Here is a 144,179-nt window from a genome sequence, read left to right as displayed (position 1 = left end):
CCTCCTCCTCCTCCTCAGGCTTCACAACTCCCCCCCCTCCTCCTCCTCAGGCTTCACAACTCCCTCCCCCTCCTCCTCAGGCTTCACAACTCCCCCCCCTCCTCCTCCTCCTCAGGCTTCACAACTCCCCCCCCTCCTCCTCAGGCTTCACAACTCCCCCCCCTCCTCCTCCTCCTCCTCAGGCTTCACAACTCCCCCCCCTCCTCCTCCTCAGGCTTCACAACTCCCCCCCCTCCTCCTCCTCCTCAGGCTTCACAACTCCCCCCCCTCCTCCTCCTCAGGCTTCACAACTCCCCCCCCTCCTCCTCCTCAGGCTTCACAACTCCCCCCCCTCCTCCTCCTCAGGCTTCACAACTCCCCCACCCTCCTCCTCAGGCTTCACAACTCCCCACCCTCCTCCTCCTCAGGCTTCACAACTCCCCACCCTCCTCCTCAGGCTTCACAACTCCCCCCCCTCCTCCTCCTCAGGCTTCACAACCCCCCCTCCTCCTCCTCCTCAGGCTTCACAACCCCCCCTCCTCCTCCTCAGGCTTCACAACCCCCCCTCCTCCTCCTCCGGCTTCACAACCCCCCCCTCCTCCTCCTCCTCAGGCTTCACAACCCCCCCTCCTCCTCCTCCTCAGGCTTCACAACCCCCCCTCCTCCTCCTCCTCAGGCTTCACAACTCCCCCCCCCCTCCTCCTCAGGCTTCACAACTCCCCCCCCCTCCTCCTCAGGCTTCACAACTCCCCCCCCCTCCTCCTCAGGCTTCACAACTCCCTCCCCCTCCTCCTCAGGTTTCACAACTCCCCCCCCTCCTCCTCCTCAGGCTTCACAACCCCCCCTCCTCCTCCTCCTCAGGCTTCACAACCCCCCCTCCTCCTCCTCCTCCTCCTCAGGCTTCACAACCCCCCCTCCTCCTCCTCCGGCTTCACAACCCCCCCTCCTCCTCCTCAGGCTTCACAACCCCCCCTCCTCCTCCTCCGGCTTCACAACCTCCCCTCCTCCTCCTCCTCCGGCTTCACAACCTCCCCTCCTCCTCCTCCTCCGGCTTCACAACCCCCCCTCCTCCTCAGGCTTCACAACCCCCCCTCCTCCTCCTCCTCCGGCTTCACAACCCCCCCTCCTCCTCCTCCTCAGGCTTCACAACCCCCCCTCCTCCTCCTCCTCCGGCTTCACAACCCCCCTCCTCCTCTTCAGGCTTCACAACCCCCCTCCTCCTCTTCAGGCTTCACAACCCCCCCTCCTCCTCTTCAGGCTTCACAACCCCCCCTCCTCCTCCTCAGGCTTCACAACCCCCCCTCCTCCTCCTCCTCCTCAGGCTTCACAACCCCCCCTCCTCCTCCTCAGGCTTCACAAATCCCCCCCTCCTCCTCAGGCTTCACAACTCACCACCCTCCTCCTCAGGCTTCACAACTCCCTCCCTCCTCCTCCTCAGGCTTCACAACTCCCCCCCCTCCTCCTCCTCCTCAGGCTTCACAACTCCCCCCCCTCCTCCTCAGGCTTCACAACTCCCCCCCCTCCTCCTCAGGCTTCACAACTCCCCCCCCTCCTCCTCCTCCTCAGGCTTCACAACTCCCCCCCCTCCTCCTCCTCAGGCTTCACAACTCCCCCCCCTCCTCCTCCTCAGGCTTCACAACTCCCCCCCCTCCTCCTCCTCAGGCTTCACAACTCCCCCCCCCTCCTCAGGCTTCACAACTCCCCCACCCTCCTCCTCAGGCTTCACAACTCCCCACCCTCCTCCTCCTCAGGCTTCACAACTCCCCACCCTCCTCCTCCTCAGGCTTCACAACTCCCCACCCTCCTCCTCCTCAGGCTTCACAACTCCCCACCCTCCTCCTCCTCAGGCTTCACAACTCCCCACCCTCCTCCTCCTCAGGCTTCACAACTCCCCACCCTCCTCCTCCTCAGGCTTCACAACTCCCCACCCTCCTCCTCCTCAGGCTTCACAACTCCCCACCCTCCTCCTCCTCAGGCTTCACAACTCCCCACCCTCCTCCTCCTCAGGCTTCACAACTCCCCCCTCCTCCTCCTCAGGCTTCACAACTCCCCCCTCCTCCTCAGGCTTCACAACTCCCCCCTCCTCCTCAGGCTTCACAACTCCCCCCCCTCCTCCTCCTCAGGCTTCACAACTCCCCCCCTTCCTCCTCCTCAGGCTTCACAACTCCCTCCCCCTCCTCCTCAGGTTTCACAACTCCCCCCCCTCCTCCTCCTCAGGCTTCACAACCCCCCCTCCTCCTCCTCCTCAGGCTTCACAACCCCCCCTCCTCCTCCTCCGCCTTCACAACCCCCCCTCCTCCTCCTCCGGCTTCACAACCCCCCCTCCTCCTCCTCCGGCTTCACAACCCCCCCCTCCTCCTCCTCCTCAGGCTTCACAACCCCCCCTCCTCCTCCTCCTCAGGCTTCACAACCCCCCCTCCTCCTCCTCCTCCTCCGGCTTCACAACCTCCCCTCCTCCTCCTCCTCAGGCTTCACAACCCCCCCTCCTCCTCCTCCTCAGGCTTCACAACCCCCCCTCCTCCTCCTCAGGCTTCACAACCCCCCCCTCAGGCTTCACAACTCCCCCCCTCCTCCTCAGGCTTCACAACTTCCCCCCCCTCCTCCTCAGGCTTCACAACCCCCCCCCTCCTCCTCAGGCTTCACAACTCCCCCCCCCTCCTCCTCAGGCTTCACAACTCCCCCCCTCCTCCTCAGGCTTCACAACTCCCCCCTCCTCCTCCTCAGGCTTCACAACTCCCCCCTCCTCCTCCTCAGGCTTCACAACTCCCCCCTCCCCCTCCCCCTCCTCCTCCCCCCCTCAGGCTTCACAGCCTCCTCACATCATTAGTCTTCCTTGCCCCCCAAAACTCACAGAGCTCTCCTCAGAGTCTCACTTCTCTCTAGTCCATGTGAGATTTCTCTCTTCCGGCTCCAGTGGATGACATCATCGCCCCGCCCCCATCCCCTCACCTTCATTGGATGTACAGTACTTGTGACTGTGAATGGAGTCACACAGATCCAGTGACAGCCCCATAGACCCACACTAGTGACTAGCAACTCCCACTGAAAGTGACATGGCAAAAATCAGATGTGACCCTTTTTGTAACAGAACACTGTGCATTGTTTCATTCTATCACCCAGATGTGTTCCAATAGAGCCCTTTCACAATGAAGCGGTGCGCTGACAGGAGAAGAAAAAAAATCCTGGAAGCCGCATCTTTAGAGTGGTGAAGGAGCGGTGTATTCACCACTCCTAAACCGCTCCTGCCCATTGAAATCAATGGGGCAGCGCGGCTATAGCCGTGCTATGCGAGCGGTTTTAACCCTTTTTCGGCCGCCAGCGGGGGTTAAAACCGCACCGCTAGTGGCCGAATACCGCCGCAAAATTGACGGTAAAGCAGCGCTAAAAATAGCGCTGTTTTACCGCCAACGTCCCCACCGCCCCAGTGTGAAAGGGGTTAGTGTCTTGGGATTTCATTCAAAATAATGGTGACTGCCACTCAGTAATGCATGTTACATGCGATAACATCACCACCACTCACAAGTCTAAGTGGCGTGTTGTGGTCATGTTACATGTTACATTCATATGCCAACATTTGTTCTTAATTAAGGACCGGGCCTATTTCTAAAACTTGGTGTTTACAAGTTGAAATCATGTTTTTTTGCTAGAAAATTACTTAGAACCCCCAAACATTATATATATTTTTTTAAGCAGACACCCTAGAGAATAAAATGGCGATCATTGCAATACTTTATGTCACACCGTATTTGCACTGTGGTCTTACAAACGCACTTTTTTTGGCAAAAATACACTTTTTTTAAAACTACAAAAATAGTAAAGTACGCCCAATTTTTTTCTATGATGTGAAAGATGATGTTACGCCGAGTAAATTGATACCCAGCATGTGACGCTTCAAAACTGCACACGCTCGTGGAATGGCAACAAACTTTAGCACTTAAAAATCTCCATAGGCGACGCTTAAAAATTTCTACAGGTTACATGTTTAGAGTTACAGAGAAGTTCTGGAGCTAGAATTATTGCTCTCGCTTTAACGATCGTGTTGATATCTCACATGTGTGGTTTAAACACGGTTTACATATGTGGGCGCGACTTGCGTATGCGTTCGCTTCTGCGCCCGAGCTTGGAGGGATGGGACGCTTAAAAAAAAATTTTTTTCTTATTTATTTAACTTTTTATTTTTTTACTTTTACACTGCCCCTTTAAAAAAAAAATGTGGATCACTTTTATTCCTATTACAAGTAAACATTGCTTGTAATAGAAAAAAAAAGCATGACAGGACCTCTTTAATGTGAGATCTGGGGTTAAAAAGACCTCGGCTCTAACATTTACACTTAGACCCCTTTCACACTGGTGGCGGCGGTTAGCGGTAAAGCGCCACTAGTTTTAGCGGCGCTTTACTGCTGTTTAAGTGGCATTTTTCAGCCACTAGTGGAGCGATTTTAATCCCCAAGAAGGGGTTAACAAGGGGTTAAAAGCGACTGTGTTGCGGCGCTTCCGAATCGATTTTCAGGCGCCTCCAAAGCGCTGCCCATTCATTTAAATGGGCAGGGGTGGTGGAGGAGTACTGTATATACCGCTCCCAAACCGCCCCAAAGGTCCTCCTTGAAGGACTTTTTTTCCGTCCCACAAGCGCACCACTCCAGTGTGAACGCACTCGGGCTCTCACTCTGGGGAGGCATGAGAGGCAGTTTTCAGGCGCTTTACAGGTGCTTTTTTTTTTTTTAGCGCCTTAAAACGCCTTAAAAAAGTCTTTTTTTTTTTTTTAGCGCCTTTTTTTTTAAAGCGCCTTAAAACGCCTTAAAAAAGCCTCAGTGTGAAAGGGGTCTAAAGAGCAATAAGAAAGAAAATTGTCCCTTTAAGGCCGGAGGCCGGAAGTGAGGTTTGACGTCACTCCGGTCCTCCAAGGGCATAGAGTCGAGTGGTGGCCATCATGCGACTTCCTGCCCATCCATCCTGGGGATTTGATCGTTTCTGCCGCTTCTAACAGCTCCGGTAGGCGGCGGAGACGTGATCTCGTGGCAAATCCGCCGCTGAAAGAGGACCGCCGGCCGTGAATAAAAATACTATTGTTATGGCAGCTACCTGCTGCCATAACAACGGCGTTTAAAGAGGAGGTCCAGCCTGGGTGAAAAAAATTAAAAGCAGCTACAAAAACTGTCGCTGCTGATTTTTAATATTAGGGCTTTTACCTATCCAAGGAGCCCGCGATTTCGGCACCCCAGCCCATCTTCGGGTCGACTCTCGGGTGCTGCCGCCGCTATTCCTGGTAAGGGAACCAGCCAGTGAAGCCTTTCGGCTTCACTCTGCTGGTTCCCTACTACGTATGCACGAAGCGTGCTGCGCTTTCTAATTGGCCCGGCGGCGGGGGGAAGGAGGAGGGGGTCCGAACCTCCGGGAGATCTGGGCGCGCCCGGAAGTGGGGAAGGGGACTTGTCAAAAACGGGTCCCCGTTCCCCCCTCCCCCCTGAAAGGTGGCAAATGTGACACCAGAGGGTAAGGTTGCCACTTGTCCAGTATCCTTTTGGCCAGTCCGGGTTTTGATTGAATCATGTGTCCGGGTTCCAGCCCACCTGAAACCCGGACACATTATTTAGACCGGGCTGTGGCTCCCCAAGTAACTGAGATAGTCACAAGCAATCTGTTGCCATCCGGGAGGTGTGGGCAGCTGTCTGGGGCCAGGTTTGGCATCACTGAAGGAAGGGGCAATGATGTCAGCAAGAGCAATATGCCCACACCCACCGTTCGGCGTGGCGCGCTCTGCGCGCTACATTACTGCACCCAAATGTGTCCCAGGTCCTATAGTGTAAAAAAAAATAACTGCCCTGTGCTGCAAATGTGTTTGGGTTTGGCTTGAAGAAAAGGTGGCAACCCTACTGGAGGGGGGGGAGGAAGCACATAAGGTCAAGTTCCACTTTCGGGTGGAACTCCGCTTTAACGTCAAAGTAGCGGCGTATATCCACGGTGGGCGGTCCGGAAGTGGTGGAGCCCCAGCCCCCCTTATGCCCGGTATACACGATTAGAAAATCGTACGGAAAATGCTGATTTCGGAGCGATCGTACGATAATCTGATCATTAGTACAGAGCTTTCGAGAGTCGATCAGGACAGTTCATCAGATAGTATTTGATCAGACAAGCACGAAAAAAATTTTTTGTACGATGCCAGATCATACGATTTTCATTTAATCAGTACAGCTGCAAATGCATTACAACACAAGACATCACTTCTGAATTTTTATTCTGTCGTACGAGAATTTTCGGGACTTTAGTAAACTCATCAGATTCAACCTGAGATTAGCGTGCAAAAAAAAAACAAAAAACGGACGATCATTCGGCCGATAATCTCACTGTGTGTATCGGGCATTAGGCAGCGCCCTTGCATTTCATCACATCGCAATCACCCGTGGTGGCAAGCTTTGCATCGCATCTAAATTTTCAAAGCGTTTTGGTGCAGGTTAATGTGTGGCACAAGTGCGATAAACATTTTCAGGTCTCCATTTTTCTCCCAACCTTGGTCACCAGACCATCCTCACCAACCCTCGATGGGTGATAGATACGGTATACAAGGGATGTTATATTTACCCAGATTAGAGCAACCCACACACCTTTCCACCAGATGGTACAATTCTGTACACAGGCTACAATCACATTTTATTAGCTGTTATGTTGGCACTGAATTGCTGGGCGAGGTCACGTTCCATCCATTCCAGCCACAGGTGTGAGGTCGTATGAAAACGTGATTGGATAAACTGGAAACGTTCCATCCACCTGGCCACGAATGTTACAATCTTGATATACAACCCAATTGGCTTTAGGTTGGATTATACCCTATTTTATTAACCCCTTTCCACCCAGAAATAAACTTCCCACCTTCCCTTTTATCCCCTTCCCACCAGGCACCCAGGTTGGGAGCCTGGTCCCCAGCCAGGTTTCACCAAAGAGAAAAGGGGGCAAATCTCCTATCTCGGTACAGTGCAATGAGGGTAAACTCAAATGTATAGACAATTATGTAAAATAGTACAAAAGTTTATTAACACATAACACAAGACAGAGAAGTCAGTTACAAAATAAAAACATGGGTAATAGTCCATGTATATCACCAAGATAATACTCCCCAAATGGGGAAGATCACAGTGGGATAGTTGTTAACGGATAGCATCTCAACTAGTTTCGCGGACTGAGCCACTTCATCAGGAAGATATCTGTAATTTGATTGGCACATGATCAATAACAATGTAATTAACCATATACAAGGAAAACAGTATTTAAGGCAACATGTCAATCAAGCAATATGCTGATGTTACATAGGGGAAGATGCAAGACTGCTTACCCAGATCCCAGCAAACACAAGACATAGGGCGTCTACCAGTAAAGGGGTCTCCCGTGGCGCCCTTCCCACCCAGCCCCAGCTTTAAGTAGAGTTGTAAAAACTGACAATTACTGTATAAGTAAAGCTGCCCATTCACATTACAAGCTGGATTGGGTACAAATTGAATGTTTTGTCACATTACACAATTTTGGTGATCATACATGGAACGATTTTATATGCGATTGTATTGTCAATAGTTTTACCGTCTGGTCAGAAATAGGATTAGATGATTGAAAAGATTTTTCGGCGTTCCATAATCTTTATGATCATATTGAATTATCTACTTTCCTATACTCAGATCTTCTCTCTCTGTCTTTTCAACAACCCATAGATCTGATCACGTTATCCAATTCTGTGAAGATAAGATTGTTACATGCATGGTCACCATATAGCTCCCAACTGTCCCTGATTTGGAGAGACTGTCCCTGATTTGGAGCAATGTCCCTCTGTCCCTCATTCCTCCTCATTTGTCCCTCATTTTGGTCTGATCCATATAGTTGTATACAAAATGCACTTTTTATCTTTCAAAATATAGTTGTATATAAAATGCAATTTTTTTCTTTCTAAAAGTGTTTCCCAGTGCTAAACCTTTCATCCAATTTCTAAATTTCTGCATTTGTACATTTTAAAAGCCAATATAAAGGGATAGTAGTGATAAAAAAAAGTCCTTGTGGATTTAATCAACCTTTTTTTTGGTTAATTCTCCTTTAAGGAGGTGTGGCAGGGGGTTTGTCCTATGCCTACATACATTTTTTAGTAGATGTCCCTTATTCCCATCTCAAAATGTTGGCAGGTATGCTATATAATCTGATTGTACCACCTCATTTAAGCCCTATTCATATGTGTTTTTGCAGTATATGCATAGGGCAGCCCATTCATTTCAAAGGTCCAGTTCACACCGATGTGACAATCGGGGTTGGACCCCAGTTGGACCCCATTCTGTGTAATGGAACTGTTCTAAGCGGTGCAACTTGCATCGCTCCAACTTAGAAAAAGGTTCCTGCACTAATTTTGGTATGAGTTGCATTGACTTCTGTTAAAGAAGTCACATGCAAGTCCTGCCGAAGTCGCGCCTGGGGGTCCCTTCAAAGTCGCGGGACTTTGAAGTCACGGGCAGTGTGAACCCGGGCAAAGGGCTGCCATACATGCAACAAAGGCACCAAAGTAGCTCATGCAGCTTTATGAGTGTCGAGCTTCACACAGTTTTTAACTGCGCATTTTGACGCATTTGTTGAATGATTTTTACATGTCTGCTTGAAGCGAATTGGGTGCCTTTAACAATGAATGGCAGTGCATGCGTGACAGGGTTTTTTTTGTTTTTGTTTTTATTTGTTTTGTTTTTTGTTTTTTTTTTAATTTGTTTGTTTTTTTTGGTTTTTGTTTTTTGTGTGGGTTCTATATTTGTTTTTTGCACTCATTCATAGAACACTAAAGTGTGAATGCGGCCTTAGGATGACCATACATGTTAAAATCTAGTTGTACAATCTCTTTGAAATTTACCAAACCCCTGTGATGGGGGGGCAAACCTAAAGAATTTATTCACTTTGTCAACTTATCTAATCACACGGGCCCTTATACTACATACTGTAGTTCTTAGTAGATCTAAGGCTGCGTTCCGTGAACGCACATACAGTGGGGACGGAAAGTATTCAGACCACCTTAAATTTTTCACTCTTTATTATATTGCAGCCATTTGCTAAAATCATTTAAGTTCATTTTTTTCCTCATTAATGTACACACAGCACCCCATATTGACAGAAAACCACAGAATTGTTGACATTTTTGCAGATTTATTAAAAAAGAAAAACTGAAATATCACATGGTCCTAAGTATTCAGACCCTTTGCTGTGACACTCATATATTTAACTCAGGTGCTGTCCATTTTTTCTGATCATCCTTGAGATGGTTCTACACCTTCATTTGAGTCCAGCTGTGTTTGATTATACTGATTGGACTTGATTAGGAAAGTCACACACCTGTCTATATAAGACCTTACAGCTCACAGTGCATGTCAGAGCAAATGAGAATCATGAGGTCAAAGGAACTGCCTGAAGAGCTCAGAGACAGAATTGTGGCAAGGCACATATCTGGCCAAGGTTAGAAAAAAATGTCTGCTGCACTTAAGGTTCCTAAGAGCACAGTGGCCTCCATAATCCTTAAATGGAAGACGTTTAGGACGACCAGAACCCTTCCTAGAATGATTTTAGCAAATGGCTGCAATATAACAAAGAGTGAAAAATTTAAGGGGGTCTGAATACTTTCCGTCCCCACTGTAAATGCGTGCAATTTTGCACACGTTTACAAAATGCACAGAAAAACGTATGCTGTGCTTCCGTTGCCTATTCATTGTTCATGGAACCACAAATGCGGCAAACAGACATGCGTTTTTTTTTCAAGTGAAAAAGCACTCAACAAAAGGGGGTCAAAGCTCACGGCTAAAAAATGCGCAAACCTCAATGCGCGAAAAGTTACATGAGCTGATTTGGCGCATTTGGCGCGTGCACCACAGTCCAAGTGATTACAACCTTTTGTCTATACAGTAAAACCTTGGTTTGCGAGCATAATTCGTTCCAGAAACATGCTTGTAATCCAAAGCACTTGTATATCAAAGCGAATTTCCCCATAAGAAATAATTAAAATTCAAGTGATTTGTTCCACAACCATATATTCATAGGTCCTTCAGGTAGTCCATATAAAAAGATTATAGCAATGTGACCAGGTTGTGTAACCATAAAATGTCCATCCATAAATGGAAGCCTCCACAAGGGGGTTAGAAGCAAAATCCAGCAGGAGCTCCAGAGTATGAAAGAGAAGAGAAGCACCTCTAAGTGTAGCAATATGTTGCTAAATGTTGTACCTTCATTAACTGTAACCATATTGCTACACTAAAGCCCCGTGCACACAATCCGAAAATCGTACGAAAAATGCCGCATTCGAATCGATCGTATGATAATCGAATCGTTAGTACAGAGCTTTCGAGAGCCGATCAGGACAGTTCATCCAATATTATTCTATCGGACATGCACGGAAATTTTTTTCGTCCAATGCCAGATCGTACAATTTTCATTTAAGCAGAACAGCTGTCTTTCGAAAATGCAATACAAATGCATTACAACACATGATATCACTTACGAAATTTTATTCTGTCGTCAACGTGAGATGAGCATGCAAAAAAAAAAAACGGACGATCAATCCTCTGATAATCGGATCGTGTGTACGGGGCATTAGAGGCGCCTCTCTCCTCTTTTATACTCAGTTGTGACGTGACGCTACTTGTATATCAAGACATCGCTTGTATATCAAGTCAAAGTTTATTTAAAAATTTTGCTTGTCTTGCAAAACGCTCTCAAACCAAGTTACTCTCAAACCAATGTTTTACTGTACAAGAATCTCGTCTATTCTTTTGCAACTACAGGGGGTCCCCGGGTTACAAACAAGATAGGGACTTTAGGTTTGTTCTTAAGTTGAATCTGTTTGTAAGTCGGAACAGGTACATTTTTTAAGTGTAGCTCCAGCCAAAAAATCTATTTTTAAGTTTTGTAGATAGCATAGGGAAGGGTTATCACCCCTGTAACATTTGTTTTGCTGTCTGTGCCCCTGTTCAGAAGATTTCACCTCACTTTCTGTCCCAATGACAATTGGATTTTAAAAATTTGGGGTTATTAGGGAAATAAGGATAGGTGATAAAGCATCAGTGGAGACACCTTTTTCCCATATTAACTCTTACAGGAGAGAATTTCCCTTCCTAGGGGTAGATTTCCTTCCACTTCCTGTTGTCTCCCTCTGTTTGTAAGTAGGAGTCGTTTGTAAGTCGGATGTTTGTAAGTAGGGGACCCCCTGTATTACCATTAAAATCAATAACCAATGACAGCTGTGCAAAAAAATAAAGATCGCATTTAATTCATACAGAAAAGAAGCGTTCGATTAACGAATAACCAATTATAACTAAATAAAACGTAGATGGTAAAACCTCAAAAGCAGTGATGTTACAAATACAGTGTTGTCAATGGACAACGACAATTACAGAAAGAGGAAGTTATACACAAAGAAAGTACAAAAAAACGGGCAATTTTGCGCACGTTCACGAAAACGCTCGGATGTGAAGGGAGATTGTACCAGAGGAGTTTCAGATGTATGGCAAGTATTGCAAGATAGGCTGCGCAAACCAAACTGCTGATTGCATACATTTGCATTGAAAGGAAGATGAGTAAAGAGAGAACTCTGCATGCAAAGGGAGCGAATGAACGTCTGATCGCACAGGAACCCGGCGGCCATTCTGAGGGTTCAACAAATAATCCAAATATAGAAAGCTGTGGGAGCGTCATTGTGTCTTCTGCTGGGCGTAGATCAGGTTTAACCACATTTTACTGACCAAAAAAGCTAACTGAGATGTTTGAGTTAGGGAGCGGTGCCGCACAATGGACAGGCGAGGCGGACTACCGCATTCACTACAATTACAGTGACATCAAAGACGGACATTCTCACCGTCCGTGCGTGAGAAACCCAAGAACACCTAAGGGTGACAGTCTGCAGCCTCTGCCTTGCTATTGCTTCACTTCAAATGCCAATTTTCCCAGAGCTGCTGATCAGAAGATCTATACCCGTATTCAACACAACTAAGAGATGGACCAATAAAGTTGCATCAGAAAATTCACGAAATAAAAATCAACTTTATTATTTCTATTAATAGTCAATATAAAGAAAAGATGTTCAAAACACAGAAAAAAAAATGAAGAAAAATATTAAAGCCGAACTCCAGGCACAAAAGCTTTCATTTAAATATATTCATAGGAGATACAAAGGAAATAAACTCGCTTTGTGAGCACCAAATGCCTTTGCCAACCAAAGTAGCAGAACATAGCCTGTGCAGAGAGCTGTGGGAGGGGCCCAGCAGACTGCCTGCAGAAAGCTACAGGAGGGGGGCGGAGAAAAGACCAGTCACCCTGTACAAGGGGAGAGAGCAGCAGTGAGCGGTCTTTATTACAGGAAGCTCCTGTACAGAGACAACATTGTTTTAAAATAGATTAGTACACAGATCTGGAACAAAAATGTACAAAACACCCCAAAAGGATGTATTTTCTTTTACAGAGCAGACTTACTTGTCTTGTGATGTGGGTGTTGGATTGTTGGAGCAGAGGTAAGTATTGTGGACTCTCAAATAAACAATGGTCTGGTATAGCTATATGCCCAAAAAACTGTTGACCTCGTCCACAAGGCGCTCTATACAGTATGTGCAAACAACTAGAACTGAGATATCCAAACCTATGATCCTTCTATGATCTATTAATGATTCATCTATGATCCATCTATCTATGATCCTTCTATGATCAATCTATCTTCCAAGCAGGGGCGTTGCTAGGGGGTGGCTTTTGGGGCTATAGCCCCGAATCTGGGGCCAATAGCCCCGAGTCTCTGCAGGGGTCCCCAAAGGGGAGGGGAGGCTCTCTGGGGACCCTTATGTAAGTGGGGGGCTCTCTGGGGACCCTGAAGCAAGGGAGAGGCTCTCTAAGGACCCAAATTTAAGGGGGAGGCTCTCTGGGGACCCTAATGTAAGGGTGGGCCCTCTGGGTACCCTGATGAAAGGGGGAGGCTCTCTGAGGACTCTGATGTAAGGAGGAGGCTCTCTGAGGACCATGATGTAAGGGGGGCTCTCTGGGGACCCTGATGTAAAGGGGGACTCTCTGGGGACCCTGATGTAAGGGGGCTCTCTGGGGACCCTGATGTAAGTGGGGGGCTCTCTGGGGATATATATACACATACACGTATATTACTGTATACATGTGTATGCCGCCCAAGCGCATTACTTTCTTTACTACGCTGCTATGGGCCCTAGCCCCAGATCTTTTGTAGACCTAGCAACGCCCCTGCTTCCAAGTATGATCTACCTATGATCCATCTATGATCTATCTATGATCTATCTATGATCCATCTATGATTTTTCTATTATCCATCTATGATCTACATATGATCCTTCTATGATCCATCTATCCTCCATCTATGATCATTCTATGATCTAGCTTTGATCCTTTCTATGTTCCTTCTATGATCTATCTATGATCCTTCTATGATCTCCCTATAAACCATCTATTATCCTTCTATTATTCAACTATGATCCTTCCATGATCTACATACAATCTATCTATGATCTATCTATGATCCATTTATGATTGTTCTGTCATCCATCTATGATCCATTTATGATCTAAAAATGACTCATCTATGATCCTTGTACAGTATTCTCCATCTATGATCCGTCTATGATCAATCAATCATCTATCTATGATCCTTTTATAATCAATCTATGATCTATTTTAAATACATCTATGATCCATGTATGATAGATTTCTCATCCATCTACGTTTTATGATCATTTTATAGTAATATTATTATCTATTTTTCATCCATCTATGATCCATCTATGCTCCATCTATGATATATCAATGCTCCATCTATGATACAGCTATGCTCCATCTATGATAAATCGATGCTCCATCTATGCTCCATCTATGATCTATTGATGCTCTATCTATGATCCATCTATGCTCCATCTATGATCCATCTATGATATATAGATGCCCATCTATGATCCATCTATGATATATAGATGCTGCATCTATGCTCCATCTATGATCTATTATGCTCTATCTATGATCCATCTATGCTCCATCTATGATCCATCTATGATATATAGATGCCCATCTATGATCCATCTATGATATATTGATGCTCCATCTATGATCCATCTATGCTCCATCTATGATCTATTGATGCTCTATCTATGATCCATCTATGCTCCATCTATGATCCATCTATGATATATAGATGCCCATCTATGATCCATCTATGATATATAGATGCTCCATCTATGATCCATCTATGCTTCATCTATGAAATATTGATGCTCCATCTATAATCCATCTATGCTCCATCTATGATCTATCGATGCTCCATCTATGATCCATCTATGCTCCATCTATGATATATTGATGCTCCATCTATGATATATTGATGCTCCATCTATGATATATCAATGCTCCATCTACGATCCATCTATGATATATAGATGCTCCATCTATGATCCATCTATGATATATAGATGCTCCATCTATGATCCATCTATGCTCCATCTATGATCTATCAATGCTCCATGATCCATCTATGCTCCATCTATGATATATTGATGCTCCATCTATGATATATCTATGATCCATCTATGATCCATCTATGATATATAGATGCTCCATCTATGATATATCTATGCTTCATCTATGATATATATCGATGATCCATCTATGCTCCATCTATCATCCATCTATGATATATAGATGCTCCATCTATGATATATCTATGCTTCATCTATGATATATATCGATGATCCATCTATGCTCCATCTATAATATATCTATGCTCCATCTATGATCTATCTGATGAATGCTTTAGCATTGAATTTCTGATGCACCTTCATTGGGTTAGACCTCAGTAGTGTTGGATACTGGCACAGATTGTTTGTAAAGTGGGTGATAAGGTGTAACCTATATTATGCTATATTTTTATATTGAAGACAGCGACAACTATTATATGTATTTGTATAGTATGTCAGATCAGAAGAGTGGTGAGACTTCCTTCCTGTCCTCCTACCCACAGTACACAACATGCTTGTCTCACGTACACAGAGTATTAACCTCATTTCTGTTTCCGACCTGTTAAAGAGTTATCTATATGATCATATAGATATAGTTATCATATATGAGCGCCTCAGGTGATTGGAGAAACTCACTCTCATACAGGAAGATTTTTCAGTTTTGGATAGGGAAGAGATGGTTCGGACCCACCAGAGAATTCCCAACACTTCATGTCCTGGAGTGGAGACACAACAGGAAGTAAGAGAAAATCCAGATCAGCTGTCCCCTGAGATTTTTCTTCTCTATTTCTCTTACATAGTTGGGAAGGATGTGCAAAAGAACAGGTTCATCCAGTCCAACCTATGTGTTTGTATATGTCAGTTTGTGCATGGGTCAGTTTGAATTCTAAGGCTTGGTTCAGATCTATGCATGTTGGGAATGCCTACAAAATAACACGCTTTCCCGACATGCACAGAAATACGCTGCTCTTTAGCAGACGCACAGGGTGGCACTCATTTTTAATGGCATTCCCATGCATCTGCAAATGCACGTTTTTTAGTGTGCGCCAAACCGCATGGTGCTGCAGCGCCATTTGTTTCTGTGTGGCATCATTTCGGGAACTTCTTTACCCACATTTCTCGTGGGTAGGGCAGCCCATTGAAATGAATAGGATGCCCTGCAGGCAACATGTGGAAACGCGCGAAAAACGTGAGGAAATACTAGATCACACTGTGCCGGTGTGAACCTCATTCACACTAGTTTTGGTCTTTGAAGAGCAATGCATGTTTAGATCGCTCTTCAGAAAGCATTTGACACATTGTGAGAAGGCATTGTATCGCTTCCTGAATGGCTGCTTTAACCCTTTGAACTCAGTACTAGCATGACCCACCTGTGTACAATGTAGAGCATCCCCATTCCGTTGGCAAGGGGTATCATTCCTGCCACAGCCGAAAAGCATCACGGCTGGGGCATGTGTACACCACTGGCCACTGCCTCCGCAATGGGAGTGATTGGGTGGCGATAAAAAAGCAGCTATGCCACGGGCCTGTACCACTCCTCAACTGCTAATGTGAGCAAGCCCCTAAAGAATGGATATCCCTCTATCTTTTTCTCATCAAGGAAGACAACTAGAAGTTTCTTCAATACCAGTACTTGGCGGGGGAAGGCGTCACCTTGCACCCTGTGTGACATTCAGGTGAACACATGTAGACAGACCGTGGGACAGTTTACAGGGCTGTGCTGCAATGGATGTAGCACTTATGTCTGCACTAAGTCTGTGCTGCCACAAACATAGAACTAATGTTTGCTCCAGGGCTGTGCTACCATGGACATGGTACTTATGTCTGCACCAGGGCTGTGCTGCCACGGATGTAATACTTATGTCTGCACCAGGGCTGTGCTACCACGGACATAGTACTTACCATATGTCTGCGCCAGGGCTGTGCTACCACGGACGTAGTACTTATGTCTGCACCAGATTTGTGCTGCCAGGAACATAGTACTAATGTTTGCTCCAGGGCTGTGCTACCACAGACATAGTACTTATGTCTGCACCAGGGCTGTGCTGCCACGGATGTAATACTTATGTCTGCATCAGGGCTATTCTACCACGGGCGTAGTACTTATGTCTGCACCAGGGCTGTGCTACCACAGGCGTAGTACTTATGTCTACACCGGGGCTGTGCTGCCACGGATGTAATACTTATGTCTGCACTGGGGCTGTGCTGCCACGGATGTAATACTTATGTCTGCACCAGGGCTGTGCTACCACGGACGTAGTACTTATGTCTGCACCAGGGCTGTGCTACCACGGATGTAATACTTATGTCTGCACCAGGGCTGTGCTACCACGGACGTAGTACTTATGTCTGCACCAGGGCTGTGCTACCACGGGCATAGTACTTATGTCTACACCAGGGCTGTGCTGCCACGAACATAGTACTAATGTTTGCTCCAGGGCTGAGCTGCCATGGTCGTAGTACTTATGTCTGCTCCAGGGCTGTGCTGCCATAGATGTAAAACGTATGACTGCTCCAGGGCTATGCTGCCACGGATGTAATTCTTATGTCTGCACCAGCGCTGTGCTGCCATAGATGTAATACTTACATCTGCTCCAGGGATGTGCTGCCATGGACGTAATACTTATGACTGGGCTGTGCTGCTGAGGATGTAGTTCTTACATCTTTGACAGTGAAAGGGTTAAACCTCCTTTCCACCAACTCTAAATTGTGTCCACGTGTCACCGCCAGGGACCTAGGATTACACACGTTGTTACCGGCTTTAGTCACCATTGATTAATTTAAAGATATTGATCATGTCTCCTCTTAAGTGCCCCCTCCCAAAGTGTAATTTACGTAATGGTTCCTAATAGCTGAGGCTCTCCAGTCGCATTATTAATTGCATTCCTTTTTCTAATCAGAATGTCCTTCTTGTTGATTGGTGACCAAAACTGAACCGCAAACTACTGTGAACTGCAAACTACTACCTCCCCCCCAAGAAAATTGAGCACCAGGCTTCAGGAGGTACATAAATGGCCTACACACTTCAGTCAGAGCTGCACAGCTTGTTTTTATCTACAGACACCCCTTACCTGCATAGGCAGTTTTTTGGCAAAGGTGAATTTACCCTTTAAAGTCTTTAACCACTTCAGCCCCAGAAGATTTGGCTGCTGAATGACCGGGCCATTTTTTTGCGGCGGTCGTGCGACGTTGTACCCAAACAAAATGGATGTCCTTTTTTTTCCCCACAAATAGAGCTTTCTTTTGGTGGTATTTGATCACCTCTGCAGTTTTTATTTTTTGCGCTATAAACAAAAAAAGACCGGCAATTTTGAAACAAAAGCAATATTTTTTAAATTTTTGCTATAATAAATATCTCCCAAAAATATATAAAAAAACGAATTTTTTCCTCAGTTTAGGCCGATATGTATTCTTCTACATATTTTTGTTAAAAAAAAACAAAAATCGCAATAAGCGTATATTGATTGGTTTGCGCAAACGTTATAGCATCTACAAAATAGGAGATAGTTTTTTGGCATTTTGATTATTAATTTTTTTTTCATTAGAAATGGCGGTGATCTGCGATTTTTATCGTGACTGCGCCATTATGGCGGACACATCGGACACTTTTGACACTATTTTGGGACCATTGTCATTTATACAGCTATAAAAATGCACTGATTACTGTGTAAATGACGCTGGCAGGGAAGGGGTTAAACACTAGGGGCGATCAAGGGGTTAAGTGTGTCCTAGGGAGTGATTCTAACTGTGGGGGGGGCTGTCTTGGACATGACAGCGATCTCTGCTCCCGATCACAGGGAGCAGTAGATCTCTGTCATTACACAAGGCAGAACGGGGAAATGCCTTGTTTACATAGGCACTTCCCCCATTCTACCTCTCCACACCGCAATTGCGGGCCGCCGGAGAACATCCAGTTCCCGGGACCCGCTCCCGCGGCGGCGCGTGCCTGAAAGGCGGCAAATTTAAAGAGACGTATCAGTACGCCCATATGCCTGCCTGTGCCATTCTGCCGACGTACATCTGTGTGCGGCGGTCGGCAAGCGGTTAATATAACCTTTAACCACTTCCCGCCCGCCCTATAGCGGATTGACGTCCGGGAAGTGGTTCTGTTATCCTGACTGGACGTCATATGACGTCCAGCAGGATAACATGCCGCAGCGCGCCCCCGGGGGCGCGCATCACGGCGATCGGTGGAGCGGTGTGTCAGTCTGACACACCGCTACACTGATCTTGGTAAAAAGCCTCCGGCGGAGGCTCTTTACCATGTGATCAGCCGTGTCCAATCACGGCTGATCACGCTGTCAATAGGAAGAGCCGTTGATCGGCTCTTCCTCACTCGCGTCTGACAGACGCAAGTAGAGGAGAGCCGATCGGCGGCTCTCCTGGCAGGGGGGGTCTGTGCTGATTGTTTATCAGCGCAGCCCCCCTGCAGAACACCACACTGGACCACCAGGGATCGCCACTAGGACCACCAGGGAAGGGGCAACATGTGGATGGCCAGGTATGTACCCCATGGCCATCCACATGTGCCCAGTGTGCCAAATCTGTGCCAATCAGTGCCCACAAATGGGCACTGATTGGCACAATTATGTTGCAGTGATGCCCAGCAATGCCACCCTTAGGGGCATCACTGCAAACAAGTAATGCCATCAGTGCCACCCATCAGTGTCCATTCATGCCACCTGTCAGTGCCCATCCGTGCCCATCAGTGCCCATCAGTGCCCATCCGTGCCCATCTGTGCCAACTATCAGTGCCACCCATAAGTAACCATCAATGCCACCTACGAGTGCCCATCAGTGCCACCTATGAGTGCCCATCAGTGCCGCCTATAAGTGCCCATCCGTGCCACCTATGAGTGCCCATCAGTGCCGCATACCAGTGCCACCTATCAGTGCCCATCAGTGCCGCCTATCAGTGCCCATCATCAGTGCCCGTCAGTGCCACCTCATCAGTGCCACCTCATCGGTGCCCATCAGTGCCGCCGTATCAGTGCCCGTCAGTGCAGCCATATCAGTGCCCGTCATTGAAGAAGAAAACATACTTATTTACAAAAAGTTTTAACAGAAACAAAGAAAAACGTGTTTTTTTTCAAAATGTTCAGTCTTTTTTTATTTGTTGCGCAAAAAATAAAAACCGCAAAGGTGATCAAAGCTGAAAATTGGGCTGGGCGGGAAGGTGTCTAAGTGCCTGGTATTGAAGTGGTTAACATTCTTTCACTTATTAACCACTTTCATATCGCAGGCCACCATATGACGGCCTCGGCTTTCAGTGGTGATATCTGAATGATGGGTGCAGCTGCGATTCTTCCCTACACCATAAGAACAATCATTGCGGCTGTTCAGCCACTTGATCATTCTTACTGGAGGCGGGAGGGGACGTCCCTCCCCCTCCTCCGCCGCACCTCTGGTGCTTCTCCGGGCAATCAGCGAGCCACAGAAGGAATCCACCAACACCGGAAGGAAGCCATAGAGAAAACTGAAGGACAGATGGTCCCCGGCTATCTCTATGACTCTCAGAGGCCCGGGCGCGCCGTTATGATGTCACATCCAGGCCCGGCGAAGTAAACATAGCCGTAGAATACTGGATCCAGTTGCAGGTAAAACATCTTTTTATGGGTGGTTGATGAGCATCGGGCAGGGTGGTCAGCAGCATAATTATTCCTTTTTTCTGTCTTTGTATTGAATTATAATTTGGTATCGTCTCTAACCGTACCTTGTTTTATGCAGTATCACATCTATTTCTCAAAAAACTACCCCTGAGGAAGCCCTAAGAGGCGAAACATGTCGGGATAAGTCACTCCATGCCATTACTGAGTGACCACTCTTTCCATCGTTTGATCAGATGTGTACCCATACCTGCCTATCATATGTACAGCCAATATTTTTAAATCTGTCTTTTGTGTAATAAATTTTGCTATACTTTTTTATATCTTGTATTGTTAAGTCATTTCATGCTTGGCACCCCTAAAATCCCACCAAAAACCAATCCCTTGTTCACTTATATATTCAGGGATGTTGGTGCCATTTGTTTGACACTGCCGCCTATCCATACAAACTAATAGCTGTAGAATGTTATGAGTGCATTGCCACAAAGCACAAATGTGAATTGGCCCTTATAAGATGGAGACAGGCAGTTAGCGGACAGGTCAGTTACTGTGAAATTTTCAGGTGACCTCCGTCCTTCTTCTGATTCCACGCCTTCCTAAAACAAGGAGCCTAAAGCTGACAACAGGACGACTATGTATACAGATGAAGGTGTGTGCGGGAAGAGTTAATCCCTGTGTACACTGACTCGCCCGGCAACGGTTGCTATGGGTGTGTTTGTGACCTGGGGACCTTTTGTTTACTGCGGTTGGAAGCATCAATTACATGTATGTCCTATTCAGGTGGTTTTCGTGTCCTGCTGTTATGCAAAGCTCCGGCTTACATGTGCCGTCAACCAGGAATCATGACGAGGCATTATAATCTCTAAAGACCGGTAAAATCTGGAGCTGGATTTAGTTCTCTCTTCCACCCCTGCAGCCCATTAACATGCAGTATGTTATCTCTTTCCTGGTCCTGCAAGTTAATCGATGGATCGACTTCAGTACAACAAACCTGCCCATAGCTGGATAGAAATGTATCCGGTTCCTGCCAAACGATTGCATTGGGCTCTGGCGTTTAGCCGTGAATGAAGACCCATCCCCCCCCCCCCCCCGGTGCGCCACCCAGCTCAGGTGTTGGCAGCCTGTCAAACTCTACAAGAGTCCGAGAGCTGGACGCGTTCACAGGGGCGATCGGAAGGTCCATGCATGTCTATGGACAGGCGGGTGTAAAACAGACTTGTGTATGTTTACATCCCCGCCTACCTCTGGGTCCGATCTGGTATACTAATTAAAAAAAAAAAAATGGAAGGGGGGGATCCGTCTTCTTCTATCTAGGTCAGGGATATGCAATTAGCAGACCTCCAGCTGTTGCAGAACTACAAGTCCCATGAGGCATAGCAAGACTCTGACAGCCACAAGCATGACACCCAGAGGCATGATGGGACTTGTAGTTTTGCAACAGCTGGAGGTCCGCTAATTGCACATCCCTGATCTAGGTGAATTGGATCAGAACGGTAGTCAGGTGTAAACGCACAGCAGATTCTGTTTACTCCCAGTCATTCATAGAGCAGAGTGGGCTCTGTCCGTGTCTGAGTGGACATGAATGTGTCATCCGCCCCGCTCTGATCAGCAGGGGATCTGTGAGCTGATCAGAACAGAATCTGCCCCATGTGAAAAGGGCTTTGCTGTGACAGTGCAGCAATTGTACTTACTGTAGTGTAGTATGTGCTCAGGGACACATGCCTGGCCCGCAAGAAGTCTGAGTTCCAAGCATACATATCCCTGGCCCTGCCCAAAATGTTCATACTGCAACACCCAGCAGCAGCAACTCTCATCCTCTCAGAGTCTGACAGGCTTTTGGCAGGGGTGCCAAATGGGACACCAGTGCCCTCTTCCCGTGGCTAAACACCGGATCCGGGCCTTACTGATAGCTGACCCCCCCCCCCCCCGCCCGCCCCCGACCTGAGAGAGTCATCACTAGGCAGCAGCAATACAGAATTCAAAATGGCTGACGGCCAAGGTCATTCTGGCTGGTGCGGCTAGCTAGTGAATGGCCCATTCAGGACAGGTACAGTGCATCCGGAAAGTATTCACAGCGCTTCACTTTTTTCACATTTTGTTATGTTACAGCCTTATTCCAAAATAGATTAAATTCATTATTTTCTTCAAAATGCTACAAGCAATACCCCATAATGACAACGTGAAAGAAGTTTGTTTTAAATCTTTGGAAATTTATTCAAAATAAGAAAAACGAAAAAATTAAGTACATAAGTATTCCCAGCCTTTGCGCAATACTTTGTTGAAGCACCAATTACAGCCTCAAGTCTTTTTGAGTATGATGCTACAAGCTTGGCACATCTATTTTTGGGCAGTTTCTCCCATTCTTCTTTGCAGGACCTCTCAAGCTCCATCAGGTTGGATGGGGTACATCGGTGCACAGCCAATTTTCAGATCTCTCCAGAGATGTTCAGGGCTGGGCCACTCAAGGACATTCACAGAGTTGTCCCGTAGCCACTCCTTTGTTATCTTGGCTGTGTGCTTAGGGTCTTTATCCTCTTGGAAGATGAACCTTCACCTCAGTCTGAGGTCCAGAGCGCTCTGGAGCAGGTTTTCTTCAAGGATGTCTCTATACATTGCTGCATTTATCTTTCCCTCCATCCTGACTAGATTCTCAGTTGCTGCCGCTGAAAAACATCCCTACAGCGTGATGCTGCCACCACCATGCTTCACTGTAGGGATGGTTTTGGCCAGGTGATGAGCGGTGCCTGGTTTCCTCAAGACGTGACGCTTGCCATTCAGGCCAAAGAGTTCAAACTTTATTTCATCAGACCAGAGAATTTTGTTTCTCATGGTCTGAGAGTCCTTCAGGTGCCTTTTGGCAAACTCCAGGTGGGCCGTCATGTGCCTTTTACTGAGGAGTGGCTTCCGTCTGGCCACTCTACCATAGAGGCCTGATTGGTGGAGTGATGCAGAGATGGTTGTTCTTCTGTAAGGTTCTCCTCTCTCCTTAGAGAAACGCTGGAGCTCTGTCAGAGTGACCATCGGGTTCTTGGTCACCTCCCTGACTAAGTCCCTTCTCCCCCGATCGCTTAGTTTGGCTCGGTGGCCCGCTCTAGGAAGAGTCCTGGTGGTTCCAAACTTCTTTCATTTACAGATGATGGAGGCCACTGTGCTCATTGGGACCTTCAAAGCTACAGATTTTTTTCTGTACCCTTCCCCAGATGTGGGCCTCCATACAATCCTGTCTTCAGTGGTCTACAGACAATTCCTTGGACTTCATGGCTTGGTTTGTGCTCTGACATGTGGGACCTTTATATAGACAGGGGTGTGCCTTTCCAAATCATGTCCAATCAACTGAATTTACTACAGGTGGACTCCAATCAAGTTGTAGAAACATCTCAAGGATGATCAGTGGAAACAGGATGTACCTGAGCTCAATTATGAGTGTCATGGCAAAGGATGTGAATAATTATGTACATGGGATTTAGTTATTTATTATAAATTTGCAAAGATTTCAAACAAATGTTCGCGTTGTCATTATGGAGTATTGTTTGTAGGATTTTGAGGAATATAATGAATGTAATCCATTTTGGAATAAGGTTGTAACATAACAAAATGTGGAAAAAGTGAAGCGCTGTGAATACTGTACTCTAATAATTTCCACAAACATTTATACACAAAACTGAGTAAATACTCACAAAAATCAAAGATGTTTTGGTTTATACATCTCAATGTGACAGGGGAACTCTGACCACAACGCAGCCATGTGCACGGGCCCTATAGGCCTACAATAGTGCAGAGTTCAGAGCCATATAACACTGTATGCACTATGGACCTGAACACAACATTTTATACACCCGTGTTCATCAGGAGGCCTGAAAGATCCATTGGTATCATGCTACAGACCCTGCCAAGTGGCATTGGTCCCAGAATAATAAGCTCCGTGAACCCCTAGCAACCTCTGGAGGAACCCCAGTCGAAAATGTCTGCTCTGGATACTACGCAACAGCATGAAACCTGCTCTGTTATAGCACCACCATGTGGCCAAAACTAGGTACTGCAGATAAATAAACCACAAAATTTAAAAAAACACATTTATTTACATGGCATCGGCAACATACACATAATTACAATACTGGTTCCATACAGAGGAAGCTGTTGGGAGAACCTTCCATTGATGACTTGCTTTACTCCAAGGGTTATCTTCCATCTCCGTCCTCATTTAAAGCCAAACTCCACATTTAGTGTCTATTTAGATTTGTTTGGGCCAAGGTGGCCCAAAGGAACCATTTCTTCACTAACAGGTGCACTCGCAGAGAATGCTGTATAAATTGCCTGAGCTCCATACAGTATAGAGCGTATATACAGGGTTGGGGGTGAAGATCTGCTTTAAAATATATCCAAACCCAAGAACAAAAAATGTAATAAATTGCAGCAGCTTACCAGTCCCCTTTGGACTCATCCCCACTGCAGCTCAAAAAAAAAAGCTGCTTTTCCAGGCATTTGAGCTTTTATTTCTCTGCCTAAAAGCTTGAAGAAGCGTGTGCTTATTTTGTGCTCTTTTGTGTGTTTTTATTGAGCTTTTTTGAGCATAAACATTTTTTTTTCCACATACCACCCCCCCCCCTTTTTTTTGTGCATTTTCATGCTTTTTTACAAGTTTGTTGGGCATTTAGGTGTCTTTTCTGCTTGAAAGCTCCTCAAAAATGCAAGTTTGGTGGAGTTTTTTTTTTTGTGAAAGAGCCATAGGGGGTTATTTACAAAAGGCAAATCCACTTTGCACTACAAGTGCACTTGGAAGTGCAATCGCTGTACATCTGAGGGGAAGATCTGAAATGAGGGGAAGCTCTGCTGATTTTATCATCCAATCATGTGCAAGCTAAAATGCTCTTTTTTATTTTTCTTGCATGTCCCCCTCGGATCTACAGCGACTGCACTGTATACTGCTCTGGCAGGGCGCTATACAAGGCCCAAGGTAAGCAGTGGACCCTACGTAAAGAGGGGACCCTGTCCTTGAAGATGTGGCATGACACCAACCCACCGTGTAGTGCAAAGAGGATTGGCCTTTCGTAAATAACCCCGATTGTGTGCATGGAAAAATTGGCTAACATGGATGGCAGATTCCAGGCAGCAAAAAATGAGAGCTCAAAAAAACCCCCAAAAACCCCCAAACAAAACAAAAACTTTTAAGGCCTGTAGGAGCCGCATCTTTGAGATGCCATGTGCATGAGCCCTTTAGAGGCGGTGGCTGCATTTGTTTTCTTTTTTAAAGCGGTCTTAGGCCTCTTTCACATGAACGATCCGTTCAGGTCCGCCTGTCAGTTTTTTAGGCGGACCTGAACGGACCCTCCATAGACCTCTATGGAGCGTCGGATGTCAGCTGACATCTGACCCGCTCCGATCCAAAAAAAGTGTAACGGAGGAAAAACCTACTTTTCCATCCGTTATCGGATCGAGTGACGACGGACTCTACGGTCCATCGTCATCCGATCCCCCATAGGGGAGAGCGGCACTCTGACAGGACCTGTCACCTGCCTGCTCAGCGGGGATCCACGGAGCAATCCCCGCTGAGCAAGCGGATGTTCACGGGGCGGATCATCACGGATCTGTCCCGTGTGAAAGGACCCTTATTCCTTTACTTTCCGGTCAGTAACACATTCCGAGATGACATCTTTCCCTGGCCATATTTTATCCATGGAGGAGCAGGGCAGTACAGGACTACAGACCCCCTCCACCCTCAGTAAAGTACAGTGAAGGTGTTCCGTAGTCCACAGTGAGCTAGAAACAATGTAACTGATAACAGTCAGAACATGCAGACAGCACAGAAGTTACCAGCTCACAAGATTTCTGCCAGGACCCCCCACCACTTATTTCATATAGAAAGCAAATCATACTGGCACCATTTAATGAACATTTCAATCACACTGAAGAATACCTTGTCCTTTCTCTTGTGCTCTGCACCTTTTCTCAGTTAAAGGGAATCCATATACAAATCCTTTAAGCTATATACAGTACATCATTCTAATCTTCTTCATTTAGCTTCCTGCTTAGTGGTGCTACACAGTGGATGTGCTTTATAGTTCCTCTGTTACAAGGCAAAACTTTTCTTCTGCTCAAGCTTACCAAAACCAATACCCGCCTTATGTGGCCGATTGGATTTTTCTCAGTAGTGCTTCAGTTAGGTAGCCGACTCAGGCACATAATACACAGAATGCTATGTAGACAGAGACTCGGCAGATCACAGTACAGAATACGACAAGCATGTACAATGTGAATGTCACACCACAAATAACTTCTCAGGTAAACCGTACAATCATGACATGACTGTGATCACTATAAACCACCCAAGTGTTTCCCAGTAGAACATCTGCTGGGTATCCTGAAAATGAAAGTAGGCAATCCAAGAAAACGTTTGTCAGAGAAAGGCGTGACTATTCGAAGAGACATTTGGCACATCAATCAAGTAAACCCCAACTCCGGACTAATTTTTTTCCCTGAAAAAACGTCCTCCAGTTCAGGCTGCAATCTGGAGTCCCCTACAGTACCTCTCCTCTGCCACAAGATGTCCTCGGTTCCCCAAGCTGAACAAAGTCGGGGTCAACAAGGAGAAGCGAGGACATACCTTGAGTGCAGGGACGTCTCCCTGGAGCCTTGCATTCACTGTGCAGCACAGACATCCCCCACAGTGCTGCTCTCTGCACCAATGAGGACTGGCCAGCCCTGAGGAGAGGCTAAGAGGAAGAATCCCCTGCAGCACCATAGAGCCATAGAGCCAGCCTGAGGATGTCGGAAAAGGCAATAATAGATTAAGAAAAAAAAAAAAAAAAAATGCCAGTGCGGTGTATAAGGGAGGAAGGGAGGTGGAAGGGAGGTGGAAGGGAACAAAGTTTGGAGTTGGGCTTTAACAAGATTCCCTCCATCAGAAGTTTTGATTGCCTTCCCTCTTGCATTCCAGGTGACTGTGTGTAAACATTCAGGACGCAGTTCACTGTTTTTTGTTTTTTAAATCACAACAACCTTTATTGGCACCAGACAAGGTCAATCAGACAACTCCTTCCCCATCAGACACAACTCCATTGGCTTAGAAGCTCTGTGTCCAAGTCCATATTGTGGTGGAGCCATGCCCAGCAGAGAAGATGTCTGACTTTGTTTGGTGCCAATAAAACTTGTAATTCAGCAAAGAACACGGCAGAGCGCAGCCTGAATGTCTACATGTCTTGAGGGAAGAAGGCGGATTTCGGAGACTCGGTTGCTGCCACGAGGTTGCCTGGAGCGGAGCCATTTTTAAAATGTTTGTGCTCCAGATAACAGTGCTGGCTCTTGGTCAAGCATTCTCAGAACATAGCCTCATCCATCGAATGTTCACAACCAAATGGGGTCCCACTTTTATTAATTTACTTCCAGTCTCTATGTCCCATTAGTTCAGTATTTCCTCTGTCGGGGGAAGATTGCGGAGGAGCGTTTTGGCGTGGGTACGGAGTCAGGGTCCATATCAAAGAGGTCGCGGCCCGTTTTTAGGATCTGCTCTTCGATCTTCTTATGACGCTTCATGTCCGAGAGAACCTTATCCAGCCTGGCCTCCCTCTTCTGGCTGCTCCTCACTGAGGAACAAGGGAAACAGTTATTGGATGTTCCATTTAAATTCACATTACACAACAAATCAATGATAAGGTTACTGACAGCAATTACACGATGGCCTGTATTATATTGATTGTAAAGCTTGTCATTTAAAATAAATAAACAAACAAGTTATACTTACCTGCTCTTTGTAATGACTTTGCACATGGCAGCCCAGGATCCTCTTCTTCTAGGGTCCCCAGTCAGTGGTCCTGGCTCCTCCCCCCTACTGAGAGCCCCCAATAGCGAGGGTCTTGCTATGGGGCAGTCGAGCAGGCTTGCTCCCGAGCCATGCTCCTGTGAATGGACATTGTCCATTCACACGCAGAGCACGGATTGGCCCCACTCCCCACTCTCTCCTTATTGGCTCGCTGGCTGTAACTGACAGCAGTGGGAGCCAATAGCTCTCGCTGCTGTGCGACTCAGTGAGGGGGAGAGAGCGAGAGAGTGAGAGCGAGAGCGAGAGCGAGAGAGAGCGAGCGAGCGAGCGAGAGACTGCTCTTGTGCACATTACTGGGTAGAGATGCGGCTCGGGTAAATATAAAGGGACTATCTCTTTAAAATATATATATATATATATATATATATATATATATATATATATATATATATATATATATATATATATACACACCTGCTCTGTGCAGCTGGTTTTGCACAGAGCAACCATGATATTCTTCTTCTTGGGTCCCTCACTGGCACTCCTGGCTCCTCCCTCCTGTTGAGTGCACCCAGAGCAAGCAGCTTGCAACGGGCGCAATAGAGCAGGTGTGCTCCCGAGCTGATTCACTGTGTGTTCATTCACACACAGAGCCGCGGCTCGGCTGTGCCCCCCCCCCCCCTCCTGATTAACAGCAGCGGGAGCCAATGGCTCAGCCAATGAGGAGGCAGTGTCCCCAGTGATCCGAGACACTCGTGCACATCGCTGGATCGAGATCAGGCCCAGGTAAGTATTGGGGGGCAGCACAGAGAGTCCTTTAGAGCCATTTTAAGATAAAATACCTTCTGTCTTTAGAACCACTTTTAGGCCCCTTTCACACGGGCTTGTCCGATCCGCTCCGCTGATCCCCGCTGAGCAGGCAGATAACAGGTCCATCTCCGCTCACTGTGCAGAGAAGGACGTGTCAGAGTCCCACTGTCCTCTATGGAGATCGGATGAAAACGGACTGCCTGTCCGTTTTAATCAGATCCGATTCTGCAGACGGATGGAGAATAGGGTTTCGGGGTTCGGATCGGATACCAGCGGACATCCGCTGCTGCATAGAGGTGAATAGAGCGTACGATCAGGTACGCCTGAAAAAACTGACAGGCAGACCTGATCAGAGCGCCCGTGTGAAAGGGGCCTAAAGCACACTGTAAAGGCCCTCCCCTAGGGGACGAGACAACAAATACTGTTTGAGTGGATTATATCATATAATATATCAGTTTCATTTAAAAAAAAGAAGAGGTCGCCATTACATTGATCAGTACTTAGGAACCTTATATTTTAAAAGCCTCTATTGATTCTTCACTGGAGATAGTAGATTACATACAGCCAGCACATTTTGGTCAAAGTTGGCCTCCATCATGTCACATTCACCCAAAGCTCTGCCACCACCATGGAACATTTAGCCGAACCTTGGGCTCTATGGTGGCACAAGGATTGGCTGAAACTCCTTGGTTATATGTGATCTGCTACATCTGATGAAGAGGGCAGGAGCAATAAAAACAGCGGTGTACTATGCACAGTGGTATCTTCATCATGGCACATTCAGCCAAACCTCGGTCTTCATCATTTCACATTCACGCACAACCCAGGCCTTCATTATGGCACTTTTACCAAAACCTCAGCCTCTATTATGGCACGTTCAGTTATACCTTGGCCTTCATGTCATATTCACCCACATCATGTCACATTCACACACACCTTAGCCTTCAACATGGCACATTCACCCACATCATGTCACATTCACACACACCTTAGCCTTCAACATGGCACATTCACCCACATCATGTCACATTCACACACACCTTAGCCTTCAACATGGCACATTCACCCACATCATCTCACATTCACACACACCTTAGCCTTCAACATGGCACATTCACCCACATCATGTCACATTCACACACACCTTAGCCTTCAACATGGCACATTCACCCACATCATGTCACATTCACACACACCTTAGCCTTCAACATGGCACATTCACCCACATCATGTCACATTCACACACACCTTAGCCTTCATCACGGCACACTCACTGAAACCAAGGCCTTTCTCATACTATAGAAATAAAGAAAGGAGTGGCATAACAAAACAGGATGCATCAGTCCAAGAGTGTTTTAATTGTTTGTGAAAAAAAAAGTCAAACAAAATAACATTTTGGGGGAGCAACACCATTACCCTTTTATCAGGGCTCAACGCTGGATAAAACTTGATGGACTCAGAGAAAACCATGACTTCACAGATCTACAGTATATTAGAATTAGAGTAACGAACTCTCTTCAGACACTGCCCTCCTCCTTTGCTCAGCCACAGCTGCCTAGTTGTTACTCCATGACGAGAGTTCAGTACTGTTTCTAATTTGGGTCTGTGAAGTCATTATTTCCGCATGTTTTATCCTTTGTTGAGCCCTGATGAAGGGGGAGTGGTGTTGCCCCCAGAAACGCGTTGATTGTTACTTTTTTTTCCATCGTAGCAAGTCCACCCTCAACCCGGGCCTTCACCCTCAACCCGGGCCTTTATCATGGCACGTTCACCTCAAACCTCGATCATGAAACATTCACCTGAACCTCGACCCTCAGCATGACACACAGCTTGGCTGAAATGCCTTGACTGTATGCAAGATACTACATCTGATGAAGAGTGCAGGAGCAGTGTGAAGTAAACATCATGGTGTCCTGCACAAACATCTTCTCTCCATTTAGAATAGAGCCCCCATTACTAATGTTTTATCTACATAGGAGACCCTTCCCAATCCCCACCCAGTCCATTATCCCCGTACATACCGGGCGTTCTCCTTCTGTCAATCATTGAATTTTTAGGGGTGACTGGTTCATCGTCAAAGTCAAACTCCGTGGGAACATGCTGCCTGCAGAAGAAAAAGGACAAAAACAGAAAATTTGTCACATCTGCTTTACATAACACTATATATATATATATATATATATATATATATATATATATATATATATATATATATATATATATATATATATATTATCACCATATACCTACCTGGTGTTTTACTATTCAACTTATAAATCCACTCACCTTTCTTCCTCCTCCTCCTCTTCCTCCTGTTCCTGGTCAGAATCCTCATCTTCGGGATCCGGCTCCGGAGTCGGAGGTCGCCGAGCCAGGATGTCCACCTGAAGCGGGAGGCTCCCCTCGCTGGCGATCAGCTCATACAGGCGCTTGATCTCCTCTGTTTGCGGCATCCAGCCCTCCGTCTCATCCACGTCATCATCACTGCACGGGATGCACCAGTCTTCATCATCATCCTCCTCCTCCTCGTCCTCCTCCTCATCCTGCCGGTCCCGTTCCTCCTCCTCCGCCTCGCCCTCTTCCTCTTCCTTCTCCCTCTCCTCCTCCTCCTCCGCCTCTGCCTCTTCCTCTTCCCCCTCCTCCTTCTGGTTCTGTTCCTCCCTTTCTCCTTCCTCTTCCTCCTTCACAGCCAGGGACTCCATACCGGCCGTCACCTTCTGCTCCCCATCTTCCGAGGCTTCCTGCATCTGCGTGGGGACAAAATACAATGACATTCTGATTGGGCGGTATACTGTAGGTGTATTCTAGTCTACACTGCCGAAGAACAGAATACAAACATGCTAAAAATCACAAGGACTTAGTAAAATAAAACAAATAGCTGACGTGTATTAACACTTTTGCTGCTAGAGCCGTTTTTTTGTATTTATTGGACATGTTTGAAAAATCAATTTAGGCCAGAGGATTTTGTTAAAACCCCCAAACATTAAAGCAGATGCCCTGCAGAATAAAATAGTGGTAGTTACAATTTTTTTTATGTCACTCGATACTTGCACAAGGGTTTATCAAGTGAAAATTCTCAGTAAAAAAAAAAATACACTACAGGCATACCCCGCTTTACGTACCCTCACTTTACATACACTCGCAAGTACGGGCACATTGGCGCCTATGGGAAATCTTGGTCAGCTTGACATGGCACTGCTCCTGAACCAGAAGTGACAGGGACACCAAACTCTGGGAGCACCAGGAGGGGACCCCGGACTACAACATATCCGATTTTGGGGTCCGCCAGCTTGCCTAGGTAATCAGTTATACCTGTAAAGGATTTTTGCAATGCAGTACATGCACTGAAAAGTGAAAAAAAAAAAAAAGGTCTTGCTTCACTTTAACCACTTCAGCCCTGGAAGATTTGGCTGCTGAATGACCAGAGCACTTTTTGCGATTCGGCACTGTGTCGCTTTAACTGACAATTGCGCGATCGTGCGACGTTGTACCCAAACAAAATTGATGTCCTTTTTTTCCCCACAAATGGAGCTTTCTTTTGGTGGTATTTGATCACCTCTGCGGTTTTTATTTTTTGCGCTATAAACAAAAAAAAGCGACAATTTTGAAAAAAAAAAAAAAAAAAAAAAAACACACAACACAATATTTTGTACTTTTTGCTATAATAAATATCCCCAATTTTTTTTTTTTTTTTTAAAAAGCTATTTTTTTCTCAGTTTAGGCCGATATGTATTCTTCTACAAATTTTTGGTATATATATAAAAAAAAAAAAAAAATATCGCAATAAGCGTATATTGATTGGTTTGCGCAAAACTTATAGCGTCTACAAAATAGGGGATAGTTTTATGGCATTTTTATTAATTTTTTTTTTTTATTAGTAATTTTGGCGATCTGCGATTTTTATCGGGACTGCGACATTATGGCGGACACATCGGACACTTTTGACACATTTTTGGGACCATTGGCATTTATACAGCGATCAGTGCTATAAAAATGCACTGATTACTGTAAAGATGTCACTGGCAGGGAAGGGGTTAACAGTAGGGGGCGATCAAGGGGTTAACCGTGTTCCCTGTGTGTGTTTTTCTAACTATAGGGGGAGGGGACTGACTAGAGGAAGTGACGGATCGTGGTTCCTAGCTAGTAGGAACTCACGATCTGTCTCTCCTCAGAGAACAGAACAGGGATTTGTGTGTTTATACACACACACACACACACACACACTTCCGTGTTCTGCCTCTCGTGTCCGCGATCGCTCGTGACCGGTGGTCATCTGCCACGAGCATCGGCACACCCGCAGTGCACTGGGCACGCATGTGCTCGCCTGCTATCCTGATCCCACGAGCCGACGTATAGCTACGACGGCTCGTGGGATCGTGCGCGACCTGCCAAAGTAAAATGAGTCGGCTGGCCGGAAAGTGGTTAAAGTGTTACTAAACCCACAACAGTAAAACCTGTCTGTATATGCAGTAAAGCATGCTTGTTTTAATCCCCGTGGAACTTAAGGGGTTAATCCTCTGTATTGTGTAAAAAGGCTGTTTGATCCTGTATATGGACAGATCCTCCCCCTCCTGCAGGGTCTCTCTGGACAAGGCCAGATAAGATACAGTCAGAGTAGTAAAGCTGCACATGCTCAGTTTGGTCTCAATTGCTGGAGAGAACATTTCCTTGTTGAGCTGAGCTTTTCAGGTCACATGGTATGACATCACACATGTGGGCGTGTATACAGATCCTAAATGACAGCCCAGTCCCTCCCTCCTCCTCCATGCCCAGTAACTAAAAAAAAAAAAAAAAAAAAAAAAAAGAAGAAGAAGAACACAGTGGTTGGGATGTCACATCTTGATTGATGGATGATCGAACGATCTGTTTATTAAACGTCAGCAGCTACAGATTTTGGTTAACCCACAGGGTTAAAATTTACCTTATCCTCTGAGTTGATTCATGTAATGTCTGCCCTCTGACTGTGTTTTATTTTAAAAAATGCAGCTATATACCTGATTACAGAGCGCCGCTCACGTGACCCACCGCCTCTCCCCTAAGACAGCTGCAGCGGGCGGGTCTGAGGATCCCCCGCTGATGTCAGTCAGGAGGGGGAGGAGGAAAGAGGCGGCACCGCCCGCTGCATGTGTCATACGAGAGAGGAGAGAGGCGGTGGGTCACGCGAGCGCCAATTGGCGCTCTGTAAACAGGTATACAGCTGCATTTTGTTTGTTTTTATTAAAGCACAGTCACAGGAGGACATTACATGAATCAACCGAGAGGATAATGTAAATGTAACCCTAATTTGAGCAGTAGGAGGGGAGGGGGCAAGGAGCTGACAGGCAGGGAGGGGGGAGAGGACGGAGGAGAGACAGGAAACACTGCAGATGACGGAGGCAGGTAAACTGACCACGGTGTCAGGGCTCAGCAGCCATGATATACCATGGTCAGTTTACAAAGGGGAGGGCAGAACCAGGTAGGATCAGCCAGGTATTTCAGGTGATAGAAGGGCCAAATTACACAGCACAAGCACTGTGCTGCATAACGTGCTTTAACCGCTTCCCTACCCGCACATCGTCATAGGACGTCCGCAGATGAGATCTTCCATCCTGGGCGGGCGTCACATGACGTCCTCGGCTTCCCGGCAGGTAGAGGGCGTGCGCACCCCCACTGCGTCACCTAGGAGCCGATGCGCATGCACGGTGATGTCCGCCGGGCACTCGCGATCGCTCGTTACAGAGCAGGACCGTGGATCTGTGTGTGTAAATGCACAGATCCACGTCCTGTCAGGGGAGAAGAGACCGATCGTGTGTTCCTTATTATATAGGAACACTGATCAGTCTCCTCCCCTAGTCAGTATCACTCCCCAGGTAACACATTTAACCCCTTGATCGCCCCCTAGTGTTAACCCCTTCCGTGACATTTATACAGTAATCAGTGCATATTTATAGCACTAATTGCTGTATAACTGTCAGTGGTCCCAAAATAGTGTCAAAAGTGTCCAATATATCCGCCGCAATGTCACAGTCATGAGAAAAATCACAGATCGCCGCCATTACTAGTAAAAAATATAATAATAATAAAAATGCCATAAATCTATCCCTTATTTTTAGACGCTATAACTTTTGCGCAAACCAATCAACATACGCTTATTGCGATTTTTTTTACCAAAAATATGTAGAAGAATACATATTGGCCTAAACTGAGGAAAAAATATATATATTTTTTTTGGAGGGGGGGGTATATTTTTTATGGCAAAAAGTGAAAAATATTATGTTTTGTTTTTTTGTTTTTTTCAAACTTGTCCCTCTTCTTTTGTTTATAGCGCAAAAAAATAAAAACCGCAGAGGTGATCAAATACCACCAAAAGAAAGCTCTATTTGTGAGGAAAAAAAAAATATGATAAAAAAATTCACTTGGGTGCAGTGTTGCATGACCGTGCAATTGTCATTCAAAATATTACAGCGCTGAAAACTGAAAATTGGCCTGGGCAGGAAGGGGGTGAAAATGCCCGGTATTGAAGTGGTTAAAGGAACAGGATTTTTTTTTTTTTTTTTTTTAGGTTAACAAACCCTTTAAGTGTGTATGTTGACCCTGGAATTATTGCGCTCATTTTCGCAACGTTATGTCACATGTGTAGTGCAAGCCACGTTTCCATGAGTAGGTGACCCTGATGGGTGTGTTAAGTTTGTGTGCGCATGGAAACGTGGCTTGCAATACACATGTGACATAATGTCGCGAAAGTGAGCGCAATAATTCTAGGGCCAACATACACAGTTAAAGGGTTTATTAACCTTAATAAAAAATTAAAAAATAAATCCTACATGGGGCGGGGAGGGCTCAAAATCTTTTTTTTTTTTTACAGGGGGGGGGGGTTAAGTGCTTGAGGGCAACTTTTTCTTTCAAATTTTATTTCTATCACACAGGGGACAAAACGTACCCTCAGTGACAAACTCTTTGTGACAGGTTCTCTTTATTGATACATCAGGGGTCTCAGGGCCGGTTCAAACGGGGGCAACTTGTCAGGCGACCTAGCCGCCTGACAAGTCGCCTCCCGTTCTGTACAATGGAACCGTTCTTGCGTCGCTCCGACTTAGAAGAAAGGTTCCTGTACTACTTTGGGGGCGACTTGCATAGACTTCTATACAGAAGTCGTCTTGCAAGTCGCCGCGGCAGTCGTGTGCAGGTCGCCTCGGTGAGGCGACCTGCAAGTCGTGCCGCTTCTAATGTGAACCGGCGCTAATGGGGCACAGATTTGAAGTGGCAAAGATATGAAGATTGGAAATCTTGGGGTAGGACTTTGCAGTCTGCACTCTGCAGTCCCAAGTCACAGGAGAAGTGTCACGAGTGTGAATGGGACCTAACTGCTTGTTTAGGTCTAGAGCAGTGATGGTGAACCTCGGCGCCCCAGATGGTTTGGAACTACATTTCCCATGATGCTCCACTACACCGCAGAGTGCATGAGCATCATGGGGAAATGTAGTTCCAAAACATCCAGGGTGCCGAGGTTCACCATCACTGGTCTAGCGAATGGGAAAACCAGCATCACTTACCTGACCAGCCACTTCCCCCGCAGACGGTGATCCCCTATACACTCACACACAGTAATAAGGAGTTTTGTAGCACCACCACCTTTTTTTTCCTTGAGGATCGCTAGATTGTAACCCTCTTCCAATGGAGAGCTATTGATTCTGCATCGGTCTTGGAGGACATCAGAAGGCCTGCGACCGCCAGAGCATAGGGGGGGGGGGGGGGAAAGAGGCTGCAGGGACCGGTGGGTCAGGTGAGTAAAACCGAGATGGCCGGCTAGAACTAGGACAGGGTTTTTTATTGCTGTCTGGGGTTTTCCTGTATGGGTGTCACAAGGACCAGAAGAGGGGGAAAACATCTATAATGGGGTCACTGGTAGAACAAGAAGTGAAAGCTATAATGGGGGGGGGGGGGGGTCATTACAGTGGCAGGAAGTGAGGGGAAATCTCCACAGTGGGGTCACAGTTGGAACAGGAAGTGAGGGAAAAGCTATAATGGGATCACAGGTAAAACAGGAAGGGAAACCTATAACGGGGGTCACAGGGACAGGAAGTGAGGGAAAAGCTATAATGGGATCACAGGTAAAACAGAAAGGGAAACCTATAACAGGGGTCACTGGGACAGGAAGTGAGGGAAAAGCTATAATGGGGTCACAGGTAGAACAGGAAGTAAAAACTATACTAGGGGGGTGACAGAAACAGTAAGTGAATGAAAATCTCCACAGTGGGGTGACAGTTGGAACAGGACGTGAGGGGAAAGGGTCATAGGTAGACATGAAAACACATTTTAATTCTTCTACAATAAATCACCAATCATACTATTATCATGCCAGGGTCCCCAGGTATAATCAGTGCAGGGGCAGCCCTCCCCCTGCTATACATATGATGGTGTCACTCACGGTGCTGGCTGTCCTGCTCTTCTCTCTGCTGTCACTTCACCATTCATCAGAATACAGAAACACCATAAGCCACCATGTTCCCTCCACTCTGTTTAGCCGCCTGCTAGCGCTCGGCGTCACTTCCGCCCTTCTCCCCCTCTCTCAACTGTCATACGCTTCAACGGCACAAGCCCACTTCCTGTGCGTTGCACTACCCCAGTGCCCACAGCAAACATGGCGGCCGCATAAGTAGGGGTCACGTGACGCGACCGATTTTTAAACTGGCCAGTAAGGAGCGACGTGCGTCCCAAGCCTCGGTCTCAGCGGGAGCCTCGGCGTGTCACGTGTCGAAGCCGCGGCCGTCCATTGGCTGCAAGGGAAGGGAGGCCGCCAAATACGAATCGGAGAGCGAGTAACCGATGGTGGGCCGGAGCGGCGGAGGGCAGTGAAAAGGAAGAGCGGACACCGGGCCGGTAAATGGCAGCAGCGGCACACCGAGCGTGGGGGGGAGGCGGTGGTCACTCGTCTGGCCTACTTTACACTTCTTATATAAGTTATACAGAGATATATGTCATTATATACCGCACGGCGCCTCAGATACCGAGGACACTGTATATACAGATATATATATATATATATATATATATATATATATATATACACATACATACACGTCACCTCAGACCCCAGAGTGTGTGTGTATGTGTGTGTGTGTATATATATATATATATATATATATATATATATATTAAAAATCTCCATCCCTTCACAGATAGTATATAGTATATAGGCTGCATGTTTCCTCCCATTACTATGTATGTGTGTGTGTATATATATATATATAAAATCATGTAGCTCCTCACAGATACTGCACATCCCCCTCACATCACTGTGTAATTAAAAAAAAAAAAAAAATATATATATATATATATATATATATAATTTATTTTCCACACTACCTCATAACCACTTGCCCACAGGGCACTTTTACCCCCTTCCTGCCCAGGCCAAATTTCAGCTTTCAGCGTTGTCACACATTAAATGACAATTGTGCGGTCGTGTGACACTGTACATGACTTTTTTTTTTTTTTATCTCCCCTTTTTATTCTTTTTTGAGAATTGATGCATCGAATTTAGTGCCCCTTTAAATGAATAATCTTCTTTTTTTCATACAATTTAAAAGCAAATAATAATAAAAACAATCCACAATAATTATCAAAAGCAATGGCCACCCTCTTAAATTAGACATCTTGTAAAGAACTTTAGGAACAAAATATGCCGGACAGCCGCACTCAAATATCCACCTTTATTGCATAAAAACAAATGCAAAAGTCCAAAGCATTTAGGCTAGGTTCACACTGCTGCAAATCCGATTGCGTTGTGATAGCTCAAATTCGCAAGCCATTTAAATTACATAGATTAACATTAGTGCCGTTCACATCAATGCGTTGCGAATATAACCTGCGGGGGGAGGTCCTGTGTGAGTTTGATCCGTGTGCGATGTAAATTCAGCGCCACAGACTGCAAAATTTGCAGTAGAATCGCAAGAACACATAAAGAATTCGCAATGCAAGTTCGCAACGCAGTCGGAACAAAATCACGCTAAACTCGTACTGCAGCAGTGTGAACACAGACCAACACGCACAGCTAACGTGTTTCACACCTGATATGGTGCTTAATCATAGCTATGAGATCCTGGTGTTGTCCACAACATATATACAAAGCCAGTCCTCACATGGACCTTTTAGTCCAGTTTTCCCAACCATGGCTCCATGGATCTCTAAGGTTCCACCAGAGGTTTCTAGGGGTCCCTAGTTGAATGTACTGTATCTTCTGCCTGACAGTGCATTTCCTGTGTTAGAGTGACAGTGCTGCTCCTCTGTAGATACAGTATGTATTTGAGTGTTGTCACCCTAGGACAGGAAATATGTTATTGGCAGGATCATTTTTTGTTCCTGGGTGTAGGTGCATGTTAAATATGAGGGAACAATGATTGTAGTGAAGTACAGGTACGTGTTAGAGCAGGACTCTTCAGAAATATGGTAATAATAATGTTTAGAAGAACATGACAAAAATGACTCCTAACTTGCTAATGATTGCTATTTCATTATAATGAATCATCTCTACACCATTAGAGTGGCCTCGTGCTTACATCTACTTAGCCCCGGAAGGATTTTCCCCCCCAATGACCAGGCCATTTTTTGCGATACGGCACTGCGTCGCTTTAACTGCGCGTCACTGTACCCAAACTAAATCGATGTCCTTTTTTTCCCCACAAATAGAGCTTTCTTTTGGTGGTATTTGATCACCTGCTAAACAAAAGACCTTTTTCTGTTTATTTTTTTGTTATGAAATTTTGCAAACCAGCACATTTTTCTTCCTCCACTGATGTGGGCAGATGGGGCGGCACTGGTGATCGGTGTAAATGTGACAGGAAAGTCGATTTATTGGCTTTCCTTTTTGCCAGTGACAAAGCTGAGGAAAGGCCTAGTTTTTAATTTTTTTTTTTTTTTTTTTTCCAATTTAAAGGGGTTGTAAAGGTTCGTGTTTTTTCACCATAATGCATCCTATGCATTAACCGCTTCAGCCCCAAAAGATTTTACCCCTTCCCGACCAGAGCACTTTTTGCGATTCGGCACTGCGTCGCTTTAACTGACAATTGCGCGGTCGTGCGACGTTGTACCCAAACAAAATTGACGTCCTTTATTTTCCCCACAAATAGAGCTTTCTTTTGGTGGTATTTGATTACCTCTGCAGTTTTTATTTTTTGCGCTATAAACAAAAAAAAAGAGCGTCAATTTTGGAAAAAAGAACAACTTTTTTTACTTTTTGCTATAATAAATATCCCCCAAAAAATTTTGTTTTTTTTTTCCCCTCAGTTTAGGCCGATACGTATTCTTCTACATATTTTTGGTAAAAAAAATTGCAATAAGCGTATATTGATTGGTTTGCGCAAAAGTTATAGCGTCTACAAAATAGGGGATAGTTTTATGGCATTTTTATGAATAATTTTTTTTCACTAGTAATGGCGGGGGTGGCCACAGGGTGAAGCGACGTTACATAACATCGTTTTGCCCAGCCATGCCATTCTGCTGCAGTACAACTGTGGCGGATGGTCGGCAAGTGGTTAAAGTGCTGTTCCACCCAAAAAAAAAAAATGCATAAATGTGAATTTTTTTTTTTTAACTCTCCTCTAAATGGCTGTTGCTAGGGGGTCCCTCGTAGTCTGCCTCCTTCAGTGCCTGGGCTGGTGACATCACTTCCCCTCGGTGCAGGAAGGGCTCTGCTGAGCGGCCAATCGCAGCGTGCGGCGCCGCTCACGAATGCGCAGTGGGTACCGGGCTGTGAAGCCACAGCCGAGCACCCACAGTTGCAATGCCGGCGCCGCGGAGACGAGCGGGGCTTCTATCCCCTGCATCGCTGTACCCTGGGACAGGTAAGTGTCCTTTTATTAAAAGTCAGCAGCTGCATTATTTGTAGCTGCTGACTTTTAATTTTTTTTTTTTTTTTTTTTTTATGGGAACACCACTTTGAGGTGAAAAAACACCTGTCAGTGACCGGCCCAAACCCCAGCTCCCCCCCCCCCGTTTTATTTGAACCCTCGAACTTGTCCCACGGGGACAAGTTGTTGTTTCTCTGCTCGGGGTTCTCGGCTCTTGATTGGATAGATTGAAAGCAGTGGGAGCCAATGGCTGTGCTGATATCAATCAAATCCAATGACGCGGGGGGGGGCGCCGAGTCCTGCAATCGGCGTCTATGGACACCGAATGCTGGACTTGAAAGCGCGCCTGCAATGTAACCCCCCTGGGAGAATGCTTCTCCCAGGGGGTTATCTGATGTGGGGAGGAGCCGAGACAGCCGCTGAGGGACCCCAGAAGCAGGTTCAGGGCCACTCTGTGCAAAACAAGCTGCACAGTGGAAGTAAGTATGATATGTTTGTTATCTAAAAAAAAAAAAAAGATCTGAACCTTTAGTGTCACTTTAACAAAATGGAAAGTAAATGAAGAGAAGAGGCATGCAAATCAATATTTGGTGTGACCGCCCTCTGCCTTCAAGCATCAATTCTTCTAGGTACACTTATACACAGATTTTGAAGGAACTCGGCAGGTAGGTTGTTCCAAACATCTTGGAGAACTAAGCACAGATCTTCTGTGGATGTCGGGTGCCTCAAATCCTTCTGTCTCCATGTAATCCCAGACATACTCCATGAAGATAGTTCTTAATGGGGGTTGAAAACCCTTGTGGTGTTTCACCTTAATGTATTAAGGTGAAAACCTCCTGTGATGCAGCTGCCCCCCTTTTTTACTTACCTGAACCCGGTCTTTCCAGCGACGGGATGAGCACACCAGCGCCAGCCAGTGTCTCAAGTCCTCATTGGATAGATTGATAGCAGCGCAGCCATTGGCTTCCGCTGCTGTCAATCAAATCCAATGGGGGCTTGGCAGAGTCCTGCTTTCTGTGTCAATGGAGAGTGTCCTGAGGGAGAGCGGCTCTCCGGGGCACTCGAGAAGAGGAGGAGCCAGGAGCGCCGCTGAGGGACCCCACAAGAGGAGGGATCGGAGCCACTCTGTGCAAAACCAACTGCACCGAGGAGGAAAGTATAACATGTTTGTTTTGTGTTTTTTTTTTGTTTGTTTGTTTTCCTACTGAAAAGGGGATGCTCTGCTTGTCTGTCACATTTGGCACCTTTCGTGGAGGACGGAGTGGGTACATGGTTATGCCAGGTTCCCACTTCTGGGTGAGTTCGCCGTGGCAAACGCAGCCGGAAGTACGCCCCCCCTCCTTCTTTCCATGCTGCTGGGCCATTACCAAAGCGCAATAGGTGACTGGCTGTAAAGCCAAGATGGTGTTGGCTTTAATGACGTTGGTTGTATATTTTAGGGGGGGGGACTTGTCCTGCTGCAGAATAATTTTCGAGCCAATCACATGCTTAAATATCTGCCTATACTTCTAAGCATTGAGGGCACCATTTGCTTTCCATTTTGTTAAATGAGAAGTGATAAAGGCTACTTTCACACTGATCCACTGCAAAAAGCATGTGTTTGATGTGATTTTACTGTGTTTGCGATGTGGTTTTTAAAGAACATGTGGGTCTTTTTTTTTTTTTTTTTCCCCCTGCATTTTTACCATGTTTTCCAATGGATGGCCGCCAGCACCCACTGATTGGTGAGGAGACAGACTGGACGGATTTCTGCGAGTGTAAACAAGGCAGGGCTCTGTCCTGATGTGGTGGTTTTTGTTTCTCTGTAAAGCAGGGAATAAAAACTGTTACATCCCTTAGGGCCTTTTCACGTGGGGGTGTCGTCGGCGGTAAAGCGCCGCTATTGTAAGCAGCACTTTACTGTCGGTTTTACCCCCGCTAGCAGCCGAGAGAGGGTTAAAAACCACCACAAAGCGCTTTGCCGGTGGTAAAGCCGCGCTGTCCCATTTATTTCAATGGGCAGGAGCGGTATACACTCTGCTCCTTCACCACTCTGAAGATGCTGCTAGCAGGACTTTTTTTCCCATCCTGCTAGCGCACCGCTCCAGTGTGAAAGCCCTCGGGGCTTTCACACTGGAGACAAAGCAGCGGCACTTTCCGGTTGGTTTATTAGCGCAATAGCGACTGCAAACCACCCCAGTGTGAAAGGGCCCTAAGTAAAAGCGCCTCACAGTACACATATTGAGCACACGTTTAACCCTCTGATCACCCTAGATGTTTAACCCCCTTCCCAGCCAATGACAGTACAGTGACTGTGTATATTTTAGCACTGATCACTGTATTAGTGTCACTGGTTCTCACAAAGTGTCAGATTGCCCGCAATGCTATCACAGTTCCACTATAAGATGCTGATCGCCACATTCCTAGTTTTAAAGGAAAAAAAAAAAAATTGCAGTATATATCCCATAGTTTGTAGATGCTATAACTCTTGTGGAAACCAATCAATATACTTGTGTTGGGATGTGCAGAATCGTGCCGCTCTAATTTGATTTAAATCAAGTCGATTTAAATCACTAGTAAAAAGACTTGATTTAAATCATAATGTTTAACCACTTGCCGCCCACCATACAGCAGAATGACGGCGGCAAAGTGGTTTCAATATCCTGACTGGGCGTCGTATGACGTCCGCAGGATAGTGAGCCACTGCGAGCCCCCGGGGGCGCGCATCACGACGATAGTTGTTGCGGGGTGTCAGTCTGACACCCCGCAACACCAATCTAGGTAAAGAGTCTCTGACGGAGACTCTTTACCACGTGATCAGCCATGTCCAATCACGGCTTATCATGATGTAAATAGGAAAAGCCAGTGATCGGCTTTTCCTCACTCATGTCTGACAGACGCGAGTAGAGGAGAGCCGATCGGCTGCTCTCCTGACAGGGGGGGTCTGTGCTAAATGTTTATCAGCACAGCCCCCCCTCGCATCCCACCCAGGACCACCAGGGAAGCCCCCCAGGTCCACCAGGGAATCCATCCATCCACACTGGACCACCAGGTATGCCCCCTAGACCCCCAGGGAAATACTAATCTGTGCCCAGGCAGCTGCCAATCGATGCCCACTCACAATGTCTACCACTGCCAGTGCCACCAGGGATGCCTATCAGTGCCACCCATAAGAACCCATCTTTCCAGCCTTTCAGTTCCTATCAGTGCCCGCTCATTGGTGCCACCTCATCGGTGCCCATCAGTGAAAGAGAGAACTTATTTACAACATTTTTTAACAGCAACAAAAGCAAAACTTTTATTTTTTTCAGAATTTTCGGTCTCTTTTTATTTGTTTAGCAACAAATAAAAACCACAGTTGATTAAATACCACCAAAAGAAAGCTCTATTTGTGGGAACAAAATGGTAAAGTAGTTTGCGTACAGTGTTGGATGACCGCGCAATTGTCATTCAAACTGCGACAGCACTGAAAGCTGAAAATTGGTCTGGGCAGGAAGGTGTATAAGTGCCCGGTATTGAAGTCGTTAAAGGGCAACTGTCATCTCTGTCCCTCAGCAGCTCCTCCTCTGACCCGCTGTTGACTCGCCAACAGTCCTATTCACTTTAATGGGACGGCTGGTGATGCGGCAGTGACACAACACAAGGTGAGGGACTTGGCGGCAGCAGGTGAGTGGATGGCCCGCTAACAGGCGCTGCCATGATGGATCCTAAATGACAGGTGCTCTTTAAATGTAAGCACTTATTCTTGCTGGCAGTTAGAATCGTTATTTGCAAGCAAAATGAAGGTTTCCTATTTAGAATAATAAGCTGTCAGGTTAGTAAAACAGCAATTTTTTTTTTTTTGCCTATGGCGTGCATGACACACCCAAAAACTTCAACCGGTGCCAAAAAAATGTGCACGCACATAAAGAGTAAAACACAAAAAAGAGCAAACGGGTACACAAATGTGCCTTTCCCTGAATCCCCGGGGCGTTAGGCTCCAGACGGGGACAAGGGTACTTACAGTTGGTCCATCTGGCCGAAACCAGACGGACCCCGTTCTCTGAAGGGACTGCCGAAACAGACCCACCCAAGTACTAGGTGAGGCTCCCCCGAAGGGAGACCCCATGGGAGAGGGCCAACTAAGTCAAAAGGCCATGTCCACCCCTTCCCAAGACTTTAAGGGCCGGCCCGAGGACCCACTACCCTACTCATCACACAACAAACTGTGTACAAATACAAAAAGTGACAAACATAGGCTTAATAAATAAAATAAAGTGGAGAAGGAATAAGTGAAGAGGAGAGTGAAAAGGTGGCCATTGTGTGACACAATGACCAGGCCCTCCGGCCAGGATTAAAGAAATTCCTCTGGTCCCAGCCAAAAGGCCCGGCCTGCCACCCCTGGACTGCCACTCCAGGGGCACATACTCCGTAGGCTTTCAGGACCAACCCTGACCAACGACCCAGACCACAGCTGCCCCCACTCCAGGCAGAAAGGCACGAAGTTCAGGGAGCTTGGTGAGAGCCCTTTACCATCAGGCTCCACCGTCGCTCACATCACTCCTTCCTAATTACATTCGGGAAATACTAACCATCCCCCCCCTCAAAAAGGGGAGTAAGCGTTCTCTCCCGAATAACTGTCCATAGCTAGAGCTACCACAATCTAGGCCAGAAGGCCAGGGACCCAACCCTCCGGCCAGACCGAGATGCAGCACCCTTCCGGACGGCTCAGACTCAACCATCGGCCAGCCCCCAGTATCTGTCGGGCAGCGTGGCATAGTCACTGCTGAAACCACCTTTCCAGGCACTATAACACCATTGGAATTGCTGGCCCTCCCCAACGAGAGTAGCACAGCGCCTCCTCTGGAAACGGATAAGAACAGATGCTACACTTGATCTTAGCCAAAAGGCCGAGAAGCGATAGTAAAACAGTGATATCAGAACCGATTCAATCATACAGTTTGTAGTGTACAAAGTTTTGCTAAACAATGGGATAAAGGAATATTCCTGAACTTTGGTTTAGCTCATGGTTACTGTGAAATTGTGTGAATGCATCAATGCAGTGCATGTTATCTCAGCTTGCAGAGCTTGGATTCACTGAATGAGTTAAACAAAAATGTAAATATTGCAAAATATACAGTTTCATGCTACATAACTAAGCTAAATTTCATGCTGAATAAACTCAATTAATGTATCTTAAATAGAGAACTATCTTTAGATAGTTTTAGTCCAAAAACATTTTAAAATGATATATATATATATATATATATATATATATATATATATATATATATATATATATATATATTTTTTACACTTTCGCGCCTCACATAGACTTCATGTTGCTGGTGTAGATCTCGTATCACACTCTATATCCTATATAGCACAAAACACCCCACATAGCCATATATATATACCATGTTGTCAAGTGTACGTGCCTTGTATCCGTATGTAGACCATTATATCACACAACGCCTTATGTACACAATGTTGTTATTGTCAATAAAATGTTAGGCTTGTCACCCATTGTGTAATACCGATGTCTGGACCAACGGGTATATTTTTCTGCTTTTTGTCTCTGGGGTCAGATTCAAAGCCGTTGGCGCCATGTCTATTTTGTATCGAAGGTCTAGGTGCGGACTTGATCTCTGTTCCCTTATGAGTTTTTGAAGCTCATCATCCTGTTCTGTGTGTTCGTGGATTCGTTTGGCTCTAGATGCAATTCATATTCATTCACAACAAATGGTGGCCTTGCGAGCTGCCCAATTGATACGCAGGGAGGTGTCTGACGAGGATTGGTGTAGGGCTGTTTCCACATCCTTAAAGACAATGGGGTCGTTAAGTAATGAAGCGTTAAGGCGCCATGAAGAGGGCCGTGGTTTAGTCCATAGGTTCAACACCATCTAAACTGGAGGGGATGGTCCAACCATGGAGTATAAATAATTTTGACTGATGAAACTAACTGGGAAGATGTAAATAAGCCATCTATTTTCGAATGTTTTGTGTACATGAGAATAGAAGGTGTAGTCCCTCACCGTAGGGTGGACGTCCCTCCAAACATCCATGAGATCATGGGAATTTAATTTTTGCACCAAGGGGCCACTTTGTTTGGGAGTAGGTTTTAAAGTAGAGCTGCATGATTCTGGCTGAGAATCACAATTTTTTATTTTATTTTTTTCAAATTGCGTTTTAAAAACCACTGCGCAAATACGGTGTGACATAAAATATTGCAACAACCACGATTTTATTCTCTAGGGCAGGCATGTCCATAGTGCGGCCCGCGTTCCGGTTTCAGATGGCCCGCCTGGTCATTTTGACATGTATATCTTTTGTGGCCCCCAACGAATCCCCGAGCGCCGGGGGCCACAAAAGATCTACATGCTGGCTGCCTTGGTGGGGGCGGGACAAGTGCCGTACAGGAGTATTTCCTGTTTACACGGCGACCTCTGTAAAAGGAAGTCCCGTCTCCTGCGCTCCCATTGGACAACTGTTCTGTCCATCACAGGAGGCAGGACTTTCTATTAAAGAGGCCGCCATAAAACAGGAGTTTCTCCTGTATGTCTGTCGGCGCTCGTCCCGCCCCCTCCCTGTCTCCTCCAAGGCTGCAGAAGTGCATGAATCAGGCTGCACTGATGGCAATGGTGAGGCTGCGTTCAGGGCGAGGTGGGTGCTGCATTGATGGGCACTGACCCTTATTTTGCTTCACAGTTCTTTATTTAAAATTTTTAAGATTTTTTTTTTTTTTTTTTTTTTTTTTCCTGAATCTTCCCTCTTAAAGTTAAGGTGCGTGTTATTTGCCAATAAATACGGTATATCCAAATCATATGCCCGAGCTCATCTCTTTACTCACACACAGCCACAAAGGCAAGAGAATTCTTGTTGGGCAGTGTATTAGTGCTCGAACAAACACACTTAGACTGAATTTTAATGGTTCACAGAATGTCAGGCAAAATGGTCGGCCCTCATGCATGTTCACTTCATCAAATGTGGCCCTCTTTGAAAAAAGTTTGGACACCCCTGCTCTGGGGTCTCTGCTAAAAAAAAAAAAAAAAAAAAAAATAGATCATGTTTGGGTGTTCCAAGTAACTTTCTAGCAGAAAATGTTTGAATTTACTTTTAAGCAATAAATGTCAGAAAAGGTTTGGGTCTTTAAATGGTTAAAGCGGGGGTCCACCCACACCGCCAAAAAAAAAAAAATATTAAAAGCCAGCCGCTACAAATACTGCAGCTGCTGACTTTTAATACATGGCCACTTACCTGTTCCAGGGTCCAGCGATGTCGGCAGGCGACGCTGAGAACCCGCTCGGTTCTCGCCAGCTGCCGCCGCCATCCTAGGTGAGGGAATCAGGAAGTGAAGCGTTGCTTCTTCACTTCCCAGTTCCCTACTGCACATGCGTGAGTCGCGCTGCGCGTAGCAAGTGGTCCCCGCTCTCTCCTGGGAGCTGTGTGTTTCCCAGGAGACAGCGCGGTGGGGATGGGAAGAGGCGTAGACTCCCATGGGAGTCTATGCCGGAAGTGGGTGCAAATACCTGTCTTAGACAGATATCTGCACCCCCCTCCCCCCTGAAAGGTGCCAAATGTGACACCGGAGGGGGGGAGGGTTCCGAAAAGCGGAAGTTCCATTTTTGTGTGGAACTCTGCTTTAAACTTCCTTCATTTACACACTGGAGTTCTTTCCTTTAGAACGAAAATATACTTTGTTTCTACTTATTCTTCCTGTTGTGATAAAACTTGGCAGGCTGCCTGGAATTTTTTTTTTTTTTTCCCAGCTGTGAGAACTCTCTGCACTTGTTAGAAAGAATCGTGACAAGCTGTTTTGAAGATCGGGAAGGGAAAAAGATCGCTATTTCGATTCTTGGCGATTAATCCTGCAGCTCCTTCTTTTTTTTTTTTTTTTTTTTTTTTGTCAATTTATGTGGGATGAATTTGGTCCAGTGAAGTGTTACTGTTGCCACCTAAAATCAATGACCCACCACATGAGGGTATTGGGTAGATTTTTTAGTAACCTTGTGTGTTCTATATGTTTGGATCCGATTTTAGATGTGATACAAATGTGTTTTGTATTTTTAGGAACATTACCAATCATGGCGAAGAGGACGAGTATCCTGGAAGCACAAGGCATGAAAAAACCATCCATTACCCGCGTGCGTGTAGCAGTCCGCTTGAGGCCGTACATGGATAAAGGGGAGGATAAAGTCTGTGTCAGGGGCCTGGACTCCCATTCTCTGGAGATTATCAACTGGAGGAACCAGATGGAGACCATGCAGTACCAGTAAGATTAACTATCACCCTATTCAACATAAAGTAAATGTGGATGTAAAGTCAAGTTATAATTTGGGGTCCATGTGTGCTTGAGTCAGAAAAAATGCCAAACTCTGGCAGGAGTGTCGGGGGGGGGAGCTCATAGCTTGTATTGCACAAGAGTTTATGGGCATTTTACTTTTATAAGCGTTCCCCTGCTCGTTTTTCAATGTGCTTGAAAACTTCAAACGCTCCTAAAATGCAACCTCGTATCTAGCTACCAAACCTATTGAAGGTTCTAAAGGAGTATGGAGAGCTATCAAACTTTAAGATTAATCTAAATAAATCAGAGATATTAAATATAAGCTCAAAAGAAGAATATAGCCCTCAACAGGAATTTCAGTTTCCCTGGAGGAAGAAGGGAATTAAATACTTGGGGATTAAACTTGCAGCGTCACTGGGGGAAACTTACCAGGCTAACTACATACCCTTGTTAGATGAAGTAAAAGCAGAGGTAAAGAGAATAGCATTACGACCCTTGTCCTGGATCAGCCGGATCAATGCGTTAAAAATGATTATATTACCCAAAATATTATATAAATTTCAGATGCTACCTATATATTTACCCCCAGAATATTTTAGGGTGCTCAAAAGTTTGGTATCAAAATTGATCTGGCAGAATAAAAAAAAACCCAGGGTCTCCCTATCAATCCTACAGAGGGAAAGATAATGGGGGATTAAGTGTACCAGATTTCAAAAAATATTATGAAGCTGTGGTTTTGACTTGATTGGTTGAATGGACTAAGGGAAGGAGTGAGAAAAGATGGGTTAAAATAGAAAATATGGCAGACGCAAACCTAGGGAAAAAATATTTGGACACCTTCACAACATAGAGCACTTGGGGTTAATACATTAAGGTTAACTAAAAATGTTATGAGGATATGGGATGAGTTGCACAAACAAAATAAATGGGAATATAATTCACCACTAATGTCACTAAAATAGAATAACTATTTCACGCCAGGGAAGAGTTCGATGGGTGGAAATTTGCAACTTAGACATATAACACAAAAAGGAAAAATTTGTTCACTACATGATATGAAAATGAAAAAAAATTGGTTTGTTTTGAATGAATGGCGGTATTTCCAACTCAAGCAGTTTGTAATGGCGTTACCATTGAAAGGGGGGGAGGATTTGACACCTTTTAGAGAGGTTATGCGACACAGGCACAGCAAAGGGTGGCATTTCACAGTTATATAACATATTAGTAGAGGGAAGGTAGTTGGAAGTCCCGAAGTTTATAAGAAAAAAAAAAATGGGAGGAAGAAATAGGTCAAAGGGGAGAGAATCAAGATTTAGGGAAAACTTTTAAACTGGTACACGGATCCTCTGTTAATGTTAAAATTGAAACAAACTATAAATGTTTAGCAAGGTGGTATAGGACCCCAGATATAACGGCAAAATATCATATGGGGCAAATGACACAATGCTGGAGGTAGGGCTGGGAGATTTTCTTTAAAAAAAAAAATCTTCGATTCTCTTAAAAAAAACTTGATTCACGATTCGAATCGAGTTTTTTTTTTTTTTTTTTTTTTTTTTTTTTTTTTGGAAATCACGCCTGTCCCGAGGCGCTGCGGGCATGAGCTTTTAGGCGAGGCCACGGCTTCGGCCTAGTCCGCGGCGTCCGGCCTCGCGGACTAGGCCGAAGCCGTGGCCTCACCTAAAAACTCCTTGCCCGCAGTACTTCAGGCCCGGCGCGGTGTCCGCGCCGTTCCGGAGGCGCTGCGGGCATGAGTTTTTAGGCGAGGCCGCGGCTTCAGCCTAGTCCGCGCCGTCCGGCCGTAGCCGCGGACTAGGCCGAAGCCGCGGCCTCGCCTAAAAACTCATGCCCGCAGCGCCTCCGGACCGGCGCGGTGAAAAAAAAAAAAATCTAAAAAAATCGATTTGCTTAAATTTTGAATCGATTTGACCTCTCAACTCGATTCAAGATTTAAATCGATTTTTTTCCCAGCCCTAGCTGGAGGGGATGCAAACAGATGGGATCTCTGTCCCCATATTTTGTGGAGCTGCCCTAAAATCAAAATATATTGGGGGGGAAATATTGAGATATATTAGGATTGCCAGGGCCGAGTTACCTGAAGATCCCTGGGTATGCCTATTCCATGGAGTAGAAACGCCAGTCAAGGAGTATAGGAACTCGATCCTGATGCATCTGTTAGATGCAGCGAAGAGTTTGATCCCAAAAAAATGGAAGATGGTGGATGGCCCAAAAATAAGCGAGTGGCTTGAGAGAATAGATGAAGTCTGTAGGTTAAATCTTCGGTTCTCAGAGGAAGGAGGGAGAGAGGGGTTTCTTAAAAGATGGGGGGGGGAATGGAAACTGTTCAAATTGACTAAAGAATATAATGATGCAATGGTCTAGGGGTAGGGAATGAGAAGAGGGAGGGTTTAATCTAGGGGAAGGGATGGGAAGGGAGAAGTGGGGTAATGTATGTATTTTATTTATAAACGTGTAATATTATCCTCTGGTGTGGCTCCAGGGATAAGGATGGTTTTTATCTGTATTTGATATGAAAATTTAGAAAAATAAAGATTAAAAAAAAAAAAACGCTCCTAAAATGCTGCGTGTTTCTAAGCATTTTTAATTTTTCTGCCGCAGTGCTCCTCTTAAAATACGCCTGTAAACGCCCTAATATGCATGAACCACATAGGCTAACCTAGAAGTGTTTCTACAGGCTGAAGAGTAAAATGCAAATTTCCTGTATAAGCATCTTTATTTATTTATTTTTTTATGCCCAGTGTGCATGGACTTTTAAAGGCATTTTATATAATACCAACATTTTTTGCTGCATATTGTACATTCATATTCGTTCCTGCCCTCAAGGAGTTCACAATCTCTAAAGTCTTTACCTCACATGAATGCGTACCAGGGCCAGTTAACTGAAATGTCTTTGGCTACGTCCATTATTTCCTCTTGCCGACCGCGCATTGTAGCTTTACAGCTATGGTGCGGGCCAACTGCGCAGAATCCCGTGTATAGATAAGTGTCTCTGCTCTTCTGTGTAGGGGGCGCTGCTTGTGTTGTGATTAGTCACCGCACAAGCTGATCAGGGGGTGCTGGCCAGTGGATGACCGCCGGTGTTCTATCAATTTCTCCAAACCCATCAAACTCCAACCACGTCGCTTCCGGTTTATTTAATCCCTTGCTAATTGGAGATTTTGATGAATTGGTCGTTGGACACAACACAGACAACCGAACAGAGTTTGGTACAGGAAGATTGAGCTGTTTTGACAGCACAGCAACTAATGGTGACAAAGTTTTCACCGCCTCGGAGGCGGCCATTTTGTTTGCTAGTATCAGAGCGGAGTAAGAATCTCTGCTCGTAATATCCTGCACCGGACTCTATTCGGTTGCCGGTGTTGTGTCCAATCACCAATTCGTCAAACTCCAATTACTGCTGGTTTCAAGAAACTGGAACCTGCCCCTCCCTCTTGTCAATCATCTGGGACATGACAGTTCTCAGATTGAGTAGCCAATCGCTGCGCCGCTCGCCCATGCGCAACGGGTGCCCGGCTGTGAAGTCACAGCCGGGCGCCCACAGTTACAATGTTGGCCCCGCCGAGCGGGGCTTCGATCCCCCGCATTGCTGGACCCTGGGACAGGTAAGTGTCCGATTATTAAAAGTCAGCAGCTGTGGTATTTGTAGCTGCTGATTTTTTTTTTTTTTTTTTTTTTTTATAATGGGAACTCCTCTTTAAGGAGGGTTTTTTTTTTTTTTTTTTTTTTTTTTAATTGGCAGTTTTATAGCAGAAAGTAAAATTATAAATATATAAAGCGTGTGTGTGTATCTTTGTGGGAAAAAGATATAAATGTAATTTATGTACAGCGTTGCATGACCTGGTCATGCAAGGGTGTAAATCTTCCGGAGGTCAAGTGGTTAAAGCTCTTCTCCATGCACATGCTCGCCCCCCAAAAAAATGATTGCCGTAGGTATAAATCTAAAAGCCCAGATTATTTTATATATGTGGGGACATACTGGGTCCTGCATCATCTTGCTTCCTACAGCAGAGTGGCAAGGTTCCTTCCACTGTCCACATTGCTACCTTGGAGCTTTGGGCACTTCTATTGGCTGTCAAGTAGCAGGATACCATCATATGCCCCTCGCTGGCACCTTAGACTTTGCGGCACTGCAGCTTTCTCTTAAACTGCACTGGGGCAATGTCATAGCAACAGGATGGTTTAGCGCAGGTAAAGACTGCTGCGCCAGTGAGGGGCATGTGGTGGCAGACTCAGGTTGGCAAAACGGGAGCAGGGATGTTTTTTGAGGAACAATCGGTAGAGGATATACATTTGCCTAGAAATTGGCTTTGACAATGCTTGCCCTGGAAGCTGTACAGGAGAAGTGAGCTCAAACTAAAAACAAGCTGTGCAAGTTGAATTAAATTTTTCTGGATTGAGTAGCCTTGGGCTACTGTCACACTGGGGCTGCCCGAGTGGTAGCACTAAAGCGCAGCTCGTTTTAGCTGCGCTATAGCGCTGTTTAAGCGGCGCTTTTTGGCCTCTAGTGGGGTGCTTTTAACCCCCGCTAACGGCCGAAGGAGTTACAAGTGGCCGTGTTGCGGCGCTTTGGATGCACTGCTCATTCATTTCAATGGGCAGGGCTTTTTGGGAGCGGTGTATACACTGCTCCCAAACCGTCCCAAAGATGCTGCTTGCAGGACTTTTTCTAACATTCCGCAAGCGCACTATCCCAGTGTGAGAGCACTCGGGCTAGTGAGATGGGAGGCAGTTTTCAGGTGCTATTTCTAGCGCTAAAACGTCTGAACACTGCCTTCAGTGTGAAAGGGGTCTTGGGTTACATGACTGACGGGCCTCAACCTAATATAGGGACTATAGTTTATCTGGCTGTACAGACGTGGAAAGTGACATTTTCTGCATAGGTTTTTTTTGTTTTTTTCAGGTCAGTGTATTGAAGTAATTAAGTCAGCATGGCAGACAGAAAACTTGCATTTTCTGAAGTCATCAGTAATTAGGGGCCCCTCGACAGGTTTCTGTAAGCATTTGTGGTTAAAATGATTTCTAGCAAGTTAGGTCACGCTGTGTTCATACTGTGCCATTTCCTCCTTGCAGGTTTGATGCATTTTATGGGGAAGCTGCTACTCAGCGGGAGCTCTACACCGGTTCTGTGTACCCGATTCTTCCACACTTGCTTATTGGACAAAACGCCAGCGTGTTTGCCTATGGGCCTACAGGAGCAGGTTGGTATCGCCATCACAAGACTTGACTGATTCTATCACTGTCTTTAGCATAATATAACACTTGCATTTTATTGTCTTCTGTAGGGAAGACACACACAATGCTGGGGAACCCGAATCAGCCGGGTGTCATCCCTCGGGCTGTTAGAGATCTGTTACAGATGACACGGGCAGCTACTGAAGAGAACTGGACTTACTCTATCAGCATGTCTTATGTGGAGATTTACCAGGAGAAGGTAAGTCACCCATTCCTTCGCCTCTACTGCTTTAAGTCTGCAATGATCAGTCTGCTTAACTAGCGTTTGCGTACACCGAAGCACATCCACACATTTTGATATTGCAAATTAAAGTGCTATTTTAAACTGGACCATAACAAGGATGCAAATTGTGGTTTCAATCTTAACTTTCACTGATCTCCAATACTTGTACTTGTACTTGTTTTGGGTCAGTGGTCTTGAAGCCAGAGATTGCTACTTGAGCCTGTTGGTCTCTCTAATCCATTGGTGTTTATTGACCAGGTGATGGATCTTCTGGAGCCCAAGAACAAGGATCTTCCTATCAGAGAGGATAAGGACCATAACATCCTGATTCCTGGTGTGACACAGAAAACACTTAACAGCTTCTCAGACTTTGACGAGCATTTCATCCCAGCTAGCCAGAACCGCACAGTGGCCTGTACAAAACTAAACGACCGGTCCAGCCGCAGCCATGCCGTCCTACTCATCAAGGTAAGGCCTGCATAGAAGCTGGACACTAAGTCTGCTTTGTTTGCAGTAATACTAGTCAATGCCAGTCCTATAGTGTTGCTGTGTATAGTTGTGTTCCTACTATATTTTTCAGCTTTATTTGCACACTTGTCACATAGACTTTGCTCAGGCCCCATGCATTAAATTGTGGGATAGGTGTGAAATATGGCAATATGTTCCAGCAGCAAGGTAGGAGCTTCCCTTCCCACTCTGGAACAAAATGGAGCTGGGCTGAGCTGGTTACAGGGTGCTTTTGTTTTCTATAAATTGTTTAATTTCATGATTTTGTGAAATCATCTGTCCACCTTGGCCAATCAGAGGAAGCTTTGTATTCATTCTAAGAATACAAAGCTCCCTGTGAATCGCTGAGCAACACCCAGCCCAAATTTTTTACCCCTGAAGTGGGAAAGAGGAATTCCCAGTTTCACTGCCAGAACACAGCGCTGTATACTGCCCCTAGAGGCCGAGGATATATACAGTGTGCCCAGCTGCTGCAACTGTTACTGAAGGTTAGGGGTAGGCAACCTGGGGCCCTCCAGCTGTTGCAGAACTACAAGTCCCATCATGCCTCTGGGAGTAATTGTAACTGCCAGCCTTGCAAATGCCTCATGGGAAATGTAGTTCCACAACAGCTGGAGGGCCCCAGGTTGCCTACCCCTGGTGAAGGTAATGGTTCCTTTAAACCATAATTCAAATTATGTGTAGCGCTGCCATTTACAAACATTAAAAACCTGTTAAGTACCTGTTAAGTATAATATAAAAAGTTTTGTGTAACTTGCTGTATATATTTAACCACTTCAGCTCCGCAAGGTTTACATTATCTCCTATTTGTGTGGAAGTCAGTGGAAAGGTGCTCTCATCCTTTGATTTTGGAGATCCCCTTTTGACAGGATCTGATATGAAAAGCTCTCATGTGAACCCAGACATTCTGCATTAATATTTATTTGGGTGCGAGTTGCTATTAACTAACTGCAATGAGTTGTTTGCCATTAAAGTCTCCATTACACTGCCTAGCTAAACTTCCTGTGTGAATTTAAGTGGCAATTATGTGCACTCAGATTTCATAGTATTTGTTAAATGTGTGATTTACTGTGCGGTGACAGTCCTGTGTGTAGGGCAGACGCCAGCAGGTGGCAGCAGGGTTCTACTTATTGCCATGTTTGGTTTTGGCCGCAGTCGAGTCTGTTTGATTTTATATAGCACACTAAAATTCCACTCAGTACCTTCCCTGAAGGAGCATTTATGGATAAATACACTATATGGCAGAGGTCTGCAAACTGCTTTCTGAGGGCTGGGCACTACCCTTCTCTTTCCTTTATCTGGCCCTTGGGACACTTTTTTTTTTTTTTTTTTTTTTTTTTTTTTTTTCCCCACTAGTCCTCCCCATTGACGCCAACGATGGGGGGGGGGGGGGGGGGGGGTCACTAGTCCTCCCCATTGACGCCAACGATGGGGGGGGTCACTAGTCCTCCCCATTGACGCCTGGACAATTTCTCCTCCCTATGGCCAATCTGGCACCCCTAAAGTCTGAAGGTCCATGAACTGGCCCTGTGTTTTAGAAAGTTTGGAGACCCCTGCTATATGGCATAAAACCTTGTTAACCCCTGACATCACAACTGCACTATATGGCTAAAATTACTTGGAAATGTTTGTTTCCAGTAGAGGGGACTGTTAATACTATGGCATACAAAGACCTTTTAGTTGTTCTTCCAGCCTTGTGGTAAGTTTGGTGACCACCTTCTTTTCCAGCATGACTGTGCCCCTGCAAAGCTAGCTCCATTAAGACATTCTCTGTTGTGAACTCAAGGGATCTACACAGAGCCTTGACCTCAACCCTACTTGGAACTTGTTTTGGGGTGACTTGTGAGCCAGTTTTTCTCATTCAGCATCAGTGTCTAACCTCACAAATGGGCACAAAATTCCAGACCCTCTCAAGCCTTCCCAGAAGAGTGGAGGAGGTTGTGCTTGGGGGGGGGGGGGGGTGAGGTGGCAAATCTGTATTAAAGTGATTGTAAAGTCTCTCCTCGTTTTCTTTTTTTCTATAAAAATAAGTGTTACCACCTCTGTTGCAGTGGATTTGCACAGAGCAGCCCAGATCCTCTATTTCTCAGGTCCCTGGCCCCTCACTCCTGTTGAGTGCCCCCACAGTAAGCAGCTTGCTATGGGGGCACCCGAGCCGAGCCACAGCTCCGTGTATCCATTCAGACACGGAGCTGCGGTTCGGCCAAACCCCCTCTCTCTCGTTATTGGCTAACTGACTTTGACAGCAGCGGGAGCCAATGGCGCCACTGCTGTCTGTCAATCAGGAGGGAGAGTGAGGAACTTGTGGACATCGCTGGTTTGAGATGGAGCTCAGGGGAAGTATTCGGGGGGGGGGGGGGGGGGGGGCTGCTGCCTACAGAAGGCTTTTTATCTTAATGCATAGAATGCATTAAGATAAAAAAAAACCTGACTTTACAACTCCTTTTTAATGCTTATTTTTGTACTTGGATTGTAACAGATTCATATAGGTGTGATGGTCAGTTGTCCAGACTTTTACATGTTATCTGTTATGGCCTGTTTGAATGAAAGCCTTTCAAGGGGACCTGTAAGGATTAAATTGTGCATCACTTCAAAAGTAAGGTAATGGCGGCCTTGAAAGGATCATTTTAACTTTTTAGAAAAAAATGCATAGGTTTTTTTGCAGGTGTAAACATTGGCATTTACTAATTTTGGAGCCTGTAAAAGCATCAGCACATCACTGGTGCCATACAGGTCTCCTGCAGATCGGTCAGTATATCTGTGACCCATATGGGCAGGAAGAGGGCATGAATGACCATGGCACCCTGATAGTTCATTGAAAACTACAAGCCGACATCCGTAAAGGCTGCCAGATCTGGTAGCTTTCCCATCCACAGGACACTGAGTGACATGGCCAGGTAGGCGGAGCCACGCTCGGCTAGGTTTTTTTTTTTTTTTTTTTTTTTTTTTTTTTTTTTTTTTTTTTTTTATAGTAACATCTAGTAGAGAGGGGGAGAGACCCCTGCTAGCTGTCGGATCGGGGAGGTGCGGAGCCGGGCAGTTCATAACCTTATACAAAATGAACTTATCGTTTAATACAAATTGGGAGCCCTTGCTATGACTAACAGCCCCTTGAATGATTTTGTTAGAAATACTGCAGCTGGCAACTCATCTGAGAGAGCGCTAACCCTCTCCTAAAGTGTTGCTCCCTCACTGGCTGCACCTATTAAAATGTTGCTACTGAGTGACAATCTGCCCCTCTCCTAGCCAGTGAGGGACCGGTGTATTAAAGGATGTGCTGCACCTCAGTGATTCTGTTTCTAGGAGTGTATTGCCAGTATTATGTGAACCCTAAAGTGGAACTTTTAGTAATTTCATCTTTCCATCTATTAAAGTGATTGTAAAGCTAAGATTTGTTAAAAAAAGTCATACATACCTTTCCACTGTGCAGTTTGTTTTGCACAGAGTGGCCCCGATTCTCGACTTCTGGGGTTCTCTGGCGGCACTGGTAGCTCCTCCCCGCATTGTATAACCCCCTAGGAGAAGCACTCTCCTGCAGGGGGGTTTCCTTGCGGACGCGCTCCTGAGTAGAGCATAGATGCAGAATGCCGGACTCGTCCCCAGCGACCGCGTCATTGGATTTGATTGTCAGCAGCGGAAGCCAATGGTTGCGCTGCTATCAATCTATCCAATTGAGCCAAGACAGCAGGCAGAGGGGAAGAGCATGTCTCTGGCGTGGGAATTACGGGACTCAGGTGAGTAAAACAGGGTGGGGGGTAGGGGGCTGGCCAGTCAGTGACAGTTTTTTTTTTTTTTACCTTCATGCATAGGATGCATGAAGGTGAAAAAACACAAAGGTTTACAGCCCCTTTAAATCTTCTGCCCTTGTTTTAACTTTGGATAGTAAAACATTTTTTTCTTCTGCCAGTAAATACCTCATACAGCCCACTTCCTGTTTCTTGTCTGGTCATTCGCCTAGGCATATGACATCATGCACAGCTCTCTGAATTTGCAAGGAAAAGAGGGGATGAGTCATAAGGGGACCAATAAGGGCTGCAGAGCTGGAAGTGTTGCAAAGTGGTTGGAGGGAAGCTTTAGAATGGCAAAGATGTTTTTATTACAAATTATGTGAGCAGACTGCAGTTCCACGTTTGTTTCCCCAATATTTCATACTCCTGATATGTGGCTGCTGTACCATGTACTTGTATGAGTCTCCTGTTCTTTGTGTTGCTTCCTTTTGTGTGGAAATCCCTGGTGTTCCTGCCAATCCCCTTGCTTTCCTATTTAAAAACTGACCACATGAAGTAGGAGAGCACACCTTGGTCAGTTCTCTAGCTATGCTGGGAACTTGGTGTGCTCTTCTCCATCGATCAGACTTGTTCTGACATGCCCCCGCTGCACAGCCATTCACTGGGAAGCTCTGTGTTCTGCTGATTCCCCCCAAACCCCCCCCCCCCCCCCCCCCAAGCAATGCAGCTGAGAACAGAGGGAATGTGATCACTTATTAAAAAAAGGGGGGAGGGGGGATTAAAGGTACTTTTTTTTTTTTTTTTTTTTTTTTTTTTTTTATCTATACACATTTTTGCATTTAATTTCTATTTTAAGCTGATTGTTTACAATCAGTTTAATCTCTGACTGTCTTGAAGAAATTGATGCCACCTCTCAGCATCCTAAAGACCCAATGGGCATAAACGCATCCAGAGGGTGTGCCTGGAGAGGTTTGAACTCCAGATCCCAGCACTGCAAAGGCATGAAGCTGGCGACTTTATCCAGTATGCTGATTTGCTGAGTTCATATTTTATTTCTATGAACCCTCTCAGGTGCAGAAGACACAGCAAGTACCACCATTCAGGATGCTAACGGGGAAGTTGTACCTGATAGACCTGGCGGGATCAGAAGACAACCGACGCACAGGAAACCAAGGCATACGACTAAAGGAGAGCGGCGCCATCAACTCCTCACTCTTCACGCTCAGCAAGGTGGTAGATGCCTTAAATCAGGGATTACCCAGAATCCCTTACAGAGACAGCAAGCTAACACGCCTCCTACAGGTAAGAAATTGTTTTGTTTTTTTTTTTTTTTGAGGTTTGAACTTTATCACATTGGGTTATTCTATGACCTTGTGGGGTGAGCTCTGGAGGCCACACAGCCCAGAGGTCAGGTTTCCACACCTTCCTCTTCCTAGTATGTTATTTCAATCCTTTTGAATTTAAAGGGGTGAAGACCATTGCTGTGCAGAACAATGTGCTGTTCCTACCAGTCCTGCCCTATGTTCTGCCTTATTTGACAACCGCATTAATTGTGATAAGTGATTTAACATTGCAGGTGTGGGACTATAAGGCCTCATACACACCGGATGTTTCGCAAACTCTCCTAGAAGCCTTTCTTCCTGGCAGCAACGTTTTGGCAGAAAAAAAGCCTGATGCTTGTAAGTGTCTAAAGCTCTTAAGAGCTTTTACAGGCATCAAGAAATTCGGCGTTTATTTAATTGGCCAGAATAAATTTATTCTGGCCATGGAAATGAATTAATGCTCAAACTTTTAGCAAGTTTTGGTAGCATCAAGCGTTTTTTCTGCCCAAACTCTACAGCTCCTGGACGCACTGGCTGTGGGTTTTTTTTCCTTGCCTCTAAGACCCTTTTCACACTGGAGCGGTAAAGCGCCGCTAGTTTTAACGGTGCTTTACCGTTGTTGATAGGCCGCTAGCGGGGTGCTTTTAACTCCCGCTAGCAGCCGAATAAAGGGTTAAAAGTGCCCATTTTGCGGTGCTGCTGAAGCACTTTGTAGGCAGTGCTGCCCATACTTTCCAATGGGCAGGGACAGTGGCAGAGCGCTGTATACACCACTCCAAAAATGGTGCTTGCAGGACTCTATTTTTATTTTTTTACGTCCTGCAAGCTCTCAGACTTTCACACTGGGGTGGCTTGAGAGGTGCTTTACAGGTGCTAATTTTAAAGCTTCTGTCACTGAAAATTTCTAAAAGCCATAGTGTGCATGGTCAGAATAACATGGAGAGGCGAAAAAAGCCCGACTCTGCTAAAAGCAGCAGGAAAAACACCCTGTGAGCATGAGGCCTCTCAGAACTACCCATTTACACATGATTCCTAGCAAAGGATTACAGTACTTATCTTTTAATCATGGATGACCTCACAGCCTGCCTGTGTGTGTGGTGTTGATTGAATATTTTTCTCCTGATAGATTCCCTTCATATTGCCCCGCTTTAGCAGGGTGAGAACTTGGTAGCTTTTGTTACACCCCCCCCCCCCCCCCCCCCCCCCAAAACTGTCAAGAATTGCTGCCAGTAGTTGCTGTTATGTTGTTGCTCCTTGTCTCCAGATTGTCGTGTAGGGATGTGTTGCGTTCCACTTCATCTGCTCTGTTTTCTATCTGTTTCGCTGTCAGAAGTACTGATGCAATGCGTGTCTGTGCATCAAATATTTACACCTTTTTGCTTTTATACAAATGGACTGTGTGCAGAAGAGACTCTGGTATGTAGGGAGTGCAAGAGAATAGGTTGGCTTTTTCTGATCTTTTTTTGTCTGAAAATGAAAGCTAAACTCCAGCCTTGTACAGTTGTACAGTCTCTCCCCTGTACAGAAATTGCTTATTAACTCCCAGCACACAGAGTGCTTCTCTCAGTGTGCATTAGAAGCTGTAGATATTCAAATGGTGCCTGCATTATCTTCTGGCTAGAGGATGTCCAAAATCAACCTTTCTAGTGACCTTTGCTAGTATGGTGGCTTAGGCACTCAAGTACCAGTTTCCCTACAATCCCTAAATGATGTAAGAATTGGGTGGGGGGGAGTTGGCATATAGAAGAACTTCTCTCCTGCTCTCATCACGGAGATGAAGCGTCTGCTAAAACAACCCAGTATGTGGCATTTCTATCTCTCCCAGAAGATTATCGCGCAAACTTGACTGTCCCTGGCTTGCTCCTTTTCTTTTTTTTTTTTTTTTTTTTTATTTGGCATGTTCAAAGGAGGAGCTTCAGCTTTAAAAACTGAGGGGCGCTTTAAAGTGGGGTTCCACCTAAACCGCCAAAAAAAAAAAATATTAAAAGCCAGCAGCTACAAATACTGCAGCTGCTAACTTTTAATACATGGCCACTTACCTGTCCCTGGGTCCAGCGATGTCGGCAGGCGATGCCGCCATCCTAGGTGAGGGAATCAGGAAGTGAAGCGTTGCGGCTTCACTTCCCGGTTCCCTACTGCCCATGCGCGAGTCGCGCTGCACATCGTAACTGGTCCCCGCTATCTCCTGGGAGCTGTGTTTCCCAGGAGACAGCGCGGAGGGACAGGAAGAGGCCATAGACTCCATGGGAGTCTATCCCGGAAGTGGGTGCAAATACCTGTCTTAGACAGGTATCTGCACCCCCCCTTCCCCCTGAAAGGTGCCAAATGTGACACTGGAGGGGGGGGAGGCTTCCGAAAAGCGGAAGTTCCATTTTTGTGTGGAACTCCACTTTAACGAAGGTTGGAAAATGGCCATTGCTCCTTGTTTTTTTTTTTTTTTTAAAGGGGGGGTCCCTCAAAGTCCAAATGTCCCCCAACCCACACCTCAATACCAAGACTCAACACATGGTGCAGTTTTCCTGGCAATGCCTGCTAATCTACAAATCACCTGTGTGATCAGGGTTTGATGGAAGCAGCAGTGGTTAGTTTTTGTTTTTTAGTAAACCTGAAAAGATGAAAGTGTTACTGTAACATTTGAGTTCTTGCGCTTTTGTTTCCACTTCCTAGGATTCCCTTGGTGGCTCCGCCCACAGTGTTATGATAGCAAATATTGCACCGGAGCATAAATATTACTTTGACACGCTGACTGCCCTCAACTTTGCTGCCAAGTCCAAGCAGATCATTAACAAGCCTTTCAGTCAGGAAACCATTCAAGCTTCAGGTAAGAGTGGGTTTTCTTCCATCCATCTGCACCATGATCTTTATAACTCGTGTTCACATCACTGTGAGATTAAAGCCGAACTCCAGACAAACTATTTCTGTCCATCAGGCCAAGAGGGGGGGGATTTGGGACATTAAATGAGGCACAATGTTTGTGCCTCCATCCCGGGTTCAAGTACATATAAAAAAGGGGAATGTGGGAGTTTAAATTGACTTTTGGAGGTAGAGTGTATATAGTAATCATTTTTTATTTGTAACAATAGTAAAAAAGTATTTTCATATGTATGCATGCACAATGAGGTGCACTAACAACCAAGACAGACCTCACACATGGATGGCAGGGGAACACTGATTGATTTTTTGGATTGGCAGCATGAATCACTTAGGGAAACTTGTCAAACGCCAAGAGAAAAAAATGACAGTGGAGGGACCTAGGCACACAGCCTGTGATTGACAGTCTTAGCTCTGTTCCTGTGTTAGGGGAGATGTGTCCCTTCCCTCCAATGAGCTATGCGCTGTGTAAATTCAGCGCTCTACCCCTTTTCTCTGAACTCAGACCAGCATTCTAAATTCAGCACTTTGAACAGATGCAGAGAAGACTGCTGATAAACAGGTACAGCTTATGTAGGAGATTGGATTCATCTGTGTATCACCTGAGGCCAGTGACTTTACTGGGTATATGAAAGGGTTTACAACCACTGTAACCTTATTTCGGGGTCCTCTTGTCTGATAAAGTGATCTCCCCTATGTCAGCCAGCTGCAGGGATGAGGACAAAGTGCTCAGGCAACAGTTAGAAAAGCCTGCAGCAGTGATGTTCTCAATAGGCTTCAATGGGCCATCCGTTGCCATTCATCCTTCCTCTCTCCTGCAGCCGGTGGCGGCTGAAACAGGAAGGTAGGATCACATGACTGGACCAGCCTGAAAATTTAGATGAGTATATACATCTTAGTATAAGGTAACATAGGTGGGGTGGCGCGAAGAAAGGGGGCAGTTTTAATGCTAGTTGGGTGTAAACTGCAATTTTACTTTTAAGGAGAACCTGACCCAAGATATACTGCTCTGGGGCTGTAGGGACAGGAGTGCAAAGGCACACTCGCATATGAAGCTCAGTGCTGTTTTTTTCCCAGAGGAAATGAAGAATTTCTCAGGGTACAGCTTGGGCACAATAACACTTCTAAACTTTTCTATAAAATGGCAAATCTTAACATTTCAGGTCAGTTTTAAATTGTATGTAAACTTTGTTCTAAAGGAGAGCCTTTTTTATTACCTTTCCGAATTCCTTGCATGAAGGTAAATGTCCCAGTATTTGTATCGCTCCCCCGCACCTCCATATATACTTACCTGAGACCCCTGTCGACCAGCACTGTGCTTGTCTGCAATGGTTCTCGTCTCTGTTCCTCTCTGCACTGGACACAGACAGCGGCGGGAGATGATCTGCTCCTGCTACTGTCAGCCAAATCCTAGGAGCAGGGGGTGGGGCTGAGCTGTGTATACACACAGGAGGGCTCAGGAGAGTGCCGACGTGTGCCTCCATTGCACACAGATTGCTATGGGGGGGGTGCACATAGAAGGGGAGGAGTTGAGAGCGCCAATGGGGACCCCAGAAGAGAAGTTTCAAGGCTGCTCTGTGCAATACCATTGCACGGAGCAGTTAAGTATAACATGTTTATTTTCTGGAGAAAAAAATTAAGCCTTTACAACCACTTTAAAAAAATATATATTTTTGCTGGCTAATCAATACAGGCAGTCCCCAAGTTACAAACACCCGCGTTACGAACGACTCCTACTTACAAACAGCCTCACTTGTGCGCCACGCTGGTCCTGGATACCTCCGGACACATACCATGTGACCGGAACATCCCACATCCATGCACAGGCGGATGTTACGCTTACGAACGTAGTGTTCCGACCGGAAGTTACACTTACAAATGCAGTGTTGCGACTTACGAACAACTTCGACTTACAAACAAACCTACAGTCCCTATTGTGTTCGTAACTCGGGGACTTCCTGTACCCAGTAAACCTGCTAGTAGTCTGATGCCCTCCATGTTCTTTCCTGTCAAAGCTAACCATTGGTTTAGACCATGGGTGCACAGCTCTCCAGCTGTTGTCAAACTACCATTCCCAACATGCTTCAGCCTTTGGGGGTCATGCTTGTAACTATCAGCCTTGCAATGCCTCATGGGACTTGTGGTTCCGCAACCGCTGGAGGGCCACAGATTGAGCACCGATGGTTTGGACCCATAGTAGCATTGAGACATGTGCAGCGTTCGCTCCTGTAATGGGAACAGCAGGACACAGTCCTGTATTCGGCCTTTTGATGGCACATACCCCCTCCCCCGGTTGCAGACGGTATTTTTTAATTTGGGATCGCTGCCCTCTAACCAATGGACCTCCAGTACACACAAGATAAAGCAGTCACATGACCAAAACTAAAAAGTGGAGGGTGAATTTGGAGGAATTGTTGTCTCTTGTGGCATGGATAATGAAACTGCCATATTTATTTTTATAGACCAAGGATCCACGTCTCTTTAAACCTCTCTATTCACATCTTTTAGTTCAGGCTACCTTTAAGAGGCCTCGGGAAGATGCAGATATCACTGCCCCACCTCACAAATTGAAGAGAACCAAGATGGACTCTATTGACGAGTCCCCCAATTCCTCCAAGGAATGTGTCAAAAAGTGAGTCCCTTGTTCTATATGTACCAGCAATTCCCAGGAAATGTTCAGGCTCAGACTGTCTTTAATTACATTTTTTTTTTTTTCTGTAGAAACAAACTCAACCTGGCCTCGCTGGACCCGGCTGTGGTGGAGAGACTCCTCAAACTGGATAAGATTCTCACTGAGAAAGGAAAGATTGAGACCCAACTTCTGAGCACCCCGAAAAGAGAGCGCATGGCTCTGCTGAGGAAATGGGAAGAGAGCCAGATGGAGATTGAGGTGAGATCGGTGCAGACCAAATCAACATCTACATGCAGAAAATTCTGTATTAGGACAAGATCAGCGTAGTTTCCTTTCTCCGTCTTTTCACTGAGCTGGTTTAATACACAGCTTTTCATTGCATTTTGTTCATCACCAAGTCTTGTACAGCTCGTTCCATACAGTATATACTTGCATCCGATTCTGTTCTTGTATGCTGATGGGAAACCTGTGATATACCTGACCATTGAAATTTGATTCAAAGAGCACTTAAATTCTGAGGTGCCCTTTACTAAAAAATAAAACCATGACCAGTAGGTGCAGATCTAGGCAGCTGTAGTTATGACAACTTTTCTTGCCAGTATTAGGCCTCTTGCACGCAATACCATTTTGAGCATCTACTTTCTCAGACCTTATATTTGTATGTAATTACGCGTATTTTTACACATATAAATTTGTTAAATCTTCACGCAAACTTGTCCTTGTTCTGCAGTATGTAAATGCGCTTTTGCGCATGTGTGCATATTTGCACACATGAGGCGCAAATTTCTGACCAAAAGCAGATTATTTTTTCTGGATAATGCACAGCGCTAGTTTACGCTGTATTTCAGCTCAATAAAAAAAGCTGTACTGAGCTTTCAAGCTGCCGTGTGCAAGAGGCCTTAAAGTAAAACTAAAGGCAACTCCTAATAGAGCAGAGATCTTCCAATATGTACAGTAGTTCTGGTGACCTGGGGGGTCCCCAATGAATTCCCTTACTTTGCAGGGATTTCCCCTCACTTCCTTTTTGGCTATGGGACAGGAAGTGAGGGGGAAATCTCTGCAATGGGGCACAGATGGCGAAGAAGAAAAATCAAATGGGTTATTACTCTCCTGTGTTAAATCCTCAATTTGTAAAATAACCCATTCAGTTTAAAATAAAAATGAACGCAAAACATTTGTGTAGAGAGAGAAAAAAAGAGGGGGTATTGTTTACGTATTTTTTTTAAGTGATCGCATTCCTTCTGTTCTTAGCTGCATAAGGGCTGGGGGAGGAGAAGCAGCAGTACTGAGCTTCCCAGCCGAAGGCTGTGTAGGAGGTGGGGCGTGTCTGGTCATCGGAGGAGAGCACACGGAGTTCCCAGCATAGCTAGAGAACTGACCAGTGTGCTTTCCTGCTTAATGAGGTCAGGTTTTTAATAGAAAAGCATAAGGACTGGCAGGGACACCAGGGATTTCACATAAAGGAAATCATACAAAGAGAACAGGATACGTCTCATACAAGTACATGGTACAGTAGGCACATGGGTATAATAAATGAGTTTACAAACAATGTTTTGACATTCGGTCTTTAGCCTGTCACTACTTTGCATTGTGCCTTGGATGTTTCTCTCCTCTATTTCTGTCTTTGGGTGGGCCAAGGGCTACACTGCTTTGCAGGATCCTTTGGATCCCTGCCATCGCAACTCTTGCATGCACACTTCATTCTGGGACAGGGCATCCATGCCCTTTTTATTATGGTATTTGGGATGAGGGTGGTCATGTGACCATTCCTTCCCGTCTACAGTGTGTGCATCAGCCTTGCATGGGAGCACATATGTATTCTTACTGGGCCTAAGGGTCCATATACTCATGTGAGCATTTATGTGGCATCTACAAAGCTTGCTCCCCAATGGGAAGTTCAAGGAAGTAGCTTTGAGCCATAGGGAAAAAGTGGTTGTTGTGACAAATGTTAAAGGTTGGAGACATATTTTGAAGATTCTTGATGCTTGAAGGTTTTCTTGGTGGAAGTAAGGGTTTAATGCTTCTTTAATTGAGCCTTTTGTAACCTGCACCTGTTGCGTCACTTTCACAGTTGTCGTTTACTCTTTTCCTGTAACTAAAGATCTGTTTATTGCATTTTGTATGTTCCTCAGAGGCTGAAGGAGAAGCAGAAGGAGCTGGAGGACAAGGCTATAGCAGCTGAGGCTCGGCTGGAAAAATCAACCAGTTCAGACCTGGAGCTCTCTGATTGCAGCGTGAGCGAAAGCATGTTCCGGGCGCCGCTACGCACTCGGGCAACTTCCACCGCCAAGGTCAAGAAGGTGCTCCGTGTTCTGCCCCTGCAGGGTGAGCATTCGAGAGCAAATCCTGGAGAAATAACTGCTGGGATGCAGGAGGAGCTCGAGCAGTCTGGTACTGTCCTGAGAGCGGGTCACAAATGTTCTCTAAATTACCTTTTTTTTGTTTTATACTTGGAAGATCTCGGGGTTTTTCAAAGGAGAAATTCACTTTTTAGAAAAAAATAAATGCACTTTTTTTTTTTTTTTTTTTAAAGATGACCGCTAGTACGGGGATCTTCTCCCCGTACTGCTGTCGGGGAGGGGGCAGCAGACTAAAACCGGTGGAACATGTTTCCGAAGGTGAACTTATCCTTTAATGTAATGAATTCATTGGCAAACATGGTCTGTTTTTTCTAGCATCTTCTGTGGCAATTTATTCAATTTAGAAGTGCTGGTTAAAGTTCTAAACCTAAAAGCAAAATTTTTTTATTTTTTTTTATTTTTTTGATTGCACCTTTCAATTCTTAGATGTGTTGGCTGTATTTGTGGCTTTTGTTTTTTTGTTTTTTGCTTTCTTTTATCTGGCGAGCCAGCAAGTTCAGAAATGCTGTGTTTTTGAACCCCCCAGACTGACAGTGCTGCTGTGCCACCTGTACTCAATCCTCCAGAGTGGTGTCTCACTAATACAGGAGGTGAGTTACTGGCCAGATCACCAGTTAAAAACAGTGCAAAAAAGGCCAAATAAAAGAAAACTAATGCAACCACCACATCTAATGATTGGTAAGCTGCAATATATACCATTTTGGGGTTTAATAATGTTTAAATCTCTACCCCTCCCTTTTGAGGGTTTCGGTCCATGGCCTCCTTGAGGAGTTTTCACTTCCTGCCAAAGAGGGAAAGGTAAGGTTGTCACTGGAACAGATATCCCAGATTTCTGCTTGTTTTTTTTTACCCTGACAAATCAACATTTTTAGATTCGAGGATGGATTTCAACAGGGACACATGCGACATTTAAAACTTAATAGTGGTTCTACCCTCTTCCACCCTGTCAAACAAAAATTGATTTTATATCCAGGCTACTAATTTAAAGCAGAATTATACCTGCCTTGGCTCCAGCGATGTGATTTCCTGTAGCTCCCCGCCGGCTGCTGACCTCTTCAAAATGGCCAGCTTCCAGGTATCAAACACTGGCCGCTTTTTATTGGCTGGACGGGGATGATGTCACATATGCGCTAGCGCAGGAGTTTCATTGGGACAGGCAGGAAGGTAATTTTTATGCAGAAGAGAAAAACATGTCTCTGCAAAGAAAAAAAATATTAGAGGACCTAGATTAGAGGAATATTATAGTTGCTGACTTTAAATAGAAGGACGTTTACCTGTCCATCCAGCGCTGTCCTCACCTGAGCCGATTCAATTGGCTTTGGGTCCAGGCACCGGCATCCTATCTAATGGAAACGGGTGGTGAAGCCTTGTGGCTTTACAGCTGGCTTCCCACTGCACATGTTTGTGAATGGTCCCACAGTCTTCTGGGACCTCCTCTGATGTATCCCAGAAGGCTACGTCTGAAGAATGGGCAGAGGGGTTTAAGTTTTGCTTTAACTTTTGTTGTAGGATATGCTATTTAGCTTGGGAGTCAGTTCAGGGGTCATCTGTATATCTTATTTAAATTCCTTCTAATTTCAGGGCTGTGTTGCATTGGGCAGCCCATGGGGAAGTTATGTTCCGACTTACTGTGGCTGCTGAAGCCGAAGCCTAAAAATTCTGTATTACTAAGCCTAGACGGTTAGGATAAATTTAAAAGTAAATATTCCTGAATATCGTTTTTATATATTTTTTTTTTTTCCTTGTCAAATTTTATTCTTTATTTTATTCAACACAAGAAACCATCTAAATTTTACAAGGATTGTGGTACATATTTAAAGGGTAACAAATAAATTACTTCAACTGGAAAGGGTCATCTAGAAATTCTCCATGCAGGTATCACACTATATATAAGCATCAAATAGACCGTCAAATGTCATAGTTGAAAAAGGAGGTAGCTTGTTGACAGGTCTAGGTTAAAATCAAGGTGATTAATCAGTAAAGCAAAAGTACATTTCAGTGGGTCTAGAGAACAACCCTGTGAGTACAACTATTTCTCATTTTTATTCTTTACAAATAATACAGCATTTTATACTTTTAAGCCAGTGGTCTCCAAACGCCAGGATGTGGCCCTTCACCTGTCTTTATCTGGCCCTTGGGGCACTATTCCTGACACCAATGACGGAGCACTAGTTTACTCATTGATCTCAACAATAGGGCACTATCCCTCCCGTTAAAACCAATAGAGGGTTTTTTTTCTACTGGCCACAGTCCAGCCCCTCTAAATCCTGAAGGTCAATAATTTGGCCCTTTGTTTAGAAAGTATGGAGACCCCTGCTTTAAGCCATCAGCTGAATACACAGTTGAAATACCTTTTTATGGTTTTGATGGCTTCTGCAGTTGGATCAGTAGTTCTGTTTAGCCACTACTGGACATAGCCAAGTTCACTGTGACCTTTCATTTGGTCTATAACCGCTTGGTCAAAGACCTGTCCTTGCCTGTGATTGGGTAGTGTAGGAACTTTGCCACACTGAGTTCAATCCCACCAGTGGTTTCTTCTCCTACCAGCAAACTTTGACTGACAGAACCTGGTTTGGCTTACAATGCTTCCTCTGTCTTCATCCTGCTGTAAAGGAATTGCAGTGATAAATATGACCGATTTGAGGAGCTTTAAAAAAAAAATAATAAAAATATGCAAGGGATTGAAGCTCTGTCTATGCATGAAAAATATTGCATAAATTATGGCTACAAACAACCAGTATCTTTCCAAACATGGAAATCAAAGTGGTTAGATCAGAGCTGCAGCTTTCAAAACTGAAGATAACACAAGACTGATGTCTCTATAGATCAATGACCTGGCAAAGCAGTGTCTTTACTGATAATAAAATTTTATTTATATATTTTCTCACAAAAGTGAGTACACCCCTTACATTTTTGTAAATATTTTATTTTCTCATGTGACAACACTGAAGAAATGACACTTTGCTACAATGTAGAGTAGTGAGTGTACAGCTTGTATAACAGTGTAAATTTGCTGTCCCCTCAAAATAACAATACACAGCCGTTAATGTCTAAACAGCTGGCAACAAAAGTGAGTACACCCCTAAGTGAAAATGTCCAAATTGGGCCCAAAGTTTCCATATTTTGTGTGGCCACTATTATTTTCCAGCCCTTCCTTAACCCTCTTGGGCATGGAGTTCACCAGAGCTTCACAGGTTGTCACTGGAGTCCTCTTCCACTCCTCCATGATGACATCACAGAGCTGGTGGATGTTAGAGACCTTGCGCTCCTCCACCTTCCGTTTGAGGATGCCCCACAGATGCTCAATAGGGTTTAGGTCTGGAGACATGCTTGTCCAGTCCATCACCTTTACCCTCAGGCAGTGTTCGTCTTGGAGGTGTGTTTTGGGTCGTCATCATGTTGGAATACTGCCCTGCGGCCCAGTCTCTGAAGGGAGGGGATCATGCTCTGCTTCAGCATGTCACAGTACATGTTGGCATTCATGGTTCCCTCAATGACCTGTATCTCCCCAGTGCCGGCAGCACTCATGGTACCCCAGACCATGACACTCCCACCACCATGCTTGACTGTAGGCAAGACACACTTGTCTTTGTACTCCTCACCTGGTTGCCTCCACACACACTTGTCACCATCTGAACCAAATAAGTTTATCTTGGTCTCATCAGACCACAGGGCATGATTCCAGTAATCCATGTCCTGTGGTCTGCTTGTCTTCAGCAAACTGTTTGCGGGCTTTCTTGTGCATCAACTTTATAAGAGGCTTCCTTCTGGGGCGAAAGCCATGCAGACCAATTTGATGCAGTGTGTGGCGTATGGTCTCAGCACTGACAGGCTGACCCCCCACCCCTTCATCCTCTGAAGCAATGCTGGCAGCACTCATATGTCTATTTGCCAAAGACAACCTCTGGATATGACGCTGAGCATGTGCACTCAACTTCTTTGGTTGACCATGGTGAGACCTGTTCTGAGTGGAACCTGTCCTGTTATACCGCTGTATGGTCTTGGCCACAGTGCTGCAGTTCAGTTTCAGGGACTTGGCAATCTTCTTATAGCCTAGGCCATCTTTATGTAGAGCAACAAATCTATTTTTTTTTTTTTTTTTTTTTTTTTTGAGATCCTCAGTTTTTTGCCATGAGGTGCCATGTTGAACTTCCAGTGTGAAAGAGAGGGATAACACCAAATTTCTCACCTGCTCACCAATCACACCTGAGACCTTGTAACACTAACGAGTCCCATGACACCGGGGCAGGAAAATAGCTAATTGGGCCCAATTTGGACGTTTTCTCTTAGGGGTGTACTCACTTTTGTTGCCAGCGGTTTAGACATTAATGGCTGTGTGTTGAGTTATTTTGAGGGGACAGCAAATTTACACTGTTATACAAGCTGTACACTCACTACTTTACATTGTAGACAAGTGTCATTTCTTCAGTGTTGTCACATGAAAAGATAGAAGAACATATTTACAAAAATGTGAGGGGTGTAATCACTTTTGTAAGATACTGTATTATTATTTTTTTTTTTATTTTGTATGTGAACAGTAACTTGCTGGGATATGTTTCTTTTAACAGACTGGTTAGGACAGGATTCAGACCCACCACAGGTGGGGCAAAGTGGCTGGGAAGTGTTTTCAATGCTATCGAAATCTTAATATATTGGGGAGACTCCCCCAATGGGGGAAGAATGTACTGAATGGTGTACCCTGTGCTCTCTAGTGCAACCTTTCTTACCATTTTTACCCCAGAAGAACATTTTGAGTGGCTGTCAGGTCTTGAGGTCTTTTGTGTTTTTTGGGGGGGTTGTGTAACTCACTGTAAAGGACCCTTATAGACAGCTGAAGTGTATGTTTTTTTGTTTTTTTTTTGTTTTTTTTTTTTGTTTGTTTTTTTAGCACTGTTGGCCTGAGATGAGCAGATATGAAGGTATGTTCAGGTGGGAGGACAATGCACCACTGCTCAAGCAACCTCCTATCGGAACCCTAGGATTTCACGGAGCTTTAGCTGAGAAGCTGCTCTAGTGGATTCCTCATAGGAATATACTGTATGTAGACTATCCCTTAAATGACTGCAGATAGCACAAAGCTTTCCCTACTGGGGGACCTTCGCAGGGACTACAGCCCCTGGCAAAAATTATGGAATCACCAGTCCCTGAGGATGTTCCTTCAGTTGTTTATTGTTGTAGGAAAAAAAGCAGATCACAGACATGGCCAAAAACTAAAGGCATTTTAAATGGCAACTTTCTGGCTTTAAGAAACGCTAAAAGAAATCAAGAAAAATAATTGTGGTGGCCAGTAAAAGTTAGATTTATAGAACAAGCACAGGGAATAAATTATGGAATCACTCAACTCTGAGGAAAAAATTATGGAATCATGAAAAACAAACAAAATAACACTCCAACACATCACTAGTACTTTGTTGCACCACCTCTGGCTTTTATAACTGCTTGCAGTCTCTGAGGCATTGACTTCATGAGTGATAAACAATACTCTTCATCAATCTGGCTCCAGCCTTCTCTGATTGCTGTTGCCAAATCATCTTTCCAGGTTGGAGCCTTGTCATGGACAATTTTCTTTAACTTCCACCACAGATTTTCAATTGGATTGAGATCCAGACTGTTTGCAGGCCATGACATTGACCTTATGTGTCTTTCTTCAAGGAATTTTTTCACAGTTTTTGCTCTATGGCAAGATGCATTATCATCTTGATAAATGATTTTATTATCCCCAAACATCCTTTCAATAGATGGGATAAGAAAAGTGTCCAAAATTTCAATGTAAACCTGTGCATTTATTGAAGATTTAATGGCAGCCATCTCCCCAGTGCCTTTACCTGACATGCAGCCCCATATCATAATTGACTGTGGAAATTTGCATGTTTTCTTCAGACAGTTGTCTGCATAAATCTCATTGGCACCAAACAAAAGTTCCAGCATCATCACCTTGCCCAATGCAGATTCGAGATTCATCACTGAATATGACTTTCATCCAATCATCCACAGTCCACCATTGCCTTTCCTTAGCCCATTGTAACCTTGTTTTTTTGTGTTTAGGTGTTAGAGATGACTTTCTTTTAGCTTTTCTGTATATAAATCCCATTTCCTCTAGGCGGTGTCTTACAGTTCGGTCACAGATGTTGACTCCAGTTTCCTCCCATTTGTTCCTCATTTGTTTTGTTGTACATTTTCTGTTTTCAAGGCATTATGCTTTAAGTTTTCTGTCTTGACGCTTTGATGTCTTCCTTGGTCTACCAGTATGCTTGCGTTTAACCACCTTCCCATGTTGTTTGTATTTGGTCCATGTTTTAGACACAGCCGACTGTGAACAACCAACATCTTGTGCAACACTGCGTGATGATTTACCCTCTTTACCTACATACTAACAAGCAGATTTAATCTGATGCAGGTGTTAGTGTTTGTAATGAAAATTTACAGGGTGATTCCATAATTTTTTTCCTCAGAATTGAGTGATTCCATAATTTATTCCCTGTGCTTGTTCTATAAATCTAAATATGTTACTGGCCACCACAATTATTTTTCTTGATTTCTTTTAGTGTTTCTTAAAGCCAGAAAGTTGCCATTTGAAATGCCTTTAGTTTTTGGCCATGTCTGTGATCTGCTTTTTTTCTACAACAATAAACAACTGAAGGAACATCATCAGGGACTGGTGATTCCATAATTTTTGCCAGGGGTTGTATATGTGGCCTTACTCTAAAACAGGCGTTTGCTGTGCATTACGTTTATCATGCATTGAACTGAGAACTTCGGGCTAATTAATCTTTTTTGCTTTTTTCACTCACTGGTGTTCTGTCTTTGTTCAGGCGTTAACAACCAGTCAAATGTCCAGGAGGAAGCAGTACCAGTTGTAAAGAAAACAAAAAGGGTAGGTGGAATGCCACTGATGCTGAAAATAGCGACATGTTTTTTTAGTGACTGGTTGATTCTCCTTCACGTCATTCAATATTTCCCTCACAGAAAGCCTCCCCAGGCCAGGAAAATGAGCCTAGCTGGGAGGTGAACATGCGGTCGGACATCCTCCAGAGCGGCCGGGAAAAGATCCTCAATCTCCTCAACACCGGCTCCATAAAAGAGCTGAAGTCTCTGCAGAAGATTGGAGACAAGAAAGCCAAACTCATTGTGGGCTGGAGGGAGCTTAATGGTCCATTCAAAAAGGTGGGCTGATGCTTTGCCATCTTGGCTATTTCATGAGACGTTCACCGTGTACAATAGCTTTGGGTGCACTTCAGGGCAGTTTGCTGTAGTGTCATTCAGGCAGTTGATGGTCTATTACTTGAAGGTGATGCAAACCCTCTATCACACATTTTAGTAGGGTCAGCCTACACAGATATGTCTGCTGGTGGTTTAGCCCTCCCACATTTACCTGTCTCCTCTATTTCCACTGAGATCCCTGCACTGACTTTCCAACTCTGCATACCTGTTGTGCCGTTTATGATAGGATCCTACCATCCTTGCAGAATTTTTATTTTATATTCTGGAACATGTAACAGGGGGGGCAGGAACACGCAACACTGGGTAGACCGTAAACAGAACCAGGACTTTTAGCAGGAGGATCTTATTTGGGTTATCCAGAAAATGGTCTCTGTTAACACTTAGGCAATGCAGGAACCTAAGCAGACAGGTACAGGCATCATTCAGATATCCTCTTTTTCGGCCAGTGGTTCTCTGCACCGTAAGTACAATCATAGCAGTTCAGCCGCTTGATTGTTCTTACAGGCGGCGGGAGGCGACTTCTTTCCTGTGCGATCAACAAGTCGGAATATGAATCGGCTGCCACCAAAAGTTAAGTATAGAGGTTTCTGGTGACCAGATGGTCCCCAGTCATCTCTGACCTTAAGAGGCCCGAGCACGACGTTACAACATCACGTTTTGCGGCTGGAAAGGCCAAAACTTTTTTTTTTTCTGCTTTCCAGCCTGAAGGAGATCTTGCGTGGCTCTGAAATGTTGCACTTATTCTGTTGTGATCTCTCTGCAATAAGTTTCAAACTACAAATAAGGATACGCAAACGTGTGTGTATCCGATGTATCCAGCTGGGAATAGCTACAGCACCAGCTACAGAAGAGCTTGTAATCCAGGAATGTGTGCAATGGGAATAGAAAAGACTATTTCACAACCGTTGTCTGTTTTCTACTGCACACAACATCCACCGCTGGAGACCGTACTGGATTGGCTTCAAAACAGGTAAGTATAGCGTTGTTTTTTGCTTTACAGGGTTAGATTGGGCTTAGAATGTGTCAGAGTAGGCTTAGTGTTAGGTTTTGACTGGAATTCCACTTTCCCAAAAGTGGAACTCCTGCTCATTTGTCTCCTCTCCCCCTCCGGTGCCACACATGGCACCTTTCGGGGGGGGGGAGGGACAGGATACCTGTCTTTTGACAGGTATCCTGCTCCCACTTCTGGGAGTCTGGGCCATGGCCTGTGACATGATCCCAGGGCTCCCTCCTCCTCTCCCTGTCTCCGGGCCAGTAGGAGAGAGGAGCCGGCCTCGCGCATGCGCAGTAGGGTTCCCGGCGTGAAGCCATAAGGCTACACTGCCGGGTTCCCTTAGCCACATTGGCGGCGGCAGCCCCAGACGGCTGAAGGAAACCGCTGCGGTGCCGACATCACGGGACTCCAGGACAGGTAAGTGTCCTATTGTTAAATGCCAGCAGCTGCAGTATGTGTAGCTGCTGGTTTTTAAATTTTTTTTTTTTTCTTTTTTGTGGAACACCGCTTTAGTTGGCTTTTGGGATTTTCTTGCAGTTGTCTTTAAGTGATACTAAAGGCTGTTTTTATTTTAAAAAAAATGATACCTGCTCTGTACAATGAAATTGCACAGAAATGCCCCTCACCCCGTCTTGGGTCCCCTGCTGGCACTGTCAGCTTCTCCCTCCTCCCTCCTCCCACTGCATCCATAGACACACAACACAGGTGAGCCATGCCTCCACTCCCTCCTTACAGGAGTTTGACTGACAGCAGCCAGGAGCATATTGCTCCACTGCCCTCAGCATCTGCTATAAAAGCAGTAGTGGTGAACAGCAGGAGTCAAGTGTTGAGGATGGTGGTGGGTAGGACAAGTAGTGGGGTGTATTTTACCTTGATGCAGAGAATGCCGAAGGGTAAACCTTTTGATTTTTGGAACCACGTTAAGATCATAAACTTCATGGGGCTTTTGATGACTTGACAAGTTTTCTGTTCGCTTTACAGGTGGAAGATCTGTCGGATATGGAAGGGATGTCTGTCAAACTGGTCTGTTCGTTTTTAAAGGTGAATAATTTATATTAACCTGTCCTTCTAGATATACGGCTGATACTTACCACATATATATTGAACTGAGTTCTGTCTGCATGCATTATCCAAATGTTGACTTTGCTCTGGGCTACCTGGTAATGAGATGCCCTGATGGGCCATTTAACTAAATCGGGGTGCTTGGTGCTCCATTAATATTGACCCAAAACCATTCTAGTATTCCTTTTAACACACTCTTGCAATTCAACAGGCCAACATCCTGAGCATAGGGGCCAGCTGAAGATCTGCAGCTATGGACCCTGCACTTGTTTTGGAGCCTCTGATGTAATGGATTCTATGAAACCTTTTTACACCTACATGGGGCTCAGTCCACCCCCTCCCCTCCAGCTAAGCACAGGATATAATGGAGGGGTTCATCCACAAAACAACCTTGCTCCAAGCTCTTGTCCCCTCGGTTTGTCAATCAAATGTCCTTATTGTGACTCTGTGCCCTGCTTCAGAGTTTTTGTGCTGATGGCAACGCGAAGAGACTTTTGGGAGGACTTTCTTTTTTTTATCCTGTTTTTTCTTTTTTGTTATTATATTGAAGTTTTAAGTAAATAAGTGTCACGATTGGTATTACCTGGAAATGTGTTTTCAACGTCAAATGGCTTCCTGATGCGTCTTATTTGTTTTATCGAAACCACTCTTTTTGTATATAAAATGTATTCTATTTTAAGGGCAAAACAAAAATTGGACCAATGTAGTTCACTGTTTACCGGCATTGGTTTTTATCCAGACGAAGTTAAATTACTTATTCAATGTTCGTTTTTCATCTGAATCATGAATGTTCACTTCAATACTCAAAATGTGATTGTCATTAGCAATGAAAATCATTCAAACCTTACTAGCAGTCCTCACACATGACACATGAGGAGAACCTTTTTGCAACAAAATGAACCAATTGCAGGCATTCTAAATGGTTTAAACTTCTACAACTTGTCTAGTAAATTGGTCCTCTGAAGGAAACTCTCAGCCCCAGTGACCATAGCAAGGCTGTTGTGGGATCTTTGACCTCATAAAAGGTCTGACGGAATGTGACTTGTCTACCCTACAGACTCAAAAGCAATATCTAGACCAGAATGAGTGGAGATTTGGGACTTAACTGTCCGTGGTCAGCCATTGCATGAGAGTTTGCTTGCCCATACTATGTATTAATAAAACATCTGTTTTTTTTTAATTTAAGTTTTTGTTGTCTTCAGTTATTCTATTCTTATGTAATGGTGTGAAATAAAGCTATTAACAGGACAGATTTGGGTAATGCTGGGATCTATAATATTGAGATCGGATATTATCAGCACCGGATTGGCTCACACCAAGTGCTGGTTCCCATCTACGTGGCTTAGACAGCAAACATCCTGTGTGAATTCAATGACAGAAGTTAATACTAGTCATGATGAACTCGCCCAGAAGTAGTGCAAGAACCTTTTTTGAAGTTGCTGCGACTTGAGTCACACGATTAGAGCATTTCCATTTCCAAAGGGAGGTGCAACTTTCAACTTTTAAGTTGCATGACAAGTCTCGGCAGTGTGAACCAGTGTTCTGTCGATTACTGCAGATCGTCGGATAATGCCTCCAATCTGCGCATGCGCAGTAGTGATGTCAACACTGCACATGCACAGATCGTCGGAGGCATCTGATGATCAGCAAAGCGTGGAAGCAGAATCTGAACGGCAGTTTCTGCCTCACTCTACGCATGCATGAGACTGAAGATCGTTGGATAATGCCTCAGACCATCTGTGCATGCGCAGTGTCGATCAGCTGGAGTGACATCACTGCTGTGCATGTGCAGATAGTCTGAGGTATTATCTGCAGTAATTGACAGAACACCAGCACTAATAGTTTTGTCTGCTGATGTTCTTTGCTTACTATAGAGAAGCAATGTATCCTATCAGTTTGCTTGATATCCTGTGTTTCAGACACTAGATCTATAGCAGCTACAGTTATGAGAATTCAGAAACTGAACTCATTGCAGATAAAAAAAAAAAACAAATGTAAATCTTACACAAGCCATACAAGTACAGTAGTATAATTAACTGCATTTGATCATCACCTATACAGCAGCACTAGGGGCTGGTAGTCTGAGCTTACCATGTGCCAGGTCGGTATTAATGTGCTATAAAGAGCAAAGACATTACCTCATCAGATTGTTGCTGCTCCTTTGTTGTTCGTTCACAGGCTAAGAGCAGAGAGGAGGCTGAACTGTGCTGCATGATGTATACTTTATTATTATTATTTTTTTATTTTTTATCATTTTGTTCTCTGGTAGGTCCTACCTTTTTTGACTGGTTTCTGGCTGTAACTTTGGCTGTCAAAAGCTCTAACTTTTTTTTTTATTTCCTGTAGCAGAACTGTTCCAATGGGGTTTTACTCCTGGCTGTTCCCAAAGGGGGTATTTGTCCTATCGCTGACCTCAAGGCTCTGAATGTTTTACATTTGTCTAAAAGTTCCAAATGGAATCCACGAGACTGGTCATGGCTTCCCTTCACCAGGGATACTTTCTGGCATCTGTGGAAATCAAATATACTTGTGTATAGAGGGGGTGTGGCTGAAGTTTGTTTGAAGTCAAGTAGGCATCCAATAATCTCCCATCCCTATTCAAGTTATTGCCCAATATCCAATAAAATAAAAAGTACCAGACTGTTCTCTGACTCTGAAGTGACTGGAAATTCAGTGTGCTTGGCTGTGCAGAGAGGGATCCTAGTATATTTGCGACACTTTAGGGGGAGCGCTACAACTCTATGGACAGCTCCCAATCCCTGCCCCCTGCAGTCAGCCTCTCTAGATCCCAATGAGACCCAGTATACTTACTATTCAAAAACACACAGCTCCCTTTCTCCTATGGACTTTGTTTTGGGCACCTCTGAATTTCTCCCATATGTACATTCAATAGAACTTAGAGGGGTTTCAGGTCATTTGCTGCCAGTCCTTACCGTTGCATTCGATGTGTCCCAACACACTCCAATGCAACAGTAATAAGGAGAGCCGGCAAAACTGTAATCCTTGAGGTGATGTTTATTGGTACATCAGTGACAAAGCTGACGCGTTTCGGCAATAGCCTTAGTCGTAGCTACGACTAAGGCTATTGCCAAAACGCGTCAGCTTTATTGTCACTCTGATGTACCAATAAACGTAACTTCAAGGATTACAGTTTTGCCGGATCTCCTTATTACTACTAGACAGATGCACTGACAAGTCTGCAGGGGTCCTGCAATGGCACCTGTGATATGCTGATCGTGGGTGCAATGTTTTTCTGCGCTCCTAGTAAAACAAACATTTTTATGTGTTTGTATGCATACTTTTTTTTTTAACCTGCACAAAGATTATTTTAATTTTTTTAAAGATACATTTATTCTTTAAGTTTAAGACTTGCTACCAAACTATTCACTCCTCTAGGGCCCATTTCAACCCTGCTGAATTGCAGTTGTTCTTAGATGAAATCATCCTTGCTGAATTGTCAGCAGCAGATCAATTGCTGCTAGATTACCAATTTATACTCCATGAGTTGGAAGTAGCGGTGTCCAGTTTCCCTAATTCTGAGGTTCCTGGAATAGATGGCCATTCATTGGAAGTATATAAATGATATGGGAAAGTTCTGTTGCCAGCCCTTCTACTTGTACATAATAAAGCATTCTCTGTTGGCAGACTTCTCTCCTCCATGTATGAATCTATGATCAAGGTGGTCCTTAAATAAAAAGACCCACTACTTCCAGATCCTTACCACCCCATATTTTTACTCCCCACTGATATTAACATAGAGTTTCACCCAAAAGTGGAACCTCCCCTATTTTGCTCCCCCCCCCCCGTACCACATTTGATACTTTTCAAGGGGGGAACCTGTTTTTGACCCAATTTCAGGAAATGGTGCCACCCCCCCCCCAAGGCTGAACTCCTCTTTAAGATTCTGGGCAAAGTACTTGCAAATCGATTAAACAAGGTCTTATCTAAAACTGTATTCCAATCAAACAGAATTTATGCCCAATCTCTCTACAGCCACCAATGTTAGGTGAACCTACCTCAACATCCCAACAGACATCACTGGCAACAGTGCCTTGCTAACACTGGGCACCGTTTATAGTGAGAGCATCTTTGGGCTATCTTTGTTTACCTTTACAGAAAACTCTTTAAAGGTGTACTATACACCCTCCCCATCCCCTCTGGTCCCCGCTGTACTTTACCTTCGAGGATGCTGTGCTGTCAGTGCCCCTGCAGCCAGTCTAGCAGCCTGGGGATTTGAAATCCAAATTCTTCTCTGTGCAGCACTTCACAGGACGGATCAGAGCGATAATCTGTGACTACTTTGACCAATTAGCAATGCTCTGTTCTGTTGGTCTCCCTCCAAGTGAGCGGGTTACAATCCTTTTTCCTTTCACATTTTGTGAGATCAGGAAGGGTTGTCACCTGTTGTTGCTCCTCTTTGCAATGGCAATCGATCCCCTTGCTAGTCTGCTACTCTGGTTGTCAGCAGTTACCTGGATTTTGTAATGGTCTACACAAAGAGAGAGTCATGCTTTATGCTGATGATGTTCCTCTCTGATACCCACCTCTCACTCCCGTCAGCTATGTCCCATGTTATCGGTTTGGCAAATTCTCCGGACAATATATTAAATAGGAGAAGTCTATGCTGTTACCCCAGAACCCATTCTCTACACCAGTGATCATCAACCCTGTCCTCAGGGCCCACTAACAGGCCAGGTTTTATGTATTACCTTGGGGAGATGCAGACTAGAATACTGCAATCACTGAGCAGCAAATTATATCACCTGTGATGTATTTCAGTTATCTTGCAAACCTGGCCTGTTATGCCTCGTTTCCACCGAGCGGTTCGGTACGGTACGCTATTTTGGATGTTTCCATTATGAAAGCGGTCCATACAACCGAACCGTTCCATTCAGGGTCCTGCTTCAGATGTGGGGCCATAGAAAATGGAACAGTTCGGTTAGGGCGGAGCTACGATACTTTACACTGATTGGTGGACGTGTGACGCCATGACAGCATTTTTTCTAAACCCACGTATGGCCCCTGTCGGTCCGACTTGCAATGGAAACGCTCACCTGAATAGGCCGCACCATTCTAGGCCGTCCAAACTGACCCGAACCGATCTGCTCGGTGGAAACGAGGCATTAGTGGACCCTGAGGACAGCGTTGATGACCACTGCTGTACACCACTAGTTCCATCTCTCTCATACAAGAGTAGTTACTTCTATAAAATACTAGGATGAAGTCATAACTACCACCTCTACTATCCAGATTCTGGACTATGGCGTGGCATAAACCGCCCCTCTTAATAGTAGTCTGTACTGACCTATTTAAGATCGTTTGGATGCCCCAACTTTTATACTAAATAGCTCCCCATGGCAGATTCCTCTTAAATAGTTCAAGAAATTCAATGCTGTCTTTAGAGACTTAACCTCCCTGGCGTTAATTCCCAAGTCTGGCTCGGGGTGGATTTTCAGTACCAAAAGCGGTAACCCTGAGCCACACTCGCAGGATCCATGTAGAGGTTACTTACCTTGTCCCCTGGATCCTGCGATGTCTCCCCGCTGTGATCTGCGAGCCGCCGTGTCTCACTCGGTTCACAGTGCCGAGCTCCTTTCCCTGCGAGCGTTTGGACGGAGTTTGGCGCCAAATTCAAAAAGTAAAAAACAAATTATAGATACAGTATACTGTAATCTTACAGATTACAGTACTGTATCAAATAATTACACATCCCCTTTGTTCCTAGTGGTCTGCCCAGTGTCCTGCATGCAGTTTTATATTATATATACTGTTCTTTCTGCCTGGAAACTGGAGATTGTCCATAGCAACCACCAAATGTCCATTTACGTCAAAAGTGCTTTTAGACCAGCTAGAAAACAGTGATAATAAATTAGAATCACTTGTAGAATTGAGCGATAGTGATTTGTGGGGAGATCCGTCATCAAACACTAAAAGTAATGACAGCGACAATTCTGCAACTGAGCAAATTTCAGTGTTTTTGATTTGATTACATTATTGAATAACTTTTATTATATTATATTTTGTTATAATTATTTATAGTTAATATAATTTTTGATTTTGTTTTTCAAACTTTATCATACCCGGGATGTCTACTAGACTCTTGTCTGGACAGATTTAAGTGAGTTATCCTTAAGAATTGCAGACCTACAATATAAAACGCCAAATTTTAGTGCAAAATAATTGTACCGCTTTCAGCATCAAAAATCTGAAATAATCATACCGCCAGGGCGGTTAAAGTGGTTCTAATGCCATAAGGTTTTTTTCTTTTTACCTTAACGCATTCTATGTGGGGAAAAAAAAAAGAACCCCTGACCTCACTCATTTTAAGGATCTCAACCTTTTGGAAGATCCTTATGAGTGCCAGTCTGTTGGGTTGGGGAGGAAACCTGGGCAAGTTGTTGTTGTATGGAACTTGGTTGTTGGAGGAATCTCAACCCCCAATAAACATGCTGGAGCTTTGGACAAGTTAGCTGTGTCTGCAGTATTGGCTCATCATATTGTAGGGTCAGCCGATCTCGATTCACTTGGACAACGCCACAGCGGTGGCTTACATCAAGCATTAGGGTGAAAGAAGAAGAGCCTGTGGCAAGAGGACTAGAGTAGAGCCTATCCTGGGCAGAAATGTACATCCCAGCACTGACAATTGGCAGGTAGATTTCTTCTGAGGTGTTCCAAGATCTGTGTTGCAGGTGGGGAAGATGGGTGTTCACTTCCTGGCCTTCAGCTGTGCCAGATGTGGCTCTTTGTTTTGCTTTTATTCGGCCCTTGGGGCACCATTTCACGCACTGATACCAACAATAGGGCATAATTCCCCCCACTAACACCAATGAAGGGGCAACATTTATCCCAATAACACCAACAATGTCTTCCAATGAAACCAACAATGGGGTACAATGTCTCCCAATGATTGGGTACAAATACTCCCCCTGACACCAATGATGGGGCACGATTACTCCCACTGAAACAAACGATGGGGCATTATTTTTTTTTCCCACTGAAGTCTGGAACTTTTCTACTTTCAATGGCCACAGTCCGGCCCCCATTAAGTCTGAAGGACAGTAAACTGTCCCTTTGCTTAGAAAGTTTGGAGACCCCTGCTTTAGCGGAAACAGTAGATACATGGGCATTGACAAAAAATCCTGTACCTGCCTGTATTTCTTTGTGCTGAGAAATACAGGCAGATACCTACTTATCATGCCATACCCTCAGGCAGGTGTGTGATTGGCCCCAAATTTATTCTGAAGCCGTACAACCACCCCAAACATACCACCAATGTCATTAAGAACTATCTTCAGTGTAAAGAGGAACAAGGAGCCCTCATCTAAACATTATCAAGTCTGTCTGGGATGACACGAAGAGAGAGGATTTGAGGCAGCCGACATCCGCAGAAGATCTGTGCTTAGTTCTCCAAGACAACCTACCTGCCGAGTTCCTTCAAAATCTGTGTGTAAGTGTACCTAGAAGAACTGATGCTGGTATTAAGGCAAAGGGTGGTCATACCAAATATTGATTTGGATTTCTCTTCTCTTCATTTACTTTCCATTTTATTAATTGATTAAAAAAAATAAACTATTAACACTTCTATTTCTGAAAGCATTCTTCATTTACAGCATTTTTTCACACCTGCCTAAGACTTTTGCACAGTACTGCACATCGTTACATTGGTCCCAGATGGAATACCGTAAATATGTAGGGGCAGCACAGTAGCGAAGTGATTAGCACTTCTGCCTAGCAGACTAGGGTCACCAATCTTCTACCTGCCTGGAGTTTGCATGTTCGCCCTGTACCTGCGTGGGTTTCCTTCAGGTGCTCCAGTTTCCTCCCACACTGCAAAAACATGCTGGCTCCTGTCTAAATTGGCCCTAGTATGTGTATGAATGTCAGTTGGAGACATTAGATTGTAAGCTCCTTGAGGGCAGGTACTGATGTGAATGTATAAATATATATGTACAGCGCTGCGTTAATTGATGGCACCATATGTGTACCTGTAATAAATAAAATATCCACACCTGGAATTCTTCTTTAAGGCCCCTTTCACACGATCGGCCCGCTCGGATCCAACTGTCTGTTTTTCAGGCGGATGTCGGTGGAGATGTGTCCGCTGACACCCGCCTGCCATCCGATCCGTCAAAATCCGCTCAAAACAGACGGATGGCGATACGTCCAGTGGATCGGATCGGATGAAAACGGATAGGTGGATTCATTTTCATCCGATCTCCCCATAGAGGACATGAGAGCTCTGACAGGTCCCTCCCTGCACAGTGAGTGAAGATGGACCGGTCATCCGCCTGCTCAGCGGAGACCAATGGAGCGATCTCCCGCTGAGTGGATCAGCCCCGTGTGAAAGGGGCCTAAGACTTCCTGTGTACATCAATGGAGTCCAAGAAAAGGATTCTGCAGTAAGCACAAGATTCATTATTTAAAGCGGACCTTCAGTCATTTCAACTTTCCATCTATTAAATCTTCTGTCCTTGTTTTAACTTTGGATAGTAAAACATTTTTTTTCTGCCAGTAAATACCTTATACAGCCCACTTCCTGTTTCTTGTCCGGTCTAGGCTTATGACATCATGCACAGCTCTCTCTCTCTCTCTCTCTCGAGAGAGAGAGAGAGAGAGAGAGAGAGAGTTTCTCCAGGGAGGGGGGATTGAGTCATTGGAGGGCCAATGAGAGCTGCAGAGCTGAAGGTGTGCCTCATGTTTAAATCCAGGAAGTGAACAGCTGCCCACAGTTAAAATGGCTGCAGCCAGACTCGGTGGAGGGAGATTTCTGCAGCATATTTGGCAAGTGCAGAATCACAGTATATATAAAATAATATGCAAAGTGGTTGGAGGAAAGCTTCAGAATGGCAAAGATGTTTTTATTACAGATTATGTGAGCAGACTGCCGTTCCTCTTTAATGTCCTTAACCACTTGCTTACTGGGAACTTAAACCCCCTTCCTGCCCAGACCAATTTTGATTTTTCAGCGCTGTCACTATTTGAATGACAATTGCGCGGTCATGCTACAGTTTACCCAAATGAATTTTCTTATCATTTTTTTCACACAGATAAAACTTTCTTTTGGTGGTATTTAATTGCTGCTGGGTTTTTTATTTTTTGCTAAATAAAACAAAAAAGGCCTGACATTTTTGAAAAAACAAAACAAAACCGTTTCATAGTTTGTTATAAAATTTTGAAAACAGGTAATTTTTCTCCTTCATTGATATATGCTGATGGGCACTGATAGGCGGCACTGGGCAGTGATAGGCACTGAAGGGCACTGGTAGGTGACACTGATTATGAGACATTGATTGGCAGCACAGGTGGGCATTGATGGGTGGCACTGTGGGCACTGGTGGGTACTGATAGGTGGCACTGGTAAGTGGCACAGTGGGCACTGGCAGCTGACACTGGTGGGCACAGAAAATGCAGCCGTGGCTTTCTGTGTGAGGAACCGATGTCCCTCTGAGACAGAAGCCAGTGACCGGCTTTTTTTTCCCCCTCCCGCTGACAGCGTGAGGAAAAAAAAATACAGATTACCGAGCTTCTGTTTACATCACGTGATCAGCCATCATTGGCTGACAGCTGATCAAGTGGTAAGGGGCCGGGATCGACCCCTTACTTGGATCTGTGATCAGCCGAGTCTCATAGACTTGAAAAAAAAGAGCGCACCAGCCTAGTGCATTATCCTTGACAGATTTATTAATTAAAAACAAGATTAAAATCTACTCACAAAGGTAGGAGAAAAAAATCGCATTGTATACAGGCACAGAGGCGATTGGTCCAATGGTAGCAGTTTTTCCAGGTCCTAGGAAGAGGGTGTACGGACTACTGCTGGCTAACGCGTTTCGAAGGTTACCCTTCTTCATCAGAGCCTAGGCCATCCCATCCTAAAGAGCAGCAAGGCCGAAACCCATAGTCCTTCTTGAACCTTTGGGATCATTTAGCCAATACACCTGTGCGCAAGAGTATTTTGCATCTTTATTATACAGAGTCTCATAGACTCGCAGGGTCACGCAGACAGCGCTTGCTCGGGGGGGGGGGGACGTCCATGGACACCCTCCCGGCAATTGAGGCCTTCGCTGCAGCCGTCTTTCGGCTATAGCGCGGGCAGCAAATAGTTAAAGCGGTTGTTAACCGTGGCTGTTCAAAAACAAAAACCTGCAAGGCAATGGCATAATGTGCTAGTATGCATCGCATACTAGCACATTATGAAATACTCACCTCAGAACTAAGCCCTCCAGGACTGTAGTGTCACCGCTGAGAGGCTTGGCATGTTTCCCCTGTCTCTTTTTTTCCGGGTTGGCAAGCTCCGGCTATGTGATTGGCCAGGTAAGGCAAGGTATGCCGGACCTTCAGAGCGCCTGCGCCAGTGAGGTCACCGGCACCATGCAGGTTGCACATCTGCTAAACTGTGCAAGTTGAAGATATATTTATTTTACCTAAGGGGAAGGAAGCCCTTATTATAGGCTTACCTGTAGGTAAAAATGACCAAGCGGGCTTTACTACTGCTTTATAAAAAGAATTGTCTGTTTTACCTTTGCGCTTTTTTTTGGGGGGGGGGGGGTTGGGCATCCAGCCTGCAATTACTTCTGGTCATAAAGGGGTTAAAGGCCTACAGAGGTTCTAACCTGTCCTAATTCTCTCCAATACCTGAAAATGTAAAAAATAAATAAAAATTGGGTCTGGAGTTTGGTTCTTTGGCTTCTCCAGTGTCTGAATGTCTGGCGGTGAGGAATAGGCAGTGATTCTGAGATAATATACGCTTCACAAAAATCCATTGTAATCCGATTTCCTGTTCTCTTCCACAGTTCACAAAACTCCAAAGTGCTAAAAGAAATCGCTTCAGCTTCCTTGTAAACTAATAGCCGGTTTAACTTTTATCACCATATTACTGAGAAATTTCACATTAGGTGAGTCACATCGGCTCAGCCTTGAATTAGCGGCGTGTTCATTCATTTACTATCTATATGTATCTTGGGTTTTTCCGGGGCTTGAACCTTCCTCCGCACTTATACATTACAGATTTGAAAGATTAAATTGCCACATCTAATTTATCACCAATGTCCATCATCCACAGGCAAATGTTTCTCACACTACTGGATTCTTTGTGTATTCTTTCTTATGAGGAACGCAGCAGAGTGAGACTTCCTTGCTTGAGGAAAGGTGGTGGCGGGGAGGATGTTGCTGCTGAACTTAGTTGTCTTGAAGTGGACCTAGCATCAAATATATTATGGAATATGTCCGTGTAACACTTCCAGGTATTTGTGATCTCTCACATAAATCACAGTACCCCCCCCCCCTTTTAAATGCCTTCATTTTCTTTTCTCTCCAGAAGGACAGATCCATGTTTGTTCAGGTATCACCCAGGACCCCCATCTATTTCCTTGACTTGAGAGATCACAAAAAAATGTGTATCCTGGTCCTTGTTCATTTCTTGTGTAGCGCTATCCCCACAGGAGCCACGGGTCCTCTGTACTGCCACGACCTTCTTAAAGCGCAATAGAAATTTGAGGATATATTTGGGATTTTTAAGGTGCACAGTTATAACATAAACATTTATAAAAAAAAAAAAAGTAGAAATTTATTGAAACATTAAAAACAAACATCCAAAAGGAGAAGTATTGATATTACAGTACTAATACATGTGCAAGCTGATTTCATATCCCTATGACTCTGGAGCCTCAATTTACATACAGTTTTTGAATACACGGGTAATCGATATGACCAATTATGGCTTTGGCGCTATGCATTTTGCCAATTCATGAATATTTTCAATGCGTAAATTTGTGTTATGTATTCTTGATGTTTTTTGACTGTTTATTGTCCTATCTTTCTAAAAATTCTCTCTACTTTTAGTGCTCACTGTGGCTGATCAATAAATTCTCCTGAAGAAGCCAATTACCGAGGTGAAACATGTAGCGATGAAATCAGCTTGCACTTGTATTAGTACTGTGATATCAATACTTACCTTTTGGATGTTTGTTTTTAATGTTTTAATAAATTTCTACTTTTTTTATAAATGTTTTTGTTATAATTGTGCACCTTAAAAATCCCAAATATATCCTCGAATTTCTATTTATCTGTCAAGGGATGTGGTGTTGTATCTTTACTAGATGATAAGCAAAATACCTTTTTTTTTTTCTTAAAGCAGAGTTCTGACGGAAAAAAAAAAATTAAAAGTCAGCAGCTACAAATACTGCGGCTGCTGACTTTTAAAATAAGGGCACTTACCTGTCCAGGGCGCCCAAAATGTCCTCACCGGAAGCCGACCCGTCCCTTGGCTCCCGGGTGGAGGCGCCGCCATCTTCAGTAGGGGAATCAGGAAGTGAAGCCTTGTGGCTACACAGCCTGGTTCCCTACTGCGCATGCGCGAGTCACGCTATGCGTCCTCACTGGTCCCTGCTGTCTTCTGGGACCTGTATGTCTCCCAGGAAACAGCAGGGAGGATGGAGGGGCGGACATGGCCGAGATCGCCGCGGATTTTCCGGAATTTGGAGCAAATACCTGTATAATACAGGTATCTGCTCTCCCCTCCCCCTGAAAGGAGCCAAACGTGACACTGGAGGAACCGGATAAGCCAAAGTTCAATTTTTGGGTGGAACTCCGCTTTAACTGCTCAGTCCCCACGGACACACCTGCTCTTGAACTCAAAGCCATATACACCTGTGGACTTAAAAGAGTTGTAAAGGCAGAAGGTTTTTTTTTTTTTATCTTAATGCATTCTATGCATTAAGATAAAAAACCTTCTGTATGTAGCAGCCCCCCGAATTACCTACCCGAGCCCTTTCTCTCTCCAGCGATGTCCACGATCCCCTCAGCCATCCAGGACACTCCTGATTGGCTGAGACAGAGCAGCGGCAGCGTTGGCTCCCGCGGCTGTCAAACAAAGTCAGTTAGCCAATCAGGGGAGAAAGGGGGTGGGGCCAGGTCAGGGCTCCGTGTCTGAATGGACACACGGAGCTCTGACTCGACTTGGTTGTCCCCTGTAGCAAGCTGCTGGCTGAGGGGCACTCAAAAGAGGGAGGGGCCAGGAGCAGCGAAGAGGGACTCGAGAAGAGGAGGATCTGAGCTGCTCTGTGCAAAACCAACTGCACAGAGGTGGCAAGTATAACATGTCTGTTATTTAAAAAAAAAACAAAAAACGAGCCTTTACAGTAGGCTACCACCCTAAGGATGCACAGGAATAAGACCACAAACAGCTTGGAGATAATCAAATTTATGCATTTATGTATTTAATGCAAACAGTAAATCACTAAACAAGTAATTATACAGACTTAGGCCCCTTTTCACACTGGACGCGATTTTTTGACGCGACTTGAAGCAATGCCTGTGTCATCTTGAGGTCTATGGACATCAAAGTTGGACCAAAGTAGTGCAGGGACTACTTTGAAGTCGCACACATTTGAATGGCACTCGTTGGAAATCATGATGGTACGACTTGTCTTGTGACTTTGCAGTCCCAAGTGGCAGGACAAGTTGCGCAAGTGTGAAATGGGCCTTAAGGGTGCTATGAAGGGTGAATGTTAGACCCCTTTCACACTGGGGCCGCCCGTGCTTTCGCGGTAAAGCGCCGCTCGTTTTAGCAGGCGCTTTACTGCTGTTTAAGCGACGCATTTCGGCCGCTAGTGGGGCGCTTTTAACCCCAAAGAAAAAAAGAGGTTAAAAACGCTTGTGTTGCAGTGCTTCAGAAGCCTTTTCCAGACGCTTCCAAAGCGCTGCCCATTCATTTCAATGGGCAGGGATGTTTTGGGAGCACTGTATACAGCGCTCCCAACCCACCCCAAAGATGCTGCTTGCAGGATTTTTTTTTCTAACATTCTGCAAGCGCACCTCCCCAGTGTGAAAGCACTCGGGTTTTCACACTCCGGCGGCATGGGAGGCAGTTTACAGGCGCTATTTCCTCTTCATCAGAGCCTTGGAAAACAAAAGAAAGTCTGTACAATGTGGTAGACCAACATAGAGAGGAGTGGCGGATTGGGAGGTGTATCACATGGTGAGTGATGAATTTACTCTAGAAGTGTCCACATCACAGCGCTCTACATAATGTAGAGTAAATGGTTTGTGTGTTATTTGTTATTCCATGTTTGTCATCTGTACCTGCATTAGAGCTTGTAGGAAAGCTGCAGCCCATACATATCAGTTGCAGGCTGGAAGCAGTCTTTTCTGGGGGGTTCTATGATCCTCCTAGCAGAGTGCTATCCTGTGCTGCAATAAGGGTTGTAGCTGTCTGCCTTGGTGGTAGAAAGTACCTGGCACCTAGTAATTAACGTTGGCCAGCTTGTGGCGGGGCCCTTCTTTAGGTGGTGCACTGTCCCTAAGAGTGTGCTTGGATGATAGGAGATAGGTCACTAGGTGGAAGCAGTCTCTATTTGAACTAACAGTGGATGGTGGGTGTTTTATCGATAAAAGGTGGAGATTTTCTGAAATTATTATTATAATACAGGATTTATATAGTGCCAACAGTTTACGCAGCGCTTTACAATCTAAAAGGGAGACAAATACAGTTACAATACAAGGGAGTTGAGAGGGCCCTGCTCAGAAGAGCTTACAATCTAACAGAAACATTCGCTCATGATAAACCTTTGCAGAATTGTGTGTCCTCTGCTCTGGAAAATGCTAGTTGCCTGGCTGTCATGCCGCTCGAATGGCTTCACTACTTTCTTTAGTTTCTCACCCAGAAGAAGTATGCAAATATGGAACTTCCCTGGATTGCAAGCTTGTTCCAGGCCTGCGACTCAGAAATACTTACTCCGGAGGATCACCGTGACGGCCAGACAGCAAACTATTTCAGACAGAGGTCATCTTTGGGGTATTCCTCACATTCCTCTCATGACAGGCTTACTTTACGTTGAAATCCCATTCATGTATAAAAATGTCACATATTTTCTGGTGCCTTCAGCCGGCATGCCTGTGCACGCTCTCTTCACAATTACGCAATGAACTGCGATTAGAAGAGACCAGGAAATGTTTGTGTCGCTGTGTTATTTAAAGGGAACCGGTCACTGTTTGGCTTATGCAACTATTATACACCTCGTTCGACATCGAATGCAGCTTTAAAATCGCGGGACTTCATCTGAAATTTGCACGATTTCAAAGCCGCAGTGTCAGTGCGACTTGGAAGGCATCTGTGTGACTTCATGCACAGATGTCTACATAGGCAAGTCGAAACTGAATTCGCCAAAAGCAGTGCAGGAGCTACTTTTTCAGATCGACACGGCACTGGTTTGAACAGGGCCATTGCCGAAATTAGGGTGCGACTTGTCATCATTATTATTATACAGGATTTATATAGCGCCAGCAGTTTGCGCAGCGCTTTACAACATGAGGGCAGACAGTACACTTACCTGTACAATACAATTCAATACAGGAGGAATCAGAGGGCCCTGCTCGTTAGAGCTTACAGTCTAGGAGGGTCATGCGATTTGACCTGTCAAATCGCATGACAAATAGCTTATACTCTCCACTAGACATGTGCACAACAAAAAATTTTGTTTCTTCACCTTTCCGTTGATTCGTATTTTCGTAACACAATTATATTTTCTTTGATACGAAATGATTCATAATTCCGTTAGTCTAATTTTCTTTGATTCGAAATTCGTAATTTTTTTAGATAATAGACATGTGCACAGCCAAAAAATTTGTTCATTTTCGTTTCATTAGTTTATTATTTTTTTCGTTTTTCGGGTCATTCGTTATGATCGCGATTCATAAATTCGTAAATGCGTTCATTCATACATTCGTAAATTCGTTCATTCGTACATTCGTACATTTTCACATTTGTACATTCGTAAATTCGTACATTCCTCAAATTCGTAAAATCGTACATTTGTAAATTAGTAAATTCGGAAGTTTGAAAATCCAAAAACCCGAAAAATTCAAAAATCTGAAATAGTAACTAACTATTAAATTATAGGTATTGTAATTTCCTGTCAAATTTGACTGTCAGTGAACGTAACAAATACAAATTTATCCGAAGTTACAAATTATCCAAAACGAATGCTGCATCTAAACAAATGAAATGGAACAAATTAATAATAAATAATAATATTAAAATGCTGTTATTATTATTATTATTTATTATTATTAATTCATTACGTTCCATTCCGTTTTTTCGGATCATTCATAACTTCGGATAAATTTTGTATGTGTTACGTTCACTAACAGCCAAATTTGAAAGGAAATTACAATACCTATAATTTAAAAGTTACTAGTAATTACTAATAGTTAAATTATTATTAGTTAACTATTATTTCAGATTTCCGAATTTTCGAATTTACAATTTTACGAATTCACTAATTTACTAATGTACGAATGCCCGAATTTACGAATGGCCAATTTTATCGAATTTACGAATATTCAGAAAAATTCGTTAAACGGGTTTTCGTTAATTCGGATATTCCCGAATTAACAAATTTGTCGAATTTCGTTAAAAAACGAATTCGGAACGAAACGAATTGCACATGCCTATTAGATAATAATTTTCGTTTATTCGGTACACTACTCGTAATTTAGTAATTGTTACTTTTGTGAGATTGCCTTTTTCGTTGATTCGTACTTTCGTAGGAAATAAAGAATAATAATCCTATGCTTGCTTTTCTAATAAGTCCTGTACTTACTCCATTCCACTCCCTCAGTCACCAGACCTGAGTCTCCTCCTCAACTGAATCTAAAAAGATTCAGGAATGCCGTGTGACGCAGACACAAAAGGGATAAGCTGATTGGCTAAAGATATTAAAGAGGAGTTCCCATTTTAAAAAAGAAATTAAAAGTCAGCAGCTACAAATACTGCAGCTGCTGACTTTTTATAATCGGACACTTGCCTGTACCAGGGTCCAGCGATGCGGGGGATCGAAGCCCCGCTCGTCTCCCCCTCTGTTCAGCGGCGCCGGCATTTTAACTGTAGGCGCCCAGTTGTGGCTTTACAGCCTGGCACCCACTGCGCATGCGCGAACGGCGCCGCACGCCGTGATTGGCCGCTCAGTCACCTGGGACCTGTAATGTGTCACAGATGTGTCCCAGATGATTGACAAGAGGGAGGGGGCAGAGCTGAGCCCTTCCTGCGCCGAGGGGAAGTGATGTCACCAGCCCTGGCACTGAAGGAGGCAGACTACGAGGGACCCACTAGCAGCAGCCATTTAGAGGTGAGTTACAAAAAAAAAAAAAATCCAAATTTTTTTTTTTTTTTTTAGGCACATTCATGCATTTTTTTTTTTTTTGGGTGGAACACCACTTTAAGTAAGATACATCACTCACTAATACACTGCCCATTCGAAAGAACGATCTGAGAACACAAAATTACGAACATACATATTAATGCCGCGTACACACGAGCGGACTATCCGTCAAAGTAGACTCTGACGGACTTTCGAACGGAGTTCCACTGAAACGGACTTGCCTACACACGATCACACCAAAGTCCGATCGTTTAAAACGTGATGACGTACAACGGGACTAGAAAAAGGAAGTTCAATAGCCAGTAGCCAATAGCTGCCCTTGCGTAGTTTTTGGTCTGTCAGAACAGCACACAGACCAACGGTTTTCTCGATAGGTATTGACTCCGTCGGAAAGATTTAAAACATGTTCTATTTCTAAGGTCCGTCAGAATTTTTCGAAAGAAAAGGTCCGATGAAGCCCACACACGATCGGAATGTCCGACGGAATGATTCCGTCTGACCTTTTCTGCCCGGAAAGTCCGGTCGTGTGTACGCGGCATAAGATACACTTACACTGTCCATTCAAAAGAACGATTCGAGAACACGAAGAAACGAAATTACAAACACACAAATGAAAATACGAACATACGAAATTATGAAGAGACAAAGGATTGAAAATACGAAATGTAAATCATTCGTTATAGATGTCGTTTTCTTTCTTTTACTGTTTCGGAGTTTCGTATTTTCGTAAGTTTGTCCGTTCGTATTTTCGCGTTTTCGTTATTTTGCCTGTTCGTAATTTTGGTTCTTTCAGCTATTCGGATGTTCTGATTGATCCGAATGTACGAATACTAACAAATTCGTACGAAAATAGATTATAGTCGAACCGAATCGTACATGTCTACTCTCCCCTGCTGTAGCAGCCAGCTTTGCAGGTTTTATAACCCCAGATTTGCTTTTTGATTATTATAACGATGCCGGCTTAGTTTGGAACGATTTGCACTTGCGTCCTTATTTACCTTCACTTTGTCTGGAGCTGAGGGAAGAATCGAAAGCAGCCCAAAGATTATGTCATTTTCTTTTCTTCCACCACCCGCGGTGGAAGGAAAGAAAATCGCTCGATTCTCCCCTATCAACACAGTGAGTGTTGATAGGGGGAATCCCTCCCGCAGCACAATTGTGTTCTGCTAGTGGAGCCTTCCCTTCACAGTCATCACATGAAAAAAATCCAACAGTCTGGTTGTACTGGAGTTGATCGATTGATTGACTTAAAGGAGTTGTAAAGTCTCAGACTTCTTTTTTTTTTTTTTTTAATCATCTTTATTTTATACATTTTTCCCTTTTATACAACATATACAGATCCATATACATTTCTTGGATATATTGAAAATACAATTTTACAATTAATTCATAAATCGCTATCCTATATATAATCCCATACTTATATCTGTTATTTCATTAAGGCCCCTTTCACACAGGCACCATCAGTTTAGCCACGTTAAAAACGTATCAGTTCTTATCCGTTGCTTCATCCGCCATCCGTTCCGTTAATCTCCGTTTTCATCCGTCTTCTGTTCCGTTGATATCCGTTTTCATCCGTTAAGGTATACGTTTACATCCGTTTTTTCATCCGTTTTTGTATCCGTTTTCATCCATTTACAGCAGTTTCTTTGCATTTAAGGAAATTGCCCAGAAAGCCTTGCTCCACCCATCCTACATTGCCATGCGTGAACAATTTGCTGACTACTTTCTATCTCCATCAGGAGAAGTTTCATGGCAGTATATATATATATATAATGCAGTGCAAATTTAAATTTATTAATTCATTAATTTGGGTATTTCATTGTGTTTTGATAGCATAAAAAGACACAAAAGCACATGATATGTTCAAAACAGTTTTAGTTTTATTATTCTGCATAACCCTTTTAAAATAAAGTTTTTTCACTTTGTTTTTTTATTTGTCAAAGTATGAACTTTGAATAATTTCTTCAAAACGGATCTTAACTGATCGGACGTTGACGGACATTGTCAGTTAACGTCAGTTAATATCCGTTTTGACAGATCTGGACGTAGCTTTGTACGTTAAAAAAAACGGATAAAAACGGAAGCGGAGGTTAACTGATGGTAACGGATGGTCATCCGTTTGCCCATAGGAATGCATTGTCGTCCGTCGACGGATGGAAGAAAAACGGATAGACGGTCCGTCCGTGTGAAAGGGGCCTAACACTCCACTCAACCACATACATTCCAACAGTCCAAAAAAAAAAAGGGGGGGGGGGGGGACAAAACAAAAAGGCCCTGTAATATTACTCTATATATAATTTGATAAGCTTACTGAGGTTCTAAACTCCTCCCATTTTTGCCATGTTTTTAAGGTTTGTTCCTTTAAACCTACTTCTGTCGCTGTCATCAATTCCAGGATTGCATCTCGCTCGTCTCACACACCCATCACTCCATAGAGGGAACCACCGTTTTCCTCCATTTTCGAGCTATGACGGTCCGTGCTGCTGTTAGCATATGTCTTAAGATGTCTCTTTTAATGGCTTTCATGGAGCCAGGGATCATTGATAAAACTGATACTAATACATCTGGTATCTGTGCATTTTGTCCTGTAATAATTTGATATATATTATAGATCTTTGACCAGAATAAGTCTGAGTTTTTCACCTTAATGCATTCTATGCATTAAGGTGAAAGAACACCTTGCACTCTCCGCCCCCCCCCCCCCCCCCAGCCTCCGTTTTACTTACCTGAGCCCCGAATCTCCGTTGAAGTGATCCCGCGTTGCTTTCCCCCAGCTCTTGTGGGCTCTTCATTGGATGATTGATAGCAGCGCAGCCATTGGCTCCCGCTGCTGTCAATCAAATCAATAACACGGCGCGCCGGGAGGGCGGGGCCGAGTGATACACTAGACAGCTATGGCCGCCGAGTGTATCACACAGGAGCGCTCCCGCAAGCTAACCCCCTTGGGAGAGCGCTTCCCAGAGGGCGGTTAGCTCTTGTGGGGAGGAGCCGAGAGACCCCAGAAGAGGAGGATCGGGGCCACTCTGTGCAAAACAAACTGCACAGTGGAGGTAAGTATGATATGTTTGTTATTTTTTTTTTTTTTTTTCCTAATTAAACCTTTACAACCCTTTTAAGGTGAAAAACCTTCTGTGCTGCAGCTGCACCCCAGAGCCCCCCTTTATCTTACCTGAACCCGATCGTTCCAGTGACGAGCACAAGCCCAGCAGCTCCAGCCGTTTTGGGTACTCATTGGCTCCCGCTGCTGTGTCAATGGACGCAGCAGCAGGACTCGGGAGCGCGCCCGCGCAGGTGGCCCCATGGTCATCGGCTCTCCGTGGGGGCATTTGCCGAAGAGGAGGAGCCAGAAGCGTTGCCAGGGGACCCCAGAAAAAGAGGGTTGGGGCCGCTCTGTGCAAAACCCTTGCACAGAGCAGGTAAGTATAACATTTTGACAATATTAAAAAAAAAAAAAAAAAAAAAAAAAAACCTTTACAATCGCTTTTAGTACAACCAGCCTGCCCATAAATGGATGGAATTCAGCTGGTCGCTGCTGAACCAGCTGAGAATCGAGTCATCTATGGTCTGCTTAAAGCGGACCTTCAGTCACTTTTTCATGTTTCCATTTATTAAATCTTCTGCTCTTGTTGTTGTTTTAATTTTGGATAGTAAAAATTTTTTTTTCTGCCAGTAAATCCCTTATACAGCCACTTCCTGTTTCTTGTCTGGTCATTAGCCTAGTCCTATGACATCATGCACAGCTCTCTCTATCTCTCCTGAGAGTTTGCCAGGAAGGGAGGGGGGATGAGTCATAAGCTGGCCAATGGGAGCTGCGGAGCTGGAGGTGTGCCTCTGTGTAAATCCAGGAAGTGAACAGGCAGCAGCTTCAGCTGCCCACAGTTAAAATGGCTGCAGCCAGACTCAGTGGAGGGAGATTTCTGCAGCATTTTTGGCAAGTACAGAATCACAGTATATATAAAATAATATGCAAAGTGGTTGTAAGGAAGCTTCAGAATGGCAAAGATGTTTTTATTACAAATTATGTGAGCAGACTGCAGTTCCTCTTTAAGATGCCACCTAAGGTCTGACAACTGTCCTGTCACTGGCCTGAAACAATGCTGATAACATGAGCTGTCTCCCAGCTCCTGAGTAATAACATGCTGAAGTTTAATCTGCTTATATTTAGCTTTCTGTGGTTCTTCCCCTCCCCCATCATCAATATGCTTATTCAGGTTTAAAATTAAAGTGATTGTAAAGGCTATATTTTATTTTTCCTATACAAAAATGTAAATGTATTTTATTGGGTTTTTATGTGATGGACCAACACAAAGTGGCACATAATTGTGAGGTGGAAGGAAAATTACAGTCAGGTCCATAAATATTGTGACATGGACACAATTCTAATCTTTTTGGCTCTATACACCACCACAATGGATCTGACATGAAGCAAACAAGATGTGCTTTAACTGCAGACTTTCAGCTTTAATTTGAGGGTATTTACATCCAAATCAGGTGAACGGTGTAGGAATTACAACAGTTTGTATATGTGCCTCCCACTTTTTCAAGGGACCAAAAGTAATGGGACATTTGGCTGCTCAGCTGTTCCATGGCCAGGTGTGTGTTATTCCCTCATTATCCCATTTACAAGGAGCAGATAAAAGGTCCAGAGTTCATTTCAAGTTGTGCTATTTCCATTTGGAATCTGTTGCTGTCAACTCTCAATATGAGATCCAAAGAGCTGTCACTATCAGTGAAGCAAGCCATCATTAGCCTGAAAAAACAAAAACCCATCAGAGAGAGAGCAAAAACATTAGGTGTGGCAAAATCAACTGTTTGGAACATCCTTAAAAAGAAAGAAGGCACCGGAGAGCTCAGCAACACCAAAAGACCCAGAAGACCACGGAAAACAACTGTGGTGGATGACCGAAGAATTCTTTCCCTGGTGAAGAAAACACCCTTCACAACAGTTGGTCAGATCAAGAACACTCTCCAGGAGGTAGGTGTATGTGTGTCAAAGTCAACAACCAAGAGAAGACTTCACCAGAGTGAATACAGAGGGTTCACCACAAGATGTAAACCATTGGTGAGCCTCAAAAACAGGAAGGTCAGATTAGAGTTTGCCAAACAACATCTAAAAAAGCCTTCACAGTTCTGGAACAACATCCTATGGACAGATGAGACCAAGATCAACTTGTACCAGAGTGATGGGAAGAGAAGTGTATGGAGAAGGAAAGGAACTGCTCATGATCCAAAGCATACCACCTCATCAGTGAAGCATGGTGGTGGTAGTGTCATGGCGTGGGCATGTATGGCTGCCAATGGAACTGGTTTTCTTGTATTTATTGATGATGAGACTGCTGACAAAAGCAGCAGGATGAATTCTGAAGTGTTTCGGGCAATATTATCTGCTCATATTCAGCAAAATGCTTCAGAACTCATTGGACGGCGCTTCACAGTGCAGATGGACAATGACCCGAAGCATACTGCGAAAGCAACCAAAGAGTTTTTTAAGGGAAAGAAGTGGAATGTTATGCAATGGCCAAGTCAATCACCTGACCTGAATCCGATTGAGCATGCATTTCACTTGCTGAAGACAAAACTGAAGGGAAAATGCCCCAAGAACAAGCAGGAACTGAAGACAGTTGCAGTAGAGGCCTGGCAGAGCATCACCAGGGATGAAACCCAGTGTCTGGTGATGTCTATGTGTTCCAGACTTCAGTCTGTAATTGTCTGCAAAGGATTTGCAACCAAGTATTAAAAAGTGAAAGTTTGATGGATGATTGTTATTCTGTCCCATTACTTTTGGTCCCTTAAAAAGTGGGAGGCACATATACAAACTGTTGTAATTCCTACACCATTCACCTGATTTGGATGTAAATACCCTCAAATTAAAGCTGAAAGTCTGTAGTTAAAGCACATCTTGTTCAATTCCTTTCAAATCCATTTTGATGGTGTACAGAGCCAAAAAGATTAGAATTGTTTCAATGTCCCAATATTTATGGACCTTACTGTATAAATGGTTTTTACATTTTTTTAAAAATAAATATGTGAAAAGTGTAGCGTCTGTTTGTATTCAGCCCCCTTTACTCTGATACCCCCTAACTAAAATCTAGTGGAACCAATTGACTTCAGAAGTCACCTAATTAGTAAATAGAGTTCACCTGTGTGTAATGTAATCTCAGTATAAATACAGCTGTTCTGTGAAGCCCTAAGAGGTTTGTTAGAGAACCTTAGTGTACAAACAGCATCATGAAGGCCAAGGAACACACCAGACAGGTCAGGGATAACATTGTGTAGAAATTTAAAGCAGGGTTAGGTTATAAAAAAATATCCCAAGCTTTGAACATCTCACGGAGCTCTGTTCAATCCATCATCCAAAAATGGAAAGAGTATGGCACAACTGCAAACCTACCAAGACATGGCCGTCCACCTAAACTGACAGGCCGGGCAAGGAGAGCATTAATCAGAGAAGCAGCCAAGAGGCCCATGGTAATTCTGGAGGAGCTGCAGAGATCCACAGCTCAGGTGGGAGAATCTGTCCACAGGACAACATCATGTGGTGGGGATGCTTTTCTTCAGCAGGGACAGGGAAGCTGGTCAGAGTTGATGGGAAGATGGATGGAGCCAAATACAGGGCAATCTAAAGCCGTGTACACACGAGCGGAATGTCCGACAGAAAAAGTCAGACGGAAGCTTTTCATCGTCTATTCCGATCGTGTGTATGCCTCATCTGACCTTTTTTTTTTTTTTAAATTCTGACGGACCTAGAAATGGAACATGTTCTAAATATTTCAGATGGAACCAATTCCTATCGGGAAAACCGCTCGTCTGTATGCTGTTCCGATGGACCAAAAACGACGCATGCTCTGAAGCAAGTACGAGACGGAAGCTATTGGCTACTGGCTATTGAACTTACTTTTACTAGACCCGTCGTACGTGTTGTACGTCACCGCGTTCTGGACGGTCAGACTTTGGTCGGACTTTGGTTTGACCGTGTGTAGGCAAGATCGCTTGAATGGAATTCCGTTGGAGAAACCTTTGGAGTTTATTCCGACTGCAAAACCGGTCGTGTGTGTAGGGCATTAGAAGAAAACCTGTTAGTCTGCAAAAGAGTTGAGACTGGGGCGGAGGTTCACCTTCCAGCAGGACAACGACCCTAAACATACAGCCAGAGCTACAATGGAATGGTTTAGATCAAAGCATATTCATGTGTTAGAATGGCCCAGTCAAAGTCCAGACCTAAATCCAATTGAGAATCTGTGGCAAGACTTGAAAATTGCTGTTCACAGACGCTCTCCATCCAATCTGACAGAACTTGAGATATTTTGCAAAGAAGAATGGGCAAAAATGTCCCTCTCTAGATGTGCAAAGCTGGTGGAGACATCCCCAAAAAGACTTGCAGCTGTAATTGCAGAGAAAGGCGGTTCTAGAAAGTATTAACTCAGGGGGGCGCCATACCAATGTACACCACACTTTTCACATATTTATTTGTAAAATATTTTGAAAACCATTTATCATTTTCCTTCCACTTCACAATTATGTGCCACTTTGTGTTGGTCTATCACTTAAAATCTCAATAAAATACATTTGCATTTTTGGTTGTAACATGACAAAATGTGGAAAATTTCAAGGGGTATGAATACTTTTTTAAGGCACTGTACCTACTTGCTCTGTGTAATAATATTGCACAGGGTGGCCCCTTACCTTCTCCTCTGGGGTCCCCCATCGGCACTCTCCACTCCTCCTCTTCTGTGTGTGTCCCCATAGCAAGCCGCTTCCTATGGGGGCACACTTGCAGGCGGGCTTTCGTGCCGGGCTGTGTGCATCCATAGACATGCACAGCGTGGCTTAGACAGCAGTGACTCCCTCTGCTCTCATCCTATCCTGTGAGAAGAGGAACAGACGGGCGCAGCGCTGGATTAAGAGAGGGCTCAGGTAAGTGTTGGGGGGGTAAGGGCACAAGTAGTGGGACATTTTTACAATCATGCAGAGAATGAATTAACTACTTTCCGACCGCCCCATAGAAGTTTTACTGCTACAGGGAAGCAGCTGTGCGCAGGATCACGTATATATACATGTATATATACCCTACCACGTGTCTTGTTAAACTCCCTTCTGCAAAAAAGTTTTCTCCCTATTGTGGGGTCACCAGTACGGTATTTGTAAATTGAAATCATATCCCCTCTCAAGCGTCTCTTCTCCAGAGAGAATAAGTTCAGAGCTCGCAACCTTTCCTCATAACTAAGATCCTCCAGACCCTTTATTAGCTTTGTTGCCCTTCTTTGTACTCGCTCCATTTCCAGTACATCCTTCCTGAGGACTGGTGCCCAGAACTGGACAGCATACTCCAGGTGCGGCCGGACCAGAGTCTTGTACAGCGGGAGAATTATCGTTTAATCTCTGGAGTTGATCCCCTTTTTAATGCCAATATTCTGTTTGCTTTGTTAGCAGCAGCTTGGCATTGCTGAGCCTATCATCTACTAGGATCCCCAGGTCCTTTTCCATCCTAGATTCCCCCAGAGGTTCTCCCCCCAGTGTATAGATTGCATTCATATTTTTGCCACCCAAATGCATTATTTTACATTTTTCTACATTGAACCTCATTTGCCATGTAGTTGCCCACCCCATTAATTTGTTCAGATCTTTTTGCAAGGTTTCCACATCCTGCGGAGAAGTTATTGCCCTGCTTAGCTTAGTATCATCCGCAAATACAGAGATTGAACTGTTTACCCCATCCTCCAGGTAGTTTATGAACGAATTAAATAGGATTGGTCCCAGCACAGAACCCTGGGGAACCCCACTACCCACCTCTGACCATTCCGAGCATTCCCCATTTATCACCACCCTCTGAACTCGCCGTTGTAGCCAGTTTTCAATCCATGTACTCACCCTATGGTCCATGCCAACGGACCTTATTTTGTACAGTAAACATTTATGGGGAACTGTGTCAAATGCTTTTGCAAAATCCAGATACACCACGTCTATGGGCCTTCCTTTATCTAGATGGCAACTCACCTCCTCATAGAAGGTTAGTAGATTGGTTTGGCAAGAACGATTCTTCATGAATCCATGCTGATTACTGCTAATCATACCGTTCTCATTACTAAAATCTTGTATATAGTCCCTTATCATCCCCTCCAAGAGCTTGCATACTATTGATGTTAGGCTAACTGGTCTGTAATTCCCAGGGATGTATTTTGGCCCTTGTTTAAATATTGGTGCTTTTCTTCAATCAGCTGGTACCATTCCAGTCAGTAGACTGTCAGTAAAAATTAGGAACAATGGTCTGGCAATTACTTGACTGAGTTCCCTAAGTACCCTTGGGTGCAAGACATCTGGTCCCGGTGATTTAATAATGTTACATTTCCCAAGTCTAATTCTAAGTCTGTCCTCTGTTAACCATGGAGGTGCTTCCTGTGATGTGTCATGAGGATAAACACTGCAGTTTTGGTTACTGAAGCCCCCCGATTCCCTCACGAAGACTGAGGAGAAGAATTAATTCAGTACCTTTGCCATCTCCCCATCCTTTGTAACCAGATGTCCTTCCTCATTCTTTATGGGGCCAATATGGGCCGTCCTCCCTTTTTTACTGTTTATATACTTAAAGAATTTCTTGGGATTTTCTTTGCTCTCCTCCGCTATGTGTCTTTCATGTTCTATCTTAGCCCTAATTACACCCCTACATATCTTGTTGCATTCTTTGTAAAGTTGGAATACTGATGATGATCCCTCAGCCTTGTATTTTTTGAAGGCCTTCTCCTTTGCTTTTATATGCATTTTTACATTGGAGTTAAGCCATCCAGGACTTTTGTTCACTCTTTTAAATTTATTTCCCAATGGGATGCATAGGCTAATGCCCTTATTTAATATGCTCTTAAAGCAAACCCATCTCTCCTCCGTGTTCTTTGTTTCTAAGATTTTATCCCAATTTATATCTTCTAGCAAGGTTATGTTTCCTATTTGTGTGATTTATACTGAATCCAATTGACCTGTGATCGCTGTTTCCTAAATTGCTCTGTATTTCCACATCCGTGATCAGTCTGTATTGTTGGTAATCAGTAGATCTAGTGACGCCTTGTTTCTAGTTGGTGCGTCCATCTGACCCATGAAATTGTCCTGCAAGACATTTAGGAACCTTAGACAAATGCGTGGTTCCCTCCACCCAGTCTATGTCTGGATAATTAAAATTACCCATTATGATAACACTTCCCATTCTTGCTGCTAATCCAAATTGTGATAGAATAGAGTATAATAAAATAGAATAGAAAATATTACAATAGAACAGAACAGAATACAAAATAAAAGAATAGAAAAAAAAATAGAATAGAAAAAAAAATAGAATAGAAAATAAAGGGATAGAATAGAAAATAAAAGAATAGAATAGAGTAAAACACAACAAAATAGTATAGAACATAAAAGAACAGAATAAAATAGAATATAAAATAAAGGCATAGAATAGAATAAAAATAGAATATAACCATCTTCTGAAATTCAAATTTCAAATAGAATAAATTCAAATTCTAATAGAACAAAATAGAAAGAATATAATCTTCTTCCGAAATTCAAATTTCGAATAGAATAAATTCAAATGTGAAAAGAATAGAATAGAATATAATAAACAATAGAAAATAATAGAATAGAAAGAATATAACTGTTTTCTGAAATTCGAATTTCAAATAGAATAAATTTGAATGGAAAAGAATAGAATAATATAGAACAGAAAATAATATAATAGAATAGAAAGAGTATAACCATCTTTCAAAATTATAATAGAATAAATTTGATCTTGAATTGAATTAGATCCAAATGGAATTAGAAATAAATTCAAATTGATTAGAATTTTGCAAATTCATAAAATTCAAATCGACTCAAATAAACAAATTCCAAAAACAAATTAAACGAATTTAACAAAACAAATTTATGTAAATACCGAATTGAAATTAAACTAAATACGTTTTTTTGTTCTGCACATGTCTAGCCAGCAGGTTGAATGGAAAAAAATCTATACATGTATGACCAGCTTAACTTTGTGGGAAAACCACAAGGTGAGAGGCTGCAGCAGGGGCTGATCTGTGTCAGACATTTGTGAACACAGCAAGAATTGTACAAGCACCAGATTTATTAATCTTTAAACCAGCAGATCAGACGATGTCTCCAGGAACGACAGTCAGGGAAGTCTCTGCATGTCCTCTGTATTGCTGGACTTTCTCTTCCTTGTGTGACTGGTTGGACTGCAGTTTCAGGCAGAAGTTTTAGATAATGTGGAAGAGGTAGAACCTTGTCAGGTTTATATTGTTGTCTGTGTTCCTATTGGAGAGATTTCGCTTCCTCTCCTAGTGACCACACATGAAGTGAGAGAGAATCTCCCTAACAGGGCCACAAAGAGAAATGAGAACCCTACATGGGATTCTTGATATAGGGAGCCTCAAGTGTGGCCCCTGACATCACCAAAATGCTGCACATAATATCCGGGGAATGTAATGCAACATAAAACAGACATGCATCAGGGAACATAGACAGGAGCCACATGACATTTTGCACTTACAAGTCAATAAAGAAACAGACTACTGTCTGCAGGGGCCCCAAAGTGTCATAGAGAAAGCCCCGAAGGGCCACAAGTTGGGCGTCAGGGGTCTACTCCCTTCCCAGCTCTAACCAAAAAAAAAAAAAAGTTTAGGTTCTAATTTAAGAGGAACTTCAGCCCCCTCTCTAGTGGCTCCACCCCCTCCTCTGGCACCACCATTATGGCACGTGCACAACCTTCAGGTTCTGGCAAAATCCTTTGCTGCATCTGTGCACACACAGAAAGTGCTGCTTTGCAGACCGAATAAGTGACATCAATTTAAAAAAAAAGTACATTTCTATAAGTTTGTGAGGGGAGAAGGCAGGGCAATACTTACTTTAGGGCCCTGGTGCCCAACCTGTGGCCTGGGTGGCCGCAGACATCTCTATTGTGCGGCACTCAGGGCCTCTGCAGACACTTGTACTATGTCCGCAGTCTCTGACTATCTCCTGTATCATGTCTGCAGTCTCTGGCCATCTCTTGTACCATGTCTGCAGTCTCTGACCATCTCCTATATCATGTCTGCAGTCTCTGACCATCTCTTGTATCATGTCTGCCGTTTCTGACCATCTCTTGTATCATGTCTGCAGTCTCTAACCATCTCCTGTAATATGTCTGCAGTCTCTGACCATCTCCTGTATTATGTCTGCAGTCTCTGACCATCTCTTGTATCATGTTTGCAGTCTCTGACCATCTCCTGTATCATGTCTGCAGTCTCTGACCATCTCCTGTACTAGGTCTGAAGTCTGACCATCTCCTGTATCATGTCTGTAGTCTCTGACCATCTCCTGTACTAGGTCTGAAGTCTCTGAGCATCTCTTGTATCATGCCTGCAGTTTCTGAGCATCTCCTGTATCATGTCTGCAGTCTCTGACCTTCTCTTATATCGTGTCTGCAGTCTCTGACCTTCTCTTGTATCATGCTCATAGTCGTTGACTATATTGTGTTGTGTATATGCTGTCTCTGACACTGAATTTTAGGTGCAGTCCTTAGGTGATGCCAAGGGCCGCACTTGAGCCGGAACCCCCCCCCCCCCCCCCCCCCAATATCCATAGGTTTGACCACCACTGTTTTAGGTTGAAGGTCTTGTTTAAAATTTTTAGTTTTAGTAACATTTTCACACTACCAAAAATCACCCGTGTGTGCACCACCTACTCCTGACCACTCACACGGCAATCTGGTCACCCAACCACATTACAATTCCACTTTTAGCTGAGCTGAACCCCAGTTGCTTTCTTCGTTCAGCCATCGCACTTTTCTGGTTCATCCTTCAACTGTCTTCACTTTTTTTTTTCATAGAAATTACACGTGGCACCAAGATTCCCATGGTATACAATGGTTCCTCTTCACACCTGAGTGTTTTGCAGCTTGAAGTTTGGTGCTGGAAGCGCACAATAGTACAGGAGGTTTGTTGAGTCACGTTGTTTTGGCCCTATGGCCCCATGCACACTGAGCGCTTGCCCAGTTCTCCCAAATACTTGTAGCACCCTCTAGTGCTAGAATTCCAGATAGGTTTTTGGTGTTTAAGTGTAGGAAAATGTATGCAGGCTTGGCTGGTAGCCAAGCCTGTCTGTGTTATTCCTGGGTTGAGCCGAAATCCAGGGAGAGCTGGATGACTCCAGGGAGGCAGCATCACTGAGACCTCCCCGCCCTACTTCTCCAATGTTCTGGGACCTTTTAGAAGAATGGGCGGGGAGGTAAGGTGGAGTTGCCTGGAGTGTTCTGAGGGCCCTGACCAATCTCCAACTTGAATTGGCAGGGGCCAGGCTCCCTCAAATACTCAGAGTCAGCGCATGTGGGGAGGAGTTGTGTTCGGGTGGAAGCTGGAGATGGAATGTTAGGCTGTTGTGCCCTTTAAGGGAGCTCCCAAGTCTGCGGGGGGTGACCTTGGGCCTGGGCTCGGGTGCAGACAGGACCCTCTCAAGACACATGGAGGTGTCCTGGACAGGAGGCACTGGGTGCAAGGAGAGGACAGCGGGAGATCACTGCCAGGCAAGTCTCCAAGAGCAACAGGAACAGCCAGGAGAGCTGGTGAGTGACACACAGTCAGAAGGACTGGGAGGCATGCCTGAGAGGACTGGGATGAGTTAGTCTGGTATGGGTGCAGAGCCAGTCAGGAGGACTGTGGTGGCTCAGGCAGTGGAAAGGGGCAGCCGTAGCCAGGAGGGCCGGCAGTGCCTGAAGAGGTGGTACTGGGAGCAGTAGCCATACGTGGGACAGCTAGCACTAAGAACTACTACCATTTTGCTACACCATAGGGGCCCGCGGTCCCTGCCTGCAAAGGGCATTTGCTTTGGGCCTGGCTGAGCCAGTGTCAGGTCCCCACATCAGTGCTAGCTGGTCCTGGGAGTGATAGTCTGCAAGCAAGTGCATATGCTGGAGGCGAAAAGAAGAGGTTGTATGTACCGGTGGTGTATATAGTCCCTTAATTTCCTACCCTGTTTCTCCGAAAATAAGACCTAGCGTGATTGTCGGTGATGGCTGCAATATAAGCCCTACCCCCCAAATAAGCCCTAGTTAAAGTCCTTGTAGGTCTTATTTTCAGGGTAGGGCTTATTTTCGGGGAAACAGGGTAGGGCTTATTTGGGGGGTAGGGCTTATATTGCAGCCATCACTGACAATCACGCTAGGTCTTATTTTCGGGGAAACAGGGTATCTTCAAGTGGGCATCCCATTTGCACCCCATTCAAGTTTAATTCCCCTAATAAAAAAACAAAGTACAAGGACTGCTTCTTGACTTGATGAGCCTGGGAATGAATGTGCCTGGCTGTGCAGGGTGGAAGACGGCCCACAATCACCAGCGGCCCCTACTGGGGGGAGGGGGAGTAGCGCCACACACTTTTCTCCTGCCAGGAGAAAAAAGCGGCATCACAAATGCGCATTAGCCGTGTATATGCAAGCGCATTTAGGTGCATCAAGTGCTTGGGCGTTCACTCATTTAATTGACCAGAATAATAACTTATTCTGAACACTGAAATAAATGAACTCTCAAGCGCTAAACGCAACTAGTACTTTGGAGCGTTTACACGCGTCAGGTGTTTGTTCTCCCAGAACGTTTCTTTCCTGAACGCACAAATGATTTTATTTTTCTGCCTATAAACACATTTGTGAACTCCTATGTGTGCATGTTGCTGACATTGGGGGGGGGGTGTTCAGAGGCAGAAAAAAAAAAACACCAAACGCCTGTAAACCCGGCGTTTTCGAGCTGCATTGTACTTGACTTATAGGCAGCTGCTTGCTTTGGGGGCAGGAGGGAGGGGCCAGGAGCACAGAAGAGGGACCCGAGAAGAGGAGGATCCGGGCTGTTCTGTGCAAAACCAAAAGGAGGCAAGTAGAACATGTTTGTTTGTCATTTTATTTTTTTTTTTAACTAGACTTTACAATCACTCTGAAGCGGAGTTCCACCCATTTCTGTGTTTATTAAAAGTCAGCAGCTACAAAAAAAGTGTAGCTGCTGTCTTTTAATCACTTGGCGTCCGCACTATAGCCGAACGACGGCCACAGCGCCGGACCTGAATTTCCGGGAGGCCGTCATATGACGGCCTCCCCTTTTGCGCGCTCCCTGCGGCGCGCGCTGTGATCGCCGAGTCACTGAGACTCGGGTGATCACAGATCCGAGTATGGGGCCGGTGTCCTATCGAATTTTGTCCCCCATCGGATAGTGTCCGCCCTCTACTGCGCAAGCGCAGCCGGCCCATCGGATACTGTCCGCTCTCTACTGTTCAAGCGCTGAGCTGGGCCCATGCGCACTTGATAACATTTCATGTCACATGCCCCCGCACGCTCCCGAGGCTCTTACAACTTTCTAAGGGGCGGTGTGATGGGCGGTGATAAGGGCAGATACTTTTCTACTTTGTAAGGGATACTATGCCTACTTGTTTTGTGTCACTTGCTTAAACACGCCCATAAACATTGCTAAACCCACCCTTAACCTTACTAAACAAGCCCCGCAAACATCCACACATTTTAGAAATCCGCCCCCTCGAGCATCGGGAGCGTGCGGGAGCCTGTGACAGAATATCACATCTATTGCGCAGGCGCCGTTTAAACTTCTTCGTCAGCTGTTTTTCTTCCGAGACTTTCGGCGTCTCCTTTGTCCTCCTTACTGTGCAAGCGCGGCGCCTGCGCAGTACGGAGCGGACACTATCCGATGGGGGGGGACACTTTTCGTCAGAACACCGGCCCCGGCCCCTTACCACGTGATCAGCTGTCAGCCAATGACAGCTGACCACACGATGTAAACAAAAGCTCGGTAATCTTTTTTTTTTTTTCTCACGCTGACAAAAAAAAGCAGATCACCGGCTTATGTGGAAGGGACATCGGTCCCGAAGAGGAAGAGGCCATTCGGCCTCATCTGTGCCCACCAGGACCCCCTGCCAGTCCCCACCAGTGGTGCCAATCAGTGCCACCTAGCAGTACTGCCTATCAGTGTGACCAATAGAGTTGCCACCTCATCCCTTTAAACCTGAACACATATTATTTACACAGGTTCTGCGGCTGATTAAGGTGGTAATTAAACTCACTTGTTGCCTTATCTGCATTAAATAAGCCTCAGAACCTGTGTAATTCATATGTGTTCGGGTTTAAAGGGATGAGGTGGCAACCCTAGTAACCGATCAGTGCCCATTATTGCCACCCATCAGTGCCGCCTCGTCAGCGTACATTAACGACGGAGAAAAAATTACCTGTTTGCACAATTTTATAACAAAAATAAAAACCGCAGAGGTGATCAAATACCACCAAAAGAAAGCTCTATTTGTGGGAAAAAAAAATTATAAAAATTACATTTGAGTACAGTGTAGCATGACCGCGCAATTGTCATTCAAAGTGCGACAGCGCCAAAAGCTAAAAATTGGTCTGGACAGGAGTGGGGGGGGGGGGGTTAAATGCCCGGTAAGCAAGTGGTTAAAAAAAAAGCGTTCGATCGCTCAACAATACACCCAAAAAACCATGCCGTTCATAAATGCACCAGAGTCAGCTCCACAAAAGGGTACAGGCGATATTTGGGGGGGGGCTGCCCTACATTGTCGCACCATAAACTGTGCGGTGTGACCGGCGTCGTCGTAAACGTTATTTGGAATGCCCGGCCGGGTGCTAAAAGCACACAATGTAAATCTGTTTCCAACCTGGGGAACTTCCTTCCCCCTCCCCCCCTTCCTCCTCCTCCATTGTGCAGGCTCCAATGTAACTCTACACTGGCAGCCATTAAATGGAATGCTGCTGCAAGCAAGAGGCGATGCCCCCCCCCTCCCCTCTTTAAGCTCCCTTATCTGCCCTCCGACAAATAAATGCCTGGGCCAGGAGGGAAGCGCCGCCCACTCCCTTTAAGAGCCGAGCCGATCATCAATGCAGGCGGGCGATACCACTATATCAGGGGGGGGGGGGGAGAGGAAACCTGAGCGCGCGCTGACTGTTAATTCAGATGTAAACCATTCATCTCTCTCTCTCTCTCTCTCTCTCTCTACTGCCTGGGTGCCAGCGATGTGTTTACCTTCCTCATGATCGCACACTTCCCCCCCCCTCCTCCTCCCATCTTGTTTCCCTCCAACATCGACCTCTCTGCACAATGATGCACAGTCTCCATTTTGCAAAAAAAAAAAAAAGCTCCCTTCCCCCCCTCCCTTGTTTTTCTTTTTAGTTCAGTCCTGCCTCTGCAGAGGGAGAGAGAGAGAAAAAAAAAGATACATTGTTGCAATGCATAGATCGTTTTTATTTTTTTTCTTTATTGCAGCAGAATCTCCCTCCCTGCACCCCCTCCTTATGATGTGATCAGTGTAGGTTTGTTTTTTTTATTTTTTTTTGGGGGGGGGGGAGACTTTGCAGATGGGGGTGGGAGGGTGAAAGGTCAAAGCAGCTGCCATATTTTTTGGGCCAGTAAATAATGCAGAAATAATCAGAGGAGGAGGAGGAGGGGGGGAGAGAGATCAGGCAGGCTTGCACTCATATCCCAGTCTGCTCTGTACAAGGAGGGGGTGGGGGAGCACCCAGAGAGAGAGAGGGGAGGGGTGCCAGTGATGTCATTGCAGCTCTGATCTCCCTTTATTCAATCCTGTGTGTATTTTATGGGATTTTTTTTTTTTTTTTTTTTTTTTTAAATCAAGCTCTGGAAAAAAAAAAAAAAAACTAGCCTTTAGGGGGCAGTGATCTGCAAGGGAGAGAGAGAGAGAGCCATCCAAAGCAGAGCAAGGCGAGGGAGGGGGAGAGTGCTCAGTTCCAGAGAGGGGGGGAGATCACCGGGACTCATACACACAAAAAAAAAAAAATTTTTATATATTTTATATCAAACCCCCCCCCTCAAAAAAATAGTTTTTTTTTTTTTAACCCAACACCACCCACCCCATTCCCCCCCACCCCCCCCTCTTCGCCATGGATGCAAACTGGACCAGCTTTATATTCCAGGTAATGGATGTCTTTTGTTGGGAAGAGGGTGGCTTTGGGATGGTGTTTGCTGTTTTTTTGTTTTTTTTTTTGGGGGTTGCATGCGTTACCTCTCCTGCCGGCGACTTAGAGGGGGGCCCCCCATCAAAAACGGAGCCCTGAAAATTAGCATCTTCTTCTTCTGTCTGTGAGTATTTTTTTTTTTTTTTTTTTGCAGGGAGGGAGGGAGAGCAAAAAAAAAAAGAGGAGATGGTGTTGGGTGTTTAAATCACCACCCCTCCCTCCCATCTTTTTCCCTCTCCCTCTTCTTCCCTTTCATAGAAATAGCGAGGCGCTGCCAGGATAATATTCCCCTTGCAAAGGGCGGTCTGCGCCGTGTGTCCGCGCTTTAACGCCGGGGGAAAAAAAATACAAATATCTCTGTGTATCGATGGGTCGGTGCCTGCTCGGCTTTATGCAAGGCACTAATAGGATTTCTTGCATGGCCGTCATGGCTCCGTGTGTGCAGCTCTTTGTCTGCAAAAAAACAGCGGCCGTCCCCTTAACTCAGGGCCAGACCATGTATGCTTGTAACCGTAGACCTACCGGGGCTTGGGGGTGGGGGTGGGGGGTCTTGTAGCTTTAAATATTCCGATCACAGGCCGAGAATACACCGTAAACGCTTTTAAAACGCCACTGTGTTCTGTCTGTTAGGGGGATCATTGGTGGGAAAAGGGGGGGTTGTTGTCACCGGTGGGCAGGAAAAAAATAGCAGCAAAAAGCAGCACATGAGTGTAGTTTTTGGTGCCTGGAGAGCGTTCACGGCGACCGATGCGTTCGGCAGGGTGACAGGTGAAGGGCCCACCTGTACGCCAGCTCAGCTCAGAGGTGGGAGCTGGTTGGTATAAAGTGTTACAGTGTGTTGTCAAAAGGGGTGTAAAGCCGTGCCACCTTGGATTTGGGATTCAGTACGACGACTGTGCGCAAAATGTGTTCAGGTTTTGTTTTTTTGTTTGTTTTCTTTAAACTTTTTTTTTTTTTTTTTTTTAAATTTGATTATATCACCTATTAGTTTTTTGCAATAAGTTTTTGAAGAGGGGCATAAAGCTGTGCCCCCCATTGATTTGGGCCTCTGTGTGTTGATCCTGCGCAAAATGTTTTTGTTTTTTTACTTTTTTTTTTGTGATTATGAAACACTATTTTTTATGTTCTGCAAAATGTTAAACTGTTGCAATACGTTTCTCCAAAATAACCACAGTGTGGCCTAATCTGGTGATTATTATGTTTTTTTTGTATTTTATTTTAATTTTTATTCTTATTCTTATTCAGGATTTATATAGCCCCAACAATTTGTGCAACGCTTTACAACATGAGGGCAGACAGTACAGCTACAATACAATTCAATACAGGAGGAATCAGAGGGCCTTGCTGGTTAGAGCTTACAATCTAAATTTTCATACAAGTTTTTTATTTTTATAATCCTTTTGTGATTTTTCTTTTTTTTCTTTTTTTTTTTTTATCATACGTTTGGAGAGGGCGTAAGTCTGTTCCCCCTTTTTGATTTTGGGTCCAGTAAAGTGAACATGCGCAAAATGTGTTTTTTAGTTTTGTTGTTGTTTACCCTTTTTTGCTTGATTATGAAACAAATGTTTTTTTGCAGTAAGTTTTTTTTGGAGAGGGTGTAAGTCTGTACCCACTCTGCTTTGGGCCCCAGCACAGTGACCGTGCGCAAAATGCGTTCAGTATTGTCGATATTTAACCCTTTTTCTTTTGAACATAAAAGCTTTTTTTTTAATTTTAGTTCTGCAAAATGTTTAACTGTTGCAAAAACTTTCTCCAAGGCAAACAGTGTGGCCTAGTCAGGAGAGAAATGTATCAAACACAAATTGTGCAATGTGGATATACTACTGTTACATTTCTATTTTTATATTAATTTTTATTTTTTAAATTTTTTTCAGGACTCTCAAGTTTAAAGAGGGTGTAAAACATTTCCCCCTTCTATTTGGGCCCTGGTGCAGTGATATTTCACAAAATGTTTTCAACTTTGTCATAATGTTACTTTTTTCTGTTTTTTTTTTTTTTTAAATTGTATTTTCTACAAATTGCTCAACTGTTGCAATAAGTTTCTTTAAAGCGGAGTTCCACGCAAAAATGGAACTTCCGCTTTTCGGAACCCTCCCCCCCTCCGGTGTCACATTTGGCACCTTTTCAGGGGGGAGGGGGGTGCAGATACCTGTCTAAGACAGGTATTTGCACCCACTTCCGGCATAGACTCTCATGGGAGTCTACGCCACTTCCCGTCCCTCCGCGCTGTCTCCTGGGAATCACACAGCTCCCAGGAGAGAGCGGGGACCACTTGGGACACGCAGCGCGACTCGCGCATGCGCAGTAGGGAACCGGGAAGTGAAGCCGCAACGCTTCACTTCCTGATTCCCTCACCTAGGATGGCGGCGGCAGCTGCCGAGAACCGAGCGGGTTCTCGGCGTCCCCTGCCGACATCGCTGGACCCTGGGACAGGTAAGTGGCCATGTATTAAAAGTCAGCAGCTGCAGTATTTGTAGCTGCTGGCTTTTAATATTTTTTTTTTTTTTTTTGGCGGTGTGGGTGGACCCCCGCTTTAAGGTAACCATAGTGTGGCCTGGTCCGGCGATAATATAGAACACAAATACAATATGAATATATTATTGCTATTTTATCTTTTCTTTTATAATCTTTATAATATAATATAAAATTATTATAATAATTTGTAAAAAAACAAACAAAAAAAACAGTTGCTTTTGGACTTCTTGTAACACTGCACCCCCTTTTATTTCACACCCCCCTAACATTCCGGCTACATCGACTGAGTTGAAAAATGTGTTAAATATTGATGTGATTTTTAGCCCTGGTTCACACTGGTGTAGCTTTGAAATTGTGGCTGATTGAAATTGCGGCTGATTTCAAAGCCGCAGATCAGTGCGATTTGCACCTCCTGATTTTCATTGCGGCTTGTAACTTAGTTTAAGAGAAGTCTATGCAAGTCGCAATGAAATAGTGCAGGAACCTTTTTCAATGTCGCTGCCACGTGAGTTGCGGCAATTGGAACGGTTCCATTGCCGACAGTGGGGTGTGACTTGTCATGCAATTTGGAACAAGTCGCATGACAAATCGCACCAGTGTGAATGAGGGCTAAACCTTTTTCTTTTAATTTAACTGAGGCGCTATGGCGCTAAAAATAGCGCCTGCAAAGCGCCTCTCTTGTCACTCCAGTGTGAAAGCCCGAGTGCTTTCACACTGGAGCGGTGCGCTTGCGGGACAATACAAAAAGTACTGCAAGCAGCATCTTTGCAGCGCTTTAGGAGCGGTGTATACACCGCTCCTAAGGTGCCCCTGCCCATTGAAATCAATGGGTAGCACCGCCAAAGTGGTGCTTTGCAGGCGCTTTTAACCCTTTATTCGGCTGCTAGCGGGGGCGCTTTTAAAAAAACGCTAACGCCCCAGTGTGAAAGTGCCCTTATGGGAACAGCTGCACATTTTGCAGAATAATTGTTTAAGCCCCCGTTCACATTGCGCCGATTTGAAATGTGAAATCGGAGCCTATTGCCGGCAACGACACCGTCCGAATGGGTGCAACGGCGACTTTGCGGTGCCGCACTGATTCCCAAAAGTAGTTCCTGCAGTACTTTTGGCGACTTTTGGGGGAAATTTCAATAGACATCTGTGCATGACCCCCTGCAGATGTCTTTCAAATCGCCCTCAAACTCGCACTTAAATGCAGGTTTGAAATCGAGCGAGTGCGGCTGCACTTTTTTCAAAGATTGAGGGCTAATTCAAAGAAAAGGGTTAACAACCATATCAAACACATTTTGCACCACGGTCAATATATCAGGGCATCCTCTCCAAACGTATAACTTAAAGCGGAAGTAATCTCATCGATTTAACCGGTTTTAAAAAAAAAAAAACTATTACATTCCTGGCACGTGAATGCAATTGTCACATTGGTTGTGCTCTCAACCAAACTGTCAAACCATCCAATGGCTGGTGTCATAACTGATCGCATGTGCAGCATCATGGCAGTATTAGATTAAACCGAGGCCAAGATGGCAACTTCCTTGGCTGAAAATGATGGGATAGGAGGTTTTACTTCCACTTTAAGTCCAAAAAACACTTTGTTACAAAAAAAAAAATCGGGTATAAACATTTGCAATACGATAACGTGTAATAGTTAGTATATATTCATTTTTGTAGAATGTGTTTTAAAATTAATCTTTGAACTAAGCCATACTGGTTACTTTGGAGAAACTTATTGTAACGGTTGAACATTTTTGCAAAAACTAAAAATAAGTTGCTCCAAAAAGTGTGGCTTAGTCTGGCGATTTCAGTTAGGAAATATCAAACACAAAATGTACAATATTATTACCAGTAAATATTTTGCATTCATACACTTTTTTTTTTTTTTTTTTTTTTTCCTTCTAATTTGGCTGTAAAACGCAACTTTTCTTTCTGCAAATGAGTAAATAAGTTCAAACAGTCATGATCTTCTGCCTGGACTGGTTGGGCGAATTCAGTTGTGTTTTCGACTGGTTTTACAACATTGAAGACCTAATTCCCAGCATTGCTTTTCAAGATTTTAAAGTCTCTATATCTGCAACCTTTCACAATGCCAACCTAAATATTTTGGCTTGGGCTGGGTTCACACTAGTGTGAATTGGATGTGGTTTTCCCCACGTCGCATGACAGGAGACTGTGACCGGCTCTCAATAGAGCCGGTTCACACATCTCCGGTGCGGCTGCTGAGCGAATTTCACAGAGGTCCTGTGCGTCTTTTGGTTTTCGTTTCGGGTCCGAATTCAGGCAAAAAATTTTTTTTGCCTGATTCGTCCCTGAAACGGAGGACAGGGACGCACCAGACCCCTGCCGTGAGCTGCATCCATCTTGGGTGTGTACCCAGCCTTATATGCACAGGTTTTGTCAAGGTAGACCTGTATTAATGTGGAGGTTAACTTGGGTGGGAAGATATTTTCTTGTGCACAGAGAGCTTCCTGTTGGCTTTCCTCAGCCTGAAATGGCTGTATACTGGGAGTCCTAGTTTTTTGACTATCTGTACACATTTCCAAATGGTGTTAATCAACCTTTTGGATTGCAGTACTGAGGCTTACTTACCATTTTTAAAGGGTTTTTGTAGTGTGCCTTCCTAACTAGCTGAAACAAGATTAGGCCTTCATCTGGCTATATAGTTTTTCTGGGGCAACTGGTCAATCTAAGTGGGCTTTAGACATTCTGTGTATCACCAGCACATTACGGATAGCATTGGATAATTCCTTTCAGTCCCTGCACCCCCAAAGTAGCTTAGATTTCCTATCTGCACCATCATACAGAGCTACATCGTACAACACAGAGCTAGTCCCACAGCTTTCAAACATCTCTGCCCTTGGCTAATTCAGGTAAGAAGACGCCTGTAAAGAAACTTTGAAAGTCCTTATAAGGTTTTTTTTTTTTCTTTTGCAGACCCCTCCGCCACCCCCTGCCGAACCTCTGCAGGTCGAACTTTTGCCAGTGTTAGCTACAGTATCTGCAGATGGATCCCTCACTTCCCAGACAATGGTGCACACCATGGCTGCCCAGCACCCTTCTACAGTGGACACGGCAGCCCTCAAGCAGGTGGTGCCAGGTCTGTCCATTCCCCAGCAAATGGCACCGACACCTGTCACGTCACAAGCCTCCCCCGTCACTACCACCACCGCCCTTCCCCTGCACCCCATCATGGAGCTGCCCAAGAAGTCCAAGAGTCGAGGCCCCTACATCTGTTCCTTGTGCTCGAAAGAGTTCAAAAATGGCTACAACCTCAGAAGGCATGAAGCAATCCACACGGGCACCAAACCTGCCCGGGCACAGCCGGCCACAGTAAAAATGCCCACAATGGTGCCGCTCAGTTTGCTCAGTGTTGCCGGCGCGCTCGGAAGTGGTACAGAAACCCTGGAGGTGCCCACCTCTCCTTCCACCCTCCCCCTTTCGGTGCCCGGGCCCGCCCCAACGGCCAAGAAGGTGCGCAAGAACCACGCCTGCGAGATGTGCGGCAAAGCCTTCAGAGATGTCTACCACCTGAACCGCCACAAGTTGTCGCACTCTGACGAGAAGCCCTACTCCTGCCACGTGTGTCAGCAACGCTTCAAGCGCAAGGACCGGATGACGTATCACGTGCGTTCCCACGACGGCACGGTGCACAAGCCCTACATCTGCAGCCACTGTGGAAAGGGATTCTCACGGTAAGGAGGACAAATGGTGGGGCTGGGAGACCAGCTGATCTCCTGCACTGGCTGTTGTAGAAGCACAGTTGCAGATCCACAGTACTGAGTTTTTGCATAGTTATCGCAAGGAGAGGAACTTAAAAGCATTATTAATATTTAGCGATTTTTGAGCAGCTTCTTCTTTCATAACAATATAAGTAGACCACAGAGCTCAGGTTTTAAAGATCAAAGGTAAGGCGAGGTTGGATTAGCTCTTCACAGCAAAGAACGGGATTCTAAAATGTATAATATATCAGATAATGAGAGCAGGTTGGTAGTTGGATTTTGTGATCAAGAAACAAGCATACGTTGTAAACTAATTTTCTAAATTAAAGAAAAAAAAACACTGATAATTGACAGTAGAGTAATAGTATAGGCTTTTCATATATGCATTCACTCCTCTGTATATACCTGATTAAATATATTCTGATTTTTTTTTTTTTTGTTTTTTTTGTTTTTTTTTTTTTTTGTTTTGTAATTTCAGTCCTGATCATCTGAACAGTCACGTCAGACAAGTTCATTCTTCAGAGCGTCCATTTAAATGCCAGGTACTTTCTATACTTTCTATATTGTCTTCTTATCTTGCATGTACTATAGGAATAATTTTACAGTTTAAACATGGCAGCTTCTGTAATATAACCAGCTGATGTTGCAAATATAACCTGTTACATTTTTCTCTTTCCTCCTCCTTTTTGAGAATTGGGATCTAGAGCCCTGTCAGTTGAGATTTTCGCTTTTGCATTTTAAAGCAACCCTGTGGCTAGGCTTTGGTGGTCAGAGTATTTACATAGCAGTAAATAAAGCTTTAAAACTGTCCTTTTGTAGCTGCAGGAATTGTGGACCAATTCATTCTCAAAAATTCACAGCAGAGGATGTGAATGCAGCACTGTAGAACAGTTCATCCTCAAGTTCACAGCAGAAAACTCTGAAGCCATTCGCTCAGCAGCTCAGTTCACCCTGCTCCCTACTCCCAGCCATAGCTCATCAGCCTACCAGCATTCTCCTCTTTTATATAAACCAGGGGTCTCAAACTGGAGGCCCTTCAGCTGTTGCGAAACTACAAGTCCCATAAGGCATTGCAAGGCTGACAGTTACAAGCATGACTCCCACAGGCAGAGGCATGTTGGGACTTGTAGTTTCGGAAAAGCTGGAGGGCCGCCAGTTTGAGACCCCTGATATAGACACAAAGCAGGAGCTCTGGGATAGGGAAGCAGAATGAGTTGAAATACTGAGTGAATGACTTCAGTGCTTTCTGCTGTGAACTTGAGGGTGAAGTCATTCACTCAATAGTTCAACTCATTCTGCTTCCCTATCCCAGAGCTTTTGCTTTGTGTCTATATAAAAGCTGAGACTGCTGGAAGGCTGCTGAGCTACGGCTGAGAGTGGGGAGCGGGGTGAACTGAGCTGCTGAGTGAATGGCTTCAGTGCTTTCTGATAGCTTGAGGATGAACTGTTCTACAGTGTTGGCAGCTAAAGAGGTCAGTAGGGGCTTGATTTTTAAAGCATGTACTGCTTGTAAAGAATATAAATATATCTAAATATCCATAGCATGGGCGAAGGTTCGCTTTCAGCCTTGTAGGCCTGTCTGTTCTGGAGCTCTCTGGTCTGCATGTGAGGACTTTCATCAGATAGGGCATCTCTGGCTTTCACATGCATGTGTGAGCTTCTTAAGACTTGTGAACATGTTTCACAGAGTGCCTTTCAAAGACCATTTACAAAGTCCACTTACAGGAACACTTTAATGTGGCGTTTACTGTGAATTGTTGGGGGTGGGATTCTATGCCAACTGTCGCCCCAAGCGTTCCAGCAGTACTTTTCTTCTGAAGCAAATATCTGTAACTGTTAACAGACCTGTGAAGCTGCCTTCGCTACGAAGGACCGTCTGAGAGCGCACATGGTGCGACACGAGGAGAAGGTCCCCTGTCATGTCTGTGGGAAGCTCCTTAGTGCTGCTTACATCACGGACCACATGAAGGTTCATAGCCAGGGTCCAAACCACGTGTGCGAGCTGTGCAACAAAGGTAAGACTGCAAAGGAGTGTTTGGGTCTTTTTTTCACCATCCCTGCATGACACCAGGACACTCCCTATAACTCTTAAGTGGGTGTATCCCAATGTCCAGCGATGCTCTTCTCAGCCAAGTTTGAAGCACTTACTTCAGTGGGTTGGGTGGTCTTTATTTGGAAGCCCATTGGCTTCGTAAACTTAGGAGTGTTCATGTGGTCCATAGGCTTGGGCAGTAGGAAAACGCCAAGATCACAAGGGTTCTGGGCAGGTGTAAGTGTAGCGATTGACTTTACACTTGACTCTATACCCTCAAATCAAGATCTTCAACTGTACAGCTTGTTTCCCACCACGTGTCCACCCATTGGCCATCTTTCTGAAGACAGCCAGGGTTATTTGTTGGTTGTATGGATCCCTTGTGGGCATTTCTTTAACAACCAGCTGTCTTCAGTGTGGTGAGCAAAGGGCAGAAAGACCTCAACTTTGAAGATCTGTGAATTGAAGGGACAGAGGACCACCAATCCCAGAAATGTTGCGATCCTCAATCCAAGGTTGTCCATTGGCGGGTTTGTAGAATTCTAAAGCTGCTTATATAATTATTTTAAAAAAAAAATGTTTTTAGGACTTGTCAGACAGAATTTTAACCTTCCTAACAGGGTGTGGAGGTAATTTTTTGGCGTAGATACATGGGCACCACAATGTAAAAGAACTGGTATTCTTTAGGCTAGGCTTAGCATGTTGGTAAGTAAGAACTTTGTGAAATGAGGTATAGCTACGCTTCTAAAGGGTGGAGTTTAAGAGTACTATGCAAATTACTAAACCTTGTAGGATGAACTTGGTAGCTAGGCTCCTTGGGGGTGGAGTTAGGGGGGCAGTATGTAAATCACAGGCCAGCAAGCTTGAGAATAGTATATTTTGCTGAAATATTCCTGCCTTTACAAATTGTCATTGTTCTTTTAGCTATGCATGGCTTTACTTATAAGCTTTGCTAAGGAAACATACTGACTCTAATATCATTTCCTGTTAGGGCAGTGGAAGTAATGTTTATTTAAAGACTGTCTATAGTGTGATTTATATATGTTGTTTTGTAAAATCTAAGAATAAAGTTTTAAGAATATTTTTTTTTTTTTTTTTCCGGGGCTATACTGTTCTCTTTAGTTATCTTGTAGTTAAATTCAACTAATTAGAAATGATATTTTTGGTGATAAATTCCATAAAGGTGGGAGTCATACTTAATGGATATATCGTAGGACCAGGAAACATGAGGCTTTAAAGGTAAACTCCAGGCAAATGGCCATATGCATACTTAAAAATACATGGGCAAAATTTGTGTAACTCTGTTCAGCCATTCATGTGATTTCCACTCTTTCTTGACACAGTACATAGCCTGTTAGTAGCCACCATTATTCACTCTGGTAGCAATGCTGCTCTTTATAATACCTGCCCGCTCATTAAACAAAATGTGCATCATCCTACAGCAGTGGGGGGCCTCAAGTACGGCCCTTGACAGTATCAAAGAACTGTACATAAAAATCAGAGACAGCAGAGACACAACAGGATATAGTCAAAGACTACGGACATGATACAGGAGAGGGTCAGAGGCTGCGGATCTGATGCAAGAGATGGTCAGAGACTGCGGACATGATGCAGGCGGTGGCCAGACTGCGCCACCTGATTCAGGAGGCGGCCGGGGGCTGCGCCACCTGATTCAGGAGGCGGCCGGGAGCTGCGCCACCTGATTCAGGAGGCGGCCGGGGGCTGCGCCACCTGATTCAGGAGGCGGCCGGGGACTCCCAAAAAAGGGCCACTTGCGTCCCTCAAGCTAAAGGTTGGGCACCAGGGTCCTACAGCAAGGTTCCCCCTCTCCTAAATTTTACCTTTAAACACCCTCCCCCCTCCATCCAGTTGTATGCACCCTGATAAATGGGCTCGTAGCACTGTGCTGTATGATAGATTCTGATTGGCTCACCGGAAGCTCCTCTCCTCTCTATTTCCGTGGGGCAGGAAAATATTTGCCTGGAGATTTGCTTTAAATTTTTTAAGCCAGTCCTAAAAACCCTCAGAGAAACACAGTATAAGGCAGTGATGGCGAACCTTGGAACCCCAGATGTTTTGGAACTACATTTCCCATGATGCTCCACTACACTACAGAGTACCTGAGCATCATGGGAAATGTAGTTCCAAAACATCTGGGGTGCCAAGGTTCGCCATCACTGGTGTAAGGTAATTTTAAAATTAAATCCTTTTAGCTTTGGCTGTGCAGGGCTTACCTGAGCAGTTCTGTTGGGAATACACAACGGTCTCTTCCGGAGTCTTCATGTCTCTCTGCTCATCCCTGAACTACCAGTCTCTGTATGGCCTGTTCCCTCTTGTCAGCTCTTCCCGCTAGGATTCCAGTCACACCTCTGTTGGTGTCTCCCTTCTTCTGCTGCATTCTCAATGATCAAATAAAAAAAAAAAAAAGAAAATCAGCAGTCCGAGTGAGACCCTTTTTACATAGCCATTACAGACGGGCAGAGCAGAGAACTCATGGGGCTTGGTTGTGAGCCTGCCATCCTTTAGTGAAGCAATGCACAGCCCAAAGAATCCCAGGTAGGGTAGAAATTTGGCCATGCAGGGCTTAAAGGGTAGCTCCACCCTAAACTGATGTTATCTGTGATCAATAGTGGTCATGTGCTGGCTTCTGATGTTTCCTGGAGATTCCTGTGACGAGAGAGCTGTGCTGGAATTCTGCCAGTGATGGTGTCACTCTCTCTCCCCCTAATGGATTCTCCACAATTGTAAATAATTGAGCGAGGGAGTGACATCACAGGGAGCAGAGAACCGAACCACCGGCAGCAAATCTCACCATCGGAGTCTCCGATAGATATCAGAAGTGGGCGACACGGTTCTCTGGCACCAACCTATACCTGAACGGTTATGGAGAGTTTACCTTTACCTATCTTTAATTTTTAAAGCCGAACTCCAGCTATATAAACTTATGAAATACATAAATATGAGAGCTTTCTTCCCTACCAAGGGAATTTTGTATTTTTTGTCCATCCAGTCCTGAGATTTATGCAGCCCTGTCTAGCAGGGCAGGAGACCTGCAATTGACTCTTGCAGGTCTCGTCCCTCCCCCCACGCCCACTCTGTGACTGGACAGTAAAAGGAGAAGCAGCAGACTGATCAGCTCATCTCTCTCTCTGCCTTCTCCTCCTATCGGCATGGCCCTTGTTGGCACTGCAGAGCAACCCATTGACTCCTTGTGCTGCCTCTACCTCTCGCAGCCTGAGCTCTGCTGTACTGGGGCTGCAAGAGGCTGATACAAAGTCATAATACATTTTGCACAAACCTATTACATTTTATTAATGATTACAGAGCTGCATTACTTTGTGTCTGGAGTTCAGCTTTAATGTTTCCTGGTTATTAGAGGAGATAGCTGGTTTGGGTGGTTTGAATTTTTTTTTTTTTTTTGGGGGCGGGGGCGGGGGTTTGGGGGTTTGGATGACAGATTCTTAGTAGAGAGCAATGCCTGTGGCCCGGCCTTAAAGCGGCGTGTGCTTCTCCTCCCCGTGCAGGTTTTGCCACGGCCGCCTACTTGCGGGTCCACTCGGTGAAGCACCACGGTCTGGTGTGCCCACGGGCAGACAGCTTCCTCTGCAAGTTGTGCAGCGTACACTGCAAAACTCTGGCTCAGCTGAGCGGCCACATGCACACACATGCCATGGCGGGGGCCACGGGCCTTGCTGAGGGGCCCTTACTGCAGTGACCACGGCTAAGGCAAGAGCGTAGTTACCTTTCCTTCTCCCCCCGTCCCCCCCCCCCCTCCTCCTCCCTTCTCCACTTCCACTCCCCCCCCCCTCCCCCCCCTTCTCCTCCTCTTCCTTGGGGCTGTATGCATTGTGGGTAGCTGGAGCTGTCCTGAGCATTGCTGGGTCTTGGGGTATGGCCCATAATCCTCTCCTGTCCTGTTTTCTTGGCACATCTGTCTTGTCAATCATGATCTGTGTGTGGGCTCGTCCTGTAATAGGCATGTCGAACTCCCCAGTGGAAACTCCCAAAGGGCTACATTATGGCCAAAAAAATAATAAAAATGGTGGCAATTTTGGAAATTTGCTAAGTCTGTAATGAAAACAATAATAAATGACATTTAAAAATAAAAAAAAAAAAGTAAATATCTGTATTGTAGATGATCTCGAATTTAAAAGCATAATCCTGATCAGGATTTCTAAATCAAAGCATTTCCCGCACCGTAGACCTTCGCACTCTCCGGTTTGACATGCCTGTCATAATAGAATATCATTAATCCGTGCTTTTTGTTTCTGCCGCTCGTCTAGCTGCCTGATTTGTCTCCATTCTGTGTCTTTTGTTCTGCATGATTTTTATGCTTTTTGCTAAATATTTTTTCTTGTTATGCAGCTTTAAAAGGTGACTTCATATTCAAATGTATGCAAAGCCAAAACTTTTGCTCCCTTTTTTTTGTTTTGGATTGAATGTGGAATGGTTAGATCCTTTGTCAGGTTTGTATTGCTTTCGGTGTCCCCAGTGGGGAGATTCATCCCAGGGACAGTTGTCTCAGATACAGAATGTGATGGGAGATCCCAACATTTTTGAGTTGTCACATGAAGAGGAGCCAAGGAGGGCGGGGTCACCTGTTCCGGTGACAACTAAAGCCTGCCATAGATGGATCGAATCTCAGCCAGTAAAGCAAGGACTGGCTGAGATTCTAACCGTCTACGGGCAGGCTGGTTGTACCCAAGTTGATCCATCGATTTGACTTGGGTACAACCAGCCTGTCGGACATTTTACATATATGAATACTGCCGGCGTATATAGCCGCTAGCAGTAATCATTGTGTTCTGTGGCTTTCCTAAGCCCCTCCGCCGGAAGAATACAATAGGGCTGCCGGAGGGATCCCCCCCCCCCAATCAACACTGACTGTGTTGATTAGGGGGGGGTATTTTTTCCCCACCGCATCGATTCATATATGGCTTGCCTAAGAGGAAATTTACGCCTTGCTATGATGAGATCTCCTTAGTTTGTGTTGTGTCTCTAGCAAAGGAAGCCACATTGTTCCAGACAGACACAGATGGGGGGGAAAAAAACGGATTCCTAAGCAGGCCATACATGATGCGCATTTCCTTCCTGCAACCATGGGTTTCAGGAAAGAAATTCTCACTATTTCTGCATCAACACAGACCAAGCTAACAGGGGAATCCCTCCTGCTGCGCAATTGTCTGCTCCCGGTAGGGGTGGGCGAACGCTGTCCCTGCCGGGAGAAGTGATTATCACTATAGGAGCCACTAGCGATAATTGCAAGGGAATCTGGCAGGCTGGCTGTACCCAAGTTGATTGATCAACTCGATACATTCAGCCTGCCCATTAACGGGGTTCGAATCTTGGGTGGTTCCTGCTGAACCGGCCGAGATTCAAGCTGTGTATGGCCGGCCTTAAACATGAAGGGTAACCTGCTTATTTTTTGCCTTCCCTGGTCCCTCCTCCCTCTACTCCAGGGATATGCAATTAGCGGACCTCCAGCTGTTGCAAAACTACAAGTCCCATCATGCCTCTGCCTCTGGGTGTCATGCTTGTGGTTGTCAGTCTTGCTATGCCTCATGGGACTTGTAGTTCTGCAACAGCTGGAGGTCCACTAATTGCATATCCCTGCTCTACTCCTTCTCGACATACTAATGTGTTTTTTTTTAAATAAAACCTTTCTGTCTTCATTGCACACCTTATTTTAAACCAAGTAATGTCATCCATGGGTCTCTGTTTCTCTATGCAATGCAGGCAGATCATGGCTGGTGGGGGGTGGGGGAGGCAGCAGGGTGCTTCCTGAAAACATCAGAGCACCCGGTGTTTTATCAGATTAGGTGACCCGTCAGAATTTGAAACGGAAGTGATGTTTCGTCGCCGCCATCTTGCTACACCCCGCACTCCTCCAAAGTAAGGATACACTGAGAAGGGGGCAAGCGGACATCTTGCTGCACCCACTGGAGTTTTGCATCTTACACTTATTTTTAACAGTAAACTGAGTTTTTTTATAGTGAAATACAGTACTTGGAACTCCGTCTCACTGTTTTAGATGTTGAATTTTTAAAAGCAGCGGCAAGCCTGCTGATCTCAAAGGTTTGCTAATCGGACAGAAGTTGGCTGCTTTTAAAATTTAACATCTAAACATTCACACAGAGTTTTAAGTACTGTATTTCACGATATAAACTCAGTTTACTGTTAAAAAAAAAAAAGTGCAAAATGTAAAACTCCAGTGAGTGTATCAAGATGTCTGCTTGCCCCCTTCTCAGTATATCCTTACTGTGGAGGAGTGCAGGGTGTAGCAAGATGGCGGCAACCAACGTCCCTTCCGTTTACACATTCTGACGGGTGGCCTAATCTGACAAAACACCGGCCTCAGTACTCCTCTCCAGAGCCCTCGGTCCTGATGCAAGCATTGGGCTGGCCCTTGAGAGGAGTTATGCAAATATCTAAAAGCCTTGATTGAGTGGATGTCAGTTTCACTAAGCAGTCATGATTTGAAAGAACTGAAATCCAATGAATGAAAGGGGCAGGCCAGGGAGGAAAGGGCTAGATGACAGGTTGCTCAATCTGTGGCTCTGCAGCTGTTGCGTAACTACAAGTCCCATGCGGCATTGCCATGCTGACAGTTACAAGCCTGACTCCCAAAGGCTGAGGCATGATGGGACTTGTAGTTCCGTAACAGATGGGTGGCCACAGGTTCAGCACCCATGTCAGGAGTCTTCAAACTATAGCCCTCCAGTTGTTCAGGAACTACAATTCCCATCGTGCCTAGTCATGTCTGTGAAGGTCAGAGTTTTTTACAATGCCTCATAGGACACGTAGTTCCTCAACAGCTGGAGGGCCGTAGTTTGGAGATCCCTGGGCTAGATAATGCTGGAGATCCCTGGGCTAGATGATGCTGGACATCCTTCAGCCAGGTAATGAGGCGGGCTGTATCTGACTTTCTGAAGCTTCTAATGCACATTGTGAGAAGCTCACAGTGTACAGTGAAATCACAGTAAGCAATTTCCAGGAGAGGAGTCGGTGAAACTGCAAGACTGAAAGAAAGGCTGGAGGTCAGATTTAACCATTGCATACTTTTTTCCAAAACTAAAAAAGAAACTTTTTGGTTTTTCACGAATTGTTTACCCATCAAGTTGGGATCGGAGAAGACCGTATAGTGTTGGAATGACGTTAACCTGTTGCTCTAATGTACCAGTCTGAGTATCTCTGGGACTGGCATTACAGTTTTTTCCTGGCTTTAAGCCCCAGAGGCTTCTCGGCATGGGAATTTCATATAAGGAATTCCCTTTTAAAGTGTCTAAACGCCAATGCTAGACTCTCTCCTCCTTTTTTTGCTCTACTAATTCCTCTGTGATACATGGAGCCACCCTTTAAACTCCACCCCATTTTGTGAATCTGCTCATTTCTCAACCGTGTTTTCTCCTGTCTTGCAGGGACCTGCCAAGTCTGCCCTCTGTCGGACCCAACAGCTGCCGTGACCGCTGTCCTGCCCAACGCTACTGTCCCTGGCATCTTGCCGTCGCAGCCCTGGTGACTGGCTCTTCTGGAGGGGGATACAGACGCTGCGGCCTCTCTCTTCTGATGTGTTTGTGTACAGACTGATGGGGGGGTGCGATGGCTCCTCTAATGCGTACATAATGTATTATGAAGAGGGGGTGCATGTAACCTCCTCCTGTCACCTTCAACCTCCCCAGGGAGGAACTAATGAAGGTGACACGGAAGACAAAACAAAAAAACAAAAAAGGAACACCATCCATACCGACAGCTTGGTACTACCAGTACCCTATTGCCCCATATTCACTACTAGACAGGAACTGCACTGGGCAGAACTTTATACACTACACCCCCCTGGGTGGCGGGGAAGAGGAGTATAGCATTTAATCGACATGTGGCCCTCGCCGTGAAACTTTCCAGTCCCGCTGTTGGTTAGAGCTGGCACACAGGGATGACACGGCATGGGCCACTGCAGTAGGGAAAAGTTAGCCACACAGGCTTGACTAGCAGAGGTGGACTTCACTAGACATTTTATCTGCAGTTCTCCCAGGTTGTCGGACAGACGCAGCGTCCTGTGGATGGTGTAGACCTATTTTCATTTTAATGAGTTTTAATAACACTAGATGAAGAGTACTTTTTTATCTTTATTCTTTACCAGTTCAATGGCTGGCTGTTAAAAGTGGGGGAGTATAGAATTTCAGAAGACCCCCTGGGAAAATAGAGGTAGGAAAGTTCCATTAAAGTATTGGTGCTTTAAAGAGGTGGAAGTAGCACTCTCCAATGGAATGTGTGGGGGAGGGGGTGGGTGGGTTGTGGGGGGGGGGGGGGGGGCTGTACTTGGATGAGCTGGGAAGTATGGGTGGGGGGGGGGCTGTACTTGAGCAACAGGAGACTTACGGGAGGAACAAGGGGCTTTACTGGACTAGCATGGAGGAATAGGGGCCTTCCTGGAAGAGCAGGGAGTAAAAGGGTGTTGTATTTTAGGAGGAAGTGGAGCATACTGAAGGAATGGAAGACTGTACCAGAGGACCAGTGGGGAACCTGGGACTGAACTGCAGGAACAACAAGGAAAGGAGAGCTCTACTGGAAGAACATTTTAGGAACGAAGGGAGGCTTTATTAGAGAAAAATTGAAAAAGGGTACTAGAGAGAAACGGGGGGAACAAGGGGGGCTTTACCAGGTAAATGGGGGGCCTTGCTGGAGGAGCAGGGAGGTATCTGGGGGGGGGGGCCTTGCTGGAGGAGCAGGAAGGGGTTTGGGGGGGACCTTGCTGGAGGAGCAGGGAGGAACCAGGGTCCTTTCTTGGAGAAGCAGGAAGGAATAGGGCACGGAGGAACCCAGGGGCTTGCTGGAGGAGCAGGGGGTAACCAGGGACCTTGCTGGAGGAGCAGAAGACTGGAGGAGCAGAGAGGAACCTAGGGCTCTGAAAAAGTTTAGGACTGCTAAAAATGCAAAAACTAAATATTGGCAGCAGAGAAGATGAGAACCATGCTGTGGTTGGCTTTATTGCCCTGATTATGACCTTGGATAAAGTCCAGGACATTTGTTACAAAGTTTAAATGTCATGAACATCCTTGTGCAGCGTTTCAGGGCATAATGCAGGGTGAGGACTAAAACCTGGCATCCCTATTACATTTTATTTTATTTTTTTTCTTATTTCCCTAGTCCTATCCTGTTCACCAGATCTTTCACTCTCCCTGACTCCTCCCTGAAGCCTTCCCAACACCCTGATGAGCTTAGAACTTTGCAAATGGTTTTACGAACTTTGGGAAGCATCCACCGCTATAGTAGAATGATTCGCAAACTGTGTTGCTCTGACAACGCCAACAACGGTTGTTGACAAGCTAGCTTTTGTAGATGGCTGTAACTAAATTTAACAATGAAGCAAGTTGCGATTATCGGTGGACTTGCAGACCTCATTGGGTTCTGAAGGTTGGGAGTATGGGTTGGGGTTGTAGATTCAGATGTCACTGAAGCCCAAACGGGCTTCTAGAGCCACTTTTGAATTTTTCAGATTTGACCAAGCACCCATCTTACCTTAGCATTTCAGTCCTAGTTGTTAACACATCACATTTTAAGTGGTCCTGTCAACTGCATTTTGTGCAGTACTCCAGTATTGAGGGTCCAGTGTTTCAGCATTGAGGGTGTATCCTCTTCAAGCGATTCTGAACTAGACCAGATACGCTAAATAACCAAAATCACGAGGACACCCTTCAAATGGTCGAGTTCAGCTTTTTTCCAGTGAAGGGTACGGTTAATGTTACAGCATATAAATTTAGACAATTGTGTGCTTCCAACCTTGTCACAGCAGTTTGTTGAAGGCCCTCTTGTGTTCCGGCATGCCTGAACCCCTATGCAAAAAGGCTAGCTTGATAAAGACAAGGTTTGAGCAATTTGATGTGAAGGATTCAAGTGGCCTGCAAATAGTCTTGACCTCAACCCTACTAAACACCCTTGAGATGAATTGGAACACCAATTATGAGCCAGATCTTCTCATTCAACATCAGTACCTGATCTCACAAATGATCTGTTGGCTGAATGTGCACAAATTCTCAGACAGACTCCTTCACAAAAGAATGGGGCATGTTCTAGCCGCAAATGGAGGCGCACTCCATAATGATGGTCATGGTTTTGGAATGGGAAGTCCAACAAGCTCATATAGGTGCGATGGTCTGGTGTCATCAAACTTTTGGCTATATAGTGTATCTTAGCAGATCTTCAACCTCTAAAGAACTACTTAATAGCCCAGACTAGGTGGAAAGTTAGTCTTTTTCGGCTTGATACACACCCTTGTTTTTAATGTGCTTTTGCATCTGTTTTGTTGCATGTTACTGTAAACACTGGGTAAAGTACACAGAGGATCGTATGCTAAAGGGCAACAAAATGTAGCACACCTTGAATGCAGCTGAAGCCTGATAAATCAGGACTGTAGGTCTAATATTACAAGGTTTACAATTTAAATATACTTTTTTTTCCCCCCACAAAGAAAGCAGATTTGTTTGATAGATTTTTCTTGTCTGTAAATAATTTTCCTTCACTGGTGTCCTCATCAATAAATATGAGACATAAAGGTGGGAAAAAAGTTAGTCGCAAAGTACATGAAATGAGAAGGTGATTTTGCTGATCTCTTTTAATAGGCTCAGTGGATTTTATTGTTTAACTTTTCTTTCTTTTATTCTAGGATAGGTAGGACTTATTTCACTAAAAGCCTTTTAGTAACTTTTATAGACAATTGTCCCTAATTGTACTGCACAAAATACAACATTTTGCATAGAGTGCAGATTTGAAATGGAAGGGCATGTTTTAAAGTAGATTTTATTAAAGTGGACATTGCATTGTTCAGTGCTGCCTCCCTCCTTTTCTGTTAAAAGAAAGGGCAAAAAAAAAAAGGTGGCAAAAATACACAATATATACTTGGGTTTCCCCAACTCCAGTAGTGTACTGGGTGACGTCATCCTCCTGCCAATAAGATGCCTGGGAATGCTGAGTTGCCCAAATCTCCTGAGAAGACACAGCAGCACAGTGCAGAATTGTCTTCTGGGGAGATTTAGAGATTTGGGCTACTCAACGGAAGGAGGATAAGGGGATGATGTCTCCTTCAACTAGACCTCAATAGAAAACAGCCAGAGAAAGGTAAATGTATTTAACTTCCCCCCTCCCATTTTTTTTTTTTCTGTACTTCAACTAGCATGCTATGGAGGGAGAACTTTTTGAATAAGCCTCAAAATGTTAATGTAATTTCCAAATTTGTTTTCAAATCCGGTATTCCTGCCATGGTATTGTTTCAGGAACTTCCATTTTAAGCGGTGACAACTGTCTCCTAACTTCTCTACTGCGTTGTTGCCCTGCGTACCTGGTAAAGGTTAAAAGACATTAATCTGTGCTGGCATGGTTCACTGTTACTGCCAGGAAGCCCGTCCAGGGCAAAGGTTTTCAGCTAAGATTGGAGCAAGTGCATGTAGACAGGAAGTGGCTAAAAGATGCTGGAGAAGATCAGCAGCACTGAGATGGGGAAAGAGAATGGGGGGGAAAAAAAGATGAAAACAGTATTATGAAAAAAAAAAAAAGTGATACTATATATGGTGGTTTAGTAATCCAAATGGCATCCAGTTAGGGTTTACATCCATTTTTTGTTTATTTTTTAAAAATTTCTTGTGTAGAAATAATATGTGTTGTAAAAGTTGGAGTTTTGTTTAAAGCTGTTCAACAGGGATTTTTGTTTGGTTCTTAACAGCAACTGCACAAATGGAAATTTTACAGGACGGTTTTGAAAACACAAAAAAAATGTTCTGATTGGTTGCACAGAAGCTTCACTTACAGCTGAGGTAATAACGGCCACTTCTACTTTGTGTACCAGTCTTTTTGTTATATCAGCCCATATAAATTTTCATTTGTGGTCCATAATTTTGACATTCATGGAAGGTGATGCACTTCTAGAAAAGGGATCTTGGTTCACTTAAAGGATTTGTCCTTGGCTTGACGCAAATTTGTCCCCAAACCTCCCCTTCCCTCTCTCTAGATCAAGTCCCAGCATTTGTTTTTTTTTTTTTAATAAACCCATTTAGCAAGAAACAGCTTTTTATTACTGCCTGTGACATCACCAGGACTGTAAAATTCTTGCAAGGGAAACTACTGGGAGATTAGCTCCTGTGGACATAGGCGCAGCCCCCAGAACTACAGTATATCTCTTAAGAGCCCTGTTCCTACACACCATACGTGGACAGGTTTTTGGAGTCGAGTCAATTTTGCTGGGAAAGAAGTCAATGTATAGATGTGGAGGGGGCAGGGAAAGGTGGAGTTCTATGGTCATCGACATGACTTACAAAACTGTTTCGGTGTAGAAGAGGCACTGTGTTGTGAGCTCAAGCGGAATGTTAGGAGCTCAGTGGATTTATGGCAGATCAGCAGGTTTTTTTTTTTGTAGCATTTGTAAAGGGTAAAAACATGGGGAAATGTGCATATATTGCAGAGGTATGCTTTACTATATAGATTTCTGCTTGCAAAGATCTTCTGTTGACACTAATGGGTCATGAGGAGGCTCATCTTTCCTTTTATAAAGTTGTCCGTCTTTTCTACAGAATGGGCATCACCGTGTCTCTATAGTTCAGTCAATGACTTTGGAGATGGTCCTCCATCTGCGTCAACATCTGTATTTGCCATTTAGACATTTTCATTTTCTAGCTGACCATATGTTTTGTCTTGATTTATTGGCATCACCATGTCTCTTTTTAGTTTGGAGATGGTCCTTCGCGAGTCAAACAAGTTGTTTCCTAGCTAGATATCTTCATTTTCTTGAAGACCATCTTTTTTTAAAGAGATGCCTCCTCTTGATTAAGAGGCATCGCCATGTCTCTTTAGTGAAGCCAATGACTTTGAATATGGTCTCTCGTTTTAATGCAAGTCAATGTCCATGTTTGCCATCTAGACATGTTTCTTTTTATAGATGACCATCTTTTTCAGAGATGACCGGTTTTCTTGATTCATTGGTTCAGTCACAGATCCTGTTCAGCAGCCCATTGACGTGTCAATTTAGCCAAGGTCCATTTCTTTTTGTTTTGTGGTGGTTTTTTTTTTTTTTTTTTGTTTGTTTTTTTTTTCTCCTACCTACATCTCATAAGTCTATCCAGTTCGTCTCCCAGAGAGTGATTATGTGTTAAGCATATTCTGTGATTCGTCATCTATTTCTGACAAAGCCCCCAGTCTTGGTTCACAATCTTCAACCAAAATCTATGGTCATCTCTGCATTGACCTCCTCATTTGTGCAGTAGAACGGGGGGTGGGGTGGGGAACCGCACCATCTCGACCTAGCAGATCTACGTTAAACATGTTTTACAATTTCCATACAAAATGCCTGGTGTACAATAGCTTTATAATAGGTCCTCATCATAGTCATTTCACCCCCTTCCTTGTCAGTGGAGCCTGCATGTTGTCCCGTTTGTTGTGCACCCTAGCCACCAGTGTTTTGGGGCAGGTGCACCTGCTCTTGTCAAGGGAGGTTCAAAACAAATCCGTTCACTTCAGAAATGCTATTTTTATTTTTTAATGTTAAAACATGATTGCTTTTGCGTTTGCAGATCCAATGTTGAGTGCATGAGACCTTGTGTGTATATAATATGTACAGGGACATGGTCTACAGGCTGTATATACTGTGTGTGTCACATGCATCTCGCACTGTAAATATCGAAACTGCTGGAAAGCCGTCATTTTGATATCTGTAAAAACAAGGAAAAAAAAAATAGGAAAAAATGTTTTCTTAAATGTCTTTGTGATGCTGATTTCTGTTTCTCACCCCCTCAGATGCCCAATGTCACTCCTTTCTGCCCAGTATTTCTTTGAGTTAACCCTGTCAGTAAAGGACTAGCCCTGCCTTCTGTTCTCTGTATCATGTAATCTGTCTCCGTATGTAGAATATTTCATGTCTACCTTCATGGTTGCTTATGAAACATCTGAATTTTAGTAAAATATTAAACCCCAAAGTTGCCCGTGCCTTGTTTTTGTCATTGTTGTATGATGAGAAGTTACTTCTCTGTTTTGTGCTGTTTTTATTGGTTCCATTGTGCCAGACATCACCCAGAAAGTTTTAACAAACTGCTGCACATTATTTCTATAGCTGTGGGCTAATCCAACTTGACCCAGTTTTCTTATTTTTGCTCATTTGGAAATTTTTCCAGTGTTTCCAGTGGAAACACATTTAGTCACCGAAAAAGGAGCATAGACTTTGTTGTCCTTTCCACTGTTGTAAACACGTTGGGATTGATTTACTTATATTGGAGAGTGCAAAATCTAGTGCAGCTCTGCATAGAAACCAATCGGCTTCCAGGTTTTTTGAACAAGCTGTAGTTGAGGCCTGTACACGCAATCAGAAAATCGTATGGGAAAAATACCCCTTTCAAACCGATCGTTGGTACACAGCTTTTGAGAGCTGATCGTGACAATACATGTGAAATTATTTGAGGGGACAAGCACGAAAAATGTTTCTCGTACAATTCTCATTTAATTAGTACAGTTGTCCTCTGAAAATACAATACCAATACATTACTTACAAATTTTTATTCTGTCCTATGAGAATTTTCGTAACTTTAGTAACCTCTTTATTTTCGATATGAGACTAGAATGCAAAAACTATAACTGGTGATCATTCGTCTGATAATAATCAAGTGTATCAGGCTCGGTTCACACTGAGGTGGCTTCAAAGTCACTCGACTCTAAAGCCGCCCCGCACAGCGTGACTTGCAAAAGAAGTCAATGCAAGTTGCTCTGAAGTCACCCCCAAATAGTGCAGGAAACATTTTCTAAGTCTGAGTGACTTGAGTCGCTCTGATTAGACCGGTTAAACTGCACTGCATGGAGCGTGATTTGTCAGGTGACTAAGTAGTCTGACAAGTCGCCCTAGTGTGAACCGAGCCTTAGAGGCTGTTTGGCTACCATGCACAGCTGCACCCAATTTTGCACACTCCAGTTTTAGTAAACCAACCCCATAGACACCTATTTTGGGGGAAGGCCAACTAACCTACCCCTTTGTGTGTGTCTGTGTGTGTTTTTTTTTTTTTTTTTTTTTTTTTAATTTATTTATTACAAGTTTTCTATATAGCACTGACAATTTAGCCAGAGCTTTACATACTGTACATTTACATCAGTTCCTACCCTCAAGGAGCTTACAAGCAAAAGTCCACATCATACATACGAAGGCCAATTTCAGGCAGGATCCAATTAACCCACCAGCATGTTTTTGAAGTGAGGAAACCCACATTGGCACAGGGAGAACATGCAAACTCCCTGTAGCTAGTGTCCTGACCCTGCTTCAAACTGACCATTTTCATGCTGCAAGGCAGAAGTGCTAACCACTTGTGGGAGAAACTAATAGCCAGAGCAGTGGTCTCCAAACGGTGACCCTTTGCTTGCCTTTATCTGGCCATTGGGGCACTATTCCTCCCACTGACACCAACGATGGGGTACTTGTCCTCCTTCTATAAAACAGTCTCTATGTAATTTTTTTTTACTCACTGTCCACCAAGCCTGAGGCATTTTCTACTCCCACTTGCCATGGTCCAGCCTCATTGAGGTCTGAAGCACAGTATACTGGCCCTTTGTTAAAGTTTGGGGACCCCTAAGCGAGAGTAAAATCGACATGGTGAGAATGTACGAACTCCATGCAGATTCTATCTTTTGATGGAGCTGAAAGCAAGACAGCAGCATTAGGATAGAGCGCTGATGGCTTAAAGGGGTTGTAAACCCTCGAGGTAGCACAGGATCCCCAGAGCGCCAATTAAGGCTGGCCCACACCATTCAGGGGGAGAGTAGGGCAGGCATACGCCAACCATGGTTCCCAAATCTTTAGGAACTAGGAGTGGGAGTTAAGGATACTGGACATTTAGTTCATTGAGCATCATAGCCATCATACTGTCTCACTCCCTGAAAAGGGACTGTGGGTTTCTTCCAGGTCTGGGCAATCGTGGAAGTTGGATTGGCATGGGCGATTTGTGCAGGAACCCAATACCACCGTAGGATCACTTTATACACCGTCTCTAAGGTGGCAGTGTTAAACGAGCAGTTAGCAATAGCAGACCAGACTCTGTCCCAGTCCACCGGGTCTATCCCAAGTCTTGTTCCCACTGGGCCACATAAGAAGAAGTGAAAGATGAGTGACTATTCAGGGATGCATAAAGAGTGGAAATGAGGTGATCCTGGAGAGTGCTGGCAGATCTGTTCGAACGTGGTTTTATAGAAAGGATAGGTAGAGGTATGTTGGAGAGAAGATATCCAATGCTGAAGCATGAGATGGCAAACTCAGATTGCGAGGCGTCATGGGTCTCTCGGAGGGTGGCCCACGTCGGGAACGACCGACCAGAAAGTATCGAACATGTGTAAGGCCATAAGAGGACCACTAAGGGAACTCCTGAGGCTGATCTAGGCCAGGGGGAAACTAGGGGTTATTAGTTATAGGTAGGGAGGGAAACGTAAGTGAGCTGGAGTATCGCACCAAATTTCATATGTGTTGTATAAGTGGGCTCAAAGTGGTGGGTCGTAGCTTATGTGGAAGCCATAGAAGTGTCTGAATGGAAAGAGGAGCGCAATTGGTGAGCTCCAGAAGCACCCACAGAGGTGTTAAGCAGAGATGGCTAGGAAATCTGGGTAGCTAGGTAATATTTGAAGATGTTTGGGATCCCCCCCTGCAATTTATGCGTAAAAAGAGTGGCTCTAGGAATTCTGGGGTGCTTGATGGCCCAGATGAAGTGCAAATTCCTACTCTGGATTAAACTGAGATATTGTGAAGGGACCTGGATGGGGAGAGGAAAATATACAAAAGTTTGGGCAAGACTCATTTTTACTGAGTTGATACGACCTATCCAAGATATGTGGGAACTACACGGACGGCATAAGGGCAGACTGCGAACGAAGCAGTGGATAATAATTGGTGCTAAAAAAAATAAGCGCTGCTAATCAATAGATGTGTGTACCCAAAAGGTTTTTAGTGTATGACTAAATAATTACACAATCAAATATACAATAATTTGTACCCAAAAATGAAATAAAATACAATTTTGCAAGCTGAAATGCTAAATGGTGATTCACCCCACCATCCAGCTCAATAATACAACAATAAAGTGCAGGGCAAAACACTAATACTTTAAATAGAGCATGTGCAGACCACTAAAGTCCACAAACAACTAATTAAGTCCAAAAGATATGTATAACTATGAATAAAGAACTTCTCCAGAAATTCTTCACCACCACTGTGTCTTCTAAAACAAGTAACTTCAGTGCTCTCCCATCACCAGGTGAATTGAATGCTCACCTCCCAACAATGGGTAACTCGCTTATCTCTTTAATAATTGTCGCTGTATAACAACCAAAAACAGCTCCTCAGTCCCTCCGTTCAATAGAGAGGCTGTCTCCTTACTCCTCCTCTGGCTTCCGCTCTCATGCAGTCACATGCAAACATAGTGTACTTCTGCATAAAGATTTCTATTAGCCCCCAATCAAGGTAACACCGAGTTCAAAAATGAACACAGCATGAGATATAATACTCGTCGTCCACCACCTAGGGCAGCGAGTGGCGTGATGTTAGATTTTTAAGTCAGCGAGAATCGTTTTGGAGTTATGAGACTGGGGTTTTAAAACTGAGGGGCCTGAACATGGACTTCGATTTGAACTTTTTTTCTTTAATTTACAGAATGATTAGTTATGTAATACTGAATGGGGTATGCGCTGTCTATTTTAATTTAAGAAATTTCTATTTATTTTAATAAACGGGAATAGACTTGTCTTTTTAGGTGATTTTCATATTCCTTTTAATAATAATGTAAGACAACAAATATTAAAATATAATCTTAAATTTTATCTCAGATACGCGTATGTATTCTATTTTATTTTTATTAGCTGGTTATTTATATTAATTGCAGTTATAAATATGAGTTATTCTGAGCCTCAGTTTGTTATTAGGTGGCTATGTTTATAAATTACATTTTATAAATATGATGAATTGTAGGCTCCTGCGACTCCACGTTCATAAGGCTTTTTAAGAGAAGTATGGGTTTATTTAAAGTGGTTGTTAAGCCACTATGTTCTCTTTTATACCATACCATCTGTTATATAATGCTATGTGCCCCAGTGCCCGTGCTCTATAAAAAAAAAAAAATGTATATATAAAATATCTCCCGGCGCTCACGTGACTCATCGACTCTCTGCTCTCCCGGCTGACAGCTATAGCCGAGAACATTTTTTTTTTATATAGCACTGGGAAACAGCATTATATAACAGATGGAATGATATAAAGATAATATCGTTATGATTGCAGCAGGAGGGGAGTGCTGGGGAGTGGACAGAGCTGATGGGCAGGGAGGGAAGGTGGGAGGGGGGGAGGCATGTAAACTGACCATGGTGTCAGGGCTCAGCAGCCATGGTCAGTTTACACTGGGGGAGGGCATAGACAGTCAGGCAGGATCAGACAGGTTTTTTAGTTTATACAGGGGGCCAAATTGCACAGCACAAGCACTGTGCTGTATAACATGCTTTAACGGAACAGAATCTATTTAGGGTAACAAACGCTTTAATTTTATTAGGAAAGGGTTAATATATGAACACAGGTAGAGGTATTAGTTTACAATTGGGGATTACTGGACTTGCAGGGGGACAGTATGTGTTTTGCATTACTTGGCATGGATGTTTTCTCGGCTGCTGACATGTCTCCAGGAGATTGATGGGAATGCTTCCTTCAGCGTGCATATCCGGTCCCTGAATGTATACTTGTTGTCATGATTACCATTGGGAGTTCTATACAGAGGCTCGAATGGGCCCAGCTCCCCGCCTACTGAAGAAGTCCAATCACAGGGCGCAACGCGCATAGGAGGGAGAGTCGAGCCTGCGACTTTACGCCATTCACCGGCTAAGGTGGTGAGTTGGTGGAGGACTAGTATTTCATGCTGTGTTCATTTTTGAACTCCTGTAAGTGTTATCTTGATTGGGGGCTAATAAAATCCTTATGCAGAAGTACACCATGTTTGCATGTGATTCTGCATGAAAGCGGGAGCCAGAGAGGAGTAAGGAGACAGCCTCTCTTTTGAACGAAGGGACCAAGGAGCTGTTTTTGGTTGACGTTCAGTGGCAATTATTAAAGAGATAAGCGAGTTACCTATTGTTGGGAGGTGAGCATTCAATTTACCTGGTGATGGAAGAGCACTGAAGTTACTTGTTTTAGAAGACACAGTGGTGCTGAAGAATTTCTGGAGAAGTTCTTTATAGTTATACATATATTTTGGACTTGGGGCGGGTTCACATTGGTAAGACACGACTGTTGTATGACTGACATCCTACTTTGCCCTGCGACATCGGTCCTACTTCCGTCCCACTTGAATGAACCAGATAAGATTTTGCTCTGACTTTGAGATCATCTGACTTGTCCTTTGACCAATCAAAACAATCACAGAGTGACATAAATTCCTTTTTACAGCTGCTGTAATTGCCGTGTCGCATGTTGCAAGTCAGATTGTTAAGAAAAGGATCTGACTTTGATCCGACTTCAATGATATTCAATGGGCTGAAGTAGGACCAAAGTAGTGCAGGAACCTTTTTCAAAGTTGAACCAGTTAAGACTGCTCTCATAGGGAATCACTGATTTACACACGTCATGTGACATGTGCTCCCAAAGTCGGAGTGTATGTCGTACCAGTGTGAACCCAGCCTCAATTAGTTGTTTATAGACTTTAAAATTATAATATAATAATAAAGTGCATGTGCATAAAGTATTAGTCTGATGTGCTGCACTTTGCTGCCAATTATTATCCACTCAATAATACAACAATCAAAGAATAGTAAGTAGTGGTCAATCGGATGCCAAGATATTCAATGGAACAATGGAAGAAGATGCCCAGAGGAAGGGAAAGTGGGACTGCAATAGAGCAACCAGATCGTGGTCCAGAGTGACATACTATTTTCACACTGGTCCTGGCCAATCAGGAAACTGGTCGTGTGACCCGTCACTGGCTGAAAGGACGATCCTATTGGACGCCTAGGGGGAGGAGAGAGGAGATGCATGGCAGAAGCTGCTGTGATGTAGAGGAGGAGGCAATACCCCATCTAGGTTCCTGGCGGGTAAGTGCTGGTCGACCGACCGCGAGACCAGGACGGGTGGGTTCGTGAGTGACCCGATGGAGCGGGGGGGGGGGGGAGAGTACCACCGGCCGCCCGTAGGGGGGAGGTTGTTTGCCATCGCCATCCCCACCCCCAGAAAAAACTGTAGTAGGTTCTTCTGTATATCTGGACGAATGGTTAAGGGATAAAGAAGAAGTAGCTATGACTAAGGCACATAAGCTGATTGTTTGTTTTTAGGATTTTGTACTTGTGCTGTAATAAAGAATCAAGTGACTGTTGCTTTTGAGCACTGGCTTTCCAATAATGGTCAAATCTGCACTGCAGGAGGTGTAGCCATGCACCATGCCACTAAATGTTTTCCAATATTGAGGATGCAGGTGAAACGGTGCTACGTTTTCTGTAGTGGTTAGAGTTGGATATTCTATTTGCATATTAGCCACTTGCCGACCGTGTCGCGTACATTTACTGCGGCACAATGGCAATGCTGCACGAAATCCTGAACCTGTACAGGACGTGCTGTCGCCACCAGGGGGCGCTCCCACCACACTCGAGACCATCTGATTTGTTTCAGAACCGATCAATCTTCAGGTCCAGAAATGTAATAGTGGACCCGCGCAGTGGAAATGAATAAGAATAAATATACGCTTCAAATAGATTGGAACTGCTGCTCCAATGATTTATGGCCTGGACCTGCTGATCGGTTCTGGCGAATTAAATCTTTCCCCTGCCTGTAAGTGTAAACACAGGGGAAGTGATGTCATCTCCCCTTGTGGAATCCTTCTCCTTCCAGAGAGAGGAGAGAGAACATCTCACAGTCAGTTGCACCAACACTACACTAACACCAGTACACGTAGGTACACTTGTCACCCCCCCCCCAGTTAACCCTTTCACTTCCTGTCACAGTGTCAGATTTTTCACTGATCACTGTACTGGTGCCATTTGTGACACTAATCAGTGTTAGTGGTAGGCCCAGGTAGCTTTCGGGTACCCCCCTAACCCCCTAATAAAGGTTTAACCAGTTGATCACCCCGTCACCAGTGATCACCATATTAGTGTTACGGGTGACGCTGTTTAAATTTTTTTATAGCGCCAGGATACCCGCCCTATATTACCAAAATAAATGTTTAACCCCCTGATCACCCGGCGGGTGATAGTAGTTAGGTTTTATCATCAGTCAGGGTCTGCGTCGCCCCAGGCAGTGTCAGATTAGTGCCAGTAGTGCTAACACCCACGCACACATCATACACCTCCCTTAGTAGTAGAGTGTCTGAACGGATCAATATCTGATCTGATCAGATCTACACTAGCGTCCCCAGTAGTTTCCAAAAATGCAGTGTTAGCGGGATTAGCCCAGATACCTGCTAGCACCTGCGTTTAGCCCCTCTGCCTAGCCCACCCAAGTGCAGTATCGATCGATCACTGTCACTTACAAAACAAAACACGCATAACTGCAGCGTTCAGAGTCAGCCCTGATCCTTGCGAACACTAATGCCCTGTACACACGGTCGGACATTGATCGGACATTCCAACAACAAAATCCATGGATTTTTTCTGACGGATGTTGGCTCAAACTTGTTTTGCATACACACGGTTGCACAAAGTTGTTGGAAAATTTGATTGTTCTCAACGCGGTGACGTAAAACACGTACGTCGAGACTATAAACGTGGGCAGTAGCCAATAGCTTTAGTCTCTTAATTTATTCTGAGCATGCGTGGCACTTTGTTTAGAGGCCACAATGTCCAATCAAAGGTACAGTAGTGAAGAGGCCTACACGTTTCTGAGTATGACAGATAGTGAAGAGAAAGTCGCTTATCTGTCAGATTCAGGCTCAGAATACGATCCTGCAGACAGCAGCGGCACCCTGACAGATAGCTCTGACGATGGAGTTGTGGTCCCTGCCAAGGTCAGGAGTACCCCACCCCGTTCTTCTGCTGTTGTTGGGTTGCAAGAACCGCAGGTCCCTCGTATGGAGCAGAGAGCCAGTACTAGTGCCGCTCATCCTTCTGGTGAACTGGCAAGCACCAGCGGCCTAGTACATCCTGGTCGTAGTCAAACCAGCACTGCAGTATCGCGTAGTGACGTGGGGAGTACCATAAGTGCAGTTCAAGCTGGTGAGGTGGCTAGCGCAACTAGTGTCCCGCAGCCACCAAGAAGACAAAGACAGGCCCATCAAGCCCATAGTGCCCTTCCTGCTGCATTTGCCAATTCGAATTGTAAGCCCACCATTTCTGCAGCACCCGTATATCCCTCATTCACTGGCCAACCCGGAATTCAGGTGGAAACAGTTGATTGTACGTCACTTGATTTTTATTCGCTGTTTTTCACTGAAGATCTCTATAGATCTATTGTGGACCAAAGCAATTTGTATGCTGGTCAATTCATCGCCGCTATTTCCCAGTTGACCCCTGCCAGAGATTGGAAACCTATTACTGTTTCCGAATTTAAGACCTTTCTGGGCCTATCCCTCCTCATGGTGCTCAAAAAGAGTGAGTTGCGGTCATATTGGTCCACTGACCCAATTCACCATATGCCCGTGTTCTCTGCTTGCATGACCAGGACACGATACGAGCAGATCTTGCGGTTCATGCATTTCAATGACAATGAACTCTGTTGTCGGGGTGACCCTGAATACGATCGGCTCCAGAAAATTCAGCCCCTCATAAACCACTTCAACCAACAGTTTGCAGCCTTGTTTACTCCTGATCAAGTTGTCTGCGTTGATGAGTCCCTGATTGTTTTCTGGCCGCTTGTCATTCAAACAGTATGTTCCCAGCAAGCGTGCCAGATATGGGGTCAAGATGTATAACCTCTGTGACAGGGCCACAGGCTATACATGTAGTTTTATGGTTTACGAGGGAAGAGATAGTCATGTAGAGCCGGAGAACTTGCCAAGATTACATAGGGAGCGCTGGTAAGATTGTGTGGGACTTGGTGTCACCCTTATTCAGCAAGGGGTACCACTTGTATGTGGACAATTTTATTACACAAGCGTGCCACTTTTTAGTCACTTGTTTGATCACCAAATTGGCGCATGTGCGATCTAATCGCCGGGGCTTACCCCAGCGGCTTGTAGATTCCCGTCTTAGGCTGGGGGAGAAAGCCTGCTTAAAATGTAGTAATTTGCTCGCTGTGAAGTGGAGGGATAATAAGAATGTTTTCGTTCTGTCCTCACTTCACGCAGACACGACGGTCCAAATTCAAACGGCGACTGGTGTTGTGGAGAAACCCCTCTGTGTCCACGAATATAACCTTAATATGGGAGGGGTGGACCTCAACGACCAGTTGATGGCGCCATACTTAATTGCCTGTAAGGCCAGAGGCTGGTACAAAAAACTTGGCTCCAATTGGCTCTGCTGAACGCTTATGTGCTATACAAAGCTTCAGGACAAACTGGATCCTTCCTTAAATTCCAGGAAGAGATCATCACAGCCCTTCTGTTTCCAGACGGTGCTGTGGCCCAACTTCCCAATGTAAATGCAGTGAGTCGGCTGCATGGGAGGCATTTTCCGTATGTCCTCCCTGGTACCCCTACCAATCGATCACCCCAAAGAAGTTGTCGTGTCTGTAGCGAGCGTGGATTTAGGCGTGACACCCGCTATTGTTGTCCCACCTGTCCTGACCAACCTGGTCTTGGTGCATCGGTGAATGTTTTGAACGCTACCACACACTAGTGGAGTATTGGCATAGGGTACAGCACTGCACAGACTAGGACACCCTTACACAGGAACTCCAAAGATGCAATCACATTTTTAGAGACCCAAACCTGGAACTGTTACAGTTACAAATAAAAGTGTAAAAAATAAATATATATTATATATATATATATATATATATATATATAATAAAAAA

General features: G+C 44.7%; 3 protein-coding genes and 1 pseudogene across 11 annotated transcripts; 2 read left to right on the top strand and 2 right to left on the bottom strand.

Annotated features, from left to right (window-relative positions):
- Window positions 1–24,150: 24,150 nt before the first annotated feature.
- On the bottom strand, window positions 24,151–37,227 carry PAGR1 (PAXIP1 associated glutamate rich protein 1). The gene is made up of 4 exons (XM_073635988.1): window positions 37,065–37,227; window positions 30,944–31,404; window positions 30,679–30,761; window positions 24,151–27,671 (listed from the first exon to the last, which is right to left on the bottom strand). Exons 2-4 carry the CDS (start codon window positions 31,402–31,404, stop codon window positions 27,493–27,495), a joined length of 723 nt encoding a protein of 240 aa, XP_073492089.1. The 5' UTR covers window positions 37,065–37,227; the 3' UTR covers window positions 24,151–27,492.
- Window positions 37,228–37,366: 139 nt separating this feature from the next.
- KIF22 (kinesin family member 22) lies at window positions 37,367–78,082 on the top strand. Of its 2 annotated transcripts, none has more exons than XM_073635987.1 (14): window positions 37,367–37,516; window positions 48,514–48,715; window positions 53,816–53,943; window positions 54,028–54,176; window positions 54,459–54,668; window positions 59,507–59,737; window positions 62,425–62,578; window positions 65,137–65,260; window positions 65,350–65,518; window positions 67,393–67,585; window positions 74,433–74,494; window positions 74,587–74,784; window positions 76,817–76,876; window positions 77,109–78,082. In XM_073635987.1, exons 2-14 carry the CDS (start codon window positions 48,528–48,530, stop codon window positions 77,136–77,138), a joined length of 1,896 nt encoding a protein of 631 aa, XP_073492088.1. In that variant the 5' UTR covers window positions 37,367–37,516; window positions 48,514–48,527; the 3' UTR covers window positions 77,139–78,082. The 2 variants fall into 2 exon arrangements, with proteins under 2 accessions (XP_073492088.1, XP_073492087.1); XM_073635986.1 differs by having other exon boundaries at window positions 67,393–67,651.
- Window positions 45,285–45,365, bottom strand: LOC141101856 (U2 spliceosomal RNA; annotated as a pseudogene).
- Window positions 78,083–111,424: 33,342 nt separating the features above from the next.
- MAZ (MYC associated zinc finger protein) lies at window positions 111,425–128,524 on the top strand. 8 transcript variants are annotated; one of them, XM_073635979.1, is made up of 5 exons: window positions 111,425–111,997; window positions 117,443–118,200; window positions 118,706–118,769; window positions 120,071–120,242; window positions 123,784–123,989. In XM_073635979.1, the coding sequence occupies exons 1-5, from the start codon at window positions 111,965–111,967 to the stop codon at window positions 123,972–123,974; spliced, it is 1,218 nt and encodes a 405-aa protein (XP_073492080.1). In that variant the 5' UTR covers window positions 111,425–111,964; the 3' UTR covers window positions 123,975–123,989. The 8 variants fall into 8 exon arrangements, with proteins under 8 accessions (XP_073492080.1, XP_073492081.1, XP_073492085.1 ...); XM_073635980.1 differs by lacking the exon at window positions 123,784–123,989 and adding an exon at window positions 127,678–128,524 and having other exon boundaries at window positions 111,431–111,997; XM_073635984.1 differs by lacking the exon at window positions 111,425–111,997 and adding an exon at window positions 112,021–112,163.
- The last annotated feature ends 15,655 nt before the right edge of the window (window positions 128,525–144,179 follow it).

This window comes from Aquarana catesbeiana, linkage group LG06 (genome assembly GCF_042186555.1).
Source record: "Aquarana catesbeiana isolate 2022-GZ linkage group LG06, ASM4218655v1, whole genome shotgun sequence".
Classification (NCBI taxonomy): domain Eukaryota; kingdom Metazoa; phylum Chordata; class Amphibia; order Anura; family Ranidae; genus Aquarana; species Aquarana catesbeiana.
Note: the sequence above shows the minus strand (reverse complement) of the source record. Positions and strands in the feature narration are given on the sequence as shown.

What these genes read in the sequence shown, in the direction of transcription:
- PAGR1 (XM_073635988.1), bottom strand. Translation starts at nt 31,404, where the DNA reads ATGCAGGAAGCCTCGGAAGATGGGGAGCAGAAGGTGACGGCCGGTATG. An exon ending in GAGGAGGAGGAGGAAGAAAG is followed by an intron (nt 30,762 to 30,943) that starts GTGAGTGGATTT and finishes TTTCTTCTGCAG; the next exon opens with GCAGCATGTTCCCACGGAGT. An exon ending in TGACAGAAGGAGAACGCCCG is followed by an intron (nt 27,672 to 30,678) that starts GTATGTACGGGG and finishes CTTGTTCCTCAG; the next exon opens with TGAGGAGCAGCCAGAAGAGG.
- KIF22 (XM_073635986.1), top strand. Translation starts at nt 48,528, where the DNA reads ATGGCGAAGAGGACGAGTATCCTGGAAGCACAAGGCATGAAAAAACCA. An exon ending in GGAAACCATTCAAGCTTCAG is followed by an intron (nt 62,579 to 65,136) that starts GTAAGAGTGGGT and finishes CACATCTTTTAG; the next exon opens with TTCAGGCTACCTTTAAGAGG. An exon ending in GGAGGAGCTCGAGCAGTCTG is followed by an intron (nt 67,652 to 74,432) that starts GTACTGTCCTGA and finishes GTCTTTGTTCAG; the next exon opens with GCGTTAACAACCAGTCAAAT.
- MAZ (XM_073635977.1), top strand. Translation starts at nt 113,237, where the DNA reads ATGTTTTTTTTGTATTTTATTTTAATTTTTATTCTTATTCTTATTCAG. An exon ending in TGTGGAAAGGGATTCTCACG is followed by an intron (nt 118,201 to 118,705) that starts GTAAGGAGGACA and finishes TTGTAATTTCAG; the next exon opens with TCCTGATCATCTGAACAGTC. An exon ending in GTGCGAGCTGTGCAACAAAG is followed by an intron (nt 120,243 to 123,783) that starts GTAAGACTGCAA and finishes CTCCCCGTGCAG; the next exon opens with GTTTTGCCACGGCCGCCTAC.